The sequence below is a fragment of the Anoplolepis gracilipes genome, chromosome 11 (genome assembly GCF_047496725.1).
Source record: "Anoplolepis gracilipes chromosome 11, ASM4749672v1, whole genome shotgun sequence".
Taxonomy (NCBI): domain Eukaryota; kingdom Metazoa; phylum Arthropoda; class Insecta; order Hymenoptera; family Formicidae; genus Anoplolepis; species Anoplolepis gracilipes.
Genome location: NC_132980.1, coordinates 300,565 through 432,328, shown reverse-complemented (window position 1 = coordinate 432,328; position 131,764 = coordinate 300,565). Strand labels below are relative to the sequence as shown.

At 32.9% G+C, this 131,764-nt stretch overlaps 5 protein-coding genes and 1 long non-coding RNA gene across 10 annotated transcripts; 2 read left to right on the top strand and 4 right to left on the bottom strand.

The window, feature by feature from the left end:
* Positions 1-13,736: 13,736 nt before the first annotated feature.
* On the top strand, positions 13,737-27,415 carry LOC140671313 (uncharacterized). Its single transcript, XM_072902571.1, has 13 exons — positions 13,737-14,193; positions 15,309-15,561; positions 15,708-15,811; positions 16,076-16,402; positions 16,976-17,248; positions 17,346-17,393; positions 22,096-22,377; positions 23,514-23,766; positions 23,877-23,977; positions 24,512-24,841; positions 25,300-25,575; positions 26,510-26,622; positions 27,260-27,415. The coding sequence occupies exons 1-12, from the start codon at positions 14,002-14,004 to the stop codon at positions 26,570-26,572; spliced, it is 2,502 nt and encodes an 833-aa protein (XP_072758672.1). The 5' UTR covers positions 13,737-14,001; the 3' UTR covers positions 26,573-26,622; positions 27,260-27,415.
* Positions 27,416-28,583: 1,168 nt separating this feature from the next.
* LOC140671370 (glutathione S-transferase 1-1-like) lies at positions 28,584-30,485 on the bottom strand. The gene is made up of 5 exons (XM_072902618.1): positions 30,188-30,485; positions 29,954-30,012; positions 29,745-29,883; positions 29,506-29,673; positions 28,584-28,949 (listed from the first exon to the last, which is right to left on the bottom strand). The coding sequence occupies exons 1-5, from the start codon at positions 30,326-30,328 to the stop codon at positions 28,623-28,625; spliced, it is 834 nt and encodes a 277-aa protein (XP_072758719.1). The 5' UTR covers positions 30,329-30,485; the 3' UTR covers positions 28,584-28,622.
* Positions 30,486-36,630: 6,145 nt separating this feature from the next.
* Positions 36,631-57,110, bottom strand: LOC140671371 (glutathione S-transferase 1-1-like). Of its 2 annotated transcripts, XM_072902621.1 has the most exons (10): positions 56,959-57,110; positions 54,845-55,098; positions 54,626-54,684; positions 54,423-54,564; positions 53,377-53,548; positions 39,683-39,831; positions 39,011-39,069; positions 37,620-37,761; positions 37,366-37,530; positions 36,631-36,960 (listed from the first exon to the last, which is right to left on the bottom strand). In XM_072902621.1, the coding sequence occupies exons 2-10, from the start codon at positions 54,983-54,985 to the stop codon at positions 36,814-36,816; spliced, it is 1,176 nt and encodes a 391-aa protein (XP_072758722.1). In that variant the 5' UTR covers positions 54,986-55,098; positions 56,959-57,110; the 3' UTR covers positions 36,631-36,813. The 2 variants fall into 2 exon arrangements, with proteins under 2 accessions (XP_072758722.1, XP_072758721.1); XM_072902620.1 differs by lacking the exons at positions 53,377-53,548; positions 54,423-54,564; positions 54,626-54,684; positions 54,845-55,098; positions 56,959-57,110 and adding an exon at positions 40,709-40,800 and having other exon boundaries at positions 36,653-36,960.
* Positions 51,277-123,854, top strand: LOC140671368 (cyclic GMP-AMP phosphodiesterase SMPDL3A). Of its 4 annotated transcripts, none has more exons than XM_072902616.1 (11): positions 51,277-51,429; positions 101,143-101,216; positions 102,841-102,909; positions 104,463-104,634; positions 106,155-106,360; positions 106,795-106,991; positions 115,331-115,511; positions 117,828-117,937; positions 118,120-118,295; positions 119,051-119,182; positions 121,444-123,854. In XM_072902616.1, the coding sequence occupies exons 2-11, from the start codon at positions 101,159-101,161 to the stop codon at positions 121,562-121,564; spliced, it is 1,422 nt and encodes a 473-aa protein (XP_072758717.1). In that variant the 5' UTR covers positions 51,277-51,429; positions 101,143-101,158; the 3' UTR covers positions 121,565-123,854. The 4 variants fall into 4 exon arrangements, with proteins under 4 accessions (XP_072758717.1, XP_072758716.1, XP_072758715.1 ...); XM_072902615.1 differs by lacking the exon at positions 51,277-51,429 and adding an exon at positions 68,884-69,483; XM_072902614.1 differs by lacking the exon at positions 51,277-51,429 and adding an exon at positions 95,669-97,823.
* LOC140671312 (histone-lysine N-methyltransferase SETMAR-like) lies at positions 55,322-55,963 on the bottom strand. The gene has a single exon (XM_072902569.1). The coding sequence runs from the start codon at positions 55,961-55,963 to the stop codon at positions 55,322-55,324; it is 642 nt and encodes a 213-aa protein (XP_072758670.1).
* On the bottom strand, positions 66,524-102,178 carry LOC140671372 (uncharacterized). Its single transcript, XR_012047706.1, has 3 exons — positions 102,096-102,178; positions 66,717-66,768; positions 66,524-66,611 (listed from the first exon to the last, which is right to left on the bottom strand). It is a non-coding gene; the product is annotated as an uncharacterized lncRNA (long non-coding RNA).
* Positions 123,855-131,764: the final 7,910 nt, after the last annotated feature.

Sequence of the window (131,764 nt, the reverse complement as noted above, 5' to 3'; positions counted from 1 at the left end):
AAGCCGTGATTATTCGTAAGAATCATAGCGTTATATCGATGCATCTTTCTTTCTCCGACATTGTATTTTATTCTATAATATAATATAAATATGACAGAATGGAGAAAGAATTTATTTGGCCAGTAAAAAAATGAATTAATCGACTCTTTGTAAACACTACCTCCACATGTAGATCAGCAATTTACTACTGTCTGTACTTAAAATAATATATACACTCTAGGATTACGTATATATATAATATATATATATATATATATATACATATATATTTTCTTACCGAGAAACGTTAATAAAGTTGGTACTTTTGTCGTTTATTGAACGTTTAGATATTTACAGCTTACGCGAATAATATAATAGAAGAGATCCACGCGAATGTATGAGATAATAACACAAAGGCCTTTTTATTTTTCAATGCTTTTTTTGTAGATTTGTTTAGATGCTTCTTACACGTTTATTCGGTAAATATTAGTCGCCGAGTGAGCGGTTTGACTTGTAGAGCGGATTAATCGAATTATTTTCGCATTTGCACTACGTTTACACAAGCATAATTTGTCTGAATCGGCTACTTGTTACAGCTCATTATTTGTCATAAAGAGTCACTTTTGCCCGCGTTTTAACCCAAGCATCCGTAATTATCTGCTCGTTATACATTTTAAGATTTCACGACGATCGATTTCTCCGCGGACACGTTTCGCGCTCTCCTTCGGAAGGGAAAAAAAGGGGAGCAGAATTACTCTAAATCCTTATAGTTGTAAATCGATAAGCGCGAATCGCCGGATTTTACGATAGAGCAATTATTTTCGTAAAAGTTTTTATACAAAAGAGACGAGAGATGAATCATAGGTGTAACACGTATGTACGAACTATTACACGGTGGTCCCGAGACGCTGGTCAAATTCATATCCAGCTTAGTAGCGTGACGTCGCCATTAAGTCGGGCAGCGGCACGATTAAAATCCGTAACGACGATAATAAAAGAATGAGAGACACACGTACGAGAGATGCGACGTAAAACGGCAACCAGTAGCGATAGCTGATTGAAAAGAACTCGATAGGGAGAAGCGTAAGAACAATCTTGGGACGGATATGTACAATATAATATTTTGCCGTAAACGGAAATAATCTCTTTAAATTTACACTAACGCATTTTTTGATTGCATCGGCAACTAAACTCATCAAAATTATGTCGACTGGCAATAATCTCGGGTTGCGATTGTATACGTGTGTATAAAACGGCGAAAATATGCAGATGTAAGAGCAATGAATATAATAAATGAATAGTATATATATATATATATATATACAGGGTGTCCCATTTTAATTTCTCCAGTCGAATATCTCGAAAACCAAGCCTGGGAGAAAAAAATGTTTCAGGCAAAAGTTGTATGGTTTCGAGGGAGCCATAAGATGGTACCAATGATCTGACCTTGAAGAGTCATTTGAAGGTCACCTCAATTGTTTTAAATGGCACCCCCTATTTTTTGTTACATATTCTTGTAGCTGACTTCGAGAGCTTTCCAAAACACTATGATAAAATGTTTTTTTATTAAACATATTTCGAGTTATAAGGCTTCAAAGTTGCAATATTTTGACATAAATACAAGTTATCTCTTGTAAAATATTCATTTATAAAATATTCGATTATCTTACCCTAATACTTTTATGCACAGAATAATGAGACGAATCAGTTGGTGTAAGAAAACACATAGTTATCTTTAAAAAGAAATCTGAATTTGCAACTAGCAGTTACACATTTTTACTTTAACATAATTATGTGTTTTAATTACGCCAATTGATTTGTCTCGTTATTCTGTGCATAAAAGTATTAGGATAAGATAATCGAAAAATGAATATTTTACGAGATATCTTGTATTTTATGTCAAAATATTGCAACTTTGAAGCCTTATAACTCGAAAAGTGTTTAATGAAAAAACATTTTATCATAGTGTTTCGGAAAGCTCTCGAGATAAGCTACAAGAATATGCAAAAATATATAGGGTGTTCCATTTAAGAAATTCAAAATGACCTTCACGTGACCTTCATGTGACTCTTCAAGGTCAAACTAATGGCCCCATCTTATGTCTCCCTAGAAACCATACAACATTTGTCTGAAACATTTTTTCGAATTTTCCATATTTTTCGAGATATTTCACTGGAGGAATTAAAATGGGACACCCTGTATATGTAGGCATGTAAGCATGTATGAATCTATATTCGCTCCGTCAGCATATATATATTACGTGTGTATCCACCGTTGTTATTAAATATATACTTACGCAGACACATACCACGTTTATCGTTCCATCTCAAAAATATCTCCTTTACATACTGTAGATTGTTAATTGTTATTATCGGTCGTCAATCGTGAAATATTTTTAGTATACGCACACGCTTTAATGGATTTTCATCATTACTTGTGAATGATGATTTTAGACGTTTACGTTATGAAATAATTAATTAAGACACAGGTCATGAATCCCGAGAGAGAATTTTTGCATTCGATTTCTCAAACTGTCTTAAATATATCATGGCAATTATCGGATATAACAGACATGTTATAATTGACGCGATAAAAATTACATTTGTAAATTAGATACACACGCAAGGAAATGTTGTAATATATTTAAGGAAAACATTTATAATGAGGCTATTCACATATAAAGCCGATTCGAGATGCTGATATATTTAAATATTTGGATATGTGTGTGCGCGTGTGTTTGCGTGTGTGTGTGTTATCAATTAAATTTTGAGAGATTCAAATAATTCTATCAGAGATGAAACGAATGGTCGAATAATTCAAGTATTTCGAAACACACATATTTTTAGATGATTAAATTATCATTCTGTATATTTCGATATTTACTAGATATTTGTGATATTTCTGACCAATCTAACTGTACATATTTGAATAAACAAATAATACAATACAGAGAGGATATAACTGATACTTGATATATATATATATATATATATATATATATATTCAGTTGCTTAAAAAATATTCAACGTATTTGATGAAAAATCTTACGGATTAAAGTTTATTCGATTTTTATCGGAATAACACACAGGATTAGTGGAACATTTATACTCCTAATTCATTAGTTAAGTCCTGTTTCACCGAGACTTGCAAGGATGCAATCAAAAAGTTTCCGGACTGACACTATAAAAAGTAATTGACTAATCCTATTCACGATTATCTCCTTCAAAGTAATCTCGTTACGTATTAACTCTTAATGGCGGAAGAGAAGAAGATCCATACAATCTCGTTGATGAAGATTTCTCACACATACAGACTCTTTATATCTTTTTCAAAAGTGGTCGTTGGATAATGTAATGCTAATTACTTGTATTGGTTATCCAGGAATAGAAAAAAAAAATTTTTTAATTATTGTTTTGAATTCGAATGATGTGAAAAATTTATTAAGCGGAGATAATCGTGTTCAATTGGGCAATTATTTAATCGCAACACGTTTGGTACAGTTGGCATCAAAGTAGTCGAGACACTTTTTTCAATAATTTTCGCAATGCGTCCGATAACGAATAAGAGATTTTATCTCGATTCTTTCGATGCCGACTATACATTGTTCCGTATATATGTGTTCGGAAATTCACCATCTCGCTGTAATTGCGACGAAAAAAAATTGTTACAACTGTAATGATACTTCACCTTTAATGAACTTTTGAATAATGCGTTTCATACGGAGACTAATTATATGTCGCGAACATCCGTTTGCGATTCCATCACACTGTTATTACAACTTTTTGTCACAGCGACTTGTTACGTGTTGCACATTTTTACGATCGGTTCTCACCTGACGGTGAGACAATTTCATCAAAGTGTTACGATATAATTACAGCGATGTAAGCACCGGTGAAAATATAGAGCCGTGTTCAGACTAGCGTCTCAAAATGTAGTAAACTTGATGACTAATATTTTATTAACTCCAACTTTTTCTTTGTCATCGAGAAAAATTTTATGGCAAAGGTTTGCGTGATAATCTGTACTAATTGATAATTTAGAAAAGAAAAGATGGGTAAAAGCTCCAATAAAGTGATCCGTCAAGCTAAGCTTTCGTCAACCTTTACCAAAAGATGTGTGACATGTATAGTAGGTATAATAGGGTCATTCACAAAAAAATAAAATATTGTAAATATATTCTTTTTATTAAGTTTAAGTAATATAAATGCCGAATATACTATAAAAAATAATATTTAATACGTATATATTATTCAGTATTTAATTAAAAGTCATTCAAAATTTGAAAAATATATCACGTGTCTTTAAACGTGATATGACGTCACGATATATGAGACAAGTTCAGGTAACTGTATGGAAATATTTGTTTTATTAAATTATTTTTATGAATTTGCATAATGAAACGACATCAAGGATTTGTGCAAGCAAAACTCGATAGTTTACCGGAAATAACAGTGATATTGCTGCATTTGAAGCAAATTTTACTCGCATATAATTTTCTAAATCTTCTTGCAATTGAAATAGTTAATATTAAATGTTATTTAACTTTGTATAAACTATAAGTATAAATGCAGAAACAATGTAAATTTTGCCATTTTAAACCTTCATAAATAATATTTTACACATATATAAAGGTTATGATATATTCATAAATATATTATTCGTATAAAAATAAAACTACAAAATTTAAATTAATATTTCGGAAATATATTATACATATAATTATTATAACATTTACGTCAAAATGATCTTCGCAGCAATAAAAAGGTGCAATTAATGATGTTTCATTCGGATCACGTCAAACTTGTTTTATCCAAATTTTTCATGTTTCTCCTTTTGGAACACTCACAAATATTTTAGAAAGAGTTTTTATTGTTGTACTTAAACATCTTGGCACGAAACAGTATTTATATGTACCTTTTCGTTTTATAATTGCGAATTCTTCCATTATTCATTTCTTATGATGTAAGCTGTATTATATATCGTGACGTCATGAGCTAATGGCGCGCTTTCTGGCTCTTTTCAAACGCTTCTTATTTTTAAATTATTTTTATGTTGTTATAATGATTCTACCGCATATATTAATATTTTTTATAATGTTTTTAGAATCTCTAGTTTTATTTGGAATAATAAAAAAAAATTGAAAATGACCCTATTCTGCAAATTGCATCAAAGAATATTTTTATCATAAATCTTTTATATAATATCAATTTGCCGATATGTCGATGAATTGTTTGCAAAGATATGTCGAGAAGATACCGTGTGAAATTAATTCCGAGAGAAGCGAGAATCTACATAGAGAATCTGCGAAACCGATGCTTATAGAAAGGTTAATCCGTCTCGTATAAGTTTTATTTTTTTCGATGGCGCATGAGATACGCGAGGGAAGACGGCGAAAACGTGAGCTAGCGTTTCTCTCGATAGACTTATAAGCAATCTGTTGTACGCAATTCTTTATTAATTGCACGCCAGACACTCCCTGTTACATCGTTGTTAGATATATGCGCGAAAGAGAAGCAGAGATTGTTAATAATCACTGCTTTTCAAGCAGGATGCGAATTAAATTAAACGTTTAATTGATAAAACATATTTACGGTTATATTATTAGCGATGGCTACGCAAAATAGTCGACTATGTTTAATGATGAAACAGCCGGAGTCCGATGACGCGAGAGAGATTTTCACGTCGAGATACCGAAGGTGCACGTTTGTTCGCAGTCGTGAGATGATGCCTTTGTACATTTCGATACTTTGTTTGCTCTTGTATAAATAATACTATTACATACAGCTTTGTGCGAAAATCGAGTGTATGTGTGTGTGTGTGTATGTGTATATGAATGTTACTCTTCGCGAGCGCTCACTGTGTCATAAAGTCATAAATTATCAGCATGGTGAGAAGGTTAGTGTTTTCTTTTGTCATTAAATTTTTTTAAGATTTAGAGAAATATTAGAAAAGGAGGCAGCTTTCTTTTATTAACAACATATTTATAGGAATTTTTCATTCAAGTCTTGAAAAAAAAAAAACTTTTTTTCCTTCGCACACGCTATTTTTTTTTTAAATCACTTTTAAATTAATTTTACTTAAAATAGAACTTGACATTTACGATATTTCCACTAATTCTGCACTAATCTAATAATAATACACTACGCAAAAAAATTAAAGAGCCACTATCTTCCATACCCAAAAAGGCTAATTTTCAAGTATAGGTGCAACTTTCTTAAAAATAATAATCGGAATAAAATGGATAAAAAAGCGTTTTGAAGCTTCAAGTTTCTAGTTTTAAAATTTTTAAATGAATTTCAATTCTTCTCCTATTTGTTACAAAATTACATTGTGATAAACCGACGTCCGTCGATTGAACAAATTTTCAAAAGTTTGTCCAAAAATGCCGAAATAAAAAAAATCCTAGCACAATTTCATTAATTGTATGTTAAAGAGCAGAATTTTAGCTTTAATTTCTTTTTTTAACAGCTCAAAATCGAGCTACTAACTTTGAACGCTTATAAGTAGGGAAAAAATGATTGTACAATAATCACTAATTTAAGTTTTTGATATGTACAGAAAAAAACCTTTAAAAATAAAAAAACATAAAAGTGCAATTTTTACTTGATTTTCGAATAACAATTATGCTGTAAAAAATGAATAACGATGGAAGAAACGATAGGAGCATTTTAGAATGCTAACTTTTCTCTTTAAATTGCTTTTTTAATAATTATTGTACGATCATTTTTTCACTAGTTATAAGCATTCAGAGTCAACATCTCGATTTTGTTTTAATGATGAATATCTCGGTGAAAAAAAATTATAGAACATTTGTTAAAAAAAGTAATTAAAGCTAAAACTCTGCTGCTTAACCCTTTGAGTCACAGCGGGTCACTTAGAGACCCAGCTTTTTTTTCGTAGTTTTTTATTGTTTTAACTACTTTTTTATCAACAAATACCGGATTTCTTGTTTCTACAGAGTCTCTAGAACATCAATAAGTGGAAAAAAAAGAATGAACAGTCATTAATTGTTAATTGCAAAAATACCATATATAAACAAACAGTCAAAATCAGTACTTTTTTACGAAAAAATGCATATTCTACTAATCTATTATGACAATAAATGCGGCAATTTTTTTATAATCTTAGTACACTCTAAAGTATTTTTCAGAATTTTTTTTAGAATTTTCCACCGTGTTGTTTTTGTTAAATCCTCCTTTTTTTTGATAAAAAATATATAAAAAACAACATTTTCTGTTCTAAATTGAAAGTAACAGTTGTATTCTTTTTTAAATTTTTTCTCTGAAGGTTTTTTTTAGAACGTAGAATCTGTATCTAAAGGAAAAAAAATTTAATTTCCAAAATTTAATATAGGGATTCAATATGGCGGAAGTAAAATCTCGTCTGCCATATTGGATCCGCCATTTTAAATTTTGAAAATCTGACAACGGATTCGTAATCAGCGATCCCAAAAACCCTTATATACCAATTTTATAAAATACTGACGATTAGAAAAATTCGTGACTCAAAAGGTTAACACCCGATTAATAAAATCGTGCTAGGATTCTTTTTTAATTCGGTATTCTCGAACAAAAATTTGAAAAATTTGCTCAATCGACGACCGTCGCTTTCTTACAATGTAATTTTGTAACGAATAGAAAGAATTAAAATTCATTTAAAGATTCTAAAATTAGAAACTTGAAACTTTGAAACGCGTTTTTTTTTATCTTATTCCGATTATTTTGAAGGAAGTTGCAACTATTTGAAAATTGGCTTTTTTTTATATGGAAAAAAGCAACCCTTTAATTTTTTTGCGTAATGTAATATATATCGTAAAGAGTGTAATATTACCTACTTTTGAAAATTTGCACAATGTGTGATTTGTTCACCGGTTAGATTGATATTTCTGTTGCACGCGTAGTCGATTTAAAGTCGAATACGAGCGATTCGATTTACAGTTTCGCTTTGTAACCTGAGAGTCACTTGTAATATTAAATCCTCTTAGCAAGTATATATTATACATATATAGTACACTGAAAAATATATCATTCCTTCTTCTCTTTTCATTATTTTGCTTTGACGGTTACGTGTTATATGGATAGGCAGCGATGTCTGTATAACAATGAAATAATAGAAACATACTAGATAAGGAGACAGGATTGCGAGAGCGAAGTGTCGATAAGTGTTTTTAGCGTTGTATCAGAGCGTGTGCATGTATGTCGTATGTGTATAATGTACCAATCAAGATGTTACCAGTGTCGATGCCTCTTTACTTATTGACAAAAATAATATGACGAAATACTTGCCGTATTTTTTTTAAGTCGAATATACGTAAATACTACGAAAGGTAGTCTTTGTTTGTTGTACATGTTTTGCGAATAAATGTATATACATACATACATATATATCTATATATATCTATATATATATATATAGATGGTTTGTAAACGGCCGGCGAGATTTGGCGTTATCACGCCCATCAGCCGAGGCGCACGTTCTCTGTCCACTGTTCGACGTAGCAATAAATTCTAATTATCCTTTTGTCCAACATTTTTATAGCGAACGCCGTGGTAATGTCGAATCGCGTCTCGTGTAGCTGAAATGTATCGAGTTGCGAGTATAAGTATACGTATTTTCTCAAAAAAAAAAAAAAAAAAAAAAAAGGAACATTAAAATATATATATACATAATAAAATATTTATCTCTATTGTATACTTCTTCATATAATAATCATCTTGATATCCTCCGCGTCCATAGTTATCGATTAAAACATTTTTTCTCATTTACATGCGCGTAGAAAATTCAACTGCACGAAATCATTAGCAAATATTGCCGCTGCTGGTAAAAAGCCGGAACGTATTCGCGAGAAATGTTGGTCGCTAAACGAACGCTCGCAAAAGGACAGTCAAACTTTAATGGAATTGAACGAAATAAAAATCCACGCGAACAAGCAGCACGAATATAATGGCGAAATGGAACAAACACAGGCGGAGCGGAAAAGAAACTCTAATTCGACGCGAAAAGGAGTAATAAGGACAAAATTAAAGAAGAAACTAAATACGAAACAACCGCGTGACTTGCGTTAGTGTATCACGTTACTCATCCAACGATAAAAGAAACTCGCTAACTCGTCTTATCGATCTCGTTAACATCGCTAAGATCGATACTCACTTCTGACTAGTGGTGGGCGATTTTTTAATCGATCTTGAATCGAAGTAACTGAAATCGATTTACTAAAAAAATCGGACCAAAAAAATCGATTTCCTAAAAATAATGTGTATATATATAATTGAATTAAAAAAATTAATTTTTGTTCTATTTATAGAAACGTAAAAAATACGTTTCTTAAACCATGATTTTAAAAATGTTTCTGTTGAAATGTTTCTTCTTGATGCTTGACGGTTAAAAAATATTGGATACGTTTAGAAAACGTTTATAACACGAACATGTGCTACCTGGAGTATTTTGCTACAGATTGTTTGCTACAAAAATTTAATTAGCTCAAGAAGAAATCAAACAATAGAACATACATTATTCTAAAGTTTATGTACTAATATTATAGAAAAAGTTAAAAGGAATACAATACATTTAAACTTTTGTAAAACATCTCCGTCTCGCTTCAAAGTCTCCAGGAACTAGTGATGGGCGATTTTTTAGAAAGAATCGATCTTGAATCGAAGTAACTGAAATCGATTTACTAAAAAAATCGGACCAAAAGAATCGATTTTCTAAAAATCGATCTAAAAAATCAAAACTACATAACAAAAACTAAAAAGTCATAATTTTGTAAGATGGATTATATTTGCACAACTATAGTAAATTATGTTTTACTTTAAAATAATTTGATTTATAAAATTATTTGACATTAGTTTCGGAGACACTCAAAAATATTTAAAACAAAGAATAAAAATATTTTAAAACATTTTTTTTTATATATTTATTCAATTTTCCACTCGTGCGGAGATAAGGAATTTAAAAATAATATACATTGTAAATGTTGAGGAGATAATTTGTTTCTTTTCTCAGTAATAATATTCCCAGTCTTAGAGAAGAAACGTTCAGCTGGAACGGACGTAGCCACGATTGATAAATATTTCCTTGCAATAAGATAAAGAGATGGATACAGTGTCTTACTGTGAAACCAATAACCAATTGGATCCTTATGTAACCCAATAATTGGCTGATTAAGATAATGTTTTAAATCAGTTGGCATATCATCAGTAGTATCGGTATCGACTAACGAATATCAAATATCAACAGATCGAAATTCGATTTTCTACAAAAAGAATCGATTTGTATAAAAATCGAACAGAAAAGAATCGATTTAAAAAAAGATCGATTTTCTGAAATCGAATCGAGATCGCCCATCACTACTTCTGACGCACATTTCCATGCTCCGACCGTATACCACAAGGTGGGCCACCTGTCGAAAATTCCAAGCTTAATTCGACTAACCGCAACAGAATGTACGCTGAATGTACCGGATGAGAAACGCAATTTCCACACAACGTGCAAAGAACGTTTGCGATGATGAAATGTTAGACTGAAATAGAGGCAACCGAACAGGAAATTTAACAAGATTCGCACATAAAGCATATGAAAAATTTTCGTCAAATAAAAAGAATTATATAAAATGTCTAGTTGTAAAAGGAATAAATTATAATTGCATATCAGGCGAGAAAACTAAAGCTCGCAAACAGGCTAAGGATATCTGTTAACTCGCTACAAAATTCTCGTTTTATACAGCCAAAATTTCTCGTTAAGCGGAATCCATTGAAAGAGTTTAACTGAGACCAATGCCTGCATTTTCAAAAAAATTGTACAATTGCATCAGGTGAAAAATTATGGAAATTGATAATCACATAGAGAGAGAGAGAGAGAGAGAGAGCGATGTCTTTGAATAAAAGATTTCAACAATTATTATTACAAAATTAAACAGCCAAATTCTAGTAATTCTGTAATACACATTATTTATAAAAGGTAAGAATAAAAATGTGTGTTGCCATTTAAAAGTTATTGTTAAAAGAAATCTGCATATTGAAAATCAATTTTTAATGTATCAATAACGAGAATCAATACAATTCAATATAAAACAAATGATAGCATTTGTCCTTTAGCAAAAGCTTCCTCTTTGAGACAATGCATCGAACTGTATACATATCACATTAATAAACGCGCATTAATAAATATAATGAAGAAATTAAATTGAATTTAAATTAATGAAATTAAATCTATCGTGAAATACAATTAACAGACAGATAATTACAGTATTCTTTTTAAACATTTCAAACATTATTATTATAATTATTATTTAAATTATTTAAAAAATATTTTACCGTGTAACAAAAATAACAATCAATAACAAAAATTTTATAATTTACGTTATCCGAGATGAATGCGAGAACAGTTGATAAACTACATCTGTCAGGAAGAATTAAATAAATATTTCTTCATTGCAAAATTATTTTGCAAATATATATATATTATTTTTATATACACACTGTGCACACGTACTGTATCACAAACAGTGTTTAATTAAAATGTTATAATTCTCTCTTTTTTTCTTAATTCTATAATTTGTTGTCTTTTAAAAATTAAAAATATATCTAAATGTACGATAAAAATGCTAATGGTTAATGAGCGGAAATCAGGTCATACAATACATCGCTGCTGAATTGCAGAATAAACGCTTATATTATATTTTACACTCGTTCGAACCGAATTAAATGTGATAATATATGTAGATTATAGATGTCCGGTCGTCTAAGCAATTAGTCCGAAATTACTTGCCAGAGAGAAAGAGAAAACGGAGAGAGCAGCTCATAAAACGGATTACAACGTAAAGCAAATAATCATACTTACAGACTAATAAACTACTCTTGACTCTTTATTAAAGTGAAATTTAAAATTTATGTTTAACAACACGTAAATGGAATGAAGTTCTATTTCCTACCTTGAGTTCCTGGTAATGGGCAATCTCGATTCGATTTTCAGAAAATCGATCTTTCTCTTAAAAAAAATCGATTTTTTAAATCGATTCTTTTCTGTTCGATTCTTATACGAATCGATTCTTTTTGTAGAAAATCGAATTTCGATCTGTTAATATTTGATATTCGTTAATCGATACCGATACTACTGATGATATGCCAACTGATTTAAAACATTATCTTAATCAGCCAATTATTGGGTTACATAAGGATCCAATTGGTTATTGGTTTCACAGTAAGACACTGCATCCATCTCTTCATCTTATTGCAAGGAAATATTTATCAATCGTGGCTACGTCCGTTCCAGCTGAACGTTTCTTCTCAAAGACTGGGAATATTATTACTGAGAAAAGAAACAAATTATCTCCTCAACATTTACAATGTATATTATTTTTAAATTCCTTATCTCCGCACGAGTGGAAAATTGAATAAATATATAAAAAAAAATGTTTTAAAATATTTTTATTCTTTGTTTTAAATATTTTTGAGTGTCTCCAAAATTAATGTCAAATAATCTTATAAATCAAATTATATTAAAGTAAAACATAATTTACTATAGTTGTGCAAATATAATCCATCCTACAAAATTATGACTTTTTAGTTTTTGTTATGTAGTTTTGATTTTTTAGATCGATTTTTGGGAAATCGATTCTTTTGGCCCGATTTTTTTAGTAAATCGATTTCAGTTACTTCGATTTAAGATCGATTCTTTCTAAAAAATCGCTCATCACTAGGAGACTTCCTGGAGACTTTGAAGCGAGACGGAGATGTTTTACAAAAGTTTAAATGTATTGTACTCCTTTTAACTTTTTCTATAATATTAGTACTTAAACTCTAGAATAATGTATGTTCTATTGTTTGATTTCTTCTTGAGCTAATTAAATTTCTGTAGCAAACAATCTGTAGCAAAATACTCCAGGTAGCACATGTTCGTGTTATAAACGTTTTCTAAACGTATCCAATATTTTTTAACCGTCAAGCATCAATAAGAAACGTTTCAACAGAAACATTTTTAAGATCGTGGTTTAAGAAACGTATTTTTTACGTTTCTATAAATAGAACAAAAATTAATTTTTTAATTCAAAATTTTATATATATATATATACACAATATTAAGATGTCTTCTAAAAGTCATAATTAATTTTAGTCGACGAAAAGATGTCTTTTTGATTATCTTTTCGACAAGACAAAAGATCTGTTTTATTATATTCATATATGCATTATTTCATTGAATTTGTGGATAAACAAATTTTTCACAAATAGAGGAAAAAAAACCGTATTTTGACAGTTTCTTAAATTTTTTTTTGTTAGAAAATGACGTTTCCCTTAACATTTTTTAAGTAGACATTTTAACCAATCAGAAACGTTTTTAAAAGCCGGTTTCTAAAACGTTTCGCAAAAACATTTGTGACACGTTTTTGAAACGTATTTGTGCTACTTGGGTACGTGTTTGTTGACTTAAAAGAATTTAAATTACGCAAGTACTGTTCCGTTGCACGAAATGTTAATAATATATGATACGTGTCAGAACTGAATAACATACGGAGACGGAATGTAACTTAGCGACGACGATCTTTGACTGACATTTTTTCGCAACCTTTACCAACGCAGCGTAGCATTTCTTTATTCCTTTCTTTCTTTCGTAATCTCCACTCTTCTATGCAAATCTTTTTTTAGAATCTTGTGAATATAACAGCTGTAGAAAAAAAGATTAAAGAATGCACGTCTTTATATCGATGCGTTTTTTTATTATTCAGATATATAATTCAAACATACACATATCTTTACATTATTACATTACATATTCTTTTCCGCGAGGAGGGCGAAGGGCGTGTGGTCTGTAATAACGCAATCCTCCTAATGATACTTTCTCCTATATAGCGTGATAGGCGAACAAGATTATAGAGGAGGAGAAATAACTAGATCAAAGATCGTGCAATTGCCGTGGCACTTATACCGTTATTACGTATCTCTATATCTATTATTGCAACGTGTGATACCACGAATCTCGTTAATACAGGATAAACGTGAAAGTGACGGTTGGTAAACGATAACGATGAGAAAGCCGGATAAATATCTGTCGATACGAATGACGAGAATTTTAATGAAAACTATCGGCTTCTGGCCTGCCGAGTCAAAAAAGGAAAGATTACTTTTGAACGGAATTTTGGTCTATACATTATTCGCGGTTGCTTTAGCTTTATGGATAGAATCAACCGAATTGTACTTGGGTACAGGCGACTTTTTAGTGAGTACCAAAACTCTTGTTAAATCCAAATGTAAATTCTTTTATCGCGACGGATAAAATCGAAAAAAATCAGGAAATCGAGATAAAGTAATCGTATTTTTTAATAACAAGTTTAATATACACTACACAAGAAATTAAAGGGCCATTTTCTTCCATATAAAGGCTAATTTTCAATTAGTTGCAACTTGCTTAAAAATAATCGGAATAAGATCGATAAAAAAGTGTTTTAAAGCTTCAAGTTTTAGAATCTTTAAATGAATTGCAACTTTTTTCTATTTGTATTTAATAAGAAAATTACATTGTAAGAAAGCGAAATTTGTTCGAGAATACCGTTAAAAAAATATTTTAAAGAAAAATTAACACTTTAAATTACTTCTAATACTTTTTTTTTTAATTATTATTTATTTTTCAAGCGTAATTGTTAAAAATCAAGTAAAAATTGCACCTTTATGTTTTTTTACTTAAATTAATGAAAGTTAACGAAAAAACGCTAAAATTTTCGTAAACTCTACAACATTTACAAAAAAAAAACATTCCAGTTACTCGTACAAAAGGCCGAAATTTTTTTTATACATTTCAAAAACTTAAATTTATTGTACGATCATTTTTTCACTAGTTATAAGCGTTCAAAGTCAATAGTTCAATTTTGCTTTCATAATGAATATCTCGGCGAAAAAAAATCAGAGAACATTTGTTAAAAAAAGAAATTAAAGCTAAAACTCTGCTCTTTAATAAAATTAATTCAATTAATAAAATCGTGCTAAGATTTTTTTAAATTTAATATTCTTCATTACAATGTAATTTTATAACAAATAGAAAGAATTAAAATTCATTTAAAAATTCTAAAACTAGAAACTTGAAGCTTTGAAACGCTTTTTATTAATTTTGCTCCAATTATTTTTAAGAAAGTTGTAACTACTTGAAAATTGGCCTTTTTTAGATGGAAGAAAGCGGCCCTTTAATTTTTTTCCGTAGTATATTTAGTTAATTTTTAAATTTTATATACAAATTATTTTTATGCTCATTTTTATATTTTATCTTTTTTTTTTTTTTTTTTTTTTGTATTAGAAACTAGATATTAATAACAAAAATAAAAAACTATATCTATATATTAGGCTATCGCATACACTGCTTGCACTGCTACGCCAGTGGTTATAATTTTATTAAAAGTATGCTTTTTTCTTCGTCATCGGAAAGAAATGCTGAAAATGCTGAAATACACCGAAGACAACTTTTGGTACGTTCAGTACGATGCGTTTGGCACCAGGCTTATGGAAAAGATCGATAAAAGGGGACTAATATTATTGTTCACGTTTACGTTCTTCGTTCAAGGAGCCGTTTTCACGTATTTGCTGGCACCTATAATCGGTATTTTACATTTGCATCATCCGTTTGTAGAGAACAAAATAGTGCAGATCTCTCGTGTTCTCAATTATTCTTTTTTTTTTTTTTTGTAGCATTCATTACGCGAACGGATATCTTATTTATCTCCCATGTTACATTTTTTTTTATAGAAAATAGGGGGAAAAACGAAAGCGAGAGAATACTCATTTTTAATATCTGGGTCGGAATTCCGACAAACGTCTCGCCTAACTATGAAATACTTTTTTTTTTTGAGGTAACCCAGCGTATTTATGCACCTGCTTATTATATAGAGATATTAGAGTCTGAATTAATTTTCCAGCAAACATCTTATAATATTATTTATCACTCTAGATTCGAGCGTGCGTAATTTTTTAATTATATTTTGAAGAGAATTAACGGAAACCATAACGTTGCACATCCGACGTGTTAGCTATGTCACCTACTTGTATAATTTCAATTGTTCTTTGTTAAATATAGCGCAATCTCTTTTTCCCTAAATCTACATATGATTTTACAGACTGTAGCGCTAATTCACTCGGGCCTATGCTTCTGTTGCTTCGATAATCTCTTAGGTCTGCTAAACATGCACACCGCTGCTCAATTTAAAATGCTTCAGCATCGTTTGGAAACCATTATCCAGAAAGTCGAACGAGAAGGAACCGTAGAATTGGTCAGTCAGAAAAGAAAAAACCAAGTATACGAAGAAATTATAGATTGCGTCATGGTACATCACAAGTTAATCTGGTACAGTGAACAAATGGAACGTCTCTTCATGTATACTACCCTCTGTCAGCTCATGGTATCCGCCGTCTTGCTTTGCGTCTCGGGTTTGCAAATATTTTTGGTAAGTATATAAAATATGTGTGCTTATTGTGCGAGAGAGAGAGAGAGAGAGAGAGAGAGAGAGAGAGAGAGAGAGAGAGAGTGTTTGTGTAGAAAAAGAAGGAGCTGAGAAGAGAAAAAAAAATAGATAAAATATCAATCTTTATCTGTGTGCGATTCTGGCACAGTGAGTTGTGCGTCTGCTTTCTGTGCCTAAGATCTCGGGTTCAAATCCGACCAGAAATTTCAAATTTTTCTTCCATTTTATTTGATCGCCACCTCTCGGATGGAAATGGCAACCCACCGAAAAGTATCTTGCCACAAAAATTTCCTCTATCTAGGCCGTTTGGAACCGGCATTAAAACAGTAGATTCCATTGACTGTAGATAGACGTACTCTGCGGTTGATGTTAGAGGAATAAGCCAGATGGTTGTATAGGAAGGGGGTGGGTATAGGAGGGTTGTAAGAGGTTGATTTACACGGCAAACCCTTAGGGGAGTCCGGGAGAAACCAAATACAATACAATACAAATACAATATAAATCTCTATGTTACGTGGCTCGTTGATCTTTTTTGACGTATTTCTGTTGAAAAAGGGCCGAGGTACGGTCGTCAGACGAATGATATTTATCGCCCATGCAATCGCATGTTTCTTCCAACTGTTCCTGGTTACGTCGACGTCCAACGATTTGATAACCGAGAGTCGCGCGATAGGAGACGCGGCGTACAATGTCAATTGGCAAGTTTTATCCCACAAGGATAACAAAGGCGTCAGAAATGCTGTTCTGATGATCATGATGCGAGCAACGCATCCTTGCTCCATATCCGCCGGTGGGTTCTTCCCGGTATCCCTCGAAACGTTTACGACGGTAAGTCTGATATAAAAATTGTGCGATTATACAGATAAATATATGTAGCTGTAAATCACGCGTAAACATGCGATATCTAATCTAAGTTTTCTTTCAGGTGTTGAGCAGCGCAGTATCCTATTTTACTTTGCTTCGCAAATTTCTCGCGGAAGGGATAAAGAATTGAGAATATAGGAAATTTAAAACTATTTAGGCAATAAATTTTGAAGAAATGTTTAGAAATATTATATTTACAGTCACAGTATAAAAATATTTAAGTTTTGACCAGAAATACCTTATACTGTAGACTCGTGCATTATTTTAGATTTTATGTACAATAACATATGTTTATATAATATATAAAATGTACATATGTATTATATGTATATTATACAGTTGACCAAAAGGATTGTTTGAGTTTTCTGAAAAACGAAACATGGTATTTTTTCCAAAAGAAATATTGTAAATATTTTACAACTTTTGGTTTACAAAATAATCTTTATTTCTATTTTCCTAAATAGTGTTTAGACAAATGTTTGCCTAAGAAAATAGCGTTTGAATACAAATAAACAAATGGGAGCCATTTGACCAGCCAGATAGCATTTGCCTAATCGAAAGCTATTTTCCTAAAGTAATCATTTGCCCACGATATATATAAAAAAGCTTTCTTACGATCTAATCGATTAATCACGTAAATTTTATTTACAAATGTAACTGGTTTATCACTCTGTTTTGCATTGTAAGTGAACATCCAATTTGCGATGAGATTCGATGGCTCGATTGACGGCAAAGAGAAAAAGCTTAATGTCCACAGTGGGGAGATCAAAACTAATATATGCATCATCGATTGATCGCTTTAGCAAGACGCACTATGGTAGCTTGTCACCAGCACGTGGTAAGCTCGCGTCAATTTTCCTGCCTGTTAGCATAATGGGCTTCCATTTACGGCGAGATAGCTCCGTCATTCGAATGTACTTAGGATCGTAAGGCAAGGCGTCAAAAAAATTACGATTTGGCACATGAGGTAAGAAGTACCGATCAGTCAGTATTATAGGTTTTTATAAAAAAATTGGGCGATCTTTAATATACATTGAAGTACTGAAGGAACGGCTATACACTTGCACGCCGCATTCGGTTATGCTATTTGGATAATTAACTTCACCATTCTCATTTAAAATTATATTACGTAAAAGTAAAGTCAATGTTAACAAAGGTATACGACTCTTCTTTGACAAACGGAAATAAGAATTGTATTTTTTAATTTATTTTGATGTTGCAAAACGTGCAATTTATTTTATTCTGTATTTTACCATTTATTTCGGGATAGAAGGAATCTAGGGACAAGGTACGTTTATTTACAATTAGTTCTCTTAGCAGTTTTATCACTCAAAAAGTGTCATGCTCAACGTGTGTGGAATTGTGACTTTTGTGTTCTAACGTGATGCAATAATGAATTTATTTTATTTTATTGATAGAAATTTTTAAGGATGATTAGTACTTATTTTAAAAAATATAGGAATTTAATAAAATTTGCACAGATTGTTCTGATACATGTTCAGAGACTTATAAAAAAAACCTAGAGTTGATTCACTGAAGCAATCAAAAGTTATAAGGATTTTAATTTGCAATGAATTTCCCCTTCGATATTATTATAAATATAATTATTTTGTGCATCTAATTATAAGTAAAAGTATTAATATAATTATAAATATAATTATTTACATAAATAAGTATAAATATAATTATTTCTGTCCTTTTTAGCCCTTAAAATCATACGATTACAGATTTTCTATCTTATAAAAAACCTGTGATCGTGTTGATTTAAGAGCTAAAATAGATAGAAATAATAATAGGAATTTATTCAAAATTTGCAAAAGTATAGTTTAAATATAGAGGAAATATTTGATTACATAATTTTGGTCAAGTACTGACTGGTTCAAAAGATATTAAATATAATTTTCTCAATTTCGTCCTATTATCCGAGATGATATATTATTTATTGTGAAAACGTGGCAACATAGCATTCAGCTGAGCTTTCTTTTGACATTTTAAATGACCTATCTTTTCATCTGAAGAAGCCTCTATATACAAACGTGTAAGCGAGAAGCCGCTAGGTCTCATATGTCAATTTGCAATTTGATCAACTTATGAAAAATTACCATGTTGCCACATTTCTTTCTTCTCGGAGAAATGACAAATTATTAAATTTATCAAAGAAATAGTTGAAAATCTTCTATATTTTGTCATTATTCACTATTATAATTTTTATTCTGACATTTTAAATTAAAGAAAGTTACTCTGTACGAGTAACTTCTTTTATTTTTATAATTCAAATTTTGTGCTGTAATGTTGAAATCGAGGTACCGTCAATGATAAAAGTTTCTCATTATAATTTAAGAAACACGAAAATTCTCCGAAAAAAAGTAACAGAAGTTCGAAAATACATTTCTACACTTTAGCTATGAATAAATAATAAGATTTTATGCAATCTTTATAATAATCATATATTAAGATATATGAGAAAAGTATATATTCGTCAATTTCGACTACTTTTTGTTCCAATTGTAGGTGCTAAACATCTTTAAAGTATTACTTACGCGACAAAAATAGGTATTCGATTTTTGAAAGGATATGATCATCGAAAATGACTATGACTTGAATTTTCGCATCTTTCTTCAGTATATATATATTAGCTTTCGTTTCCGTCTACGCCATATTGACGAACACTATCTCTTAAACGTTCTCGTAAAGCGATACTGATGTACAATGTCGAAAGAGATATTTTGTAAATAGAAAATCAATGAAGGAACAAAACGGAGAAGAGTCTATCAATTCTGTTTATTCAAATTTGCGATTCAAATTTTCATATCACTTATCGTACTAAAAATTCATTTATACAATAAAACGATACACAAAATGTTATATAAAATACAGTCTTATTTAATTACAAATTATCTAAGCAGATGTTAATAACAACTAATTTTTGGATCAGATTCTACATTACTAATTTTTTTATGTTAGCAATTGTAAGGAAAGCATTCCATTTGGTTATTGGTTGCAAATTATAAAAAAAGAATGTATTACATCTAATTAAAAAAATAATCTAAATTAAACTGAATTTCTCTTATTTTTTTGGAATATTTGTTTTTTTTTTACATAATAAAAATTACACTAAATAATCAAATATTGTTGGAAATTTTTTACGATTTAGATATGTGTGTATATAAATATCTAAAGAGTCTTAATTTAAATTAACATTAGAACTTTATAAACGTACAATATGCGCGGGATATTTATTATATTTTGTATTATATGTTTATATATATATATGTATTATTAAGTCTAGTTTTCATTTTTTTCAAAATCAACTAAATTAAAATTACACACACTTAATATGTAAATTGTCAAATGCGTCGTTCATAATAATTTTTCTATACTTTTGATCGTACTCTATTGATTTCTAAAGAGTTTCTTATTTATTAACAGAGTTAATTATTTCTTATACATTTATATGATTCTCAGTGAAAGATATACTTTTGGGTCTTTGCTCGAAATGTCATATGAAAAATGGCGATAATTGTGGCTTTAATTAGTTTTAGTGCTAAAATGTTAATAATTTCTTTATGTCTCGTGTACAACTCAGCATTCTTATCAATGACCCAGCTACGTCTCGAGATTTACAATAGATATATCTTTATACGGACGTATGAAAAATAAATTTCGAACGGACGTTTAGTCCATTATAATTTTTATAATTTTTTGAAATAATTTTCCTTCCATCATATTCTACTAATTTTTAAAGAGTTTTATTTATTAACAATGTTAATTACTTATCACACATTTATATGATTGCCCGGTAAGAGGTCTTTCCAAAATGTCATCCAAAAAATGAGGATAATTATTAATTTAATTTAATAACCAATCAGCATCATGGAAAAGGATAATAATGTAAACATGCCGTTTTTAAAGAGGGATTATTTAGTCAGTAACGTTTTTCACGGCAATAACTAACTCAAGCATTCATTGAAATGTCTACACATTTGTCATTTGTACCTATATCTGTATAATTTGTGAAATAGTAAAAACCTAAATTATATGATTTAAATTGTGACTAATTTTTATGATCAAATTATCTATTATAAAGTTATAAGGTTTTTCATAAAACCTATTATAAAGTCATATATTTAAAAATTATTAATATTAAACAACAAATTATTATAGAGCATTAAACAAAAAGGAATAAAATAAAATAAATCTTTAGAAAAAGATATATTTTTAATAACAATATATATATATATATATATATATATATATATAAGGATTTATATAAAATTTAAAATATACTTTTTTAAATATAATAAAAAGAACAAACTAAAAGAAAGAGAAATTCAAAATATTTTATATATACCTACGCAAACGAAAAAGGTATAATTATATTTTTTGTAAATAATTGACAAAACTAAAGATTTTTGCAAGATTCCTTTAGTTAATAAAATTCAGATTTTCTTTCAATGACCTTCCTACAGCCTATCTATTTCACGATATATAGTTAGACACAAAGCTAAGCACACATACACACCCACAATTATTTATCAGACAATAACTAATCACTAAATCTGATTAAAAAAAGAGTTTAATTACCTGTGCTATTTTTACACAATACAGTTGCAAATAGACATTGAGTTTACGATAGAGCTCGTAGTCTGGTTACTAAAGCGGAAAGCGAAGAAAGCAAACTATGCAGTGTCATGCAGCGAAGATGGAATACATATATGCATTATTGATTGATCGTCTTAACAATAGCGACGCGTATGATTGTAGCCTATTACTAGTATGAGATAAGTGCGCACCAATTTTCTGTCTGTTAGAATAATAGACTTCCACTTGCACCAAGATGTAGTTCGGCTATTCGAATCTACTTAGGGCCACGGTGGCGTAAGAAAATCACGAGTTTCGGCATGACAGGAAGTAAGGAGTACCGATCGGTGAGTATTACCCGGGTGTTCATGAAAATGGTAGGTCTCTGGTACGTCAAGACACCGCGGGAACAACTGTTCCTGCGCGTCGCGTTTAGCTATGCCGTTTGGGCGATTGTCTTTGCCATTATCGTCGAGGGCGTCGATCTGTATCACTGCATAGGCGACTTTTACGTAAGTGACGTTTCTCTCGCACATGACGTTTTTCGCACAGTTTTTCCTAGACAAGTGGTAGAAGCAAAAATTGTATCGTTTCATTTAGTTTTATTTTTATTTTTATATAGGGTAAAGTAGCCTAATCCCAGGTAGCACATGTTCGTTTTATAAACGTTTTCTAAACGTATCCAATATTTTTTAACCGTCAAGCACCAATAAGAAACGTTTCCACAAAAACATTTTTAAAATCATGCTTTAAGAAACGTATTTTTTACGTTTCTATAAATAGAACAAAAATTAATTTTTTATACAAAATTTTATATATACATATTATTAAGACTGTACTTATTAAGAGGATCCCCAGATAGCACAGAAAACTAAAAAATGTCTAAAAGAAGTCTTCTAAAAGTCATAATTACTTTAAGTCGACGAAAAGATATCTTTTTGATTATCTTTTCGACAAGACAAAAAAGATGTATTTTATAATATACGTGTTCTTTTGTTTGCCGCTACGTGGCGTGTTCAGACTTAACTCGTATTCAAGTTTTCATAACATGTATATAAAGCCTAAAAGAACAGGTACTAAAAGTATAATTTAAATTATGTCTTTTTTGTCAGTTTATCTTCTGATGTAATCTCGACAAGAGATTCAGAACATGGTGAAAATTAAATTGATTTCATCCATATTTGTATTATTTTATTGAATCTGCGGATAAACAAATTTTTCACAAATAGAGGAAAAAAATCGTATTTTGACAGTTTCTTAAACGTTTTTTTTGTTAGAAAATGACGTTTCCCTTAACGTTTTTTATTTAAGTGGACATTTTAACCAATCAGAAACGTTTTCAAAAGCCTGTTCTAAAACGTTTCGCAGAAACATTTGTGAAACATTTGTGAAACGAATATGTGCTAATAATTGTATTTCTTGATATTTATTTTAAATCTTTTACCACGTATATTTAATCGATTTCGCTTCCTTTCCGCACAATCTGCATAAACTGTTTCCTTACTCTTGCTAGAATTTATTTTCACAAGTTGTTCAATTATCTTGTCCTTAACATTTATTCGTTTACACACATACGCATCATGTAGTATTTATGTGAAATAACATACGTTTACTTATAATCAATTTTTCACGATTTTATTACTCGTAGGCTGTTACATCCAATTTGTGCGCAACGTTGCTGTTAATAATGATACTAGTAAAGTTGGGTAGCTTCATGTTCTATCGCGATATGATAATGGATTTGATCAATTTCGCTGAAAAGAACTTTTGGAATGTCACTTACAATGAAATTGGTACCAAAATTATGAAAGGGTACGACAGATTAGGGATGATTATGGTCTACACTTTTACATTGATTGTTTTCATTGCGACATTCAATTACATCTTCGCACCTATTTTCGGTATAATTACGGTTATTGCTTGTGCCGCATTGACATACGTTATCTTTCAAATTTTTTACGTAAAACGATGCTGTACAGCAAAGGAGATTTCTTTTACTTTTTATAAATAGAAGATCAAGGGACGAACGAAACAGAGAAGATTTTACCATTTAAATTGTGGATCAATTTTCCATATCACTCACCATATTACGAGGTTACTTATGTTATACAGGTAATAGTGGATAAAAAATAATTTTTTAAATTTAATGTATATAATATTTATATATTGTATTTATTAAACATTTCACAAAACGTTACTTTAAAATTGAATCGAGTCCTTCAAATTTGCAATTATCTCTCTTTAAATATCTTTTAAATTTAAAATTTAATTTAACTTATTTTCTTCTTTGACATATTAATTTTTACAATAATAATTCTCTTAAGTAATTCAAATATTTATACTTTTTTTATTTGCTTATTTATAATAAAATCAAGTTTAAAATTCATTGATACGTGTGCATTTGACTGAGGAGAATCGAATGTGTACACACAACACACACACACAAATGTATAGTGTATTATACATAATTTATAATTAATTATATTAATTTAATTTTATTAGCACTGTGAATATAATGAATATATGTATATAAATATTAATTAAACACACATTCAACCATGTTAAATTTCGCTAGTTTATTTACATTACTAGCTTTTTTCAATCATACTAAAATCTAAATTTCATTATCATCTTGTCATCTTGTAGTCACTTTCGACGATGCATTCGGGTTTATGTACTTGCTGCTTTGACAATTTCGTGAGTACGTTTAATCTCCATACGGCTGCGCAATTCAAAATTTTGGCCCATAAAGTGGAAATGGTCGTTGAAGATTGCATCAATAACGTGATCGGCCAGAAGCACGTGTCTGAAACGGACATGGCGATGTTAACATTTAGAAATTTACAAGATTGTGTGCAGAAGCATATCATGCTCATACATTACGTGCATAACATGCAACGTGTGTTCGCTATTATACTTCTCGGACAATTGCTGCTATCCAGTATAGTTATTTGCGTTGGTGGATTCCAGTTTCTCGTAAGCCTTTGAATTTTAATTTTTGCTTTGTTTTATATCTCGTTGTATTTTTTTACCGATTAATTTTATTATATTTTACTTTACTGCAACGCATTTTTGTGAAATTACTGTATTTTATATTAAAATTTAATGTTTTCTCAATTCTCACTGATTTGTTTACAACTGTTATAATTTATAAGTCTAACAGTCTCACAGTTATTAATATGTGTCTAAAAAGATAAACATATTTAAAAATTTTTTAAAAATATTGTATAACCATAATAAAGGGAAAAAATTGAATATCTTGAAAATTTATGAAAATCAACATATATTTTTGGTATATATTTATTTTTAATAATTCAAATTAATCGCTGCATTTTATCACAGTTGCTAGAAATGAAAGTAAAATAGTGTAAAGGATTTTCTTTTACTAAGAGTGTTTTTCCTCCTAAAATTTTTTGCAAAACATTTTTTTGCAGGCGACGGAGATAGCTATTAGAAAGTGTATTTTTGCCTTCCATTTTATGGGCGCTCTTACCCAGTTACTTATTTATACATGGACGTGTAATGACATAATCGTGCAAAGCACAGCTGTCTCCGATGCCGCTTATAACTCCAAGTGGTATCTCTTACCAAATAATGGTCCAGGAAAAGCAGTAAAAAGTGGATTAATTATAATCATGATCAGAGCACGTCGACCATGTACATTAACTGCTGGGAGATTCGGGGTTATGTCTTTGGACACTTTTACCGGGGTAAGTGTGATTTGATAAATTTTTTTCTTTCCCGACAAAAAAATTTATTTATTGTAAATTGTAAGTAGCGCCGCGCTATCTTTTTGATGCAATCTTAAACAAATCACACTTATTTTTGTCTCATTGTAAAATAATCAATAAAAAAGCAGGATAGTATCCATAGTAGCAACAGTCTGAGCACTTACCTCATTTAAATTTGTTAAATTTATAACTCGCAACAAGTAGAAAATAAGTTTCTGAAATAGGCAATTAATTATCCAAGAAAATAAAAGCATGTTTCATTTTTAATAATTATATTATAGAGAGAACATATCGTTTTTTCCTTTTCTTCAATTAATAAATTAATTTACATCTCGAGATTTATGTATCACGGATCAAAACAAGATTAATGTAAATTAATACTTTCAACTTTATTAAGATAGGTGAAAATTATTATCGACGGAATGGTCGCTATTATAAATAATTTTTATTGTAAACGATGAACTTTTTTTATTTTTATATAAATAATAATCTAAATTATAAAGCAAAATTTCTTTTTATAGCTTTATATCAATAAATTAGATTTTTATAAAACAATTAGTTTTTTCCAATATTCTAATCATTCTAAACTATTTCATAATAATTAATTTAAGTAATTTTAGATGCCAACAAGTTGGAAACAAAAAAATAAAAATTTTTTGATTGTCAATTATTTGGCTAAAAATTAAATTCTCATATTCTCACTTTGATATTTTGCATTAGTTTTAAAAACTGAACAATTATTATGTATTTAGATATCTAATTTTCCTACGAAAGTCAATACATAAAAAGATATATTTAATATCCGTTATATCTTATTTTATTTTGCTATTTCAATTTTTACTTATGAATAATATAATTTATGCGATAATATGATATAAGAGTAATTATTAATTTATATATATATATGCAACAGATACTAAGCACTGCAATGTCATACTTTACACTGTTACGACAAATGAGCGAAGGAGATATATAAACTTAAAGTATAATTATAGAAGAGATTCCTAGCATCAAATCACCGACAAGGTACTGTTAAACCATGCTAGCCATGGATAAATTTTTATCACAATCAAGTGGGCTTGATGGGCCCCAAAATAACAAATACGAATATTTTATCACAAAGCATTCGAAAATCGATCGTTCTACGTATATCGAATTTTATTTGAATTCATTCCTTTCTTTAAAATAAAAAAAAATAATTTAATGGTAATAAAGAACTTGCATTATATTATATTGCTTTATATTGTATTTATTGTATAAAATACAAATATTTGCAAATTTTCAGACAAATGTTTAAAATAAATAATTTAAAAATTCAAAAAAGTTTGTTTAAAATATATATAAACTTTTGTAAAAAAATTGTGCATATAAAAACTCATACATATGTATATCGATAATCTATATATATCACGCATATATTGTGTATAATATATTAGATATCGGTAATTTAAATATTTCATAAATATTTTAATCATAATGTTAAAAATTATTTTATATACAAATATACATTTTATATAACAATATATATATATTTATATACAAATATAAATTGAAATGATTCTAAATAGTCTATTAAATATTCTTAAAATTTTTGCAAAATTTATAATATTTAATATGTATTATATTATTCAATAATGTAATGTAAATCATTATTATATTTCAGGTGTTGCAACATCATTTACAAGTTACTTATACGTGTAAAAAATCTGCAAACTAATATTTTTTTAGAAGATGCAGAATGTTTTAGATAAATATACCAGATGAGATATATGCCATGCAAATATTACTTGTTACAAACACAGAGGCCAAAGACAAATTAAATGCAAATACAATCAATTTATATTTTATAAATTACTTACCGCCGCATATTGTTGCTCTGTACATTGTCCAAATCTCCTTTTCCTCTTTTGCTCATTCTGCCGTTTCTTCGTAGCACTCATATTTACTCACAAAAAACATGATTAATTATGATTAATCGTATATGCAACGATCGTGAGACACTTTACACTCCCGGTCGCGAAAAAATCATAGAAGATATTTATATACTATGATTTTTATAATACTTTGATTGTTTTATAATTTCTAAAAGAACGTTAACTTATAGTGGCTTTTTCAAATAGGGCTGTTTTTAACAATACCTCGTTTGGTGATTAATTAAAAAAAATTAATCCAGATGCACTTGGTTTATATGTATAATGTAGATGCCTAATTAAATAATACAGATATATATGTGTATTTGTGTCGGTAAGTTAGCAATTTTTATTGATGTTGTAGGAGGAAAAAATACCTTTGTGACATTTTTTTCCATTTTAAACTCGCACAAATTATATATTTTTTAAAGTAATTTTCAATATAATTACAAGTTACAATATATTGTAGACTAAACAATATTTTAAAATTATATTTAAAAATTGAGCATTAATAATGAGATAAACTTATGTAAATAATAAGTAAAAAATTAACGTAGAATATACGTAAACAATTAGATAAAGCAACAAATTATCTCATAAAAATAGATTTGAAATTATTTATACAGAGTCTTGTGATCTTCAATGGGTCACTGTTCGACGTATGATATAAGAGGTAAAATACCATACATTGAATGGGAACTGAAAAGTGTGCAAGAACCATCAGTCGGCAACTATGTCTTCCATCTAAATTTTCAATAAAAATCCGAAAAAAAACAAAATAAATATCATTTTTACATTTACTCGTTAATATGATATCAACTTATCATCATTATAATAATAATTTAATTTATAGTTTAGTTCATCCTGTGCTTACAGATATCATTTTCTTTTTATTTGCTTTTCTTTGTGTTATTTTTTATTCATAAAGTATATATACCTATATCTATAGAAAATAAAGAGATCTGCAAAAAAGTTTAGATAAAGTTTTTTTATAATAACTTACTTTTTTCTACAATTGTTGTATAATTAAAATTTAAATTGATAGCATTAAAGAATTATGTAACATTTTATTCACTATGCCTTGCATTCACAATTAAAAATAATATATTTGATATATTATTCATTTTCTTCTTCTCCCTCTTCTTTCTCTTCTTCTTTTTCTTCATCTTTTTTTTCTTCGTCTCCGTTTTCTTCGTCTTCTTTTTCTTCATCTGCTTTTTCTTCTTCTTCTTCTTTTTCTTCGTCTTCTTTTTCTTCTTCTTCTTCTTTTTCTTCATCTTCTTTCTCTTCCTCTTCTTTTTCTTCATTACATAAATCTTCTACAAATTTTTTGAACATTTCGCATGGCTCGCTATTAATCTTCTCGTATCCGGGTGCAAATGTTTGTACTTTTTCCAACCAATTAGAAACATTTTCATAATCTTCCAAGTTGAATCCCAAAGCCTAGCATAATAAGTTTGTTGATAAGTCTGAAGATTGATCTTAAAGATAAATCTTAAGTAGAATTGTAATAATAATTATCAAATTATCAATTGTAGATTCCAAGGTCAATAAAATTATTGAAGGAGATACAATATATAAAACAATATAGGGTGTCCCATTTTAATTTCTCCAGTGAAATATCTCGAAAAATATGGAAAAAATGTTTCAGACAAAAGTTGCATAAGTTTCTAGGGGGACATAAGATGGTGCCATTAGTTTGACTTTGAAGAGTTATTTAAAGGTCACGTAAAGGTCGCCTCAATTTTTTGGTCAAAAGGTCAGACCAATGGTATCCTCGAAACCATACAACTTTTGCCGGAAATATTTTTCTCTCCCAGACTTGGTTTTCGAGATATTCGACTGGAGGAATTAAAATGGGACACCCTGGATATAATTTGTAAAAAATATGAAAGAACAATGTGTTACGTGAAAAGATTAATACAACAGCTTATCGTGTTATAATTTACTCTAGAAATAGTTGATTGTTAACTTTGCATAACATCCAACGAAATACCACCTCTGCTGTAGTAACAGATGCGACCAAGGAAAAATCAGCGATCGTCAAATTATGCCCAGTCACGTAATCATGGCCTTCGAGGAACTTGTCTAGGATTCGAAAGGCCTCCGTCATTTTCTCATATTGTGTAAGGTCGTACGTATCAGTCTCCTTTCTTACCACGGGCATCTGTGACAGAACTTGTCGTGAGATTGCAGTCGTTCTATATATTTAAAAATAATTATATGTATATTACGTACGTAATAACCAAACACGCTGGCGAAAAGCCCAAGATCAAAGTATAATCGTTGATCGATTAGAGCACGTGCCCCTAGATTGCGCGGATATAATGTATCATTTTCGCCGTACTGATCAACCAAATAAGATATAATAGCTCGACTAAAACATCATACTTTAATCAACAAAAGAGAAAAACATGTGTTGATGTCATTCGAGTGTTTGTACAAACCTTTCTGATATCTTGAGGTCATCATCGATTAGAAAAGGAATTGTTCTTTGTGGATTTATCTAGAAAAAAAAGAGACTTGTGCGTTCCATATATTAACTAATTTACATATTGTTTTTTAATGTTTTTTAAATTTAGATTAAAATAATATTTCGTATACAATATTATTTATATCTATTATTTATTTATATTTTATCTATTGTTTCCGTTAATTTATAGAAATGCCAATTTTTATACCTGCTCATATTCCGGTGTCAAAGTTTCACCAGCCATCGGATTCAATATTATCAGTTCCATTTCGAGGCCAATCGCTTCTGCTGTGAGCAATACGGCTCGACACGGTGGACTCGGAGGAAAATAATACAGTTGTATAGACATAGCTGGCCTATTCAATTTGTTTTATAGGTATACAAGTTTTTTTTACTTATGTTAGTAAGATAGGCTTACAAGTCACACACTTTGTTATCAATTTCAAATTGTTTCATGAGTAAAATATTTCGCGAAAACGAATGCACGTGCGATTCCGGATTCGTGCAAAGACTGAACTGAAAGGTTGCAAGCTTCTTATAAATCAATATACACATGTTTCAGTATTGTAGACGTAAGTGATGCCTGACCTTTATACTAGAAATAGATGGATAGATAGCTCTTTATTTTTTTATATCTAAAAGTTATAAAGTACAATTTAAGTAAGCATTTGAGAAAAAATATATATCTATGTAATTTTTTAAGAATGCTAAGAATAACTTTTACGCAATGACATTAATATAATATATAGCATTATACATATATTTTATATATTACATTTGATGCATAAATCGAAGGTGGAAAAAGGGAAGATTTTTTTGTAGTTCAAAGTTTTTTTGATTACATTTTGTGTATTTCGGTGATTATCAAATACGACCATCATAAATGAAAATTTTCATGCTATTACTTAAATTATTACTTAAATTACTTTATATTACTCAAATAAAAGTTTAAGTTTACTCCCCAAGACGCTTAATGAAAAACTTGTACAAGCAATGATCTCTCTCTATATATTTCCAATTTTTACATATAAATGAATTCTTGCACATAAATATATATTTCTATAAAAATTATCAATAAAATATACAAGTAGTAAATTAGGATTATAATGAACATAGTGGAAAGAAATGCAATCTTTACCGAATTCATTATATTAATTCTTAACTGATGCTTGATACAACTTTCGAGACTGAGCGTACTTATACATAACATATAATTCTGCAGTGCTTGATAACGTAGAATTTACTGTTAACAGGATTTTCAAGTGAGGAGAGAGGAAGATTTTGGTTTGATCACTTGTCGTAAAGACTTTTTGTTCATAACAAAGCCACGCCGCAAGTTTGGTCAAGATTCTCAAAGGTAGGACCCCTCAAACTATGCTAAAAGTTTTCCATTGTTAAGTGACCAACACAGAGATGTAAGAATTTATAACTTTTACCTTTGTAAAAGATATATATTATATATATATATATATATATATATATATATATATATATATAATATATATAATTTATAATGCACTACGTAAAAAAATTATAAGGCAACTTTCTTCTATATAAAAAAAGACCAATTTGCAACTTCCTTAAAAATAATCGGAATAAGATCAATAAAAAAGCTTTTCAAAACTTGAAGTTTCTAATTTTAGAATCTTTAAGGATGTTTAGCACCTACAATCGGAGCAAAAAGTTATCGAAATTGACAAATATATACTTTTCTCGAATATCTTAATATATGATTAGTATAAAGATTGCATAAAATCTTATTCTTTATTCATAGCTAGAGTATAGAAATGTATTTTGGAACTTCTGTTGCTATTTTTTCGGAAAATTTTCGTGTTTCTTAAATTATAATGAGAAACTTTTATCATTGACGGTACTTCGATTTCAACATTACAGCATAAAATTTGAATTATAAAAATAAAAGAATTTACTCGTACAGAGTAATTTAAAATGTCAGAATAAAAATTATAATAGTGAATAATGACAAAATATAGAAGATTTTCAACTATTTCTTTGATAAATTTAATAATTTGTCATTTCTCCGAGAAGAAAGAAATGTGGCAACATGGTAATTTTTCATAAGTTGATCAAATTGTAAATTGACATATGAGGCCTAGTCACTTCTCGCTTACACGTTTGTATATAGAGACTTCTTCAGATGAAAAGGTTATTTAAAATGTCAAAATAAGGCTCAGCTGAATGCTATGTTGCCACGTTTTCACAATAAATAATATGTCATTTCGGATAATAGGACGAAATTGAGAAAATTATATTCAATATCTTTTGAACTAGTCAGTACTTGACCAAAATTATGTGATTAAATATTTCCTCTATATTTGAACTATTCTTTTGCAAATTTTGAATAAATTCCTATTATTATTTCTATCTGTTTTAGCTCTTAAATCAACACGATCACAGGTTTTTTATAAGATAAAAAATCTGTAATCGTATCAATTTAAGGGCTAAAAAGGACAGAAATATTTATACTTATTTATATAAATAATTATATTTATAATTATATTAATACTTTTACTTATAATTAGATGCACAAAATAATTATATTTATAATAATATCGACGGGTAAATTAATTGCAAATTAAAATCCTTATAACTTTTGATTGCTTCAGTGAATCAACTCTAGGTTTTTTATAAGTCTCTGAACATGTATCAAAACAATCTGTGCAAATTTTATTAAATTTCTATATTTTTAAAAATAGGTACTAAACATTCTTAAGTGAATTTCAATTCTTTCTATTCGTTACAAAATTACATTGTAAGAAAGCGACGTCCGTCGATTGAACAAATTTTTTCACACGTTTGTCCAAGAATACCGAATTAAAAAAATTCTAACACGATTTTTATTAATTGGGTGTTAAAGAACAGAGTTTTAGCTTTAATTTCTTTTTCTAACAAATGTTCTATAATCTTTTCGCCGAGATATTCATTATTAAAGCAAAATCGAGCTATTGACTTTAAACGCTGTTATAACTAGTGAAAAAGTAAACGTACAATAATCATTAATTTAAGTTCTTGAAATGTACAGAAAAAAAAATTTAACACTTTGGCCTTTTGTACGAGTCACTGGAATGCTTTTTACTTGTACATAAATGTTGTAAAGTTCATGAAAATTTTAGCGTTTTTTTCGTTAACTTTCATTGAGTTAAATAAAAGAAAAGATAAAAGTGCAACTTTTACTTGATTTTTAAGTAACAATTACGCTTAAAAAATGAATAATGATCGAAAAAAACGATAAAAGCATTTTAAAGTGTTAACTTTTCTCTTTAAACTGCTTTTTTAATAATTATTGTAAAATCATTTTTTCACTAGTTATAAGCGTTCAAAGTTAATAGCTCGATTTGGCTTTAATAATGAATATCTTGGCGAAAAGAAATCACAGAACATTTCAAAAAAAGAAATTAAAGCTAAAACTCTGCTTTTACATACCAATAATGAAATCGTGCTAGGATTTTATTTTTATTTTGCTATTCTTAAACAAACTTTTGAAAAATTTGTTTAATCGACGGACGTCACTTTCAGACAATGTAATTTTGTAACAAATAGAAAGAATTGAAATCGATTTAAAGATTCTAAAACTAGAAACTTGAAGTTTTAAAACGTTTTTTTATTGATTTTATTTCGATTATTTTGAAGAAAGTTGCAACTACTTGAAAATTGGTCTTTTTTTATATGGAAGAAATGCCCCTTTAATCTTTTTTATTTATTATTTACTTATTGTTTACTTATTGAGAATTACATATATTTTGCAGTCGTGCTATTATGAAGTATCTGGCCAATCAATACGACAAAGATGATTCTCTTTATCCAAAAGATTCAAACAAACGAGTTTTAATTGATCAGAGGCTAGATTTCGACTTAGGAACTCTGTATCTCCGTTTGGCGATGCTTACGCAAGTTATCTTTAGATCGTACAATTGATAAATCATATAAAATTATTAAAATCAATGTATACGCAAAGATTATTGCACGTTAATTTTTTAAGGAAGTTGCAAATTGGTCTTGAAAATTGGTCTTTTTTATATGAAAGAAAGTGGCCCTTTAATTTTTTGTGTAGTGCATACAATAATATTTTTTCACATCATATGTGTGTTATATACAGGGTATCCCATTTTAATTCCTCCAGTGAAATATCTCGAAAAATATGGAAAATTCGAAAAAATGTTTCAGACAAAAGTTGTATAGTTTCTAGGGAGACATAAGATGGTGCCATTAGTTTGACCTTGAAGAGTCACATGAAGGTCACGTGAAGATCATTTTGAATTTCTTAAAAGGAACACCCTATATATTTTTCCATATTCTTGTAGCTTATCTCGAGAGCTTTCCAAAACACTATGATAAAATGTTTTTTCATTAAACACTTTTCGAGTTATAAGGCTTCAAAGTTGCAATATTTTGACATAAAATACAAGATATCTCGTAAAATATTCATTTTTCGATTATCTTATCCTAATATTTTTATGCACAGAATAACGAGACAAATCAATTAACGTAATTAAAACAAATAATTATATTAAAGTAAAAATGTGTAACTGCTAGTTGCAAATTCAGATTTTTTCTTAAAGATAACTATGTGTTTTCTTTACACCAATTGATTTGTCTCATTATTCTGTGCATAAAAGTATTAGGGTAAGATAATCGAGCAATGAATATTTTACGAGATATCTTGTATTTTATGTCAAAATATTGCAACTTTGAAGCCTTATAACTCGAAAAGTGTTTAATGAAAAAACATTTTATCATAATGTTTTGGAAAGCTCTCAAAGTTAGCTACAAGAATATGTAACAAAAACTAGGGTGCCATTTAAAAAAATTGAGGTGACCTTCACGTGACCTTCAATTAACTCTTCAAGGTCAGATCAATGGTACCATCTTATGGCCCTCTCGAAACCATACAACTTTTGCCTGAAACATTTTTCTCTCCCAGACTTGGTTTTCGAGATATTCGACTGGAGGAATTAAAATGGGACACCCTGTATGTATAAGTTCAAATATAAAAGAGATTCATATAAAACGGCGGAGGTAATAACTTAGGCCAAAATGATTGCATTAATGTATGAACCTAACTCTTTTTCTGACAACATACTACAAACAGAACTTTACGGCTCTCCAATCAATAACAGCACGATGAGCAATTAGTAGACATCCATCTATGTCACAATAAATAATCATAAAATTTTTACCGAATAAAAGTATATCCGGGAACCTTGAAATTTTTTATAAATTATGAGTACAATTTGAGACAAACATTTAATGCTTGCTCTCATTCGGCAGTGATGATGTGCACGAGTGAACAATTAAAAAAAAAGTAGAAGACACTGAAACATCTTCTGACCGATCACCTTATGATTATCTGTTCAAACCACTTAAAGAAACTCTCCAGATGACCAGAAGTTCGACACGAGTGAAGCAATAGAGTTGTTTGTGTGCGAGTAATTCGCAGAGTGTCCTCTTTCTTTCTTTTCATCCAAAACGTATAAAAATTGTCACATCAATAACGACTATGTTCCGATCATGAGGGTGAATACATTGGAAAATTACTTGGTAAATTAATTGGAAAATTAATTAATTAACTAACTTTCATGTATATTTTCCTTTCATTAAGAAGTTTTTGTAAAAAAAATCTCATTTAATTTCAATCACCCTCGAATTATATAATAATTTCCTCCTTCTCTCTCTCTTTCGTCTCTACACAAGATTTAAAAATAAATACTTCAAGAAATATTTCATAATTTATGTAACACAAAATATTTTAAAAAATGATAAAATATTTAAAATATTATTTTTTTAAATTTTAGTTCGATACACATTTGCTATGCAGAATGATGAGGAAACTTGATTTATATATAAAAAAAATTAATGATTTCGGTTGAAAAAATTGCACACAATAATAATTATTATTATTACACAATATTATCGTTTCAAGTTTATTGAATTATTATTACATTCTATATACGATATTATATAATATTATTGACCGTAGAGAGGCCATTAGTCTGATGACGAGATGCGTCGTCCCTGCATGCCCGTTGTATCCGGTTTGAAAATGTCTATTTTCAATTATAACTCAGAAACTAAGCTTCAGATAAAATTTTGTAAAAAGAAATATCATCTTAGAATTCACTAAAAAATATGTCATTTTAAAAACATCAGGTTGTTTTGAATCACCCAGTATATATGACAAAAATAAGTAAGGTATAAGTTTGGTAAGTGAGATGTATATACATATACACATTTTTTTTCCTCTTTTTTTATATTACGTTATAATTTTATATTATTTATAATTATATATACTCTATCTAGAAAAGATAAAATTATTCATATAATTAATTATTTTTATAATATTTATAATAAAAAGTATATAATATTTTTGAATTTCTTCTCACACAAACATACATTTATTTCTGACAGTTCTTATTTTTGTTTAGAGTGTCGTACTATAATTTTAAATTTATTTTATTTTTTTTTAAAGTTTAAACTTAATTAAAAACATAACTTATTAATAATAAAAAACACATTTCGGTTTTATCTAGAAATTAAATTTTTATTTTTTACTTCTTGCGCAAAAACTCTCAAAATATCTTTTAAATTTTTTTAATTTATATTAATTACAATAATTATATTTTTTTTAAGTTGCATAAAATGAAAGCTGTATAAGTATAATCGATGTGATATGAAAATATATGCAAAGAAGGAAGAGAAATATATATAGATAAAAGTTAAAATAAAAATAGTAAAAATACATAATCAAGAAAAATTAATAAAGATAGTAAAACATTATATAATGCTTTCATTATGCAAGCATTAATCAATGTGAAAAAATTACTTCTTCTTTGTACAACTATCAGCAAAATCTTTAAATAATTTTAGGGCCTTGTCTTCGATCTCATGATATTTAACAGCTTCATCCTGAATCTTTGCAAACCACTTCAGAATGTTGCTATATTTACTCAAATCATAGTCCATAATCTGTAAGAAAAAAAAATGTTACCAATTAAGTTATTAGTTTCATAATATAACATTTTTTTACAATAAAGTTTACAGTCGTGCGTATGTTGGCAAGCTATATATTATATTTTCAACGAATGTGGTATAAATTTAATATGCAATTAATATATATAATTAATATATGTTTTAAATTTAAATGTATGTTAATAAAATTGAATAAATTTGAAAAAGACATAAAATATGATTGAATTAATTCAGTGTAGAATAATAGGAATATAAAAAAGCGAATTTTTTTTAAAACATAATCTTTTGTATTATCTCTCTAAACCCACAAACATACTTTATTCTTTTTCAAAATATTATTGTGCAAATTCGTTGTTTTATCAGTAAATCAGTGATACACTTGAGAAACTAATTACTTCTTACCTTAAAGTTAGAAACAGTAACGACCAGAGCAATGTCAGCGAGAGTTAAAGTTTTTCCTGCCACATAATTTTCACCTTCTAAAAATTTATCCAAGAAAGACAACGCGCTATTCATTTTATCATATTTTGCTTGGTCTGGAACAACGCCGGTAAAGAACCATGTATACTGCAATTAACGTGCAATAATCATTACGTATACATCGATTTTAATAATTTTGTATGAATTATTAATTGTACGATCTAAAGATAACTTACATAAGCATCGGTAAACGCTGGATACAGAGTTCCCAGGTCGAAATCTAGCCTCTGATCAATTAAAGCTCGTTTCTTTGGATCTTTTGGATAAAGAGAATCATCTTTGCCGTACTGATTGGCTAGATACTTCATGATCGCACGACTGCAAAATGTATATAATTCTCGATGAGTAAACATTAAGTAAATAATAAATAAAAAAGATTAAAGGGCCACTTTCTTCCATATAAAAAAGGCCAATTTTCAAGTAGTAGTTGCAACTTTCTTCAAAATAATCGAAATAAAATGAATAAAAAAGCGTTTCAAAGCTACACGTTTCTAGTTTTATAATCTTTAAATGAATTTCAATTTTCTCTATTTGTTACAAAATTACATTGTAAGAAAGCGACGTCCGTCGATTAAACAAATTTTTCAACAGGTTGTTGAAAGAATACCGAATTAAAAAAAGATCCTAGCACGATTTCATTAATCGGGTGTTAAAGAGCAGAGTTTTAGCTTCAATTTCCTTTTTTAGCGAATGTTCTATAATTTTTCTTTTGCCGAGATATTTATTGTCAAAGCAAAATCGAGCTATTGACTTTAAACGCTTATAACTAGTGATAAAATAATCGTACAATAATCATTAATTTAAGTTTTTGAAATGTAAAAAAAAAAATTAACATTTCGGCCTTGTGAACGAGTAATTGGAATGCTTGTTACTTGTAAATGTTGTAGAGTTCATGTAAATTTTAGAGTTTTTTTGTAGAGTTTTTACTTTAATCAATTTAAATAAAAAAAGATAAAAGTGCAATTTTACTTGATTTTTAAGTAACATTACGCTTTAAAAATAAATAATGATTGAAGAATGATGGAAGCATTTTAACTGCTAACTTTTCTTTGTTTAAATAGCTTCTATAATGATTATTCTATCATTTTTTCACTAGATATAAACATTCAAAGTCAATAGCTCGATTTTGCTTTAATAACTAATATCTCGGCGAAAAATATCACAGAACATTTGCTAAGAAAAGAAATTAAAGTTAAAACTCTGTTCTTTAACATCCAATTAATAAAATTGTGCTAGATTTTTCTTGTAATTCGGTATTCTTGGACAAACTTTTGAAAAGTTTGTTAAATCGACGGATGTGTTTTCTTACAATAGAATTTTGTAACAAATAGAAAAAATTGAAATTTATTTAAAGATTCTAAAACTAGAAATTATTGATTTTATTCCGATTATTTTTAAGCAAGTTGCAACTTCTTGAAAATTTGCTTTTTTTTATATAGAAGAAAGTCCATTTAATTTTTTTGCGTAGTATATATTACATATATCTGTAGAGAGATTTTTTTAAGTATCTCAATCTTATGTGACATTTGCTTGTTAAATATCAAAATATTGAAGTTTTCTACTTTACCTTTCCCACAAATAAAATCCATTGTCATCTATTGTAGGTATTGTATGTTGTGGATTCATCTACATTTAGATACATAATAATAATTAGTTAAGCGAATCATCAAATTTCAACTTGAAATTTCGCAATACATTTTCATTGAACAAGTATTTTACTCAACTAATTGATAGAACACAGAAGCACGCACACACACACACACACACACACACACACACACACGCACGCACGCACGCACGCACGCACACACACACACACACACACACAACAAAAACTTTTACTTGTTAAAAAATTCTTAAATATTATTAATTTTTATAACCCTTGAGCAACACGCATGATTTACGATCGCTCATCAAGGCCGCTAATAAAATTGTGCGTCATTTCTGAACGATAAAAAGTTATGACTTGCAGCTTGAGAAGAAAAAATTTTGAATGTATTACTTCCACTACGAATAAATAAATAGATAACAACCGATAGATAAGGAAAAACAAAAATTTTAAGATACTCATGTGCGTATAAAATAGAGTAGACAAATACTGTGATGCTCGAGGACTAAACACTTAGGTATATAAATTATTTTCATCAAAAATAAAATTTTTGAATTTTAATTTTTTTATAATTTGTTTGTAATTAAAAATCTTCTAGTGCTTATGAAGAAGTTTATTATTTCAAGCTACCTTAAGATATTCGGGTTTTAAGTGTTCGCCGGTCGTAAGAATAGTATTTTTCACGTTTAGATCCACTCCTAACGCTGCCGCTGCTAAACACACGGCACGACACGGCGGACTTCCGGTAAGTTGGTAAAGATCGATAGGCATCTTGAAATCTGCGAGAACACACAATGTACTATTAATAATGTAGCCGGCGTAATCGTCGCCTGTCGGACGCTCGCACAATATGAAATAATTTTTTAAGGGTAAACCATCACGGGTTTTTTACGCTTCTGCCCATATAACTGACGTCAATTATAAAAGAAAAGAATGTGTAAAGCTAAATAACCTACAGTATTATTTCAAACATATATAAAATTTAACGTGCATCGTTTCGCGTTATTGATTATTTATATATCAATTGTAGAATTCTACAATACAGTATACTAAAGTTTTACACAATCATTTTTGCACTCGGTAGATACGTGACAAATAATTCTAAATTTCATCTTAAGGCGATACCGAAGTACCGACCGAATTCTAACCTAACAAAACAATATATTTACTTAATATAAAAGTTGCAATTTATATACATAAAATAAAATAGGTTCTCCTCTCTCAGAATTGCATGAAAGAATTTTTGTGAACTTTTAGAAATGAGCTTAGAAGCCTAGAAAAAAAGTATTCCGTTGTGCTGCACAACATTTGTTTTCAAAGGAATACTTTTTTTCTAGGTTTCTAAGCTCATTTCTAAAAGTTCACAAATATTCTTTCATGCAATTCTGAGAGAGGAGAACCTATTTTATTTTATGTATATAAATTGCAACTTTTATATTAAGTAAATATATTGTTTTATTAGGTTAGAACTCGGTCGGTACTTCGGTATCCCCTTAAAAATGATACGGACACTCGTCGAATTCCTTGTAAAATCGCGCACAAATTCGTTGAAATAATGTCAATCTTTTTAGCAAGCTCCCGTAAATTATTCATGGCAGGTGAATAGAAATAAAGGAGTGACAGCGAGAAAGAGAGAAATGTCACAACAAACTGTACCTAGAGATTGCAGTCTCCGAAGTCGCGGCAGCGAGATTATACTGTGGACTGTCTATACAACTTGCTTGCTCCACCTATTTATATAGTATGTGTTACATGGGCAACATGCACAATATTACGCACACTAAAGCAAGATAAATTATACCCGTCACCGGTTTTCAATGCTAAATACGACTGTGAGTATTTCAAGTTCTCTCTCCATCGTGGCTTTTATGATTGATAATTGTGCTATTTATATCATAGCAATAAATGTTAACAATCTTACAATGAAATAAAGCAATGTGTCGATGTATGTAATCAAGAAAATATTGATATAGCGTAACATTTTATTTTATATGAGTTGATATTTTTATGAGTTATCGCTGCTTATCAACTTTATTATCCAATTGTTCCTGTTTTTGAAATGTTGAATATATTTGACTTTGAAAAATTTCGTAACTCGTTCGAAAAAAAGAAATAAGATTTGCATAAGTTTATTATTCACATTTAAATTTTGCGAAACGGAGTACCTATCGTTTTTCACGTGACTACTGACAAATCGGTCTTATATTTGACAAAAGAATTCTGATCTAAATCTCGCAAGTTTAAATTTTATCAAATTTGATTACGCGTTGTGTTTTAATTTATTAACGGTTTTTTAAGTATCTACTCTTTCATCCGCTAATTGAACCAGCGACTCTAATTAGCTCCAGCGTGCCCATGTGACGTCACCGTGTGAGAACTGCTGATCATGCTTCTCTTTATACTGTGTAAGGAAAGAAACTTTAAAGTTTCATCATTGCCGTGTTGCTCGATAAATGACTCAGCAAGATTAATCTCGATCAAAGAATACAGCAAAAACAAATAACGCGCTTATCTTATTCACGCCTGCCTCAGTGACACAACAGTAATTCGTTAATAGATAACGTATTATTTACCTGATATTAAAATATTATACGTGCACGTCATTTATATTCTTTTTATATCATACAATATATTATTTAATAAAAATTTCAAAATTAAAAAAAAGTCTGTGACGCACAAAAGTACAATCTAATGCATGTAAATATATTAAAAAAAAAAAAAAAATTTTTTTTTATCTAGTTTTTATCATTCAAAATGTTGACGACATTTAACTCAATATCAGAAAAAATTCATAATTTGATTGGAAAGATAAGACCGATTTATCAAGAACATGAGTTACGTCAAACGATAGGTTTTGTAAGAGAAAATATTGAATAATGAATTTATGAAAATCTCATTCTTTCAATATTTGAAAGCACAAAAAAGATGTTTTTTTTTTTTATATGGAAAGAAATATTTTTTTAATATCTAGTTTTTATTATTTAAATTGATGATGACATTTAACTCGACTGGAAGGATAAGATCGATTTATCAAGAACATGAGTCACGTCGAAAAGACTCCTAAGTATTTGAGTTGTCAAAAATGTACATAATTTTTGCACTGTCAGCTATTCACAGTGTTGTGCTTAAATAATTTAAAATAATCTAGATATAGATAAGATAAAATATATGCGTCTGTATCTGAAATAAGATAAAGATAATCTTAATTTAAATATATCTATCTTAAAAGCTAAATTAGTTGAATGTTTTATCTAGATACTTTTAAGATAATATTCAAAATTACAATTTATATAAAAATAATATATTTCAGAAAACTATAAAAAATATAAGCATATATTTCAGCTTAATACATTAAAGGTTTAGAGTTAAATTACAAATTTTTATTTTTTAAAAACAATGGTTTTTCGAACATATTATCAGATAAACGATTTCTTCGAGGTACAAATATCTACCGCAACTGAAAAGACGCTCCACTGGCGCGGATGATGGTAATGTTGTGTTATATTTTATAGATATATGATATATATGTGTTATATTTTGTAGATATAATATGAATGCAGAATGAGAAAAATGGCACTGATTACATTACCTTAGATATTTTATAAAAGATACTATTTTTTTAAATCTGAGCTACAGATAAAGATGTCATATACTTTAATTAAATAGATAAAAGGTAAAATAAACAATAAAGACATTTAGATAAAAATCTAGATAATTTTATTTAGATAACGGAAAACACTGGCTATTCAACATATTAATGCAATTTCAAGAAGAGAGTACTATGATTGCCTTTGTTCTCAAAAGAAACGATATCATGCTCGCATCACATAAATATAAAATTACTCACACACTATTAATTCTATCATTAATTACACCTTATCTCATCTTCGATTCGATTTCGATTCAAATTCACTCACCTCTGTAAGTCGCACAGCCGGATATTTTTGCGAAATCTCGCCTTTCTTAAAAACCAATGAGAGACTATTCGATAGCAATGAAAGCGCAAATTTGAGCGTGCTTTTCGAGATTCCTTTGCCACATATACATATATAAGTACAGCAGATATGGTAAATGAATGCTAAAAGATTGTTAATATCCAAAGTAAATGCTAATATGAAACTAAGAGAAAAATCGACAAGTTCAACGCTGAGATATTGATAATTCTTAAAATACAAGCAATTTTAAATATTGGCCTCTTCAAGTTATAATTAAAATCCGGCTCTTTATTTAATTATAATCAGACCTCATTGCTTTCCAATCGAATGTATTAATATTCAAGAGTTGAATATTAATTGTAAGTGTATCAAAAAATGAACTCTTTTCTTATATAACTTAGTTAAGAAATCCTGTAAATAATCTATAATTTAATGTATTATAAATTTGTATATATCGTATACAAAGCATTTAGAACGCATTACCTCTCTGGTTCTTTCATTATGCAACACTTTAATTTAACACGTAATTATAAAATAGTGCATTAACCGTTCATATTTCATAAACTCTGCAACTCCATAAATTTTCAAACATTTAGTGTTTCAAAGTTTTAGTGTCATCAATCAAGATACTAAAATTTGTCGTTTTTTTTAAATTTAAATTATTTATATTAAAATAATTTCACATTTATATATAAATTAGAAAAATGGTAATAATTTCCAAAATATTTATAACACGAATAATAAAACAAAGGTAGGCTATAGAGGGCAAACGTAACACACAAATAATGGTTATAAAACATCCTGTGAATAATAATAATAATAATCATTTATATTTTTATATTATTATATTTAAACCTTTATTTTATTATTTAGAATTAAAGAGAGCCGATTTATTTTATTTATTTACTTATTAATTATAATATGGAATTAACACAATAATCTCAATTTATAAAATACTGGTGTATAATAACTATTATATTATCTTTGCGTTACATAAATATATCTAATCTATTTTGATAGAAATTATGCAAATGCAAACATGACCGATTGTTGATTGTGAGTAGATGGTATGAAATTATGATCTGTTCTTATCTAGTAGTAGTGTACAGTACGTGAAGAACTAATGTGTGGCATACACGAGACGAAATAACGTAAAATATAAATACGATTCCAAATTAGCATACACTGTATGTACATCCAAGAAATATATTTGATCAAAGCCGGATGGGCAATTTTAATCGCCCGAGGTTGACGGTTTAGCAACTTCCTCGGAGAATACGAGATGCATTATACGTTATCGCATAAGTAGCTCTATCAAGTTATTAACCAGTTGTGGCTCAGGCAATGTTTAAACTTTTAACGCAATTATACTTGGGAATTTTCTACAAAGCAAAAATTATTCATCACGAAACTAACATAAAATGGTTGAGCTAATGTCGATTATTACGTAAGCGATTAAATTGAATTTATCAGAACTTTTTCACATATTACACTGTTAAAACTGATTTATGCTATTTATAATAATGTTTATAAAAATCTTTATATGTAGAAAATATTTTTATATAAACATATTGTTATAAAACTCAAGTTTAAAAATATTGTTGTTAAAAATAAAAGTTTTCTATTTTGTAGTTATTAATTATTAATTAATGATTAAAAAGTATATTAGAATATTTCATCCTTTCACCTTTGTTATAGGTGAAGAAGGTACATATATAAAATATTAATATTATATATTAAATTTACATATATATTAATTTTATATAATTTTGAAACTTTAATTATAATAATTATTAATATTTGAATAAGATTAAAAAGTGAAGTGATTGCAAACGTAATGATTTGTGTTCTATTTTAATCTAGTATATTATACGTACGAAATTTTATAGACATTGATACAATTGATAGAAGCTTGATAATATAAAGCCATCCAGGTTATAAACGTAATGGGCAATAATGGGCGTGGTAATAATTAAAGAGATTATGACAAATTGTAATTTTACATATATTAATTGTAAGAAAATATATGTACATACTAATGAATGGATTTATTTCTACGATGTATTACAAATTAATTTTCTTACAGCTTCAACAACATTAAAATGTATTTGTAAACACATTTTTTAAAATTATGTTTGCTTATTTTAGTTCATTAATTAAAAGAACAATCTAATCGTGTATGTGTGCTCTACAAAAAGTAGAAACTGATGTATGTATTATATTAAACAATCATACGTGTTAAAATTAATTTAAGATACACACACGGTAAAAAATTTTGTGTTAAATTTAACACAAATCGCATGTTCCAAACGGTCCACAGAAATTTTTCTATTAATTTAACATATTAGGCATAAGTTAAATAGTAACATTAATATTGTGTTATATTTTAATATAAAAATAAATAATAAATTTTTCATAGTTTGACATAATTTTTGTGTAAAAATTTAACGAGAAGATAATATTAAAGTAACATGTTGCATATGTTACTTTAACATTATTTATTGTTATTATATACGTTATAACATTTTTTTCTGTAAATTTTAACAGCTAAATTTTGTCACTAATAATTCAAAACATATTTATAATGTAAAATTAAAAATACGTGTACATTGTATTATTTTTGCACTCTTTCAGTTATTTTAATAATTTAACAGTTTGACTTAAATTAACAGAATATATTAACAGCAATATGTTAAATTTTTAATAAGAAAACAAATTTCAAATGGTGTATATATAAATTTAATTAGATAATAAACTAATTGTAAGTCTCAAATATTTATTTACCTTATATTTATAAAAAATAAAATAATATAATTTTAATATCAATTTTTGTTATAATATACACAATAGTTATTTTCTTCAATTAAAGAAAAATTGAATTTTAATTCACAAAAATATTATGATAATAAATGTTAATTGAAATTATTGATATATATATATATATATATATATATATATATATATATATATAATACTGTAGTATATAATAATTACTATGTCATCCTCTGTTTTTTAATGGTGTTATGGTCAATACATAAATTGCCGTTGACTCTTTTTGTTATAATTTATTTCCGCTCCTGCAAACACAAAATAAGGATAAATGTTGATCGAAAAATAAGGACGACTTGGATAAGAAATATTTTTTTAACAATAAATATAAAATATGATGCATTACACTGAATCAGAGAGAGAGAGAGAGAGAGAGAGAGAGAGAGAGAGAGAGAGAGAGAGAGTGAAAATATCACTGATTTTATTTAAAAGAGTATTTTATCTCAAATGTTATAACGTTATTCGCAAATTGTATATATAGATTTATGAATGTATTTTCAAAATCTTTAAATAATTTTTTTTAAAGTGTATAGTTAGAAAATGTTTTTTAAATATTCTTTAAACAAATAGAAATTATCAATGGATTAATAATAATATACATTATATAATTCTAACGTCATCTTAAAGCTGATAATAATTAAAAGAATATAAATAACAAAGATTTATTTTTCACGCAAGTACGTTTATTGTTTTAATCGCAATATATCAATAATATATTAGCGTGTCTTGAATAAACTAACTTTCAAGAAAACGCGCTGGAAACTACACCGATATTATAAACGAGAGTGTAAGTAGTCTTAAGTAAATTGAGACATAAATCATTTGTACGGCATAAGAAAGTCGATGGTGGACACGTAAATAAACATGTTATTTCACATTTTCGATATGACGTGCGACACCTGCAACGCCTTGAAAAAGTATCGCTATATTTTGTTTTAGTTTTTGTCCGCGTACCAAGTTCGGAAAAGCCAAGCGGTGCTCGCTCGAGCATGCCCTTTTAGGAATTAGAGATAAGGAAGGCGAGAGAGAAGGATGCGAGAAGAAAATCCGGAACGCCAATAAGAGAGGAGATGTTCCGCGAGTCAACCAAGATTAGATTCCCATTGGATCGAGAATCGAAACGGCGATGATTATTGGCTATCGATCGAGTCCGCGTGGAGTATTTATGTAGGTCAGCAATCCGCGCGGATTATTTAGCTCAGGAAATTTAGGACGTCACACGTTACATCAAGAAATAAGACACATGTTCCCGGAATACAATAAATCCTCCCATCTCTGATTTTTCATTAGATGTGCAAACAGAGAACGACTATGATTATTAGTCATCAGTATATATATATATATATATATATATATATATATATATATATATATATATATATATATAATATATGTTTAAATACGCGCGAATTAATTACTATATGTTGACATGTAATTACTATATGCTAATAATGATTCTTGTCCGTTCCTCTTGCTATCTCTATTTCTATATAAATTTAATATTCACACAATACATACTCATATACACATAATAAAGAATTCGTGGAACAGTGAAAAGATGGAAAACTCATACAACAAATTTTTACTATGTGTAATATTTACTATATGTATGTAAATTTAAAAGAAAAACTCCTTAAGCTGAGAGCCTTCTACATTTAACAATTTCATAAATATTTCAAAAATAGCATATTTTAGATGTATTATAAAAGTATAAACTACATTACGTACACACTTGTGCAAAGTAATAAATTTTACAATAAATAAATTAAATTATAAAGTGCTATATATATATATATATATATATATATATATATATATCCAGTGCAAGCAAATTTAATTATACATCTTTTAATATTTCAGTGATATTTATTCTTCATTAACATTTTAATAAGTCTCCATGGCGATACAAAATTTTCCTGCACGAAATAACGTCTTTCGTCATGTATTACGTCACGCGAGACGCGATTGCGCATTACGTAAGAGAAGTTCTCCTTTAAGCTGTCGATCAGTTCTGCGCAGGCGCGCGGAAAAGTAGGTCGCTAGAGCCAGCCTTCTTCTCTAGCCTCTTTATCCTTTTCGCGTTACCGAGGTTAGTGTCTGCCGATACAGTATGCGGCACGTGATCGTGGTTTTTGATATCTTTTTCTACGCATTTCGCCGAATTGTGCGTAGAAGAGTATCGAGAGAACTCGATTTAGCAACGGACAATCATTTTTCAATGGAACGTTCTGGAAAAATTCATTTTCCGCTCGTTTCACGTATCTCCTATATTTTGCAACATTGCCAGGATTGCCATCTAATGTCCGAGGAGTATCCTGGAATCTGGAAAAACGTCGAGAGAAGCTTCATGGTGGAATAATTGATGTGAGTGATCTCTTCATTGTTCGGGATTCTCGATTGTGCTTTTTAGTAAATTGAAAAAATTAAATCGGTATAAAATACCGAATTTTGAGGTTTATATCGTTGCACTTTTTCCGTGATGATAAATGCAATAATAAGAGTGTGATAAACATTATTTGTAATAAATAAATAAACATTTTATAAGTTTATTAAAAATATTATTTATGGAAGCATAATATAGTTATTATAGAAAAGTAGTAATTTATATTTATTTAAATATGCATTTCTATCATTTTTATTATTTGAAGTAACATATAAGTACTTATGTATACGCACGCTTCATCGAACCATCAAAAAAACTCAACAAATTGAACTCGTAGATAATTAAACATTCGTTTCTCAACGTCATCGATCGCTAATCAGATACAAGGAAAGAGTGCAACAGTATAAATCTCGAAATTCGATTCGAACACGCTTCATAGGTTTTTATCACTTTTTTTCATTATGATGAATAACGGAAGAGAAAAACGTGAAAACGAGAGACTGCATAAAATTCGGCGACCGAATTCATGTGATATATGTCACGGAAATCAAATTGTTACTACAACGAAATATTTAACGTCCTGTACAAAATAGATTGATGCGGCATATTCTATTCTTTCAATATTACCTATATTAATTATTAATCAATAATTGATATTGACTGTTCGTTATTTTACACGATTCTTCGATTCGTATATTACTACGCGTTCTTAATCGTATATTAACAATAAACGTAAACGAGCAATTTATTAATTAGCAATTTATGAGCCCTTTATTAATTAGTAATTTAAATTTAATTGAAAGGACTTCAAAATCTGAAACACGAAATACGTTTAAATTTTCTCTTTCCAAGCATATTTAAAGAAATAATTATTGAAAATATATAATAATGCAATTTATAATTATCTGGTACTTCGATTCATCGCATTATACTTCGAAACGTGATTATTTTATTATACGATTAACAATTATAATCATCAATTCATATGATTGATTAACTCTCGAAATAAAATACTGGTATGAGTATCACATTGATAGCTATTATTAGTTTTACTCTTCACCGACTTAAACGTACATTTGTCATTTCTGGATTGAAAGAGTACAATAATAACAAATCGAATAAATCTAATAACGAAAAGTCATAATTACATCAACGTTAATTAGTAATTAATATAAAAGAGTAGAATATTTCTTTAGAAGTTTATTTTGCGATAAATATTTCGTAGTAAAACAACGAATTAAATCCTCTAACGATATATTTGCAAGTGGAACCGTATCAATTACGCGAGTTGATAATCGCTAATTACATTAATTTTAAGAAACTATCGCGTTTGGCATCTTGTAGTACCTACTTGTTGCACAATCATATTTAGAGAGATATTAAATTACAATATACCTAGCGGCTCTTTCTCGGATCGCTACTTTTCTGCTCCAGGCTCCAGGTTAGGTATATATATATATATATATATTGTTGTTTCAACATTTCTCTAAATATAATTACAACAAGTACTACTAACAAATTTCAAGTGCTATCACAATTAGTACAATATATTCATAAAATTATCAGATTATCAATTCGCGTGATTTATTAATTCTTGTTAACTTTTTTGATAAATATATCAATAGAGAATTACAATTACAAATTATTGGTTTTTTTTGCAAATATAATGATAATTATTTATTTCATTCTTGGATTCGAAACATTTCTATTTAAACATTTAAATAATGTAATTAAACATTTTTTTATTAATATACATATAATTGGTTCACATTCATTCATCTTGAACCAAGAGCACGAAATAATAATAACGATACATCGAATAATTTAAGTAATGAAAAAGTTTGTTTTATTTATATAATATTTTTATTTCACGCGATCTATATATATATATATCTTCTTCTTAGTCCATCGTCTCTTGACAGAAGCGTGTTGACTTCTCTTTTTCATATACATGATTGCGTACGCGGATAGTACAGGTATATGTATGTGTATACATGTATATGGGACCTACAATTTTTAACGCTGGTTCCGAACGGCTAATTTTTGTAGAGAAGTGTTCTTGGCAAGATTACTCTCGGTGGGTTGCCAGCGTCTTTTCGAGAGCAGAGCAAGCGTATATAATTTTTCTGCTCTTACCGAGGATCGAACCCGGGACCTTTGGTTTAGTAGACCGATACGCTGTCTACTGTGCCACGCTTTGCCCATATATACACACACATATATATATATATATATATATATATATATATATATATATATATATATATAATGTGTATTGATTCGATTTTATGTTTTCGCATAATCTAACATTTTGATTAATAATTAATTTGAGTCGCATTGTATCATACAATATTAAAGCAAAATCATTAATTTTGTTTTACATGTATATATTACGTTAATTATTAAGTACAGTTATTATTAATTATATAATGTTGAACGCGAATTTTGTAATTTCTTTTAAAATACAATAAAGTAGGCGAGCAATTATTGTGTCGGAAATGTGTAAAGTAACGCGCGATCGACATATTCTATTAATAATGCACACGTAACAATAATTAACTATGTTTTTATTAGTGAATGTCAATGTCAATAAAGGAAAAACAAGAGAGGGAGATCTGTTACGTACCGCAACTTTTTCTACGCAAATATTTCACGAATAGATATCTTATACCTGACATAAGATCTTTTAAAATGTAATCGCTTTTTCTCATTTTCTTTATATATGTATTCTACATTGTAACATTAGATTAAGTTACTATATCGTCACTTGCAATTTAATTAAACTTGTAGCTATAAAAATATTCGAATTAATTTCACAATCAGATCTAGGAGGATCTGTAAGGGCGGAGGTGTTACGTACCGCAACTTTTCCCACGCAAATATTTCACAAATAGATATCTTATTAAGAGACAGCAGTTTCTCACGCTAGATGTGCATAACCCACAGGTCACTCTTAATATCTCTTCGCGAGATATCTCTTTCAGTAAGCGATAAACGCATCACTCCGAGATGCCACACGACTTTATCTGCATGTGGGGACCTCCGAGAATGAAGGTCCAGCGATATAAAAAGTAATTAGTTCTAAATCGTCAGCGCTAGAGAAAACATCTTCGACTTGTAACATTGCGCCAAATAAAGTCTTGTAACTAGATAACTGTACCTTTTTATTCATTACGCGTTCAGCGCGTAACAGATCCAGGAAGGCATCGTCATATCGGAGCACCGGTCTGGTAAGTAATTTAAAATTTATTTAACTTAAGAAATAATTGCTCGCGCGATTATCTTCGCGATAATAATTTATTTTATCGTAGAATGCAATATATCATCAAAGGATGAGCGATTCTTTAAGACTATACCTATTTCGCAAATTTTTATATAATAGTACAAATTACGCAAGTATGACTCATCTTATTGATTCTCTGACTCGTCATTGATTACATATATATAAAACAATTTTTTGCAATTGGTAATTACGTTAAATACAATGTTACTATAATAATGGATGAGTAAATTAAATTTTGATAATCTACAAATTAATGCTCGATGAGAGGAGCTTATAAATTTTATTAATTAAGTATAATATAAATATATTTAAAGTTGTATTATAATAAAAACCAACTAGTTCAACATATAACAGCGATAGCCAATAAAGGTAATAAACGAGTTTCTACCGCCTTCAGACTGACAATGAGTTCTACGATTGTGACGTCTCGTCATTATCCAACACATTGATCAGAAATGTCGATATGTTGTGCATACTTGCGCGTAATAGTGTAATAGTAAATGGGTTGACATATGCACGCATGTTAAGGCAACAATACAAAGCCGCGAGATAAGTAAATATCTTATCAAATATTAAATATATTTATTAAGACGTTTTTGCCGAGTTGTATTGTAATTATGTTGTCGAAGTAGATGACTGGTTAGTCGAAAGTCAATGCGAATGCTAGAGGCAGATGATGAAATGAATAAAAATGTACCGAAAATGTAAAATTCTCTTGAAAATAAGGTATTTTTCAATTTTTTTGTTATGTTCCAACGATTTCTATCTAGCTCGTTAATGTATGTGCTTATGGAAGGAATGGTTTCGTGCAACTTAAGTCTTTATACGTGATTAAATGTCATGCTATAATTAAGAAAATGAAGTGTAATGATGACAAGGCAAGATGCACCAGGACTTTATGCAATTCTCCACCGTTATTGCCAACCTTATATTCCTTCAACGTTTACTACACGAATATTGATTCTTGTTGGCTTTATAAATTTCACCGTGAACGCGTTACTTTTACACCGAAATAATTCTAAAACTAATATTTAACGCGCTGGAAAAGATAATCTTTTAAAAATACATATATATTGAAGAGATAAAAAAATAAAAGAGAAAAGATACGTGTTTAATAACTTTAAATAAAAATATATAAAATAAGAATATAATGATAAGGAAACATATATGTTTATGTTTTTGCTTAATTTAAATAAATACTTATTTGAACGTATTGAACTAAATATTTTTTTAGATTAAATAAATTTTTTTTCAGTGTATATATGCATGTGGATGCATGTGTGTATATATACAAATTTATAAAAAATTAAATTACACGATTCCACAAATTCTTATTTGTCAGATTTAATTTTGATTGTATTTTATACTTTTTATTGACATGTATATACAGATAAATAAGACGTAAATATTTAAAATATTTACCAAACATAACAACAAGCTATACATATACATACTAAAAATCTTAACTAAGCTAATAACAATTCTTTCAAAATACTCCCATTGCTTTAAAACGTTTGTTGTAATCCCAGAAACTCCGCGAAAGTAAAAGGTGAATTTAAATTCTATAAGGTTGCAATGGGATTTCATGTTTAATCTCGATCTCAGGTAAACGAAGTATTATCGATTCTCTACTTTAAACGCGTAAAAATATCCATAGCCATATCCACGTTAACTAGATTCTTGCAAATTCGCGTGATAGATCTCGGTAAACACTTTAACACCCATGGCGTGCACCTCCTCGAATCCGAATTTCTCCAGGCTTTCCTTGCAGCGATCGTAATACGCCACGACGTTATCGTAAGGGCTGATGTCAAAGTCAAAACACTGCGATCGAAAAAAAATAGTCACAGCACTCTGCATACGAGTTCGATAAAGTCGTTCTTCACGAAAAGACTCACCAAAATTGTACATATAGTTGTACTGATAGTGAAATCGGCGACAGTCAAGTTATCGTCGGCCGCGAATTCTTTACCCTCTAGAAAAGAGTTGAGCACTTCGAATGATCTCTTTACTTTTTCTAAATCTGCCTCGTTAATAGAAGGAGCCTGACCTCGTATTACTGGCATCTAAATAATAATTTTGATTATCGAGTCAAATATCGGTACAGACATAATGCAATATCGAGAAGAATAATTATTTCACACACTAGCGATATAGAGCATTTCAGAAATGGTATATTTCTTCAATTAATGAAAAGTAGATTAATATAGCTTGACGTAAGTTAATTAGTGATTGTGAGATGTAGAGAATATTATACGTTGATTATAATATTAATTGAAAAAAATTGAGCAATAGGGAGTTTGCATTAAAAAAGAAATACATTTTTTTATATATGTAATTTTAATATATATTATTATAAATTTATTTGTAAGAAAATTTCAAATTTTAATCAATAGAAAGGTATTAAAAAATTAAATTAAAATTTAATAAAATTTAAATTGTGAGAAAACGATTTTGATTGGTTGGAGTGCGTGACGTCACATGTGCAATAATTTTAAACGTTTGTTTTCTGTATTCTGTATTGCGACATTCGGTCATTCTTGATCTCGAGGTACAAAGAAAAACAATTTATTGGATGTTTTAATTGTTGTACTTTTACATAGAGGTACAAAACAGGTTTTGTACGTGTTACCTTTGCCCATTTTCACAATAACTGGATATTTTAATAAAAAAAATAGTGTGTTGTCACTGTATATATTGGTTAGGTTTGAGGAGACGCTATTTCATGCTATTTAGCGCTATTAGCGTCTCCCTGAATGTAGATATTGCACTGTGACGTCACATCGTGTTCGAAAGGACTCGGTCGTTTCCGGATCGCATTCGACAATTTCAAATAATGTAATTTTTATTATTGATTTTCCCGCTCAATTTGCATTAAAAAATTACGGAAAAAATAATTACATTTAAAACTATATATAAATTATATGGATCGATACATACATAACATTTTATAAGATTGGAATAAAGAGTACCAGCATCAAAGTACATCATCTGATCGACTACTGCCTTTTGTTTTGGATCTTTCGGGTATAGAGAGTCATTTCTCGCATATTTGTTGACCAAATATGTCATAATAGGACGACTGTAATAATACACACATATTAAATGGAGTTTAATTACAGAAAATCGTGAACCTAACATACCTTTCCCACAAAATAAAGCCGTTGTCGTTGATGGTTGGTATCATATGTTGTGGATTTATCTAAAATAAAATTATGCTTTAAAAGCTTTATAATTATGTTCTAAATAGGTTTATCACATAAATTATCAATTATGTGATGTATATCTTACTTATGTATTTATTTGTATTATAATAATTAAGAAATTTACATGCAACGAAAGAAATAATGCAACTAAAGAACCTGTAAAAATTCCGGATTCATATTCTCTCCATTCGAGATATTCACAATTTTAATGTTAAAATGGATGCCCAGAGCCTTTGCCAGTAGCATAACGGTACGACAGGGTGGACTTAGTGGAAAGTAATAACAGTCAATCGGCATCTCTCGCTTTCTCACTAGACTACTTTGCTTTCGTTATTCCCTTCGCGTTTTTCTCCGTGTCTCCTCCGCGTTCTCTTTTGTCTTCGTTTCGCGAGTCGATTTGAATATTGTTACTATATAAATGAAATATTAATTTTTTTAATATATTTAATCTAAGAAGCTCTATCATCTAAACGTTTAATCCTAAATATGTTCTATCTTAATTTGGATGATTGTATAAATTCGTGCCCGATTTAAAGATAAACTTCAATAAGTTAAATTTTAGACTACAGTTAATTAAAGACTACAGTTTTATTAATCAATTATATAATCTCCATTCGTTTCTACAAGTGTTTTTCAGCGATCAACAAGCTTGTCGATTCCATTTTTGAAGAAAGAGCTTGGTTTTTCTTGAAAAAAGTTCGTGAGGTGGTTTTTGACACTTTCCTCGGACATAAGATTTTTGCTATTCAAACTATTCTGCAAAGACGGGAATAGATGAAAAACTGATGGCGCAATATCTGGAGAATATGGTGGGTGCTGGAGAATTTCCCATTGCAGCTCCTGTAGTTTTCGCAGCGTCTGTTGGCCGACGTGCGGTCTAGCATTGTCGTGGTGGAAAATGATGCCTTTTTGATTAGCCAAAACCGGACGTCTTTCTCGAATAGCCACATCGAGTCTAGTGAGTTGCTTACAGTACTTATCCGCCGTGATTGTTTCGCCGCGTAGCTCGAAGTGAATAATTTCCCTGCAATCCCACCAAACACACAGCAATATCTTCATTGGATGCAGGCCAGCTTTTGCGACGGATTCTGCACTTTCATCTACTTTTTTCCAGGTTCTCTTTCGCTGTACGTTGTTGTACAGAATCCACTTCTCATCGCCTATTACTAATTGATCTAAAAAAGGATTTGCTTTGTTACGTGCGAGGAAAGAAACGGCCACGTTCATACGGTTCAGCTTATCAGATGCGCCTGTTGACTGAAAGGGGAAACCCATGTATCGAGCTTGGAAACGTATCCGAGCTTTTTAAATGGCGAAACGCGGTTGCACTATCAATGTTCAGCCTCTTAGCAATCTCCTCAGTTGAAATATTTGGGTTTTCTTCCACAAAGGCACACACAATGTCATCAATGTCAGAAGACCTTCCAGAACGGGGTTGATCTTTCAAGTTGAAATCACCATTTTGAAATCTGCCGAATCATTTTTGAACTGTCCAGAGAGCAGAAGCACGATCCAAATAAACGCTTTGAATGTTTTTTTGTGCAGTCCCAACATTCACGCCTTTCCGAAATTTGTACAGCATTACATACCGCAAATGCACTTTTTTGTTCTCCATTTTTAAAAATTTCTCTTACGTACAAATCGACTTATTTGAACAATGTCTGGCACTACACAAATATCAAATGAGAGGTTCGTCAAAAGTGGATCAATAATATTATACATTTAATCGCATTGATATTGCATATAAACTTTTAGTTTGCTTGTCAAATTTAATCGCGCAATTCTAAAGCAAAACACACAAGATATTTCGTTATGGAAAACTGATTTTAAAATCGTGTCTGAGAGAAGAGAAATCTTCAATAAATATAATTTTGTAAAAAGAAAGGTTATCATAAGTAAAAAGAAAATAAGTCTAGAATTGATATGAATCGGATGGCAAAAATGAGAGAGACAGAAAGAGAGAGAGAAAGAAATAGTGAGATTAATAAAATGTTAAAATTGATTGATTACCTATATATATAAGTGTTGTTTAAACATATCTTATAAAATAAAAACAAGTTTGTTATTCATTTATAAGTTGAGATATTAATTTAAACACACACACACACACACACACACACTAATAGAACCCAAGGAATATTTGCGATGCGTAAATAATATGAATATTCACATTTCATGAAACACACATAGATGATCACATCGTACTAATTATAGCTGATGTAATTCCGTTAATTAGTGCACCGTTAAATGGCTTCAGATATGACCCTTACCTGCAACCCTTCACAAACTCGATTGATTGATACAAATCGATGATACTTGCAACCGTTACGTATCAGGCTAATTAATTGGGTTATCGTTCGCTCGGGTCGATGCTCTATCGTCGTAGAAATATAGTGCTCATCATCGCTTCTTCTAATGGCGAATAGTTTTTTTAACGGAAAGTTGCAGGTGTAAAAAGAAAAGAAAATGCGCGCGCACAAATGATTTGCAAAGTTGCCATAGCGATAGCGTACCGCCAAACAAAACCGTGAAACTTCAACGTTGACATTATCCGTTACGATCGAAAGTACCCGGTAAGGTCGATCGATCGCTTAATAAAAACGGGAAGAACCCCTAGTAACTTGCCGTACACTGGCATAACTCTTATAAATAAAGCAGCAGAAAATGTATACACCAAGGTATACATTTTCTCTATACTCGATTAATAGAGTAATTCGCAATTGTTTCAGAAAATACCAAAAATTTTATAGCATTATACATTCGATACATTTTTTTATTCATTCTACATAAAACACGTAGTTTTTGAATATAATTTCGATTTTTAAAATAATATGACAAAATATACAACTTTACAAATTTTTCAAAATTGTGATGAAGCAGTTTAGAGACCAAAATCATATTTAGCAAAAAAAGTGCCTATTATTATTCGTGTTTTCTACATTCGATATATTTTTTTATTCATTTTTACGTAAAATTCTATCAAATTAAAACAAATTTCATAAAATATTTTGCCGTTGTATTCTTGCATGAAAGTTATAATACAATGAAAATTCGATAAAAAATAACTTTCTTGAAACACAAGGTTAAAACTAGTCTTTTCGTAGTTTTTTGAATATGATTTCAATTTTTAAAATAATATGATAAAATATAATATATTAAAATAACTCTTTCTTACAACTTTGCAAATTTTTCCAAATTGCATTGAAGCAGTTTAGAAACCAAAATTGTATTTAACAAAAAAAAAAAAAAAAAGTGACTATTATTCGTGTTTTCAAAAAAAAAAGTTATTTTTCATAAATATATCAATGAAATAAACTATTCCTTAATAAAGTATATAAAGTAAGTAACTCTTACAAGCAATTGGCGATCAATTTTTCACAGTTACACTCAGCGATTTCGTTAGGTGAATCGACAATTATGTCGGGTATTATATATTGACCATTAAAAATGGGTGCCTTAATTTCCCGGTGCAAAAGTGGTGATTTCAGTGCAACGCGGCCGGTGCTTTTACGATGCCCCGTTAACGACGTATTCTCGTAATTTTCACGGTTTTGTTTGCGCCGTTCCATTCGTCTCAATAAATTTCTTTCGTTACCGCCGTCACCTGGGATAGGGGCGGTCTTTGACCTCGTTTTTCGGGACTAACGCGCGATGCGCCATGATGGTATGATTTTAATTAGCTTTAGAGGTGCGCTCTCACGTTCGCGATATGAATGGAAAGATCCTGTGTATAACGCTGTCGTTGCGTGCCAATTCGATATAACGCGCATACGCAGACGCTACTAATTGCTTCGGTTTAGTTCCGGAGCAATTTGCGGCAGACACAACGCTCTATTGACCGACATGAAAGAAGCTGGGATTCGATCAGGTAATACATGAACGCACAATCAACTGTATTCCCAGCAACCGGATGTAACCAGCCGACGGTACGTACACTTTGTACATTTTAGTCGATGGAGTAATGCAAGTTGGATGACTAAATTTGTGAAAAATAATAACGATGCAGCAAAGAGAAACGGCTTGTTATCCAAATTTAGAGTGATAATAATAAATTAGTTGGCGATATATATTTAACATTTCTTAAAAGGCAATTCGAAATATATATATATATATATATATATATATATATATATATATATTTTTCTTCAATCTATACGTTTTCTAAATCTTTATTAGTGTATGATTTTTTAATACATACGCGCAAAAATGGCATTCGATGCGCACGATCGAGGCTATCGACTGTCGATAACGTTGCAAAATCGTTCGAAGGGACGAAGCTGGTTCTTCGTTCGCTTGGCTGTTATCGCAACGAGCGTCGGGCGTGTCTGTGGTACGATTATCGATTAGCCCCGGCAAATCCACTGAGATGGAAAATGAAATAGCCGCGCGCGTTCGCGCTCGCGCCCGGCTCATCGACGGCGCGGCGTCAGGGAAACGCGTGATCTATCAACCCTATCGGTGTTACGTTCATTCCGTTGTGTGTATATATATATATATATATATATATATATATATATATGTATATATCTACGTCGGATCGCGCGTAACGCTGGTAATGTGTTTTAATAATGAGAACATAATGTATGTGCAAAATGCGCGCCGGGCGCTGATACGTACACTCATAATCGAACGCTTGGATTGGTGTTGTACGTACGTTTTATTGAGATTATTAACGCGTATATACGCACGCACGCACGCATACGCGGGCGATCGGAAAACGTTGGCCGCTCGTTTCGCGTTCGGTCAATACAACCGCCACATCGGAAAATCCGACACTTTTGTTTACGGCATGCTTGAAATATTAAATGAACTCCAGAGAAACGTGCAATAATTATCGCCGCGCGCGACACTAAAGCGTTTATAACATTGAGCCGCGCGTACGTTTATTTAAATTATCCTCTTATATAACACGAATAATGCGAGAACTTGGCGCAGGTAGCTGCCAATATCATCCGTGTGCGTGAATATCAAATTTCGAGCTCGTCGAAGATGATCGAGCAATTAGGTCAAAAATTATCATTGCCGATGGATCAACGAGCATTTCGACATTGATACGTCGAGATTGCATTGATATCTGTCGCGTGCTTGCTAAACAAAGGATAAAATTCTATATCGTGTATATACATACTCTAATTCGATATGCGCGCTTTCATCAGCAATTTTATATTTATTGTTCAACGACGAATAATTATAATGCCGCTCTTGAGCGAAATGACACCGATGAACGCAATGTTGCTGAGAGAATTTGATTTCACGAGCGAAGAAATACGATTCCTTTACGCGCCATCTTTCCTTCCCTCGACGTTCCAGACGCGAACTCGGCCAACGAAGTCAAAGTCACTCGCGTCAAAAGTAGCAAAAGGATGTTCGAACGTCCGTAGAGCTCGGTAGAGGAAACCTCTTTTGCCCCTTTCCCGATACCTGATGGCATCGCGAATAGATGAAAGATCAAAGCTTCCAACTGCGAATACATATATGTGTTGCGAAAGTGCGTATTGCGACAGGAGCGTCGCTTTATACCATTTCAAACCGTTCCGCCGACGCCGTTGTCACTCGAGAAGTAGCGAAGATGTTACCAGTTCCAACGAGTTCCAAGGAGTTAGTTCCTGTTCGCTTTCTCGCTACGTCGCCAGGGGAATCGGTTGTTACGTGACGCGATTCCTATGCTGGAATCGTGTGGTCGGCGTCATGTCAAACTGAAAATATAGTAGAAAGGGATTTCTTATCTTCGTCCCTAATACCGTCACGACGATAATCAAATTAAAATACGTAGAATCTATATTAACCCTTTGAGTCATGAATTTTTCTAATTGACAGTATTTTATAAAATTTGGTATATAAAGGTTTTTGGGGTCGCTGATTACGAATCCGTTGTCAGATTTTCAAAATTCAAGATGGCGGATCCAATATGACAGACGAAATTTTACTACCGCCATATTGGATCCTTATATTAAATTTTGGAAATTAAATTTCTTTTCCTTTAGATTCAGATTCTGCGATCTAAAAAATCTTTAAAGAAAAAATTAAAAAAAAAAAATACAACTGTTACTTTCAATTTAGAACAGAAAATATTTTTTATCAAAAAAAGGAAGATTTAACAAAAACAATACGGTGGAAAATTCTAAAAAAATTCTTAAAAATACTTTAGAGTGTACTAAGATTCTAAAAAAATTGCCATATTTATTGTCATAATAGATTAGTAGAAAATGCATTTTTTCGTAAAAAAGTATTAATTTTGACTGTTTGTTTATATATGGTATTTTTGCAATTAACAATTAATGACTGTTCATATTTTTTTACACTTATTGATGTTCTAGAGACTCTGTAGAAACAAAAAATCCGGTATTTGTTGATAAAAAAAGTAGTTAAAACAATAAAAAACTATGAAAAAAAGGTGGGTCTCTGGATGACCCACTGTGACTCAAAGGGTTAATTCCTTATTCCGTACCGATAGATCATTTTTGTCTGTAACATTTCTAACAACGTCATAATTTCTCGAAGACAAATAAACATAAAATAATATATTTAAGTAAATTATTTTTCAAATTTATTATTTTAGTCTTTATTTAGAATGTTTAAAGAAGGGATATATATTTTTTCAGATTGTTTAAAACACTTTTATATATTAATAAACTTATCGAAAATACGCTGATCTACCTGTACAGTTGGAAGGTGTCAAAAATAACAATACGGAGTAAGGGTTAAAGCAAAAGCTCTTATCAAATACATGGATTATTTAATCGAACGCAATAATTTTTATAAAAAAGTTGTTTTTATCAAAGCTCTATATACATAATATATAAACAAATAGAATGTTATTAAAATTCTATATTAATTATACGAGAAGACGCTAGTTTCGTTCTATTTATCATTGCCAAAGTTTGTCAGTATGATCCTCTCGCAATATGATCTTCTTGTGAAAGTGGAGTGAGTTGTATACGGATCAATGGTCATAATTGAAGAATTACCCTTCGACATGAAAATACAAACGTCATAGTTAGCCGACGAGACATTACTTTGAGGAACTCGAGCTCTTGGAAATAATTTTCGACCGGTAGGGAAACTTTACGGACTCTCGCGAAAGTTATTTCATACTACTTTGATGCAGCGCGCATTCTCCCGCTCGGCGATGCCCCTAGCACGGCTATACAAAGACACTTGAGTTTCCAAGTTGGTAGATTACAACAAACTTCTCCCGCAATATGTAACTTATAGAATTTACAGATACCTCGGCGGAAACGGTCGAGAACCATTAACCGTCGGCCGACATGTTTCTTACATCTGGATACACACTTACCGATATGCATAAGCCTAATTTAGGCTAATGACAAGCTACCTACCTCTACCTGCTCATGCTGACAATTCACAATTCACAATTCGCTCTTGGACGTATATTATTCAACTGATATTCTCGCATTAATTATAGAATTTATTCTCTCAATTAAATTTAATACATCTTTAACTAAATACTAAATTAATAATAATCTTTCGCTATAGTTTCAAAATAAGATGTTCAGGATATACATTATTATATATATATAATATGTATATATATATAATTATAATTATATATATATAAGTTGATTAAACATTACCAGGATTTTGCAATCACGAATCAGATAACATTAATATGTTTTGCTTATATTTAGTTTGATTATAGCTAAGGGCGTTGTTCGATATTGTTGAGTTTATATATATGTATAATATAACGGCGATTTAACTTACATATTACAAAATGTTAAATTTTTCTATAATACCGAAGAGAACAATTATATTAAATAATATTATTCATCCTTAAAAATAAAAGAGTTGTCAATTCTAATAACGGTAAAAAATTCAACCATAAAAAAAAATACATTTTTTAAATACAAAATTAAGTGGACTATAAAGCCAGATTATGTTATTATTTTTTGCTAACGCCAATGCAAATCGAAATATCCATAAAATAATATAACTAGGTACCTGCCGCCCAGATGCTTTGGATAAAACACAATTCAAAAATATATCATTTAAATTACTCTGATAACAGTAAGAAAGATAAATGATACAAATGTTTAGAAATTAAAGAAGCATTTAATTGTCTAGAATTTTCAATAAGAATTTTAATCGCTATTATAATCCACAAATTTGAATTTAGTTTTCGTCTCTTCGTATTCTTTTCGTGTCTTGTATGATCCCAATAAACCGCACATTAAAGGTGATGGTCTCGACATTTTATTTCTTGTTTTCTTTCCTATATTGACAAAAGATTTACATCGTAAAATAAATTAATAAAATATATTAAACTGTCTTATGTAAATATTTAAAACGACTTACGATAAGATGCTTATTTTTCTTACTTTCTTCGATTAAGAAAGAAAAAGAGAGAGAGAGAGAGAAAGAGAGAGACGGCTTATTTTTCTCAGTAGTTATCACATGTCCAAAAGTTTTTCAAAAAAATAATTACACATCTTATTAAAAAATTGTCAGTAATTAAAAAAATCAAAACAGAGAGAGAGAGAGAGAGTTTCGTCTACTTGTAATTAGATTATCTTACAATTAGGATTTTTAATGATCTAAGTTTGTTGAAAATGATTCCAAAATTATCCAAATGTGGCCTCGCACTTGCTCTAGTCGAATCTATATTTAGATAGAATTATAATTCTATTTAGATGTATAATTATATTGGATATTAGAATTTACATTTACAGGCTTAATCTTTAATAACGTATGTGCAGCGGAAATTGGTTATCCTTCGAAATGTGAATACGTGCATGGATATATTAACACGCGACGACGACGACGACGACGACGATGACGACGGCAACGGCAGAGGGGAGCAATGGCGTCAGCTAACTCCTCGTAACGACGCGTGTAGTGGAAACGCGTGTACGCAAATGGACAAGTACGCAAAATACACGGCCGAGCATAAACGAGCTATCCCGCGATTCGCTGGGAGCTACGGGCCATGCTGTGCACTGATCTAAAAGCCGAATAAGCACCCGCCGGCTAATGAAACAGCTAATCATACGTGGTGCACCGCTGGTGGTATCATGTTTTATTACGCGTATATGTATATGTATATGCGTTCATGCGCGCGCTTATCGCGGTGCCTTTGGGAAATATTAAGCGTGCCACAAAAAACGAAACTTTTTTATTAAACCTCCGCGTGTCTCTCTCGTTCGTTCGATATTTCGCTCATTAATGTAGTATACGTCTTGCATCCGAATAGCATTATTTCAAACTCGGTGCTAAATACAAGGACGTATTCCTGCATGCGTCACGTCGCATTCGCACTCTTACACAACTGGTGAAGGAGAAGTTGCGTGCGACGAGTGCGACCGAGTTTGCATAATATTATATATTATAATAACGTGCGACGCTATATAATGGAAGCACACGCGCGCTTTTATTGTAGCGTGTCGTAGAGAAAGAGAGAGAGAGAGAGAGGGGGGGGGGGGGAGATTGTATACGACGCGCTTTCTCGTCCGCGCGTAATTAGCATAAGACTCCCAGTCCCGGACGACATTATCGCCTTGGCCGGGTCGCGCTTATCAGCAGCACGAGTTGCATCGCGAACAATTGTTAAGAGCCGAGACACAAGTCACCTGTAATATGTAATTCCTGGACCATTTGGGTGAACTGTGACGTTATTGAAACGGGACTGATTACGCGATGGAATATTCACGATTTCGTAGCTGTGTACATTTCTGTCCCGCGTCAGGTACATACATGCACAACACATGCACACATGCGCACATGTGCTGGATATTTCGACACAGGAATTTGTACACAGTACCGCGGTTTGGTTTCCTCTCTTAATCAAACAGCAGATACAACGCCGTCACAGAGATCTTCTCCCGCGCGCTAACATCTTTGCCAGTATTCGAGTATTCCTCGGAGTAGTATAATACTCGTCTCGTAAAGTCGTTATATCTGAATACTATTTTCGTCCTCTCTCTCTCCCCTCCCTTCATCCGGCTCGATGTATGCAGCATCGATATTCGAGATACAATTTCTGTCACGCGCCCGGCCGATTGGTCGCGCGATGCGTCGGAAAGACGCGTGCTCGCAATCCACTGGAGTAAATTCCGCTGATCCTGCTTGAATCCTCTTTCTTTCTCTCTCTCTCTCTCTCTCTTTCTCTCTTGGAATCCTTTTCCTTCGCGACACACGAAAGGCACAGATGTGCCCACGCGCGCCGAGCAAATCCGAGGCCAAAAAGGAAAGAGGCTAAAGTAGAGGAGGCCAAGGGAGAGAAGAGAGAACGCGAGGGGGATCAAACTTTTGCGCGTTCTCTCTCTCTCTTTCTCTCTCTTTCTCTCTGTTTTTCCTGCCTGCGTGGAGCGGGACGTTGCGAGACTCACCTTATCTATGTAACCATTCGGCACAGTATCCTACTTTACTCTCTCGTTTTGACAGCGAGGCGCGCGGGAAACGAATCTCCGGCTGGGAAATCCCCCGCGTTTCGTCATAGTCACCCAATCCGCGGCGTGTGTGAATGCGCACGTGGGATAAAATATGCTCGACTAACCTACCTACGCTTACGAACGTTATCCGCGCGCACGGATGTGTACTAGAATATTTACGATATTTCGGGATTGCAGAGTATCGGTTTCTTGTGCGGCAAATATCCGCCAACGTCAAATACTTTTGGCAAAAATATTATCGAGAAGAACATTTCGCGACGTAGTTTTCAAGAAATTATCGTGCAACAAGACTGATGGTTTTCGCGAGAAAACAATAATCTCTAATTTACGATACGATAGATTTTTATATTAAATGTTAATAAATTTTATCTTGAATAAATAAAAATATCGCGTAACTGTTACGTGCAGCAACTCGCATTCCTAAGCATTTACGATTTCCGTTCCTAAACTATATAACTTACAACAAATAACGCCTAAACTAAAACCAATAAACCTTATCTTTTTCATTTCCTCAAATTTTCCGACCCATGAAACGATAGAAAGATTCATGAGATAATATATATATATTTACTTTTTACCTTTTTCCTTTCTTTCTTACCCCCGAAACACGCTCCACAATCATCATTTTCAAGATTAAATCATTGGTCGTTATTTCTACGGGTTCCGAAATTTTGTTCAACCCCTACAAAAGGCCTTTCTTGTATTATAGTTAGTTTTACAATTATCGAGCAGTTCTAAGTCGTCAGTCTTAGAGAAAACACCTTCGACTTGTAAGATTGCGCCAAATAAAGTCTTGTAACCAGATAACTGTACCTTTTTATTCATTACGTCGCGCTCAGCACGTAACATAACCCGCCGTTAAATTTTAAGCATCCTCGAGGCAATATTTCAGATACACTTTACTTTGACAGTATCAATATTTTGAGGGATTTGGCTTGTTAATATTTTAACTCGTCATATATTTTATATTATTCAATATTGCCACGCGTATTCGCGTCTTTAGGGACACAGAGTATCGCACAAATTTATTTATGATATATTTTGCGCGAAATGAATATAGAGAAACATTGGTGTTCTATTAAATTTAAAGCATCTTCGCGAGGGCCGGCGCGTTACTTCCGTCTTCGCAGACACGAAAGCCGGAAGTGGAATATTGCCTCTACCCTCGTTCGCCGCGCTTACTAAATTAGTACCGCCTCCATCCCCCAAGCTCTCCGCGGTGCGCGACCTGTTCCTTATCTGTAACCACCATGCCGCCACCACGGACCGGTATCCAGTATATCATCCGACCGGCATCGGCACCCTCCATGGACTTTGTGCTCGCTTCCTCTCTTCCTCCAGCTTCCCCTTCCCCTCCTCCTCCTCCTCCTCCTCCTCCTCCTCCTCCTCCTCCTCCTCCTCCTCCTCATCCTCATCCTCCTCTGCCTCTGCCTTTCACTCACGTATATACCGGCGTGCATATAACCATAGCTACGGATTCGATTGCGTCGTGCCAATGTGCTGGTTAGGCAGGTCTGCTCGAAACATATGCCCAGTATTAATTTCCCTATAGTCTGCTATTATGCGCGTTTTGACAAGCATATTCAACATTGTAGGCAACCGCGCAATTATCTATTAACCTTTCCAGCGAAATGTGTCCTTCCTTTATATAGCGATAATTTGCAGAGTTTCCTGGAATCATTGTAAGTTCTTCATAAATTTTACAGTTAATTGTAGAAATATTTGTTTAGCAAAAATATCGAATAAATTTTACATTCTTTATCGCGCTCCTTTTTATTTTTTTAATCATATTAACGTGAATAATATATTATCATAATATTGAAATTATTATTAATAACATATAAATTAATGTATTACTTACTATTTGTTAATTATCGTAACATCTGGTAAATATATAATACGTAAAAATATATATTTTTAAAAAATAAATTAATATATTAAAAGTTTTTCTTTATACAACACGCGAGAGAACTATTATTCGAAATTATATAATTAAAAAAATAATTTCATTATTTATTTTTTCTCTAAAATCTGATTTGTCAAAGCTTTAAAATATCATAAAGACCTTCCACCACTACAAGTTTTACTTTGACAAGTACATCAGGGCATTAGTACGTTTAACATTATGTGCAAATAAGAGCACGACGGACTGCAATACGTAAAATACTGTATGAAGAACGTAATAAAGGAAAGCTATAAAAACAGTTTTCATGACAATATACAATCATTAATAAGATCCTTATAAAAGTTTATGTCCATCGTTAAATCTCAGCGTCAATTCTGAAGCGCATAAGGTATAAGCTAGCTTCTTCGAGCAATCAGAATATTACAAGCGCGCTGAAGGTGTTTTTCATGTTGTTTGTGTACTACAAGTATCTTATTTATGTATGCATTTATAGATGCATGCATGTATATGCATGATGGCAATGTATCGAAAGCGACATAACTCTTTAATAAGAAAGGTTTAGCTGTCATCAAAGAGTTTGTTGTAAATTCCTATTTAATTTTAAGAAATTGTTTGCAGTTTTTTTATATTAAAAAAAAAAAACTAACTAAATGTCAGTGAAGAACATATATACGATTTTTTCAACAAATGATTTGAATGCAATTCTTGAAACATATAGGTTTTATAGAAAGAGTATTAGGTTATATCAAGTTTTTTTAATATCATTGTACTGCGAGAGAATTTTTTTTCACCTACGCGACCTTTCCAGCTTTTGAAATCTTTTTCTCAAGATTTTTATAAATAATAGAAAAATATATTCAAATGACGCATTATAAATACGTCTCTGTGATCGGGAGCAAAATCTGAAGAAAGAACATTTCATATCCGGCTCGAGGAAAATTGCGCGCAACGTTACCATTCTTATGTAGACGCGAGTTGACGTATGCGTCGATGTAAAGCCAAAGAAATGTCATTGTAAAAATGTGGAAAACTGAACGAATAAGAAAGGAAACGGGAATAAAAGAAAAACACAAACACGGAGCCCGCACACATAACATCGAGAACCGACTGAAAGCAGCGAGAGGCGAGAGCGTGAGTTAATAAAAACGTTCTAAGCAACACAATGACATTCGTCGTACATGATGGAAGCGCGCGGCACTAGAGGCCGTCGAGAGTGTTGAAAGAAATAGCACGCAGATCGAACGCGAGTAATCGGAACGGTCGTTAAAAGATACGAGGGCCAACGCGGTAAAATGCTCGGCTGAAAAAGCCGAGGAGCTGAAGGAACTGTATGCACTTGATTTCTGCTTAATAAAACGTTATACGAGACATAAAGTGATACAGTGATGTATACGTCGCGAGATATAAAGTACAATCGAGGCGAGGCGAGGGGAGGCGGCAGGATAGTAAAGAGAGAAGTATAGAGAGAAGTAGAGGGAAAGCCAGCCACTACGGGGCTACGTGTTGCGGTGGCATGAGACACGGTCCGGAGCTATAGGATGGTGGTGGCCGGGGCCGGGGCCTCAGAAATATACAACAGCGAGAGAGAGAGAGAGAGAGAGAGAGAGAGAGAGAGAGAGAGAGAGAGAGAGAGAGAGACATATACATATATATATATATATATATATATATATATCCCGTGTCTCTCTTGGTAGGGTGTACGCGTAAAGAGCGACGCGTGTTGTCTCATGGTCACGCGTATACGAGATACGTAATGGGTTGAAGGGAGTAAAAAGGGCGCAGTCGCGTAGCCGGAGCGCCACCCTCGTGACCCCCGCCAGGCAGCGTCGGCGTCGGCGTCGACGGCGACGGCGGCGTCGGCGTCGGCGTCGGCGTCGTCAACCACCGTTCCGAGTCCCGAGGAGGCAGCGAGTTCGACTCGTGTCGGGTTACGGGCCGCACACGGTTCGTCGATCGTTCACCTCGCGACTCGCGATACAGGGATACGGGGCTGTTTTCCCTCGTCGCTCGTCGCTTGGTTCGTCGGTGAGGCCGGCGACGCGCCGGTAGGAACTTTTTATTTAAGAATTTCGACACGACGCGAATCGACAGTGCTGAGAAACATCTGTATATGTGATTTATCTCGTCGCGAGTGCGAGCAGGAAGGGGGAGAGGAGAATAGAAAACGAATTATAGATTAGGGACTGATCGTCAACGTTGGAGGATGATTCGAGTGGGAAAGGAACTTGAAGACTCTATTTGAGGGAATATATATTGAGCGATATATAAACTCCGATGCCCCGGTGCTGAAAGCTGTGATTTATTATATCCGCTGCGATTTCAAGTTTCGTTCGTGATCCACGGGAAGAAGAGAGAGGAGAGTGTGATAAGAAGGGTGTACGCGTGTATGTGTGTGCGTACGTGTGTATTCTCTCCGGTATGACCAGTCACGAGTGAGGCTCCGAAACCCGACATCCATTCTCGCGGAATCACACGAACACGTAAGTGATACGCTGATTACCTTTCGTTCTCAAAGTCTTTATACACCGTCGACTTTATTACCTCAGGAAACGCGCTGCGCCGGCTCGAGAGGCGTAAAACGGAATGAGTTTTGTCGTTCGCGCACCAGTCTAGGCTCTAATTGCTCAAGTTCGAGACTTATCCGTTTTGCCAAGAGATAGATAATTTTATCAGCTGAGAACCTTCTCGGTATATTTCATTAATTTTCCTTCAAAATACCCAAATACATTCACAAAATAATCATCTTTCAATCGCGATACTCGAGAACGAAGTAGTAAATCGGAAATGATATGACGTATTCTGAATCGTCATGAAAAAAGCATTCAAAACTTTCGGATTTGAAATTAATTCAATAGTAGGTATGATGCTGACGCGTACTAAATTGTCCTTTTTTTCTTTTGTACGTGCGCGCAAGCACAAAGTTTCAAAAATATTTCCATTGTCATTAGAAACAGAATATATCACGTTTGGCATTCAGCTGATACTTTTAACATGAATTTTTTATATTTGGGTCAGTTCGAATCGAATATCGATTGTAACCATTTCTGTTGAATTTTAAATTGGTCATTACAAAACCATGTTTAATCGTAGGCAAGGAACAATGATTGCTACTATTCGTGCACAGGTAGTGTAAACACATAAATATTAGATTAAAATTGCGATATTTTAGAGAAACATGTATTTTTGCGTTGTTATAAAACATTAACTCAAGTCTGTCTTATTCTTTCCTTCTTTCCTTCCCGAGTATTACATTTTATAGCTTATCGTTGGATTAAAATAGAAAAGGAAAAGGAAGAATTTTTTAAATTCAAGAATTAAAATATTTTATATAATTAAAAAGCCTGTGTGAAAATGGTTTTCTGCTTTCTCGATATTCTACATTTCTCTTCGCATTTTTACTGTCTAAATATAGGAAAAAAATGGCGATAATCATTTATCAAGTTTTCCATAAGTATAAGAAAGCAACAAAGAAATTTTCGCTCTGTTTCACAAAAATGTAAGTTTGATAATTTTCTGACTTTTCCGTCTCGAATATTGCGGAATGTTAAAATTGCCATTTGTTACAATCGAGTTTAAGCTTCTCTAGTCTTAATTCACTGCTTTTCTTGAATGTTGCATCCAATTTATACTACTCTTTAGTGAAATCAGAATTCTGTGGAAGGAACTTAATTTAAAACTTTAAATTATATATATCTCTCAGAAATATGAATAATAATTTCTTTTGCAAATTGCGCACACATTTTTCTTTATTAATATTGCATCAAATATTAGGCATCAAAATGTGCTAAATTATTGCATATTGCTATAAAGTCGTCATTATACTTTGATTTTTTTTGATAATACTAATTGAATAGAAATTGAATTAAAACGTAGTTGGACGTTGTTTAAGGATAATTTTGCCTGTTTTTTTTTTCCATCAGACGCGTAGATTGCAGGACGATTGCGTAATCATTGTTCTGTGATTTTCCAAGCTGCGGAAGTTGGTTGAATCGTCTAATTGGCAGCCAGGCATCGCTTTGATCCGGAAATTGCAATCTCTGTTGTCTCGAGCGCGGTTAAATTGTTCTCGACGCTGTCTATTTGCGCGGCGCATTATCGTTAAACGAAACAATCGGTTCCGCGCGTTGGGCTGCTACGACCCTCCTCCCCTCTCTCTCTCTCTCTCTCTCTCTGCGAAGCGTTTAAATAAATTTTAAACTCTTTAAACGCGTCTCCCCTAACGGAAGATAAATTATTACGAATCTCCGCGTTAAACCCACGTGGCGGCAGCCCGAGCATGCACAAGGAATACATTAATGTGAGATGCATCGCGCGCTCTCTTCCGCTCGGCTGCTACGCTCGCGCTACCAACGCAAAACTAACATCTGCGTTATCCCCGAGAAACGCAAAATCGCTTAAGCGCGTCTTAAGCGGGAAGGCGAAACTTTCGCTATATCCGTCTGACAGTTATCCGATACATTACACGGCGGGGTACCCGATATATTATGCGCGGCTACATATACATATACATACACACACACACACACACATATATATATATATATATATATATATATATATGAGGCGAAGCGTGGCACAGTAGACAGCGTATCGGTCTACTAAGCCAAAGGTCCCGGGTTCGATCCCTGGTAAGAGCAGAAAAATTATATACGCTCGCTCTCCTCTCGGAAGGACGCTGGCAACCCACCGAGAAAGTAATCTTGCCATGAGCATTTCTCTACAAAAATTAACCGTTCGCAACTGGTGTTAAAAATTGTAGGTCCCATATACATACATATACGTGTACTATATATATATATATATATATATATGTGTACAACACTGTACTTGGACTATGCCGCCGGCGGATAATTTTATTTTAGCACGCGAATTCTCTCTGGCACCGACGTTGGCGCGCGCGGATATTGCGCTCTTTCTTTCAGCGGCCGGAAGTTGATATCCAAATCGCGCGGTGCGAATGAAATCGGGGGCGATTCGACGTAATGATATTACGTGCTATAAATTTTAGGCTTTAAAAAGAGGAGGAAAGGGAGAAGCGATAACTCTTGAATCATTGACCGATGTGCCAGACGCGCGTTTTGGCCTCCCACTCGCCACGACCACGGGCTTTCATTCCAGTTACACGTTACACACGTTACACGCTCTAATGTGCGCGCATTGTGCCGTGGCTGCTGGCTGCATCTGCCAGGGCTCCGCGATGTTGCAAATTCGCTCCGCGGCTTTGTGTGGAATTAATTTGTCGACAACATCTTTCCGGAGGCACCTTTCGAACGCTGACCTTTTCATCGCGATTTAATTCCTTTTCTTTGTCGAATTTGGAGAAAGTATCGTTCGCACCGGAGGACTGGAAGTACTGCCAAGAATACATGTATAAACTGTATACATTATCGCGGACGATAATGAAAAAATTTTTTTATTTTTAACATATTTTGCAAGGGCTTTTGTATTGCGATTCTTCAAGAACGCATGATACAAGCGGAAAAAAACAATAGAGAAAAGGAAAAGTCTGAAGAGCGTTCTGTTGTTTGTTTAACGATAATTGAAGCGAGTATCTTCACTTGAATTGTATCTTTATTTTTTATTCCATTAAGTACTTTATCATTTTATTATTACATTCCCTCAATCTTGGGAAAACTCTCAGAAAAGAACCGGCACGAACGTTATACATTTTGATTGACTGTTTTACCTCGATATGATGAAGTTGGATCAGAGACTTTGAACTTTGCAAGTTTTTGCATTATAGTACGAAGCCTTTATAAAAAATAGCTGATGACGGTTTGCCTTGCAAGCACGGCAATGTCATATATATACGCCACCGGGCAATCTACTCTGCAAGTTTCCCGAGAAAAAAATTTTACACCAAAGCTATGCGATAGTCTGAAAAATTTGAAGCAATATTGTTTCAATAGCGATATATCTATTTATTAAATAATATCGTCGTTATTTTAATAATTGTTAAAAATGATTATACACATAAAATAATTAAAATAACATTATTGTAATGCATATTCCGATTTTTCCGACTAAATATATTGAAACACAAATCAATTGCTGCTATATACAGTTATTGTTAATATTATGTGTATATATTTTTATTAATAATTTTGGTCGACAACTATATATATATATATATATTGTTAATATAAAAATAATATATTATTATTATAAACTTGAGATAAAAGTGTAGCTCTCAAGTTCAGTTATGTTTGCATGCACTTTCATTTCTGAAGGAAACTGTACTACTATAACTGTAGTGGAGAGCAATGAGAATCGACGATACCATCGCTTTCCACAAGCATCCTTGTTCGTCGTCATCAGGGGGTCATGTCGTGGCTAGATAGAAACGACGACGCTTGCAGGTGTTGAGCGAACTATTGTATTCTAGTCGCTACAGAAATAAATTAAAAGACCTTGATTCTATGTGATTGAATTTATAATGCTTAGATTATATAAATTGTAGAATTTATATAAAATTTATTTTGTTCTTCTCTGCTCTCAATAATTTAATGTGTACAAAGTCTTTTTTTTAGCATTTCTTCTGTCAGATTTTAAGCATTTGAAAATTTTACAATAGTTTTATACGTAAAAATTATTAGAATATTTATCAAACAAAATATTTCGCTCGAGACGCTAGTTGTATTTCGATAGTTTTATCAATTTTAAATGAGACTTTAAATAATTTTTACGCATTACTCACCTCGACATTTACGAGTATACATCCAGCATCCTCCGGGGGATCTAATTGCATTAATAAATATTCTAATAAATTTTTACGCATAGAACTATGTTCAGCAAGTAAAGTGGTTGCAGAATAATACGAAATCTCATTTAAAGTTGATGGAATTATCGAATTTATCTTACTTTGGTACGTACAGGTTCGGCGTCTCGGATAATTTAATTTGTTTAATTAATACTCTAATAATTACGTATAGAATTTTTTGTAAAATTATAATTTATTTTGTAAAAGTTTCAAGCGCTTAAAACCTGAGAAAAAATGCTTAAAAAAATTATTGGAAGTGAAAGTGAGATTCTGTGACCGTAAGGGCCTATTTTTCCAACATCGGTTTATATCCTTTGTTTCTTTTTCAGAACTTGTCTGAAAAAAGACAGTCTACAGAAGATAATATAGTCTGAGATTAAAGTTAACCGACATTGGAGAACCCTAAGTACTTCACTTTGAGCGATCAGGATCAAGAAATCTTTGATCTAACGTCTACAGTGCAAAGTCAAATGCAACGATAGGCCGATTGCATAAAATGCAAGATAAGATGATAGGAGGAAAAAACAAAGAATATTCTTGTCGAACAAAGTCTCTTTTAGGATAAAACCCGAAATATAAGAAACGCGTGGATAAGAAAGCGAGAGGTTTCAGTGACGAGCTAGATTTTTAAAATTATATATTAATTGGATGTATTTGTGCACATTTATTTATTTCTATCGCTTCGTTATATAAATTAATCCAGATTATAAAAGAGCGTTGCTCGAATATAAAATATAAATATCACAGAAAATATGTATAAATATTTTATATATATAATATCAGGATATGCACATGTACTTTAATAGAACAAGAAAAAAAGAAGACATATGCAGGACATAAAATTGTAAATAGAATTCTATCTTGAATTTTGTAATGATGTTATATATGCATGAGTAGAAGGATAGTTATTTAATACAACTGATATAGTTACGCAAAGATATGTAAATAGCTAATAATAAATATTAATGTGAGAGAGAACACACGTGAAAGAGGCATAAACAAAAAATCTTCGCGTCATAAAGAAAGATAAAAAATGAGGCTCGAGCAATGCTTTAATAATCTCGATCATTACATGAAGAAGCGATAGAATTGAACGATATATGCGTGCACATACACGTCTAAATATACAATAATATATAATTTTAGAAATTCAATTCGTCGCTCAACCTCGCTTTCTTGGACGTGGAGAGGATGGTACCAAGCTTCGTATCGTATACACATGTGCTACACATACACAGTACGTAACTCGGTGTGCGCGGGAGTCATCCCCTCCACATGCTACCGGGACTAGCTTCTGGTTTGATTTTGCGGCGAGCAACGAGTAGCGTTCAGCGTTTGGAAACGAAACATTCTTTATTCTTTCTCCTTTTTTAATATGTCATCTGATCCATCGCTGTGTTCTTAAGCTGTAGACGCTAGATCAGCCAATCAGAATAAAGATTGCAGCGTGTCCGCTGTCCGCTAGTAAACGTGGTCGCAGTATTTCACCGTTTCAATCACGTTAGTCTAAAGGTATTCGTCCCGTGTTTCTCGTATCTTTCTAACTGTCCAAAGAGTGAATTTTGTGCGTAGACGAGTGTCGAGAGTACCGAATTGATTAACGGGCGATTATTTCATTGTCAATACGTCTATTAGTCTGCGCGATTTATATATTTCGATATTTGTCGGCGACATTGAGATATCCGCGTTTATTACAAATGGCGGATTTTGAATGATTGTTTGGGAGTGTCAAATTGAAAGACGGACGATCGTTTTGTGTACATACCGTTCCGATCAAAGTACGTGCTGAAGAGTTTAAGCGATTATTATCAGGAATATCGTGCAAAATGTCACACGAGCGTCATATTCGTAATTAATAATGTTGACGATTGTAATTAAGCGCGAATGTTTTGTGTTTTCGAAGATTCATTAACAAAGGATTAGGAGAGGCTGAGCAGGCCTGGGATAACATCGGGCTTTGTCGGAGTAATCAAAAGGTAATTTACGTATTATTCGCGGAATTAACTTTTTTGTTACGATCATCGAATATTTCGTGCAATTTTATTTGGGTGCGTGTGAATCTGGCATCACATTTTGTGAAAACTCATTAATTATTGAAAGTTCTGACTTTATTTTTAATAGTCTTAGAATTCTGAACAAATGAAACAAATAGTTCTAGTCTCGTTAAACAAAAGAAAAAAACGAAACAAACTGAGACGCCAAATTCACTTTTTGTCTGCCGACAATTTTTACCACTTCTTTTTAATCGCTTATAATATCTACACAATTCTACAAAAATTTTATGTGTAAAAAGTATTAAAATATACATATATTAAACCAATTAGATCGTTCGACACGTCGGGAGTACCGAGAGGTGAAACACTAGTCGTATTTCAATAATTTAATTAATTTTATTAAATGATATTTCATATTAATCACTTTTAATTTTTAGAGAGAATTCTATACGTAAAAATTATTAAAATATTTATTAAACAAATTAGATCGCAAATAAGTAGTCGAGCTATCGAGGTAAAACGTTGGTATTTCGATTGATAGCTCTATCAAAATAGTCTGATTTTAAATAATTTTTATGCAAAACATCTCTTTTAAAAATTAAAAGTAATTATTAAATTTCATTTAAAGTTGATAGAACTATCGAAATACGACTAGAGTTTCACCTCGGTATTTAAACGTCTGGCGATCTAATTTGTTTAATTAATATTATAATAATTTTTCCATATAGAACTCTCTTTAGGAATTAAAAGTGATTGCAGTGTAACACGAAATCTCATTTAAAGTCGATAGAACTATCAAAATATCAGTGTTTCATCTCACAATCAGTATTATACCAGTCCGACGATTTTCGGACGATTTTAATATCTTTAATTAATTAATATTCTAATATTTTTCATACATGGAATTTTTTGTAACACTATTGTAGAAATCTCAAGCGCTCTTAAAATCTGACAAGAAATGTTAAAAAAATTGTCGGCGGGTAAGTAAGACGCAGCGTGAACTTGACGTCTCATTATTAGTTTGTCTCGAGTCATTTTTTTTTATTTAATGACTAAAACGATTTGTTTAATTTTTAATTTATTAAAAACTTTAAAACTATTAAAAATAAAGCTAAAATTCCCAACAATTAATGAGTTTCCGCAAAAGTGAGACGCCAGCTTTACACACACGGTAATTTAAGCATCAATTTATCTTCTCACAAGCAATTAGATAAATTTAATCTCATTTTTTTCATATATACTACAAAAAGTGTCAGCTTATAGCTAATAAATGAAGTATTTAATGTAAAACACTCGTGGAACAGAAATTTACTACACTTATCTTAATTACTATAATGAATAGAGATAATTTTATTAGAAGAATTAGAACAAGAGGAGTTAAGAAGGAAAAAGTAAGGAAAAAATTAACTATCTTACGATTTTACAAAAAAAGAAAATTTCTTACAAAATATAATTTACTACTTATTAATATAATATAAATATTACTATATTAACATATATATATATATATATATATATATATATATATATATATATATATATTGTTATCTGATTTTTTATTTATATAAATTATTTTTTTAATTAACCTTTATGGAGATCATTGTGCATTAAGACTGCAATGAATTAAGAATTTTATGCCGTTATACAATCGCATCGTAATTTTCCTAACGTAAGTCTTCTGCAAACGATACTTAAAACTCGTAAACGTAGCAATCTCACGGTAATCCATTTGCATCTGTCAGTGCGACTGACGTCGTTTTCGTTCTGGAGACATTAAGAGATTATTTAATTTTGTGCAGCAGAATGATGTCGAGCTGGAAGGGAATTTTTCGGATTTATTTTGCTTTATATATATCTGTAATTCGCCAAAGATTCCCGAGGTAGAAACTCGATTTGTGTGATTTAATTGTAAGATTAATTACGATATGAGATCATCATTAATATTGATATTCCATGAACGGAAGGGGATGAATGCGATGAGAAAGCAGTTCGCGATGATGGATCAAATATGACGTAAATCTTATTTGCTCCTATCTATGTCCACAGTGTAACATCTTCCTGCCAATAGTGTTCTCTTTCGTATGCAACTTTTAGCAGCAGGAATGTGTTGCTGTCATGCAGACTTTCTTTTCTCTCATATATGCATCCTCCTGTGCATGCATCGCCGTGCAGATCTGCAAAGAGGTGACGCGGACTTATATAAGTGATAAGCGTGACTTCTCTCGCGGATGGCTGCGAGCTACGAATATCGAAATAGTATCTAACACGCATTCAGTCTACTCGCTACTTTTGACATCATGAGATTTCGCTATGCCAAAGGAAGACTGTCAAATGTCATTCTATCATAAAAAATGAATGACGTAGATGTTGAGTATGTCGAAAGCTAGTAGAAGTTTTTTATTCGTATATTTTTAATTTTAATTCAAAAAAGGTTTGCATTTTCGACTCTTTAACGCGAAAACTAGTAGCTCCTTGACATATTGATTGAAGAAAAATCGATCGCAAACTGATTAGAGATTCTATCTTTAAAATTAAGCTCAACCTTCTATACATATATGTAGAGCGTTGACAAATATAGATGATTGATTAAAAGGGATGTTATTAAATAGTATTATATATATATATATATATATGTAAGTTAATACATAATAAAACGCGGATATTTACATAAATATTTTATAAAAAATCGAAAAATAAAACTAGAGATATTCGAATAAGAATTTTGACAATAATTTAATTATTATTAAAAAAAAATAGGATGCTATATAATAATTTAATTTATCTTCTTTAATACTAAATGTCAGAATAAAGGATATGTATTGGATATGTATTATTGGAGTTGAAGATTATTCAAGATTATTAAAAAGAATAAATGTCAATATTCAACATTATTAATCTTATAAATCGTTAACCCGCTTAAAAATAGAGTATTATACATTCTAAAGTCTCGATTTATTTTGTCAAAAATACAATTGCCAGAATACGCTATTTTTTTCGATTAATACTCTGATTGTCAGTTTATTTTGTTGGAAGAATATAAGCTCGATCCTTTATAAAATCAGATATATCTCGATATTCAAAGTAATGAGAGACTGTGAATTTGCTTATAATCTTTTAAATTGATTTTTCCGCCCATCTGTCGAGCAGATCAAGGAGATACGGCGGAGAGGATATCTGCTGACATGCTTGCGAGGATAACGTCGCCGGTCGCACAGAAAACGTTAAGAGCTCGTTCTCTCGGGAGGCTCGTTTCGCGCGTCGTAAATCACGGCGAAGGTCTCGTCGACTCTTTGACGCGTTTTATAACGCTTTAAAAGTAACCATTAATTATCGCCGGCCGTACGATCGAATGTGGTGTTCCATGGAAGCACGCATGTATATGTATATATATATATATATACAGGGTGTCCGGTAATAATCGCCCCACCTCTCTAGGGCAGACAGAGCAGGTCAAACTGAACATTAAGTCCTCTACCATTTTCCTATCTTTGTAATAATTATAGAGAAATTAATTAACAAAGATTGACAAATCCGCGCGAGTATAAGTGCGCAGCGAGAAGGCCCATTCCACTGCTACGCGGTTACTAGGCGCGCTACTCATGCGCATCCATTTCCAGTCGTAGACCGCTCCTCCTATCATTCAATGAGCGCCTAGTAACCGCGTAGAAGTAGGATGGGCCTTCTCGCCGCGCGCGCTTGTACTCGCCCGGATTTGTCAATCTTTGTTAATTAATTTCTCGGTAATTATTACGAAGATCGCAAAATGGTAAAGGACTTTTATGTTCAGTTTGACCTGCTCTATCTGCCCTAGAGAGATGAGGCGATTATTACCGGACACCCTGTACATATATCCGAGCACGTATGCTATGTAATACTTTGTGTGTGTATGTGTGTGCCAGGTTACATAAATCTTGAGCATACAGCTGTCGCTATGCCGGTCACGTCGGAGGAATAAATTCGCCGGGGGAAAGAATCGCGTGCTTCTAGCTGTGTTCTACGTGTTCGAGTTTGGAAGTGACGCTGAATACCGGCCGGTTCGATCAAGAACACCTTCGACAAGAAAAGCCCTCGTCCCTATCATAGTTCATTACGGGGTGTAACCTCGTCGATGATAATCGATCCCTAATTGGCCTGTATTTCGAGCTGCCTTCTTTCCTTCCTTGTTTCTGACGTTTTGTGTTTTGTAAATTTCCCTCGCTCTCACACCGCGATAAATAATTCGACTTGTTTCTCCCCCACCTGCCCTCTGGATATGTGAATTTTAATTAAATCGATCGCTAATATATATAATATAGGTGTATGTAAAAACGGAACAATGCGCTGCGGTGTTTTCCTCCCTTTCTTCTCTCTCCCTCTTTCAATGATTGGATAACGTTGCGGTGTAATATAACGATCGGTCAATGAAATACATCAAAGTGAAATTCACGGCGGATCACAGGACAAGTGTAGGTATGTATGCACGATTCGTTGCGAGGCACTCACCACCGCAAAAGTGTTAATGGCGCGCGAGTGCATTTCTGCGCCATGAATATGCATCGCTGGATATATATCGAACAATAGCGTATTACGACCGGAGAAGGCACTGCAAAGTGAGCCTTGGATGGAGAAGAGGCGGCAGGGGGAGAGAGAAAGAAGGTATATTACGCAGGCCGAAGAAATAAATCTTCCGCGGCCCTCAAATTAAGACGACAGGGAAAGAGAGGGAAGGAAAAAAAGGACATTCGTTCCTTAATGCGCCGACATGATTCCGCGAATGCTAATGCGTTTTTTTTTTTTTTTTTTTATCACGGATCCAATGCATGATAACGATCCGCGATAACGATCACCTCGCGCGTGCCTCCTCTATCCGGCTTTTTCCTTCCTGGCGGACCGAGCTTATTGCTGCACCGTCACTAATCGATTCATATCAACATTCCGTAGATTTTACGCATCATTCTCCGCACGACCGCGCAATTTCTCGTGGTTGTAAGATGGCCTGAGAGAGAGAGAGAGAGAGAGAGAGAGAGAGAGAGAGAGAGAGAGAGAGAGAGAGAGAGAGAGAGAGAGAGAGAGAGAGAGAGAGAGAGAGAGAGAGAGAGAGAGAGAACTTACGATATGTCGTTTATTATGTTTAAATAATCGTTCTTGTTCATGATACAATTATTTTCCAGTTTTCAGTATGTGATCGAAAGTTTTTTCGTAAATGCTATAGCCGGATAAGCATACTAAAAGTGCCTCCTGACGAGTTTTGAAATAACATTTAGCCTGTCATGTCCTCACTGTAAAAAACAATTTTCCTCAAAATTTTAGCTCCCTAACTTTATTATTTTTTAAGTTATCGAGAAAAACGTCATTTTCAATTTTTTTTCTGTAAATATTTGAGATGATTCCATATCGATTTCTTCCTGAATCCTTATCAACAAAAGACAAAAGAAATATTTTTTCATTAATTTTGAATAAAAGCTCGATTTTTTAAAAAACAATGAAATTAAGAAATTAAGACTTTTTTAACATGTTCCTTTCGAGGTTCAATCACCAAACTTTTATGTCTTAATACTCTCAAATTTTTTCAACTTTTTCGAGTTGGTGCAACATCTTGAAAAAAATGGAAAATCTTTTTTTTATTTTTTAGTAATTAGACGTAAAATTATTTATTTTCTTGTAAAAATTATAGTAATAATTATAATAATTGTAACAGTTATAATTATACTGCAGGATAGAAATATTTTTTATGCAAAAGAAATTTAAAAGTTTATCTAAAAGTTGTAATTTTTGAGAATTGTTTTTAAAAAATTTAAATAATTTAGTGTTCATAAAAAATATTTCTATTTTGTAGTGTAATTATAACTATTACAATTATCATTATTACTCTTATCATTACTATTATAATTATAGAAAAGAGATCACAAGAAAAATAAATAATTTTCCGTCCTATTGTCAAAAAATAATAATAAAAAAAAGATTTTATTTTTTTTTCACCATGTTGCACCAACTCGAAAAAATTGAGAGTATTGAGACCTATAAAAAGAGTATTTTATAAAAGTTTGATTATTGAACTTCGAATAAAAACATGTTGAAAAATGCCATTTCTTAATTTATTTTTTTTTTAAAGTCGAGTTTTTATTCAAGATTAATAAAAGAATATTTTTTTTGTGTCTTTCGTTGATAAGTATTCAGAAAAAATCGATATGCGATCATCTCGAATAAATTTATAGACAAAAAAAGTAAAAACTAAAAATGACATTTTGCTCGATAACTCAGAAAATAATAAAGTTAAGGAGCTGAAATTTTGAGGAAAATTTTTTTTTACAATAAGGAAATGACAGGCCAAGTATTATTTAAAAACACGTCGGGGTACTTTTTATATGCTTATCCGGCTTATAGTCTTTACAAACTCAACACTCTTACATTATAAAAATTTCAAGAATTTACCTAAAATATTTTATTCAAGAATTTTATCTCACACTTGAAAAGCACATTTATACTGACATTTGTCAATCTGTGTATACGTGAAACGATAACATAAATAACGTAATATAAAATTTTAATGCAAATCGATAAAACTGACGTTGATCAAATCATTTCTGTGTCGCGCGCTTCGCGTATGTATATAGTACATCGTAATATTGAAAACGGCTCGAAAATTCTTTTTCTTCCCGCCGCCGGCACAGTCGTGAAACAGCACGATTAGTGATATCTCGATATCAAATGGTTTTAAATGGGCATCAGAATTTTCAGCGAGCAAACGTTCGCGTCACTCTTATTCGGAACACGGCGTTTTTCGCACGAAGCGAAACCGTGATGTTCGACGCATGCGACTCGTTGCAAGCTTAATATGCATCGGCCGTTCACCCTCGAAACTTCGCACGGTATCAATCACGTTTTATTGGCCCCGGCACTCTGTCTATACATTTTTTTACGACGCACACCGGTATATCTACGATATAATACGTGCTACGCCTGCCGGTTTATTCCCAATTTATCGATGGTAACAATAGATGTAAAATCTGCTCAAATGAATTTTCTCTATCGGGGATAACGGTATGCCACTTCCTTTTTTTTTTTTTTAATTTAGTGTTCAATCGTGAATAAAATTAAATCTACGACTCATCTATTAAAGCTTTAATTTTTAATATATTAAATATATTATTTTTGTCGCATAATTTTTTCAAGGAACGGCTTAAACTGGCTTATATATAATATTTGATTTTGTAAAAATCGTTACCTCAGCTACGCACATATCAATCAAAATTTGTTTTTAAAGTTTTTTTTCAATTACTCATATACATAGAGTGTAAAATACGTTGCATTTTTTGAAATTTAATAAATTGATTGGGCAAAAGTTTTTTTATTGATTGACCGCTTTTATTTGTTCTTAAATTGAATATTGCCAATATAAAAAGATGCATATTCCATGTCGATAATATATACAATATACGTAATCGATGCAAAGTTATGTGAAGCGTAGAATATACACGGCTAAAAACCTAACTTCTTTTCTCATTACTCGATTATCATCACACCGCGAAAAATGTGGTAAATTTAACTGTGTACATTATTTATATTTTTAAAACTATATATAATGTTAATATCTAATTACATATACATAAGTTATATTTATATATTAATATCAGATTAATTTTTTTCTAATTTAAATCTAGCTTTATACATGTATAATAATGTTCTTAAAATCATGATAAATAATATTATACCTTTCTATGATAATTGTTAGTGATTATACAAAATTTATAAAATAAATGATAAAGTATTTATAAAAATATAAATACCTAATACTTTTTTGTTTTTTAGATTAAATAATTATTTAATATATTTTTTATGGTAGGATTTACAAAATAATAATATTAATAGAATCAGAATTCTTTTAAATTGTTTTCAAGTATAATCTCTTTGAAAGGTTTAAATATTAACAAGAGCAAAATTTTTAAAATTGTCGTTTAATAAAGATATTTAAATTTTTACTTTTATCTTTTAAAAGTTATATATAATCGTTTATATGTATAAATAAAATTTTATCAATATAATTACTTAAACTTTTAGTAACTGTTAAATTTTTTATATATTGATTTAATTATATAAAAACGAGGCGAAGCGTCACACAGTAGACAGCGTATCGGTCTTCTAAGCCAAAGGTCCCGGGTTCGATCCCCGATAAGAACAGAAAAATTATATACGCTCGCTCTCCTCTCGGAAGGACGCTGGCAACCCATTGAGAGAGTAATCTTGTCAAGAACACTTCTCTACAAAAATTAACCGTTCGGAATCGGCGTTAAAAATTGTAGGTGTCCCATATACATGTATACACATACACATACGTGTACTATCCACATACGCAATCATGTATATGAAAAAGAGAAGTCATCACGCCTCTGTCAAGAGACGACGGACTGAGAAGAAGAAGAAGATTTAATATATATATATATATATATATATATATATAATTGTTCTACAATTAAAGAAAAAAATTTTAGCACTTATCCTTATTTAAAGAAAATGTATTAAATATTATCAATTTTTATGTAATTGTGAAATATTAATGAATAATATGCAAAGCGGAGATACAATGTTGGAATGTAAAATACATCCCATGTAACTGATTGTGTCGAAAAATCTGTGTGCGAAAATAACAGCGGGTTGTTGAGAGAATTGCTCGCGTCTGAAATTTGCGTAGATTTCGTATTTGTGTGAAAATGGAATTGGCGGTATTTTCATATTAAAGAGACATCGCTAAGAATGAAAGGGTTTAGCGCGAATAACGAACGAGTGTGTCAAGAATTCAGGCCGGTAAATTCTTTGTTTCCCTACCCGGGCTATTCATTCAGCTCCTTCGACGTTGCCTCGCGATAAAACGACCGCGCACGAAACTGCTCTAATCATAACGATTGTTTCATAGCGTGCACAATCCACGCGCTGACTTTCTCATCCGGCCAACCCCGAATTTATTGCGCGTTTGTCCCGACCCACTGTTATCGATACCATACATTATCCGCACGCACCGGTGCGGCGGCTCCTCCTTTATTCACGGCGCCGTCGCCGGCTGATTTTAAGGAAGAATGCATCCCCTGTTTTTAAAGGGCGCGGATCTGAATAATTTGAATCGCACGGCACCCTAAAATTAGATAATAGTGGTGACAATGACAAATTATTTTTTCATAACGAATATAAATGTATGTTTGCCTTTATGTGTCGTCGTAGATTTAGTGTTAAATAAGTATCTTTATACATATATTATATAGAAGAATATTTTTTTCTCGTATTGTAAATTGATCCAATAATTGTAAAGCATTCTATATGAAAAAATTGACAAAAAGTTATTACCAATAGTTACTTAATTTAAAATATATGGTTAATGTATTATATGTCGAAAAAGATCAAATGAGATATTTGAAAGCGATCTCTGTGATTTTTCAATAGTAATTCAATTTCATGAAATAAAAAAAAAATTCATCTGATTTTACTTTATTTTTTATATTGGACATTACGTCCGTACATTATCGCCTTCTTTCTTGTCATTGAAATAAATGCAATTATTGTACACCTGTTATTTAGTTCGATTTCCAATTCGTCAGTTGTTCGAATCCTGGTCGTTTTTTTTATATAATTCAACGATCGTTATATTCGTACATTGTATACATATTTAATCAAAATATAGAGAGACAATTTATATGCAATTAATTATTCTTATCTAGCGCGAATTACTCGTCCATCTTTTTATTGTTAGTGATGATTTTCTTTTACAGCAGAATTATAATCCATTTTCTTTGTAATAATTGCAATCTTTGATAAATTTATTATAATAGCGTACAAAAGTATATAGAAAATTACTGGTGAGATATTAAAATGTACAGAGTTGTATTTATACAGGGTGTCCGAAAATTCGCGCAACATCCTTTAAGGGAAGATAGAGTGTTATTCTGAACAGAAAAGTCCTGTATCATTTTGCGATTTTCTCAATATTTAAGAAAATATTAATTGTAAAAGATCAGCCAATAAAGTGCCGCGAGAAGCTCGCGCGAAGACGCCTCCCACTGTCACTTGATACTAGGCCCGCGACATTATGTGTGTAATTCTTTCGGTTGTCATAACAAAACGCGCTCGCAAAGCGCTCCTCCCACTGTTCTCTACCTTCCCTTAAAGGGTGTTGCGCGAATTTTTGGATACCCTGTATATATTTTACACTCTTTTTGTTCCCTCTAAATCTTATTTTTAAAATATGTACAAATTTGCGATATGCCATAGGATATTAATGACGATAACTCGTGAAACTTTAGCGCCTAAACTTTCCGAGGGACAAAACTTTTCAAATGTGTGTATATTGAAAATATTTTTTACTCTCAGCTGTGAATAAAAAAAAAAAAAAAAATAAACTAAATTCAGCAATTTGTCACCTAGATCTCGAGAATGTCTACGAAAGTGTTGAAAAAAATACGACGGTATGTTTGCGAAAGAAACGGCACATAAATCGGGGGAATTCTAGCCCATGAGAGTGTAAGAACCGCCGTGCCACCTCCTCAGGAATGCGGCGCAATTTAACTTAATTAAAGCAGCACGGAGAATCCGGCAACATGCGTTCGTTCGTTCGTCCGTCCGTTCGTTCGCTCAGTCGTCCGACGAGGCGGATCGATATCGAGGAATTTTCTGCGGTGCTGCTGCTCGGTTTCGCGCGCGCGGCGAGATGCACGACATGCGCGAGGTGGCGCGTAGTTTCTTGTCACGCGCGCGTTTCGTGCTTCCGCGTACCACATTTCCGGTCCCCTGTCCCCCTTTCCCTTCCCCCCCCCCGCCTCCCGCGCCCCCCGCGCCGTCGAACGTATTCCCCGACACGGCCGCTTAGAGACCGCATTTACCTGCAAAACGTTTCAGGAGCGCATCTCGTGCCACACCGCACCGCATCACAGTGGATGTATATATGCGGCGGATAATTGCGCTCGGAATATTTCGTCGCTCTCGCAACGGGCCAACTGAAACTTCCCAACGACTTTCGTTCGATGCAGCAAAAGCTCGCCAGCGTAGATTGTACGTGTTACGTGTACGTGTACCTATGTGGCAAGATTTTTCCAAGAGAATTATAAAAAACTTCGTTTCCTCCCCCTCTCATATTTTAGAAGAGTATATAATTGCGATTCAGTATGCGGTAATGAGAGCTTTTGGAAAAAAAAATAATCGTTTCGTTAGTATTAACCCTTACGATACACGTATAGGTCAATTCTTATTCAAGCTTCTTATCTCCGTCTTTTTTTTCCAAAATGAATTATGGATATTTGTTCCAGAACCTTGAAAGTATTTTCACGAATTTTTACAGATTTTTTGAATCAATTTAACCCTCTGAGTCACAGTGGGTCACCCAGAGACTCACTTTTTTTTCGTTGTTTTAACTACTTTTTTATCAACAAATACCGAATTTTTTGTTTCTACAGTCTCTAGAATCTAGAACATCAATAAGTGTACAAAAAATATGAATAGTCATTAATTGTTAATTGCAAAAATACCATATATAAACAAAGAGATATATAAAAATTAGTACTTTTTTACGAAAAAAATGCATTTTTTACTAATCTATTATGAAAATAAATACAGAAATTTTTTTATAATTTTAGTAAACTCTAAAGTATTTTTAAGAATTTTTTTAGAATTTCCACCGTGTTTTTTTTGTTAAATCCTTTTTTTTTGATAAAAAATATATAAAAAATAATATTTTCTGTTCTAAATTGAAAGTAACAGTTGTATTCTTTTTTAAATTTTTTTTCTGGAGGTTTTTTTTAGATCGCAGAATCGGAATCTAAAGGAAAAAGGATTTAATTTCCAAAATTTAATGTAGGGATCCAATATGGCGGAAATAAAATTTTGTCTGCCATATTGGATCCGTCATTTTGAATTTTGAGATTTTATAAAATTCTGACAATTAGAAAAATTCGTGACTCAAAGAGTTAAATAAATGAAAAAACACCTAAATGTAGTGTGTATCGTAAGGGTTAATTCTTGTACAACCTCTATAATATCATGAAAAAAATTTCAATCTTGTTTCAATTTTCCTGTAACTCTGCTTTTTACTTTTTACTTTAATTTGTTAATAGATTACAAAATATATAATAGTACTATAGCGATATGATTAATGTCTTAAAAAATTAAAAATTAATTTTATTGAATATTTAAATAATTTTTTATTTTAGTTTTCTCTCTCTCTCTCTCTCTCTCTATATATATATATATATATATATATATATATATATATATACATGTTAAAATTAAAAGTTTAATAAGATTTATCAAAGAACTTGTTAAGATTTATTGATTCGGGAGACAAGCCATCTATGTATATAAATTATTGCAATTTTAATCACAAACGAAAAGAATAGGAAAAGATATATGAAAATCTGTTATTGCAAAATATTTTCTTTTAGATATGAAAATTTTTTGCTCGGTATTTTATATACATATTTTACTTTAAGAAAATCATAGAAAATGATACACGTTATATGTAATTTTCATATTATCATATATATGTATACTTTTAATTTTTATATCGTTATTATTCGATTTATATTTCATGAAATCTCTCTTTTAAGAAACTTCCTAAAAAAACACCTTATCTAAATATTCAAAAGAATATAATGCATCACTTTTTCTTTAGCCAAATTCCTGCACTCGCACGTCCACATATTTGTATGCACGCTTAGTTGCACGTACACCTGTGATTGGCGGCGCGCCAACTTAACGAGCACGTATATCCCGCGAAAAAAGCGCGCTCGTGACGCAAGATTTCGGTGGAAGAATATATAAACAACGCGAGAGCGAGGGTGAAGGCGAGGACGAGGGTGACGCGAGATCGTTGATTAAAGGGAGCTGCGCGAAGGGTTGCCCGGGACAGTTAGATAGATAGAATAGTCTGGGCAAGCATTATTACGACTCGCGGAACGATTTCTTGTAAGGGCGGGAAATGAGCGAGAACTTTAGCCTATTAAGCGCGGAGTACAACTCGCCGTTGGAGGTAAACACTACACGCGATCGCCCATTTACATTTTCTCTCCGTCGCCGTTGCCTTCGTCAAGCGGCGAATCAATTTATTCCGTTCGCCTTCGTTTCGAATGCACAGGCTGATACAGAAATCTGTATTCTAATAACCGATTTAAAATTGCAGATTTGCAGTTTATAATCGTTTCTCTTTTTAATCAAATAATTTTTTGAAACTCTCAAAATTAATTTACACCGTTTTGAAGAATACAATTTTTTATCAACATGCGCTTCTTAATTCATAAACATGTGTTATATTTGCTTTATATATTTATTCGGGATATATAATTATTTTAAAATACCGGGTGTACCTTCAGCTTCTGCCGAGAAGGTTTATCATACCTTTATTTACTTTTCCTATTACAATATATCTATATTTAATTCCTATGAAAAAAGCTTCGTAAAGGCATATGGTTACCTCAGTGGGCTCGAACCCGCGTTCCGTCGGTTCGTAGCCGACGACGCGACGCAGCGATCACAGCCACGCTCGTCTCCAGGATATATAATTATTTTATTACAGAATATTTACCTTCATATTAAAGAGATGAAAAAAAAGAGATAATTTCACCCAAAATTTATAAAATCTGTTTTAATCTCTATCTTTTAAATACATTGATATCTAAGACACTTTGCAAGAAGGTTGTTCAACTTTTTATCTAAATTTTTCAAAAAATTACTTTCAAAAATATATTTTAAAAATTAATTCCTTATTTCGATTTAACCTTCTGTGACAGAAATAACGAAAATGAAAGGACGAAAGCTCGAGGGAAAAAATTGTTTTGTTTTCTCTCTCTCTCTCTCTCTCTCTCTCTCTCTCTCTCTCTCTCTCTCTCTCTATTTCTCGTGAGTCGCATAATGAGCAGCGGGCGATCAAAGAAAAACGTGCGAAGGAATCGAACAACTTGGCACAAAAGATATAACGAGTCAGAGGTGAGGAAAAGCCCGATAGAACCGACAATCGCGAGAATATCCATTACAAGTCTCGAGGTTTACGCGAAGGGCGGCTGGGAAAATAAAAGAGAATTCCTGCTCGTTAACCGTCGAACTGCCTCGCGCTAATAAATGCAACAATGCTCTGTATTTGCATCTACCTCCGTCGAATTGGATCTTTTCTTTGCATCAAGAAAAGTTTTCAGTCGCGACGGCATGCTGAAAACTGCGAATTAGCTCCTCAAATTGGACCCTCGTCGCATCTTAAGTGCGGGAGGCGTGACGCGACGCGTATATGCAAGCTAAATAGCGTATCTTTTGTATGTTTGTCAAAAAAATATATAAAACTTGGACGCGCACGCGTACGCAATTTACACTTTCCAGCGGTGTGCTCTCACGTCGAATTAAAGGAATTCAAACTCAAATTGAATGAAATGGAGGTAGATTTTTAAAGGCCGACTACGGGGCGAATTTATGCGTGCAAATATTTTGCAAAAGTCACGGAATAAAGGGACGACAGACGTCTCTGCAATTGAAAAAGATGTATGAATATGTATGTGCTCGAAAGAGAGAGAAAGAGAGAGAGAGAGAGAGAGAGAGAGAGAGAGAGAGAGAGAGACGCGCGCGCTCTCAAACGACGGCTACGTACTGTACGTATCTGAAAAATGCAGCCCGAAGGGCTAGTTAAACTAAAAACTCGCGTTAAAGCCCTCGCGGAGTTCCAGAGATGAGACGACGGGTTACATGAAAGTGGGAGAGGGAAAAACAAAGAGAAAACGATATGTCGTCCGCGACGCATATATGCAACGTTCGCTGATTTAATTTCGGCGCATCACGCACGAGCGACAGCTGACGTATGCTGTCACTTGCTCGGAAATTGCTATCATTTTAAGTTTATCGAGCAATACGTTACAAATAAGATTATTCGTGCTCTCTCTCTCTCTCTCTCTCTCATACACATACTTTCTTTTGCACACGTACACATATACATATACAATATGCAATGATAAACAGTAAGTCTTAATTAGTAAATCTTAAATATTATATTACGTATGTAATTAATGAGGAAAATAGGTCTTTACATTATATTTTGTATATAATTATGACTACATCTCATTTTATTAATTTTTGCGTATAAGTAGTTTTCTTCACATCTTCTATACATTTAAAGAAAATTTATTCTAGAATAAAGTTCTTTATTTATTCACTTGACGATTTATTGCAATGTGACGTAATTATGTTTCAAGACTTTAAAGTTCTTTTTTTAAAGATATATTTTTGCAATTTGTGTCACTACATCATATTTTAAATATTAATCTCAACTTTAAAAAATTGTTTTTTTTCATATTTGACGTGTGTGCGTGTGTATGTAAAAGAGTATTGGTCTATCTTAGATATTCTAATAATATTTTTTTTTATTATTAGCCACTATTAACGATTTTCTTGTAACAACAAAATCAATAACACATCTATTTGACTTCTTTCTCTACCTCTTGAAAAATGTAGATTTAATAATTTTGCAAAAATTGTTTCCATTAAGTTTATATGTAATATGAAAACTTTGCAGGTTTCTTTATCAAAATGTAATTATCACGTGCATAAACGATTTGTTGTTTCCCTATCCAATTCTACATTAAATAAATTTTGGAGTGCTATTTCGAAGATAATTGAAAAACTTGTTTCAAAAAAACTTTATCGAAATCAATGATGACCATTTAAATTAATGACTATTTGGCGACCATTTTAATTGCTTTCGATTTAAAATAATACAAGAATCGAAATAAAAAAATATATATAAAAGTTTTTCTATAAACTTGACAAATACAAGAAACATTTTGTTTATTAATAAAAAAGAGCAGTATGTAAATTTTGTTATTTAAATCTCGCGATTTTTTTCACTTCTTACGCTTTTCGTTCAAACGCATAGGAGCGTTTTGCAAGGCGAGTATCCAATTTCGCAAAGCGAATTTTTCGCATCACCCGACGCGGCTCCTCGTCTCTTTTTATACCGCAACGAGTGTCATCGAGAGAGTCGCCCGCTACCCCCTTTAAACACTATCCTCAAAGGTCAATTACCGATAAACTCGTGGCGAGGTGCGTATAAACTCAAAGTGTATATAAAGAAGAAAAGCGGAGGGTTAAAGCACCGTAACGTAAACGCGCAATAGGAGACCACGCGGCTCTGCGGTATTCGATATATAAAGTCGAGTGCGTACGTGGTTGCTGGTTAAAGAAGACTCGTCACGTGAGAGCTGAGGATAGGTGTGGCCCTATGTAGGAGAAAAAGAGAGGTGCCACATATAACGTCGAAGAACGCGAAAGGTCCGCTGATTTTCCCGAGATTTATAGCGCCGCGGTTATAGCTTTTCGGCTCGCGTATCTGACATCGCGCTTTTCGTGACACGATGTGTTTGAAGGGCACAACTCTCCGGGAAACACGCAAATCTATCGTAAACTCCAGGGAAAAAAATTTTCGACGCGCTCAGTCACGCCGAGTATAAAATGTAATGATATCAACATAGCAAAATTATTTAAAAGAAATCTCAATTATTTACAAGAGAATTTATGGTTAATTATTCAATTAAAATAATTAATAATGATTCCGAAATTAATTGTTAATGTATATAAAATAATATCTTTCACATAATTCCTTACATATTATATACAGGGTGTCCGGTAATAATTGCCCCACCTAGGACAGATAGAGCAGGTCAAACTGAACATAAAAGTCCTTTACCATTTTGCAATCTTCGTAATAATTACCGAGAAATTAATAAACAAATCCGAGCGAGTACAAGCGCGCGGCGAGAAGGCCCATCCTACTGCTACGCGGTTACTATAGTAACTATAGTTACTATAGTAACCGCGTATCAGTAGGCTGGGCCTTCTCGCCGCGCGCTTGTACTCGCCCGGATTTGTCAATCTTTGTTAATTAATTTCTCGATAATTATTACGAAGATCGCAAAATGGTAAAGGACTTTTATGTTCAGTTTGACCTGTTCCATCTGCCCTGAGAGAAGTGGGGCGATTATTATCGGACACCCTGTATATATATATATATATATATATATATATATATATATATATATTTGAGCTTTTATTTTTTTTTTTTAATACAGCCTTTTTTGTAAATATATTCTTCTCCGCGACATTTTTCCCTTGCCCTTAATGCTTTCGAAGATATACACCTCGGGATTCGGGGTGATACACATTCTGTCGTCGTGTTGCGCCCGTTTGCGCGAAAGCGACGGGGACGTTGTAGCGGATAGTGCGATAAGCGTCGTAATTTATAACCGGTCGCGGATATATTCCGCGGGGTGGCTCTTAAACGACGACGCGGCGAGCGCAATCTGCGGGAATAACGTGTGCTACGTTGACACGATGAAAAACGTATTACACCCTTCCTCTCTCTCCCCCGGCCGCCGTACGATAACGTGCCGCGAGCTGTTCCCGTAATGACATTTCCGGGACAATTTTGATTTGCATTAACGAAGCGAACGGGCGCGATTTACGTCGCAATCGTGTATCCGATGTGATTAACGCGCGCAACGTGAACGCCTCGAACGAAATCGAACGGAATGTTGGAGGAGATGGAAAAATTATTTTGGTTAATGTGCAAATTGATTACGCCGCCGCCGGCGAGACCAAGACTGTCGATGAGAAGTGATTTTTCGCGTTACAATAAAACAATATAACAATATATATCATCGCCTGACATTTTTATTTAAAATACATAAAATATGCGTTGCGCAACAAAAATATTTTATACAAAATTTGCATAGTTTTGAGAGAAGTGTTTTTACGATTGACGTAGTTTTATTCCAAAAGTCGAAACATTGTTGAGCTTTTAAACTTATTATTTTTTTTTAAATTAAATTATATATTATTTATATTTATGCACGTTAATTAAATCTCTCGTCATCTTCTGTATATATAAATTAAAAATATGTTACATATAATTAATTAATAGTTTATGCGAGATGTTTCATAATTGATTTTTACACTTGGTAACATAAATATGTAGCATGTAGAGTGTTTACACTTTTTAATAACTTTATTTTATTACTTTTAATACACAAGAGCACTAAAGGTATTTGATATCTTGTAGCATATTAAAATAATTTATGAAATATATATCGTAAAACATAGATACTTGTTTATAATTTACTTTTTGATATGTGCTTTTACGTGCAGAATAATTAAATTAATTGATATATATATATATATGTAAGATAAAAGATATAGTGTGATGTAAAAAAAAATCTTGAAATCTTTACAGCACCTTCTCTAATTACGGAGTGTCCTTGTCCGAACCATACAATTTTTGTATAAAATATTTTTTGTAACAACTCATGTTTTAGAAATCATTTGAAATGGTAAATAACTTATTTGACATACATATATGTATACATAACGTTGTAATGTTACTTTTTCATATCAAAAATATAATGCACATTATATGCGTTTGCACATGCGTGCATTCTTTTCTTTAAAGGAAAAAGATTTTTATTTAAAGAGAAGTTATTATTAGTAAATCACACAACATAGTTTAGTTTTTATTTCGATTCACAAAGACTGTTACAAATGATTGTACTATAACTTTATCCGAATGATGGTTGATGATAAATTTCTTTAACCAATTCTCTGCTAAGGTAGAAAATATTGGGACACGCCGTTTTGTATGCAACGTGATAATACAATCTGCTGCCGTGATTGCAAATTTGTTTGGAAAGATAAATAAAATCAATAAAGCGAAGATTTTTTTGTGACATGTTCTCTCTTCTAGAAAAATCTAAATCGGAATATACACATACAGAGAGAGAGAGAGAGAGAGAGAGAGAGAGACCAAAAGCTTCAAGCATTGATGTTTTTTTTGTATAATAAAATATTGAAAATACATCACTTTAAAATATACTAAAAATTCCAAAAAATAGAATTTTTGTTATATTTGGTAAAATTGTAAATAATTACAAATAATGTTTGAGAAACTTTACATTGCAGCAAATAAGTGTGCTTTTAGAGAAAATATAGGAAAAAGTATAAAGAAAAATGTAGAGAAAAGTGTATTTTTTAATATTTTCTATTCTTGGAATAAAACATGATCACGTTGTGAACAGAGAAGACTAAAAACAGATAAGCATAGAAAGTGCAAAAAAACATATGTGTAGATGTATTGCTGCAGCTTGTATGCTCAGACAACAAAACAAAACCCAAGAAACATTGATGTGCGATTTATTTTGAAACGAGATAAAATTGGATCTTGAATTCTGCAGAAAGGAACCAATCAACAATCGAAAAATTATTGGTTGGCTTCTTTCTGTAGAATATAATCTGATTGAAGCTCAGCTTCGAAAAACCAATCAATACGCTTATTGTATTCGTATCTTCTTTCAAACAGAAAGAAAGATTCTCCGAGATGTCAGAACTCTAATGTTTCTTTTGTATACAGATTTCGCATCATTTGTTTACATTCTTATCACGTCTCTTTTGTGATTTTGTAATGAACGATAGCATAAATTAATTTAGTTTTTTTTTCAAACGACAAAATTTTTTGCTTTCGACATTTTGAAAATTTGGTAATTAAACTTTTTCAAGCCTGAATGACATCTAACAACATTGTATTACATTATCGAATTTATCTCAATACAAGTATCAAAATTTGTAAATAAAGAGATATAACATTCTTTTTAACGTAAAAAATATTTTGATAATTTACGTATAATTTATATCATTTTATTTTATTAGATGAAAAAAAAAGTACTTTTTTTATATTACTGTCGAAATTCGAATTCAATGATATACATACATGACACAAGAAAGTATTTACACTCGAAAGAGTTAATAATATAAATATATGTTACTAATTTTTCAAATTTATATAGATTTATATTTTTAAAGATTTAAAAACAAATTAATCTTTATGAAAAATATTTAATTTTTTTTTTTTACATCTCTAGAGTTTGAAGCGTTGTCCAAGTTTGAGGTCTAGGTAACCTAATCGAAAATGCGCCACTGGGTATGGCGGATCTCGTGAAGGAATGGCAGCTACGTGGTTTCACTTTATCGCGATCCCTTGCTGATTCTCTGCAGATTGCCGATAGAAAGATTACGTTGTAGAAAACGGGAGAAACGTTCATCGATACTCGCGATCACGATCGAGAAAACGGATTTTCACGACGCCCGGCACGATAGACAATTCCGTCAATCGTCGCCGCTAAAAGCGTCGATAATTACTCCGCCAGCCGTGTGTTACCCGGGTGACGCGATATCGAGGTCACCTGAGCGTTTTCCAACGTAGAGGATTCACGATAGAGATCCGAAGGATGGAATACAACGCTTTAATATAGACGAGACATGTCAAGTAATAGTGCAACAGCAGCTTTATAGTCAGGTTTATAGTCAAACAACCTCCTCAGCAACCTTGTTCCCGGCGATACTAGTGATGTTATATCTAGTTGACAACGCGCTACTATAACCAGATATAATCTAAGTTTAACAGAGCGTGAAGCAGCGCAAAGTGCGCGAATTAACGTGCTTACAACGCTAGGGTAAGAAAACACAAGGCAAATAGTCCACCTCTTAAGGGAAGAGTTCTATATAATGTACATGTCTCGACTGTGGCTTCTATTTGCACGAGAATTTATGAAAAATATCTTTCGATCATGTAGGTGATTTATTATTTTTTTTAAATTTTTTGCTGTATTTTAATTAGGGATACATGTGCAATTTCAAAAAGAGAGTCCGCAAAGTAAGTGGATTTTTTGCCCGTTTTTCGGCCCTCGCTTTTGAAATCGATTCTTATGTCAAATGATAGCTTATGATGAGACATTATTAAAAAAGTATAATCTGAGCATAGTCAACTAACTCAGATAACCTTACTGAAGAATGTTTGAGTGCATTTTTGCGTTTAAAAAAATCAGAAGGGTTACTACTCGTATAAGTGCAACTTGGTGCCTTTATTGATTAGAGGCGGTTTTTTGGGCTTGGAAGTCCAGTGTGAGGATGATCAGCAAACTTAGGTAACGTTTCTGTACAATGCCCAGATGCATTTTTGCTTCTGAAAAAGTCTTATGAGGGTTGACACTCGAATACCAGGAAGCTTGTGCCGATTTTGATGAGGGATGGGCTTTGGGGTTGAAAGTCGAATCTGAGGATGATTGGCTAACTCATATTGCTTTCACGAAGGAAATCTGTGTGTATTTTGGCGACTCTAGAAATCCTGGGTGGATTGCTTCTCATACAGCTAGAGTTTAGCGTCACAATGTGATAATAATGCCACATTTTCTTAATGGGTGGTTCCAACTTTGACTATCTAACCTAACCTATATCTCAGAAACCAGACGTATGCTCAACGTGAAACTTTTTTTTTAGTAATGTCTTATCATATGCTATCATTTGACATATGAACCGATTTTAAAATCGAGGGCCGAAAAACGGGCAGTTTTTGCGGACCCTCTTTTTTTTAGAATAATGTGTGAGTACTAAATATAAATTATAAAAATTCTCATAAACTTTGAGGAAAATCCATCTTTATGAATAAATTAAATTATCCAAGACACTCGTGTTACATCACTCCTACGTATCTTCAAGTTTGAAAGTTTCAATTTTTATTCACCTATAAAATAATAATCTGTGTACTATAAAAATATTGAAAACCGTCAAGTATATAGATTCATTTTGTATCCTATAAAGTTCAGTTTGTTAGAGATCGCGTTGTAACAACGACAATAGAGAGTTTAAATATTTTTATGGATCGCATCGTATGAGTTATTAATCCGAAACTCAATACGCGCACGCGCGATATGATACCGTTTACGCGCTCGTTATTCTCGCTCGTGGGAAAAACAGCTATCGCGTTAACACATTACGCGGAATTCTTATAGCGGCTCGACATAGCCATTTGCGCGATGCGACACGCGATTACAAGTAATTACAGCTCGCGCGTGTCATGAATATTTACGAGCGCAGTTTTTAAGGGTTCGTGTTTAGTGTAAAGTGCGTTAGGATGCATGTGTCGGCGTTTCAGCGATTTCTCGTTTACGCTTCGACTTCGATGCTGAGAATAAATTTTGAAATATGCAGTATACGTGAGATACGTGCATAAGAAGAGTACGACAGGAATAAGTATGTATGTATATTGCAGTTATAATAGCGTGACAAATTTTACCAACAAAATTTACCTAAGAAAACAGACATGACATTTTCATCCTTATTCAATAAATGTATGCCGAATATTTTATGCTTGCCTATTCGATACCTTTTTCATTTCACTTCTTGTAATTGACACTCTCCCTGCTATTTTATGCACCTATAAAATTGATGTAGAATCCTATCGTTTTTTAATAAAAATACTTGGTTATAAATAAGACATTTCCCTTCTCTTCTTTATGGATACTAAATAGAGAAAATTTGCTCTCCAAAGCTGAACTTTCTTATCAATGAATTATAATGAAGATTAAGTGATTTTAAATCAAGAGTTACAGAAATGTGCAAAATTCCGAAACCTGATTTAGTATCTAATTTTAAATAAGAATCGCTATACACTTAGAATAAGATTTAAAATTTAAAAAAAAGTCAAAATCTATTTGGAATTGGCACGCGATTGCATATTCTCATTTTAAACGAAGTATTTTAAGTTTGCAGACGAGAAAATACATTAGAGGTGTAAAAAATGTAACTGTCACATCCAGACATTTAGCTTTATATATTGTCATTTGCACAAATTGACGCGAGAAACGATCCCTCCAGACGAGTTGACCAATTCCATTGGGATACAATTCATCGACCTCCCGAATAATAACTCAAGTCATTAAGTTTTCGTGAAAATATTCATTCCACGAAATACCATGATATTATATCGATGTTTTAACGCCGCAAATTATTCACGTGGGCGGTTAACGTCGCCTATTCTACGGTATCGACGCGCCGACTATTATTTTGCATTAAGTCGTTAGGTCGCGCACACGCTCGCAATCCCCCCCCCCCCCCAAACGAACAAGAAAATTGCGTGTCCCATCGTAAACTTCCGTTCTCCCTTTCCTCCCTTTCTCGGGCATAGTACAAAAGGCCGTTCATGATAGACCGATTGCTCGGTAATGGTTCGTTCCGTAATTCTGCTTGTCGTTCTCGTCGTGCTGGTCGCAAATTGAAATTCACCATGGCCGCCAGGCCAAATGTGCTCGCGTTCCTCCTTTCTCCATCCCGCACTCATTCGCTTTTTAGTACTCGCAGGTCCGTAGTGATACGATAAGCGAGATAAGTGCCGTTGAAAAATGCGGGAATTTAAAAAAAATAGCTATACAAAAAAAATATTTAAATGAGATACGAAATTAAAGTCAAAGATTGATGATAGCCAATTCACAAAGAACGATAAATACCAGGCTTTCCATTCTTTCGCAAAATATGCGTGATAATATTGTACTTGAAAATTAAGAATTCAAAGGACTTTATGGAAAAATAGAAAAGTTATCGTAGGAATCAATTATATAATTTACGTATTGTAGAGATATTAAAATTATACATTAAATTTGCTTTTTTTTCTTTATTTTTTAAATATAATATTATGTTTCTTTATATTTTGTAAAAATAACGTTAATGAATTAATTAAATGTCATGATACGATTCTGATAATTTTCAGTTAGATATACATACATAAGCAATATTTTTATTATGCATCTAATTGAAAATTATCCGAATTATCGTATTATATTTTAATCGAAAAAATCTCATTAATCCATTAAAAGTACTTTTAAAAAAATATAAAAACTTAATTTTTTAAAAATTATGTTAAAATAGTTACTACTATTCCATTTTGATTCATTTTTGGAGAATGTACCTAATTAAAAATGGTAATTATATTATTATTCAGCCAATTGGAATGCGATCTTTAAAATATAGTAGTGGTTAGTTTCAAATCTATTATTTAAAAAAAAAATCAATTTGACATAATCAAAAGATATAGATATCTGGAAAAAATTTCATGCTTGTTGATATTTTCTTACAAAAAATCCCTTTTATGGAAAAAACACATTTTGTTTTTTCTCCTATTTACATCTGTACGCATGAGTAATGTATCGCGCTATACGCGGCCATGCAACTCGCGAGGCGTGCAATTGTCGTCGAATTAAATCCGAAATTAGCGCTTGTTTATCAACTCCCGCTGTGTCATTTATCTTGAATATTTACGTTTCACCGGAAAACGAAATAGCCACGCTCGACTGCATTAATTATGCGGCGATATGTCATATATTTTTCGAGGGAGATGAATTTCATACATTTGGCATATAAACAGAATTCGATTTTCAACGTTTGGCCCTGTCAATTTTGCGAGAATCCCCGAGATATGGGGGTAACATAACCGCTCGATGGTTTAATTTTGACGGTAAAGGTAACCCGTATACAAGGTAGCTTGTTTTTGGACAAAATGTAAAAAGTCAACCAATTTGTTGATATTTGTTTGTCGCATTTCTTCCGACGTCGAACACACATAAATCAACAAATCCTCTGCTATTGGTCGAATCTAAAAGCGTATCGCACATGATTGAAATTATTGAGAGCGTCATGGTAAATAAAGTTCTGAGTACGCACACGCGCACACACACACGCACGTATATCATGTACACACACAGAGGCATTCCTACTGCGATCGTAGTGAATTTTCGTGACGTGGAATTGATTTCTCCCACCTTGTTTTTGCTTTCTGTGTCTTGGAAATAGAAATCTGGATCATATTTGAATTCAACGCGTTTACAAATACAAAGTTATCCATAGTTGGCGCTATCCAACATTAATGATCAACCTTTATTTGCATATCGCGTTTAAGCTGGACGAAGCGTTATTCCATTTTATATTGATGAATTGGTAAATTTGGTTTAATCCGGACTCCCCTCAGGGTTTGCCGTGTATGTCAACCTTTTTACAACCCTTTTCCTTTGCTACCATCTCTCCTGACGGAGGATGGCTTATCCCTCTAACTTCAACCGCAGAGTGCGTCTTATCTGCGGTCAAAGGGACCACTGTTTACTGCCGGTTCCGAACGGCCTACTAGATAGAGGAAAGTTTTGTGGCAAGATACTCTTCGGTGAGTTGCCATCATTGCCATCCGAGAGGTGGCGATCAAATTAAATCGAATAAAAATTCGAAATTTCTGGTCGGATTTGAACCCGAGATCTTAGGCACAGCAAGCAGACGCACAACTCACTGTGCCAGAATCGCACACATATTCCATTTTATATATATATGTATATAAATACACTTATCATTTTTTATAACTCTGGGAATATACCGTGTCTGTGTCGGAATCTCATAGTCGAGTTGTTCAATCTCGCCTGCAGATTGCAAAATATATAGTACTAGTTAGACTTGAGCGCAAACAAAACCTGACCTTCGTCATCGTTATCGCGCCATGCGATTCTCTTGTGCAGCATTCAAACGATCTGTAATTACAGGTGCGATTCCGGAAAGATGATACGCGACTACCTGATACTGCTCTCGTGGCTGTGCGCGGTGCAAGGAAAGATAGGTAAGTACATTGTGCACTTTTCTTCGCGGCCAATAAATTGTCGTATATATTTTGTGGGTTTGCAGCGCGTAATTTGCACTTTCTCGATGCGCTATAGTCTGATGGTACAATATCAATTGTTAATATCTCTATGAGGAAAGATAGAGGGAATTATTATGTATATTTTTATCCGATACCTTCGGGCACGGCAATCTGGCTATCGTTTTTACACGCTGCCAGAAATCTAGCCCGCGGCGGCAGAGTTGCTCGGGAGAAAAATTTATATAGCAGGTTGGAAACAACAGTGGGCAGGTTCGAAATGACGGTAACATTTCGCTTGGGATATAGTCGAGAGATTAAAGTATCCTTCAAATTCATGCGCCTGATTTTTAACGATAAAATTACAGCAAATACGGTTACAGTGAAGAATAAGATTATTCTCTTTCTTTCATTATGATTGTTACGTCTGTTCCAAATACATTAACAATTTTACTATTTGAATGTTTTATGAAAAATATTGTTACATAAATTATTATTTACAAAGGATATACTAGAATAGTCCAAAACTAACAAGTTTATCGAATGCACGAAATAGAAATGTAAGTAATAATTACGTATAACATAAAAACATAATCAATACGTAAAGTAATAATTCTCTGGTTCTCTTTCTATTGCATACAATAAGATTAAAATAATTTTTTCACATTATTAATTTTTGTACGAGTAATATTCTTACAATTAGTATCTTTAGGCAAAATTTGCGTTTTAATCGATTCGATAACAAAGAGATTACAAAGACAATTACAAATTTACCATCTGCATTAAAAAATACATGTAAGCTTTCCTTTAAAACAGAAAGTGCAATTACTGTTATATGCATAGTACTGTATAAAAGCTTACCAACAATGTTTATTTTCCTGTTATTTTCCATAGTCGTTATTCTTTCCAAGATGTAATCGGCCTCAATTTCATGAGCTTCCGTATAACGTTGCGCCTGCAGTGACGAAAAATTTGTCACTGCACATTTGGGACAGTGAAATTTCCATCTGCGCAACGAGTTTTGCAATGTACACCGCAGCGTTTTTTCACGTAGACATGCGAATATGATCCCTATGTTTATTTGTGACAATGGGAGTACGGCAATTGGTGTGAGATATATACTAGTATTTTTCCATACTACGCGCCAGTAGAAAATTGAACTCGTCGATATTATATCGGTTTTAATTGTATCTCGGGGATATTTTGACAGGCCAAATTTGATAGGAGGCAAGAGCCTATTTATTTGAAAAGATATAAAAAGCTATTTATTTCAAAGTATATAAAAATAGCGAATTCTATGAAAAAAAAAAAAAACACCATGTAAACTAAGCCTCTTAATAAACAACGATGATATTTGAAATTTTGTGTCGCTCTGCACATCGCAAATAAGTTATTTTTATTCCATACCACATTCGTCACGTATTACCTTTTTGAAATATGCGATTCGATCCAAGTTGGACAAAACAGCGTTTGTGTAAGCGCAGAAATGATGGACGCGACGTTGAAAATTTTACATCTAATTCCAGCGTTGTATTTTTGACGTTTTCTATTTTTCTTCATTAATTCCGTTCACAATTAGGATAAAGAAGAGTATTTTGTCTTGTAGGATATTTCTGGCATATCACCGACATCCATTACGATCCAAAGTATTCTACGCAAGGAAATGCCGCTAGCAGTAAGTCAATACGCGATTTAATGATTTTGCACGCTAAAGAAACCTCCTGACTTTATCGAGAAATTAATATATTTCAATTATTTTTTTTTAATTTAGTTGTAGCATTTTGCGAAAAAAAAAAACATAATTTGCATGTGTATGTTGTACAAATGTAAAGATTCCAAACAATTTCTCAAAGTGTGATTTCACATCGTGTCTGATTTTTACTTAAATATATGACTTAGACCGTGACCTGGAGGTCGATCACGTAATTTTTTCACATTTTATTTCATCCAATCACTCACAAAAATCTCATTTTATCAAATCTCATTATTTCCTCAAAGTCACGACATCATGATTTTGCGAAATTCGCGCAAAAATTTTCACTTTTCGCTTTTTCGCTTTTAAGGAAAATATACGTGATCGACCTCCCGATGCGAAACCCGAGCCTTGATGTTACCACCCAGTGTTGCCAGATGCCTCGAGGTATAAACTTTCCCGAGCATTTCATAAAAATTCTTGCACATTTATTAGTGTATTTTGTGAAAATTTCCATCAAAGACTTTATATTCTCTAAAATATGTAATGCGAATATACTTTTCACATCCTCTTTTCTTACCATACATTTTTTTTATCTTGCTCTACACTTTACAAACGCTTGATGACAAATGTTTTGACAGATTTTGAAGTTAAAATCCTTCAAGAAAGCTTTGCGCGGAAAATCATTTATCATTAAAGTAACATTTATCTGGAATTGTGTAAAAATTAATACATTTGTTTGCATTCATAAAGATTAGTTTACGGGAAATTTTTCTATTCCTATTTAAAAAAGAAAGGAAAAAAATTTCAAGCATTTAAAAATTTGATTAATAATCGAGTATTTTTGTTAAAGAAAAATAATCATGAAAAAAATTGAGCCAAAAAATCGCTCGCATTCAGCGTTGATTTTCCTAAATCCTAAATATTTAATCCATGTATTACGTATGTATATTATGTATATAATATTTATACATCATTCTTTTCCAAAAATTCTTGTTCCGCATCAATAATGTACATTTTTCATTTGGGGTAAGAAAGTTTGCATGGGACTGTTTGCATTTACATATTTAGCATGCAATGGATCAGGCTTTAACGAATACAAAACGCCCCCATTTCGCTATACACTTCATTTCCCGACGATCGCATGAGCGAATTATTATCATTCCTCTAATAGGAAGTTAAAACTGTTATTTACCGACTTTTAAGCCTTCCCTTTCCCGCACTGCTATTTACCGATCGTTTTAAAGTACCTAGCGTGTTTGGCTGGCACGAGATTCGGTAGCGAAATAGCCACGGACCTACCTTTCCCTTTTCCCTCCCCTCGTTTATACAGCCTACCGCTATCGTCTTAGGCCTCGTGTCGTACGGACGTTAGCGAGACGACGACGACGACGACGACGACGACGACGATGACGACGACGACACGAGCTTTAAGCGCAACCCTGGCCGCTCTCTGTTTTACGCTCCATCTCCCAGGTTCTCACGAACGACCCTTTCTCGTATTCCGTTTCCCATCCCGGCAATGTGTGTTCCAGTGTGCTGGAACACGAGAAATAGCCTCGACAGTGGGCGGATAAGACTCGATAGAAAACTGGCGGGCAAGTTTGGCGACTACAGCTGCGACTCGCCCTGGGCCCTCATCGAATCGGCGGCGCGAGCAATGAAATCGATGCACGGCGAAGGAATCGAGTTCGTCCTGTGGACGGGGTAGGTCAAACGTTCACCGATTTCGAAATGTATACACTGCTGATGTTTCACGAGGATTTTCACATCATTTCACGATACTTAATTAATTTCGTTAATTTTTTCATTGCTTTTGATTACACAAGTATATAAACGAGAAGAAATTAATCGAACATGATATCATAATAATGCGCGTTATAATATCTTTCTGTTTTTGAATTTATATGTGGGAATTTATCGTTACGTCGCATTATCATTATTTTTAAATGCATTTTTTGGCTCATTATCGTCGACGTGGCTGTTATTTTGTCAATTATTATTATTGCCAACTTATATCGCACATTTGAAATTTATGAAAATATATATTCAGCGCCTTTACAATAGTCAAACACGATATATGATGTGTGCTACCGTTAATAACGATTGTTGTTAAATGAATCATTAACGTATTGTAATTTATTCACGAGGTCTCATTTATTATCAATAAAATCATAAACAAGATCCAGTTTTGGGGGGAATGGCAATTTGTTAATTCAGCTAATAACGTAATTATTATGCATCGAATTTATTACCGTTAAATAAATTTATTTTACGAACGATTTACTTTAGTCAGAGGTATACGACTTCCAATTAATTATTGGAAAGCGAAGAGTACAGTTCCGGTGACCGGTATAAATATATCCGCGTCCACTACCGATTGGCTTTCTGGCCACTTAGCGCTGCTTCGCCGCACAATTATCGAGAAGCATAAATGTATAAAAGAAATACGAGTAGCAAATTCTAGAAAAACGATATACGATATACGCATCATATAAATTGTTTATTAAAAAAGTATCCAGTTTTGGAATGCTAGAAATTCGTTCAAACACATTAATATTGATAGCCCTAGCAAATGAAATTTGTTCCACTATTTTAAACTTGAGTTTGATTCACATCATCTGGCGTATACATATAATCGTTTCTTTCAAACGTAACTTTTTTCTCTAAAGCGCTTCAATCTTTCAGTACTCTTTAATTAGTCAATTTAGTTAACTATTTTGAGATAAAAAGATACAAATCTCTCTCTCTCTCTCTCTCTCTCTCTTTTTATATTTAAATTAATTTGACTCAAAACTTTAAAATTAAATTAAATTAAATTAACCGAAGATGAACGGTTCAAAATTACTTTTTTTCATTCATTTTATGTTTATGTCTTTATGACACTTTTATCGTTTTGCATTAATTTTTTCCGATTTCCGCTCGTTGAGACGCGATAAAGTTTAATTAGTTATAAATTGATGTAGCAATTATCAGTTTAGCATTGTGCTTGATTGACAGCGAGCACGATCGATTTTCCGTCGTCGTTTCATCTCGCGACACGACGCGTCCTCATTTCGTAATGTATATGTAATACGCGCTCTCTCGTGTTTTCGTCTTATTATATACATATATATGTATTTATCAATAATAATCGCACCCTCTCCCCCCCCCCCCCCCGATAATCTCTTCCCTCGCGTTATACGTTATATAACTAGGACTAACGAGGCTGTAACTACTTGTTGCAGCGACGCGCTGACACGTTCCGCCGGCATGAGCGTCGAGCTGCGTTTACAGTGTCTGCGGAATTTGACCGATCTGTTGCACCGTACGTTCAAAGGACAATTCGTGTTCCCCGCTCTCGGTCACGAAGACGTCGGCGTGAATTACACGCAGCTGGCGAATCTCTGGCAGCACTGGCTACCGCCCGAAGCGGTGGACACCTTCGTAAAGGGTGAGGACGTTGTTATTTTTTTTTAAAAGGGTATAGAATTATATAAGAAGACGGTGATTTTTTTATCCGAGTTTCATTTTGTTCCAAATCTCATTGTCGGCAAAAAAAATCTCTCTCTGTTTTATTGCGCGAATTACGTACATATTTTACCTTCATAAGCTAACGCATAATCTGTAAGATGCAATGTATGTTGGCGTATTATAAATTTAACGCGTTAAAATTAATAAAGAAACATTATCGTTTTCTGAGAGATGCATAAATCGAACCAACGAGATTCATGGGTCGATGTAACATTTATATTATAGATGTTGTCTCTCTCTCTCTCTCTTTCTCTCTCTAAAAATGTGTTACGGCACAAAATAAGCTTGTTGGCGAGCATAAATTCGCCCTCCGGGGCTTTATACCGCCACGGCACTATTCAAAATTTGTTGCAGCCGGCTACTACACGATCGAGCAGCGCTCGAAAAAATATCGGATCGTCTTCCTTAATACGAATTTGTGGCTGAACCCGGTCGACAGCCGTATGCTGCACCGTGTCGGAAGTAGCACGGTCGATAACACGCAGGATCCCTTCGGCCAATGGTCCTGGTTCCAGTCGGTGCTAGAGAATGCGCGGAAGAAGAAGGAAACGGTAGGTTGATGCTTCTCGCGCGATATATATGATATCATTGGTCTTCTCTCCGAACGCGCTATTACCGCGGTCGGACGTCTTCTTTCTTTCCGTGTATCTCACCGATATACAGGGTGTCCGGTAATAATCGGCCCACCTCTCTAGGACAGATAGAGCAGGTCAAACTGAGCATAAAAGTCCTTTACCATTTTGCGATCTTCGTAATAATTATCGAGAAATTAATTAACAAAGATTGACAAATCCGCGCGAGTATAAGCGCGCGGCGAGAAGGCCCATCCCACTGCTACGCGATTAGACGCGCTACTCGTACACATCCATTGTCGTAGATGGTTCCTCCTATCATTCAATGAGCGTCTAGTAACCGCGTAACAGTAGAATGTGGGCCTTCTCGCCGCGCGCTTGTACTCGGCGGATTTGTCAATCTTTGTTAATTAATTTCTCGATAATTATTACGAAAATCGCAAAATGGTAGAGAACTTTTATGTTCAGTTTGACCTGCTTCATCTGCCCTAGAGAGGAGGGGCGATTATTACCGGACACCCTGTATATGGCGGTCAAATAATCCCCGCCATTGCCATTGGTATCGACACGAGCGATTTTTATAGATTTTTATGGATCTTTCGCCGAACGAGAGAGCGATAAAAGCAAATCTTGCAGATGCGCAAATGGGGAGATTAAAACGTCGCGTGAAAGAAAATGCGAGTTAGATGAATCAAAGATTCGATAATAATTCGATCACGTCGATTCCCCGACTATTCGGCTAATCTGTCCAATAATGGAATTTTCATCTTTTATCGCGTTATTTTGCTATATATATATACGTATATGTATATATACCGATATCGATCGATTCCGAGACCGTCGAACTCTTGGACGAACATGAAACTAAATTAAGCAAAAATACTCGATGAGACTATTTTCGTAATTCGATTTCGAAACGAATATCGACCACGCCGACATAAAAGTCGTGTTGAAATTTTTCATGCTCGTTCAATCGCGCAATATATGTATGTGTGGGTGTGTAGGTACGTGTGTTGCGTGCGTGCACCATGTAAAAAGATAATTTGAAGCAAAGCATTTTTTTTAACCAAGATATACATATAATGGCGTTTCCGACATTAACAAGTCACTATATACGTCGTTATATAAATTAAATCGTGCACATAAATTAAACCCTTTATAATGAAGTTGATCAATCGGTAAACCTATAGATGCGTGTTTTAATACGGGGATTGATAGGATAAATGAGCGTTTAATCGCGCGAAGCCGATACGTACTCGGTATCGGGTATGCTTTACGCAAAATTGCGCGTATTTGAAACATATGTATTGTGTTTAGATATTAATGCATCGTGACTCAAAACTATGTCTGACAGTTTGACATTTATAATATTTGACATGTATAAAAGATTAAACGTAAAATTAAAAAAAATAAATAACTTATATACCATATTAGATACGCACATTTATAATACTATATGTATACATCACACGCATATATATATATATATATGTATATACATATATGTATATACATATGCGATAAATTAATTTTAGATTTTTTAATTAACCATTTTTCGCGTTTGCCTCTCTACAAGTCGCATACAAATAAATTGTAAAATGTTTTTTTCTGTATAATTTGATTACGTTATTTTTATATTTATAAATTCTTTTTTATTAAAATTGATTAATTTGATAAAATTCACTAAAATTGATTGATAATAATTCGACTAAATTCACCCTGTATATAAAACACTGCGATACTTGCATTAGCGATACATGATGCACAACAATTTTTTAAAAATACATTTCTTTTCTCTTATTATATTCAAGTTTTTTTGACTAATAATAAAATTATAGATTGACTTATCGGGAGTTTTACATTATTATACGTATTATTTGATAGAAAAAGAGGGAATTCTCGCGATTTCTCGTGTCGTCAAACTTGCCAAAGATCGTGGAATTACGGGAAATGTTTTACCAAGTAAATAAGCACAGGTACCTACCTATAAAATACACCGTCAGATATCTCGCGTGTCGCACGACAAGTTGAGTAATTGAAGGGTACCCACGCGAAGGTGTTACTCAGCTTTAGCAGTTTATTGTTTCGTAAAAAGCGTGAGAAACTCAAGAATGTGGCGGCATTAGGGAAAATTTAAGACGACGGTATTGCTACCCCCACATCTTACCGCCATCATGCAACGAGATATGTTTTCCTTCTTCTCTGTTTTTTTTTTTTTTTTCTTTTTTATTTCGAGGAAACGAGATCTACAATGTACGTCGACAAAATGAAAAGCGGGCAACGTGAAAGATCGCGGAATGTAACGTATCTCACATTGTTTGCCTGTCATATTAAAAAACGCTAACGCGATAGGGGCGGGAGTGGGGGAGGGGTAAAGGGAAAAGGGGGGAGGAGATCGTCAAGAAGATAAATTTTAATGAAATAAATTCTCGCAGGGCATACGATAGGATATATATGAAGCGAATAAAATTCCCGTTGATAGGACTTCAATATGGCATGATTTATCAAGCGAGTTGTTGTTGTCGTCATCGTTCTCGTTTCTCCTCGTTCGCACGCTTATAAATTATAGCACGCGACTATACGTGTTCGCTAGACTGACGGCTGACACATGGCAATTTTCGATTTTCTCGATCACGTTTCAGTTCATTATTCGATGGCTTATCGCGGCTCCCCCTCTTGTGGCAGACGCACACATATCAACAATTTAGCTTTATGGAGGCTCGCGGGCGCAGAAATTTATAATCGCGGCTAACCGGATATCCTCGCAGGAAAGACGGCAAATTATATAATCTTGTCCAAGATTCAAATGCAAATTGTAGGAGACTCTCACGGTGGCTATCTATTCCCAATGAATACAATTTCTCTGGGAAATTACCGGTTCGACGTATTGCACACGTGCATATACATGTATATATATGTATATATATATTTTATAGACAGGGTGTCCCATTTTAATTCCTCCAGTGAAATATCTCGAAAAATATGGAAAATTCGAAAAAATGTTCCAGACAAAAGTTGTATGCTTTTTAGGGTGACATAAGATGATGCCATTAGTTTGACCTTGAAAAGTCACATGAAAGTCATGTGAAGGTCATTTTGAATTTCTTAAATGGAAGACCCTACATATTTTTGCATATTCTTGTAGCTTATCTCGAGAGTTTTCCAAAACACTATGATAAAATGGTTCTTCATTAAACATTTTTCGTGTTATAAGGCTTCAAAGTTGCAATATTTTGACATAAAATACAAGATATCTCGTAAAATATTCACTTTTCGATTATCTTACCCTATTACTTTTATGCATGAGACAAATCAATTGGCGTAATTAAGACACATAATTATGTTAAAGTAAAAATGTGTAACTGCTAGTTGCAAATTCAGTTTTTTTCTTAAAAATAACTATGTTTTCTTTACGCCAATTGATTTGTTTCGTTATCCTGTGCATAAAAGTATTAGGATAAGATAATCGAAAAATGAATATTTTACGAGATATCTTGTATTTATGTCAAAATATTGCAACTTTGAAGCCTTATAACTCGAAAAGTGTTTAATGAAAAAACATTTTATCATGGTGTTTTAGAAAGCTCTCAAAGTCAGCTACAAAAATATGTAACAAAAAATAGGAAGTGCCATTTAAAAAAATTGAGATGACCTTCACGTGACTTTCAAATGACTCTTCAAGGTCAGACCAATGGTACCATCTTATGGCCCCCTCGAAATCATACAACTTTTGCCTGAAACATTTTTCTCTCTCAGGCTTGGTTTTCGAGATATTCGACTGGAGGAATTAAAATGAGACACCGTGTATATCTACTCTCTCGCTGTCTCTTTCAATCTCGATTCTCACGATAAAGCACGATGACAAATTGTAGAGTAATATTCATTACGTTTCGTATCGGAGATTGTTACAATCTAGCGAGACGAAAGGACGATCGCAAATTTATCCTTTTCGATCAGCGGGGCAATTAATGAGCGCGCGCGCGCGCCAGGTTTTCGCGAGAGTCGCGCTGGTTCTCTGATATCAGTTGGCCCGCTCGCGCCAACGGAGGTCTTCCAAGAGTCGGGACCTATCGAATATCACGCGGGGTCGGTTATCGGTTATCGATTACGCCACGGGGGGCGTGCAGAACGAGTCCGACGTACGCGAGGGAGATCCTTCACGCGACCGGGATGGCACGACCAGCGATAAATTATGGAGGGACTTGGTATTCCATACACGAGATCGAGAGAGGAGAGACCCTCCGTTCGTATATACGTAAACCGTTGCACGCCATCGCCATTGATCCCGATCGTATTAACCGGACGGATGTAACCGAGAGAGAGAGAGAGAGAGAGAGAGAGAGAGAGAGAGAGAAAGAAAGAGAGAAAGAGAGAGAGAGAGAGCTGTCGCGTTTATCCATGACACCATCGGCGTATTCACCTACGTGCACGTTCGAAAAGGCAACCCTGTTACCCCCTCGCATAACACCGCGGGATGACATTCGTGTATGAAGAGTGACGTACATTTTTCAGCGTACCTCTTCGTACTACGCGCGCAATAAAACTCCGCTTAAATTTTTGATTCTCCACGACTAGAAAAGAGTTAGAAATTATTTGTAAGATTTACTATATTCGGCTAAACTTTTTTTTTACACTATTTTCATCACATATTTATTAGAATCTTTAAATACATACTTATGTACATATCATATACGGAGTCTTAATCGACATCGCGAAGGCATGTTTAAGCGATTATTATTATTCCTATCAACAACTATCGCTACTTGAAAAAAGAAGATTTAGCTAAACAATTATCTCTGTTCACATTCGACAAATTTCAAGGAGCCGTAAAATTTTAAGGAGAAATAAGATGGACGAGAAGACGATCACAATAACGAGCATCATGTGACCAGTTCCGATAAAACAGCTGTATTTTCTGCCCGATAACCATGCGCGATATTCTACTAGCTCTCAGGAGACTCCTAAAGCTTCTCTCTCTCTCTTTCTCTCTCTCTCTCTCTCTCTCTCTCTCTCTCTCTCTCTCCGTCTCTCGCTCAAAGAGCTCTTAGCGCGATTCAACGAGCGTGGAAGCAAAATAGCCGTCGCACGATAGGTACTCTTCAAAGCGATGAAATGACCAGTAGGGTAATAACAATCGGAAAATATAGCGAGCACGGCTCGTTGATCCCGCGACTCTGATAACCACCCAGCAATAATTCTTCTCTCTCTCTCTCTCTCTCTCTCTCTCTCTCTCTTTCCCCTCCTCCTCTATCTCGATACTCGCTCGATCGCTTCGCGGACACACGCTCTCTCCAGGGATTTCCGGAAGAATTCTCGGAAAATCTTGTACGTCCTTATGTGCCCGGATAAAAAGAGCGCGCGGAGAGACACCGACGCGATGGACGACGATGGAGGAGATCGAGGAGAGAGGGCCGAGGTCCGAGAGATAGAAATCCGATTTTCCGTGGACAGATATAATCCGGCGCCGGCACTGGTGTATTGCTTGCTGCTCCTGCTGCTTCGCAAACGATCCGAGCGGACTTCTCGATCCTCGCATTCCGGTAGAAAACGAACGGACGAGCGTTTGGCGAGTGGTGGGTTATTCGAGAGAAGGAGACGGATCGATCGATCGATCGTTTTTGAACGTCAGGGGCTGTATAATGCGATTACAAATTACGAGTCGTTTAAAAGCGTCAGTGGCAAAACTGACCAATCAGCGAGCCATTGTGCCCAATTCGTTCGTGCCTCCGTTGAATGGCAGCCGTGATTCCTGCACCTTCGGCAAAAGGTTCTCGGCGACAATTTAAAATCGAACGCTATGTCTGCTTGCGTTTTTCGTCTGCACGATATTTTTCAATCTCCTCGCGGCGCGACATTGGCAGTTTGATTATTCGCGAATATACTCTCTTAGCGCGATTTTCTTTTTCCTTTGCGAACCTTCAGAGAATCTTCGAGAAACAAACATCATTTTTTGCGTTTATTCGCACGACATTTCGTCGTATATACATTGTCTATACAATAATTTCGGACGTGTCACTCTCACATTCAATCGGCCATCATTTCGAAGGAGACAGTCCTCCACCCGTGGCTCGATTCAACGAGAAAATCCACCTTTCGCGAAAATGAAAAACGTATCTCTCTTTTTCTCTCTCCATTTTCTTTTCCACATCGTTATCCACTTAACGAGTTTTGTTTTATCCACACATCCACTATCGCTCGCTTGAAATGTCGTACGGTCCTATGGGAGTGGTTGGACTTATTTCGAGCCAATATTGATCACAAGTACATGCCAGTTGTTGTATTAATATTGTATTTTCTTCAATATTGATGATACAATTGGCATTTACCTATTCTTCTAGCATTGATCTCATTCAATGTTTGAGATCAATTAATAAGACTAATGTGTCTAATAACATATAAAATATTTATACAACATACATTGTAGAGGAGATTATAGGATTTATATTATAAGTAAGCTTTATCGTTCAAAACAAACGTCATTAGCATACGTTTAAATTATTTTAGAGGAGAAAGATACATGTATAATGCATATATGTCATATGCATAACCAAAGGTAACTTTGGTTTTTCAATCAAAGTTCCCTTTTGGGCACCAACATCAATTTGCGTTCCGAATCGGTGGGACTAATTTCGCGTACGTGTCCGATTAGATATCTGGTCCTTCATATTATAAGTAAGCTTTATTGTTCAAAACAAACGTCATTAGCATACGTTTCAATTATTTTTAGAGGAGAAAGATACATGTATAATGCATATATGTCGTATATTTGCCCAACCAAAGGTAACTTTGGTTTTTCAATCAAAGTTCCCTTTTGGGCACCAACATCAATTTGCGTTCCGAACCGGTGGGACTAATTTCGCGTACGTGTCCGATTAGATATCTGGTCCTTCGTATCCAACCCTTGGTCGTCGCGACGGATACGATGATCGAACGTGCAATGTACGTATGTATGTGCAACTATTCTCGACTGGCGACTAGCCGGTTTGCCGACGCTAACGAGACTTCCTACGTCCCGGGAGACACATTGCGTAGCCGCGTACGTGATTCACTTCGGAACGTCTGTTTAGCCGGGGCGCAGTCACGCGACATAACTAAGGGTAGCTGTTGAATGAGAATGCTGCCGCTCTTTGGCCGCTCTGCGGCCATCGGACGAAATCCGCCGATACTTGGCATTCCGATTCTCGATGTGTTTTCTCCCATAGTCTCTATATAAATTATATTATTTACCTTTTCTCACTGTCGTGAATTTTTAATAATGTTGCTATTAAGTTTTCTAATAATTATATATATTATTTCAGAGTTAATATTGTATACAATAGTATACAAATTATTTATAATATTTATAGGTGTATATATATTTGTTTTTCAATTTTTATATCTTTACATATTTTTTTACAATAAAAAAATGACTTGTATGCAACACGAGATAATAAATAAATATTCCTTCTCGGGGACGAAAATGTAGAATTATGTATTTATAAAAATCATATACAAATTCCAATCATAAATTTAAAATAGGATTTTTAACTACCTCTGTTATATAGTGTCTCTTTCTTTTTCTTTCGCAAAAATATTGATTAAACTGATTTAGTTTTATGGTTAGAGCAGTGCAAACCTAGTCTGCACTCTTCGACCATAAAAATGTGGAGTGGGTTATATCCATATCTGAAACAGCATTTCAACTGTCTTCAGATACCAATATCAATAACTTCTGATAGAGGAGAAAATACTTTTACTTTAATGGATTTGGATGCATCGCCATTTGGAACACGAGCCGACAGTATCTGCTCAAATAAATTTAGATATATATGGAATTGAGATTCTCGGTGGCATTGTTCACGACAAGACGCTAGTGTAACAAATGTTTGTCATTTTTTTTATTTTGATCAAAGTATGCATTGTGAAGGCGAACATTATTAATAATAATGACCGCACTAAAATGTAAAGAGGAGCAAAAATAAAATATTTCGACAAGTGTTAATGATTCAATCGCCGCGATAAAAATTTTAAACATTATCGAATCTCACTGTAAATGATAGATTTAAAAGAATAATTTGTACTATTCATGCGAAAAAAAGTTTTAATATGATTACGCGCGTATATATTGCATCAGAAAGTATCTCCCTGTCAAGCAACAGCGGATAGTGTAAGGGGTTAATCTATATGAGGCAGAAAACATCAATAGTATTGGAAGAAACATCGAGTTTACATGAATGGATATTAAAGCAGAATTGATGGCGGAACGTCGAACTAACTATGCAGATTTTTGAAATATCGATGTTCGATGCTCATTCTCTATTCCGCTCTGTAACGGTCAGGTGTACATAGTCGGCCACACGCCACCGGGAGTGGACGACCATGAAAGCGGCGCCGCGGCCCTCAACGAGAGGCATAACACCAAGTATCTTCAGACAGTGCGACTTTATTCGGACATCATTCGAGGACAGTTCTTCGGCCATTGGCATTCGGACACGTTCCGTGTAATTTACAGCGACATAGGTACGTGCGCAACGTAGCATATGTTCGTATTATAAACGTTTTCTAAATGTATCCAATATTTTTTAACCGTCAAGCACCAATAAGAAACGTTTTAACGGAAACATTTTTGAAATCATGGTTTAAGAAACGTATTTTTCACGTTTCTATAAATAGAACAAAAATTAATTTTTTAATTCAAAATTATATATATATATATATATATATATATATATATATATACACATTATTAAGACTATACTTATTACGGCGATCCCCAGATAGCACAGAAAATTAAAAGATGACGAAAAGATGTTTTTTTTAAGTTATCTTTCTGACAAGGCTAAAAGATGTCTAAAAGAATATCTTTCTACCTACAAAAAAAGTCATTTTTTGAAAGATGTCTTCTAAAAGTCATAATTAATTTTAGTCGACGAAAAGATGTCTTTTTGATCATCTTTTTGACAAGACAGAAAAGATATATTTTATAATATACGTGTTCCTTTGTTTGCCGCTATGTGGCGTGTTCAGACTTAACTATAACTCGTATTCAAGTTTTCATAACATGTACACAAGATGTCCGGTCGTGACCGTCCCACATAGCTCAAGGGCAGATAGAGCAGGTCAAACTGAACATTAAAAGTCCCCTACCATTTTGCTATCTTTGTAATAATTATGGAGAAATTAATTATTGCGCAAATGGTAAAGGATTTTTATGTTCAGTTTGACCCGCTCTATCTGCCCTTGAGCTATGGGGCGATCGCAACCGGACACCCTGTATAAAGCCTAAAAGAACAGGTACTAAAAGTATAATTTAAATTATGTCTTATTTGTCAGTTTGACTTCTCGTGTAATCTCGACAAGAGATTCAGAACATGATGAAAATAGATGGATTATATCCATATAAGCATTATTTTATTGAATCTGTGGATAAACAAATTTTTCACAAATAAAAGAAAAAAACCGTATTTTGACAGTTTCTTAAACGTTTTCTTTTGTTAGCAAATGACGTTTCCCTTAACGTTTTTTAAGTGGATATTTTAACCAATTAGAAACGTTTTCAAAAGCCGGTTCTAAAACGTTTCGCAGAAACATTTGTGAAATGTTTTTAAAACGAATATGTACTACTTGGGTGTACACGCCGCAAACTTTTCAATCAGGCTTTAGCTAAATACTTTATATGCATAATATTCCTTATTTAAAAAAAAATAATACTTTTGGATTGATTTCTGGATAACTTGTTTTAAGATTTTACAAATGGAAATAGATATTTTAAAATCGTAAAACATAAGGGTTAGTAATTTTGTAAAAATTGAGATCTTGTCAGTCACACTTCCCGAGAATCCCGTACCGGTCACACTGGGTGAAATACACCCCAGCGTGTTTGCACGTGTATAAAAAATTGTAGGTGACCTTAAAAAAAAAAAAAAAATATCCTGTTGTAGTTTAAGCCTTCCTTAAAAAGACTGTATAGGTTTGATTTGCAAAAAATTAATTTAACATATGTAAAAAAATTGTTGAAAAAAAAGTCGGAAAAGTGACTTTTTTCACAAAAACGAATGTAACTTTTTCAATTTTTAAGATATTTCAATTTTTCAAACGGTTTTCTCATCCTCAAATGATACACTTTTCACTGATTATTGCAGTTTATGCGGATGTTCCAAAAAATATATTTATTTTGAGGTATAAAGGTGCGATTTTTTGCGGAAAAATGAAAAAGACATTTTTATGGAAAAAATAGCAATATATTTGAAGGTCCCAACTACCTGTAGATGGCGACACAAGGCCCATTTCCATTGGTTTACTGGGTCGTTTTCGAAGTCAAAAAACGCTGGGGTGTATTTTACCCAGTGTGACTGTTAAGGGCTAAAGAAATATAGTGAAAAATATAGAAAGATTTCTTTCTTCTACATATCGAAATATCTCTAAACTAAAATTTTAAAATATCTAAGTTTCTGTATTAAAAATATGCGTATAAAAATAATTACTGATATCGAATCTTTTAATCTACATCTTAAAAAAAAATACAAATTAAAGTAAAGCGAAATATTTTTACCTAGAATTTGATGAAACATTTTATATATGAAATATTATATAATCGTATTTAAAAGAAAAAAAAAAAACTTTTTCTGAAAGAATAGATAGACGGAAAAAATTTTTTTAAATATGATTATTTTATATTTTTCAGCCAAACAAATGTATTTAATCTATCAATTATTCAATTTTTTTATTGTCGATTCTCGCAAACCAGCGTATTGCTATCAGTTGTCGTTTTGATCTTCAAATGTTGTTAATATTCACAGCACGCCATTAATTATTCTGCAAAACGATATTGAACAGGTCTGCCCGTATCCTGGATAATGATGGCTCCCAGTGTAACTCCGAGCGCTGTTGGAGGGCCAAACAACCCGGGTTTGCGATTGTACAAGTTCGAAACTAACACCGGACAGGTATGTGGCGGTGGAGGGTATATACATACATTTCCGATAATAATATCTCTGCCGTTTTCCTGTAACGGTCTATTTGCGCAACGTGTCGATTTCAAAGGAATGCAGAAATATAATGCGCAAGAATAAATTATACAATATATATAATATATTTTTTTTATATATGTATATTGCATGCTGCGCAGATTTTGGATTACACGCAGTACTATCTTAATCTGCCCGAGGCAAATTCAAACGGCAAAGCAACCTGGATGGTCGAGTACTCGCTGCTCGAATATTATGAGCTACAGGAGATATCGGCCATCACTCTTCACGATCTGGCGGACCGATTTACGCAATCCAACGATTATGCTTTCGTTAGGTACGTAACGCAGTGAGACGGATCGATTGACTTCGATTTGGGCTCGCGTAACGTACGTCTGAAATCGTAATATTACATCAGTATCTCACTTTCCTGGCCTCGATTAATAGCTTTGATTACGCCTTAAGCTGCGTGTTTTATGTCGTTGAGTTTTTCTTTCTTCGAAGGTGATCAATAAAATCCGACGAAAAACGGATAACACTCGTGGCCAAAAATATCGTTCATATCACTTTGCTAATCGCGATCTTGAATCAGTTGAATCGTATTTTATTTGTGCGCCTCGTTTCTGTTATTATCGTTATTATTTTTAGATAGTAATTTCACTTAATTGCTGACCGTGGTAGAAAAACCGTTTCCGGGTGTTCTCTGATAATTACGTTAATGCGATATCGCGTGTGATATCGACGAGAGATTAATAATTCCCGACACACGCACACAGAGACACACACGTGTTTCTCTCGGCGGCAGTTATCTCTCGCGATAATATTCGGGACCCATCCGTGCGACATTGCGATAACTGTCCTACCCTTTTCGAGACAGGCGCGCGCCATTAGGATGCTAATGACAGTCCCGGAGTCCCGGGTAGTTCCGCGACCAGTCCTCCTAATGCACAAGCTCGGTCTCATGGTATATACATGTATACATTATCTTTCCTCCCGTAACGCCTCGCGGTATGTTTGCACATCGTGTTATGCACGTGTACGTGTGCGTGCGCGCACCCGTGTGTGGGTGTTGCACGTCTCTCTGTCCTGCAGGTATTACGCGGCCAACACGGTCTCGCTGCCGCGCGAGGTAGAGCAAATCTGGGGTTGCGGCGGTCCTCTCAACGGAGTCTGTGCATTGCATCATTACTGCACCGTGACCAGGCTCAATCCCGAGTCCTACAGGTACGCCACGCCACGCCTTGTAACTCTCGGTTCACGCGCGTTAACTAATTCTCATCTTTTCGATACACTCTACGTGTAAGAACAATCTAGCGACATCTTTTTTTTTCGTGTTACTTGTTTCGTACTCTGTCGTAAAGATTCAACACCTGGGTGACCGCGACAATATAGGATAGTACGTACAAAAATTGCAGAGATGTATTCGTGATTATGGGGGGCGAACTGGTTTCGTGAAAAAGATGTAGTTTCCTTCACGTAATTTTTTTCAATAACAATTTCATTCAAGGAATATTAATTACTATGTTGACTTTTATTTTTCACTTGATATGCAATCTAGTTTAATTTTAATAAGCACGAATATAAATTCAATATTGATAATGAGTTTTCACGAACTGTTGGCGGAAATTTTTTATTCGTTGCTCTCTCTCTCTCTCTCTCTCTCTCTCTCTCTCTATTCCATCGAAAGCGCAAGTAGGGTTCATCAACCACTTGAATAACGCATACTCTCACGAACTTGGAATCTATCGAGAATTTGTCGTTAATTGGTTGCGTATACGTGAAGCGAATACCAATTAGATCAAAGTACATTGCGCGCATTGCACCGCTCATGTAATAATACTATTAAATGGAAGCGAGCAAGATGTGCAAAATTTTGACAATGAGAATGATTTACTTACAAGTTGGCATGCTTTGAAATACAATCTGATAATACTTTACACGGTGCAATATAATCGCGCAATTTTACAATTAACTAAAGAATAAATTTTAACTCCCTCTCTCTCTCTCTCTCTCTCTCTCTCTCTTGTACAAATTAATTACTAATAATTTAAACAAACGCAAAAACTTTATAGGGCGACCCAATTAGATAAACATCTTTTACATACGCTCATTAACAATTAATATGATTCCTCGGAATACTGCTCAAAGTCTTGACATATTAAAATAAACGAAGATGAAGGTTAAAAGAGTCTTAAAAAAGTTGTCTCGACCGTTTGAAATTATAAAGTGAATCAAGTCAGTAAAACAGACTAGATAAATGTCGGGACGAGGATAAACGGAAAGACGGATAGAGAGAGGGATTACTGCACTTTTCAATATTCGAAAAGGCGGCGGGACGTCTTCTTCGTAAATTAAGCACCGTGAAAGCCCTCGTAGTTTGAAAGCGTCATGTAATCTCGCAAAGTCTCGGAAGAGCCTCAAAGATTTCAGAGAGTTCTCAGCCGAGAGGTGGTTTAGCACGGTGATGTTTCCAAGTTGCGAGCAATTTCATATTAGCAAGCCGGGATTGCGACACCTTCGCGCGCTGACCGCTTGCAAAAATAATGGAAACGTACAAGCATCGCGGATATAGATTATTAAACAACTTGGTACAAAATTCTCTGTCCGCGCAAAGCGACGCAAATGTATTATGCATCCGATAAAATGCTGTGTAACTGGAAAGATACGTGTTATCGACGGAATAAAGAAGTATACATTTTTTTTGCCCCCCATTGACACATTACGCGAGAAGACGATAACAAGAACGCAACGAGATTGGCATCCGACTCACCCGAGTCACCCAGTCAGTTTGTCCCGAAACTTCCCGAGTCGAAACTTGGATTCCATCTGCTGTAGCTGTATATAAACACACACAACGATTATCGTGTCTGTGGAACTATCTTATTTTCGCTACCGTTACGTTCGAGCCAACAAGCCAAAGTGACATTTCTTTCTTTTTTTTCTTTCTCACGTTACAGTTTTTTACCCTCTATTTATATACATAAGTATCGTCCGTCTGTCTGTCTGTCTGACCGCGAACTACTTCCACATTTGTGGACCGATTTCTACGAAATTGGTACCAAAATGTTGCAAATTATTCTGGGATGGCTGCTATGTAGTTTTTTTTAAATTTGAAAATTAACAAAAAAATTTTTGTTTAATTATAGGAGGTTATGTTTTCGCGAAAAAAATGTTTTTTCCAGATTTCTCTGCCATTTAAATATTTTTTTCGCGAAAACATAACCTCCTATAATTAACAAATATATATGTATAAATAGATTAAAGAAATAAGATATCAAGGATATCTTATTAAGTAAAATCTAAAATTTTTTATGAAAAATATTATATAGAGAAGTTTTGAACATTGAAGAATTATAAATTGTGTGAGAACTAATAATAGCGAGGTTAGTACTGGGTAAAGGCTTTGAGGCCCGCGCGAAGCGCGGGGCGAAAAGCTAGTACTCTATAAGATCCTTTATACGCACATGTATGTATTACGCTCGCAGGGAATGCTATTCGTCCTACGCTTATGCGCTGGCGTCTACGGCACACTCCACCGTGCGTCCCTACTTGGCGTTGCATCTGCTGTCAATGCTGATCTGCGCCGAGGTCCTGAACGACCGGTAGGATGAGCGAGACGAGAGAATCCCGGGGGCTACGCCCGCGCTATCGCGCGTCGGCTGTCGGCTGTCGGCTGTCGGCTCTCCCCGGCCCCGGCACGACCGTCTTCGCGTCTACTCTCCCCGGCCCCGGCAAAATCCGGTCGGGATACACCATCGATCGGCCGGTCGGATCGGATTGGATCGGATCGGTCTAGAATGTGGTGGCTTCGGCCAGCCGAGTTAACGCGGCGAACGCGTCTCTAGCGATACCGGCGCGCTTACGTCGCCCGATGTGTCATCTACTTTGTCTATATCTCTGTCGTGTCTCCGTCTTCTCCTTGTCGCGCCATCGAGATTGTTCAGGCGCGCTTTCGTTCCGCGTTTCCGTCGTGTTTTGGTGTTGCATACGTTTGTCGTCTGTGTACGCGACGAACCGTTTTCAAGCGAGGTTGTAAAATCCGAGAGGATTGATTCCGGATATACAAGTACTCGGCGATATATCCAGAATGTTCAGATGCACGTCTCTCGCCGTAAATCGATTCAAAGGTCGAAATATCCGTGTAATTCGCGTAATACGATTATTCAAAGTGTATAATTCCACTTATTTCAACATAATTCGGATAATTTGGATAATTCGTATATTAGTATAATATACAAAAATTCGAATACACAGCAAACATAAGCAAGATCGTTTTCATTATAGGTATATATAAATTATAAATGCACAGAACAGCATTTTCAAATTAAAGCACCATTTTTTAAAGTTTCGTGTTTTTAATAACAGTTGACAACAGATTCTTGAAGGATTTTGCAGACAACGTTTTTTACAACTATATATAGTGCGTATATATTCGAGTATGTGTAAAATGGCAGTTTTTTAAATTATATAAAGATAAATTTTAAAAATCTGTGTCTTTTTCTCTCATTCTCGAAATAAATTTTTTAAATAAATATTACTTTCAAATTTTTGTTCGAGAATGTATTTTCTTAAAATTAATCTGATCTATTTTTCTTTTTACTTATTTTTTATTAACTTTTCTTTTTTTTAATTAAATAGTTTTGCAACTATTGCAAACCCGAGCTTTTATTATTCAATTTTTGAAAATAGTTAAAAATTTCGTAATCTTTCCATTCCCTTCCTCCCTTCTTCCCCTCTCTCAAACAGTTTGAACATATCATAACACTTTAGTCTCATCTAGTATTCGTATTTATCCAAAATATCCGAATGCAATGGGAAGATTGCATTTATTTGGATAAAAGTTGGCGTGTTGCTAATAATTCGTATTTTTTTTTTTTTTTTTTTACTATTGATTGCAAGTAAGAGATATCTTGAAAAATATTTTTAATTTTTTACCAAAGATTTTACAACAGATGGTTTATTGAAAATCTTCTTTCCATCTTGTTCTTTCCTATTTTTATAATAAAGTTATAAATTAGTATTAAGCACACTTTTCTCGAGCATTTAATATACTTTGGCTGTTTATCTCAAAAGTTATAATAAAAAGTTTTATACATGAATGTAAACAAAAGTTGAGATTACATTCTCTGATGTTTTTAAATTTATTTTCTTTATGTATTTCTGTACAAAGTACGTTCCATTCTTAACATCTTGTACATCTACCTATCGATTTCATCTTCATAAGAAGATAAACTCGAAATCATTAGCAGTACGTCAATATGTATAATCAATCCGAGACACGCAGTCTTCCCTATTGAACAATTTCGAATCTAGATATAGAATCTAGATTATAGTTCCAAGCTGCTGCCGCGTTGCGAGAAGAAGTAAAGGAGGCAGAAAAGAGGGGAAGAAAAAACGCGCACGCGCATTAAAACTGTTCCTTTCATCTTCATCCGCAAGTTTCGCGAGCTCTCGGGCATAAATCGCCGTAGCGATCGACGTAGCGTTTCTATCCAAATGTTTCGCGGTCGCGAGCAATCCGACGGTGCGACGACTCCTCGGCAAAGCGCGGGGGTTGGATAAAAGGATTGTAAGTAAAAAGAGTAGCGAAAAGTCTCCTTTAGGGAAGTCGCATCGCATTTTTCTGAATAGGTGAACCATCCCGTGCGTGACATACTTATATTTAAATGTAATTAAAGTTTTACACACGGGGAGGGGGACTTTTACGCTGCCTTGGCTAATCCAATGTCAAAACTCCGGAACGCCGCCCTGGAAAACGCTCCGAGCAAAGTCGACAGTTCGAGAAGGAGGCTGCGTCGAAGCTCTCATAGCTTGAAGATTATATTCGTACTACCATTTCGCGATATCGTCGGAACGATGCAGTATTTCTTAATAAAGGACTCATGGATTTGTAACAGCGGCGTGTGTATATTCCCTTATTTATCCTCCGCTCTCTGCTCCTTTTCTCACTTTGTCTCGAGATTCTCTTACTTGGTGTTGTTATATATTACATATAAATTTTTGGTTCAACTACATTTCCTGTCTCGCAATGTAATGTAAAAGCACAATGTTTTTAATCCACTATATACACAGGTATAATTTGTATAGCTAATTTTATCACAAATAATACAAATTAATGGATTCTAGTTTTTAATTAATAAACGTATCGCCAAACATTATTAAATACGATAGATATCTCTTTTGGTTGAAAAGAAAAAAAAGATTATTATTATAGTTTACACCAATTTCTTATTAATGATACATATACAGGGTGTCCGGTAATAATCGCCCAACCTTTCATAAGCAGATGGAGCAGGTCAAACCGAATAGAAAAGTCCTCTACCATTTTGCAATCTTCGGAATAATTACCGAGAATTTAATTAACAAAGATTGACAGATCCAGGTGAGTACAAGCGTGCGGCGAGAAGGCCCAGCCTACTGATACGCGGTTACTATAGTAACCGCGTAGCAGTAGGCTGGGCCTTCTCGCCGCACGCTTGTACTCGCTCGGATTTGTTTATTAATTTCTCGGTAATTATTACGAAGATTGCAAAATGATAAAGGACTTTTATGTTCAGTTTGACCTGCTCTATCTGTCCTAGAGAGGTGGGGCGATTATTATCGGACACCCTGTATATACATATAGTGGATGATGTGCAAAATATTATTCTACGTATGGAGATTATCTCATTAAGTTTGGATTAATCGATTCTTTCTTTTATGATGATAAATATTTTCTATATCGCGATCGAGTTAAAAGATTATTATTATAGAGAAATTTTACGAGGAAATTTTACAGGTCAATTTGAAAACAGCGTTTTCCGCCATTAAAAAAGTCATTAACAATTACGCGGGCAAAATCCGCGAAAGCGGCTTTTAAAAAGCAATTACGCTCCCAGATATTATTTCTCTTGGCTATTGCTGAACGCGCAGGCTCTGCCGTGGCTCGTTTTCAGACTCCGATGAGCAGTTACCAGAATTCAGAATTTACTCGTATAACAAGATATAACCAGGGAGAGGAGAAGGTCTCTCAATTAATTCCGCGGCCGCTCCCGTTAGCGGGCTAACCCAACTTCTCTAAACGAGCTCTCCGGTGCTTCGTGCACATGGTGACAGCAAATATGAAGATAAGTCGTTCATTAACACGAAGGGAACATTTAGTGGAAAATGTGAGAATTTTGTTAGCGTAATGAGAGCCCGGCTTTCACGGCAAGAAGGAGAAAGAGGAAGACACCCAAGTCTTATTCGTTAACCAGCGTATCTGCTCTACCTCGCCGATTATCTTTCCACGGTAAGTACGCATAGCTACGCGTAAGTACATGTGTGTGTGTGTGTGTGTGTGTATTGCGTGTGCCGTGATTACACAAGTATGACTGTGCTCGCGCACATGCGTAACGCATTCATATACGTCGTGGAACATACATATACATCGCGAGGGAGAGATAAGTAAATCTAAGCGTTCTCTCCCTTCCCCTCCCCCTGCCCCCTCTCTCTCTCTCTCTCTTTCTCGGGGGGAGATTGCACGAATTCATCGCTCATCGTTACGGAGGTATCGTGTAACGTTGAGAACGTTGTCTCTCCATCGTACATGATATTGTATATGCATCGCATGTATTTTGCATATGTCGTCGTTCCTATGCAACAACCGAATGTGCAATTTTGTAGTTTTGAGTTATTGCAGTTTGAAAATTTAATTTGTTCCGAAAAATCAGTTTTTTTTTATTCTTGTATTTTAAAAAATTCCTTTAGATTATTCAAACACTAGGCATAATATTTACATTATGTTACGTTATATATTATGCATCATTGGTATTGTTTATTGCACAAAGTGCCTTTGAGCTACCAAACATGATTATGTTTCATTAGTGAACTCTAGTCTGTACTGGAATGGACCATAGCAAGGACCATTTCTTTCTTTAATTGTTTTCTGATTGATCATCACGAATTTTTTTCCAATTTTTCCCATCTTTGACTTTTTCTATCCAGTAGAAAAAGATGGTCCTTTGAAAAGATTTAGCCACTCTAGTGTAGAATAGAATTTATTAGTTTGTATCGACACGAATCTTTTCACTTTGCATGTGGCCCAAAATTGACAAAAATTATAGAACGAATCTAATGGATCGAAACTGCTAATATTGTAATGTAAAGTAATTTTGAGAGAGATGAACCGTTAAGCCTTAAATGTTTCAAATATGAGACGGATGTAATTGTTTGTACGTGTTTAATGATTTAATTTCGTTCAGTTGGAATGGCAATTTTTAATCTTGTCAAATTTTTCTATGGTATATATATATGTACAATATAATTACAATTTATAAACTAACAATAAGAATTAAAATTTTATAAATGGCAATATAAAAATTAAAAGAACATTTAGAAATGTTGCGCATTGTATTTTTTTTTGTATCTATTACTTTATTTAATGTGATTAAAACTGAGCTTGTTAAACGCTTTCAATCTTGCAAATATGTCACGTAGGAACATTTAGTAAACCATTTTAAAATAGTTTATCCCTTCCTTATAAATAGGAGCATGCATGTGCCATAAATTAATTGATAGGGATGTATAAATCAATATTAAAAGAGATAGCCTTTTTAATAATATACATTTAAAAATAAAAATTAGATTAAAATATATAGGTATACATACATACATACATACATCATATATAAATATATATATAAATGTATATATATAATATTAAAATAAATTGGATAAAATAAAGATTACACGGCAAATTATTATTATTTATTGTCTAAAAATAAAAATAGTTACATACCAAACAAAATATTAATATTCAATTTTGTTGACGACTTTTGATAAAACAGTCACAAGTAATTATTAATGAGTTACTAGAATAAATAGTTGCTGAAGTAAATTAAGATTTATATTGGATGTTTTGAAATTTTAATTAATTTAATAAATAACAAGTTATTTTTAGATAATAATAATAATAATATATTTTAGATATAAACTTACAATTTTATTACTAATTATATCTAGTTTTATCTTTTCCATGCTATGTATATATATGTATATATATAGAAAAAAATTTATCAGGACATAAATATTGAATGTGTTACTTTGACGTTTTCAATATTTATTAAACTGTTTGATTTCTAATTTGAAATACACCATTCTATTTCTTATAATTTATTAAGAGCTGTAATTTTTATATCTTTGCTACAGAATTATACTTGTCAATAATATCGCAAATACATTATTGCTACATAGATGATTTTCTCTGTAATATTATATAAAGCGTAATTTGTGCAAATTGTTAGAAATTAATGTCATGCTGTGTCAATTATATCGATACCCACGGCGCATATCATGAATAAAACTTGTTGATATGTTGAATCCGTGTCATCGATATACAGCCTTAATCGCATCCTAATGCGCGTCGCTCACTTTTTCGTATTCCATCCGACAGCGAAATCCCTTTATAAGGGAGTTTGGCTCTTTACTTAATTCTTCTAATTCGGAGGCTAGGGAGTCGTGACCTTTCCTTGATTCCCGGCCATTTCCATATTTCTTCCGTCTCGCTGCCTCCCTTTGGGGGCTGGGGGCGGCCTTTCTCTGACGGCGGAAAAGTATTGTCGCAGTTAAGGCGACCGCGCTCGCGGCATACAAATAACGTAGTTTTCATAGCACCGTCCCATCCGTATAGCATCGCTAACAATGAATGAAACGGTCGCGTCGTTATCATCCGCGCACGAACGGATAAATAAATACGACGTCGCTCGAGACGGGGAGGGGAGCGATTTTTATTAGAGATACGCGCTCCAGCCTCAACCTAAACGGCCGCACACGTGCGCACCGATATCGAGATTATGGCCTGGATTTATCGCGCATATACTATAAATTTCAAATATATAGGTTTTATGAAAAAATTTCGCAGAAACTAAAATTGCTGGATTGAATCGCAGAATTCTTTATCACTGCCAGATACACATACATGCACCCGCACTCATGATTGATTCATGGATATATTTTACCCGGTGGTGACGACGGAACGAGGCGAGATTAATCGGCCACGAGCGAGTATCCGGCCGACGTTAAATATAGAATTAACCGCTTCATTCATTCTGTCGTCGAATCATTAATTATTATTGAACAATAGCAAAAGATTTCACGCGATATAATTAATGCTAACAGATAGCGGTTTGCTACGTTAAAAGGGCAACGATAACCAATCAACACGATGTACAACGAGCGGCGAGCGGCGAGCTTGTGAGGGCAAACGCACCGATTCCATGCAACACGTGCATCTCGTATGCGCGTGTTACGCTGGGGGCTAAAGCGGATATTTTGGCGTACTCGTCGAGTACGGGTTGCTAGTTGCTGTACATACACATCGCCATTTCCTGGCCGTGAAGTACACGAGCCGAGCAGCAGTCAGCCGGTCGACGAGCGTCATTGAACGCGCAGGACGCCAAACTATCAAAGCCACGCAAAAAACAAGAACGATGATTACGTTATTTTGTTTCGCACAATGTCGTTTACAACTTTTAACTTGATTCTAAATCCTAACAATAAGACGTATCGCGCTCGGAATCCATCGAATCGTGCACTGAAAAAATATTTCGCTAATGTGGATAGATTTCTAGATGTCTCGATTAAAATTTATCGCTATTTTTTGTAATAAAAAAGTGCTTCAAAGCTTCAAGTTTCTAATTTTAGAATCTTTAAATGAATTTCAATTCTTTCTATTCGTTACAAAATTATATTGTAAGAAAGCGACGTCCGTCGATTGAAACTCGGATAAATTTTTCTAAAGTTGGTCCAAAAATGCCGAATGAAAAAAAATCCTAACACCATTTCATCTTGGCTGTTAAAGAACAGGGTTTTAGCTTTAATTTCTTTTTTTTTTTTTTTAATGAACGTTCTATGATTTCTTTTCGCCGAGATATATTCATTATTAAAGCAAAATCGAGCTATTGATTTTGTACGCTTATAACTAGTGAAAAAATGATCGTACAATAATCATTAAAAAACACACTCAAAAAAATATTTTGCTAATGTAGATAGATTTCTAGATGTCTCGATTAAAATTTATCGCTACTTTTTGTGTCTGTTAGAATATTGTTTGTCACGTATAGAATTTCTAGCAGCAATATTCTAGCAATATACCTCTAGAAAATTTAGATCCCATTGCCAAATATTAATCACAAATATAATTGTCCTCGATAATAGGCCTTGAAGATAGGCATCGCGGAAAAATTTTCTGTCTAAATTACACTAATAGTACAGATATAAATTCTGTCTCTGTCATTTAAATTGATCAAGTGCAAAATATATGCAGTATCACAGTATTTGCTAATAATTTATCTGTAGCAGTGAATTTTTTACACTTAGAAAATTTTTGTTCAAGTTGCAAGATCATTTTTTGAGTGTATATAGTCATCGCACTTAAAGTCTTAATACACACATAATTTTTCGGCTCTTTTATATACGTAATTATATTACATACTCTTACACATGTGTATTCGTCTATAACCAATTATATTACAGTTACATTTTAACATGAAGATATTATATTTTTTAAATAATATTAATAATTTTGTATAGGATAAACTAGGGTATGATGGCCATAGGCTGTAATTTTTTCAATCATCGCTACATAGTGCGCTTTTTTAGTCATTATCAAAGATAATCGATATTTACAGTAGTTTATGTGCATGCATTATTCGAAATAACGAAATATTGTGAATCTTGAATCATATTTTTACTTTTGACTGCCTGCAAAGTTTTTCATTTGGCCACTAAAAACTGTTATTATACGTCGTATAAATTACAGTTAAGCTATCGTAATCGACGTTAGTCATATCATAAAGATATGTAAATTGTTGTACGACCTAATAATTTTTATTTTCGTTTTCACTATTTTTTTATAAATATTATGGTCATCTTTTCTTTAAAAGTTGGGTAAAATGGCCAATGCTTACGTTGTACTATGTTGATAATATAAAATTTCTATTAAATTTTTTCCTTTTAATATCGATAATATTACGTAATTTAAGCTTCAGTGAAGATAATATGCCAAATGCGATTAAAAAATAACAAAGATAAAAGTATCTTTTTTGCATTTTAAAAAACTATGGCCATCTTACCCGAGTTTACCCTATCTTAGATAATATGTATAAAACAATTGACAGGTTTGAAATATTGACAAGGCTAAACAATAATGACATATTACTTAATAATTTTGTTCGGGGAAAAAAGAAACATCTCGTTGAAATAAAAAGAAAATTAATTCTCTTTGAAAATTTTAGAGCCGCGTCTTCCCACGTCTGACACGCACATTTTATCACGATGATAAGGTGATGATAAAAAAAGATGAAGGACGACGGGGCATAAGAGAACGGTGGACCGAATTTAATTTAAAACTTGAATTCCGCCGTAAGATTACAGAGACCGGAGACGACTTAAGGCCCGGTAATTAATTAGCGAAAATTACTTGCCGGTAACTTGACAAAAGTTCGCGGACCGCACCGCGGGATCGGCCTCAGTCACCAGCCCAGGACGACCACTGTCTGTACGCAAACTCATTATAACGGAATCTCCAATAATCTCTCGAACGTCATTCGAGTTGGTCGGCATCACGGCAACGGGTTATCATGTTAACGCCTGAGTATCGATCGTCTCTCGGTTGTAGGATATAAAGTAGCGTCTAGTACGTATGTATGTCGGTGAAGCGTGTATTACACATACGCGTATGCGAATATCTGTCCCCCGTCATTCATCGCACCGAGCAAGTCGATGCGTACACACGCGTCGAGATCACTCTCCTCTCTTCCTGTCTAGCTCGACGGCCGATGGTCCTTTCTATTTCAGATAGACAGCTTTATGATCGGCTTTTGTGTCCCCGTGGCGTTTTATGGAAGAGCGAAGAATGGGGTGCGAATGTATCCCGCTGTAATTGCTATCAGAGCCGATCGAAACCAGGAACAAGGATCCACATTTACATTTTGGCTAGATAGCAGCGCGACGGTTGTAACTTGAAAAGAATCGCTGTTTTATCATTGATTGCGGGGCATGTCAAAGACTTGTCTTTTTCTTGTTAGCGAAATAAAATTGCATGTCGAATCTTTACTGATGCGTAATAAGCGCTTGAGAGAAACACGGTACCGAATTATTCCTCAAAATATCGAAATATTTTTTACAACTGTATAAATATAAAGAGAAAATATTAATTTTTTTCCTGTTCGATATCTATGAATCTCTTTTATGGTATTAAACCTTTTAGCTCTCTCCCCCTCTCTCTCTCTCTCTTTCTCTCTCTCTCTCTTTATTTAAAGTTTATTTGAGAAATATTGTTATTTTTTCATATACAGTTACATATATTTTACATATAATATAAAAGAATATTTATTATATATATATAATTATATTTTTCTAAAATTTTTATTTCCAAGATTATTTAAGGATGTTTAGCACCTACAATCGGAGCAAAAAGTAGTCGAAATTGACGAACATATACTTTTCTCATATATCTTAATATATGATTATTATAAAAATTGCATAAAATCTTATTATTTATTTATAGCTAGAGTGTAGAAATGTATTTTCGAACTTTTGTTGTTTTTTTTCGGAGAATTTTTGTGTTTCTTAAATTATAATGAGAAACTTTTATCATTGACGGTACCGCGATTTCAACATTACAGCACAAAATTTGAATTATACAAATAAAAGAATTTACTCGTACAGAGTAATTTAAAATGTCAGAATAAAAATTATAATAGTGAATAATGACAAAATATAGAAGATTTTTAACTATTTCTTTGATAAATTTAATAATTTGTCATTTCTCCGAGAAAAAAGAAA

Excerpts from the sequence above, each read along its gene's own strand:
- LOC140671312 (XM_072902569.1), bottom strand. The coding sequence starts at position 55,963 with ATGGGTTTCCCCTTTCAGTCAACAGGCGCATCTGATAAGCTGAACCGT.
- LOC140671313 (XM_072902571.1), top strand. The coding sequence starts at position 14,002 with ATGAGAAAGCCGGATAAATATCTGTCGATACGAATGACGAGAATTTTA. Across the intron at positions 23,978-24,511 it reads AGGTTACTTATGTTATACAG|TCACTTTCGACGATGCATTC; the intron begins GTAATAGTGGAT and ends GTCATCTTGTAG. Across the intron at positions 24,842-25,299 it reads TTGGTGGATTCCAGTTTCTC|GCGACGGAGATAGCTATTAG; the intron begins GTAAGCCTTTGA and ends ATTTTTTTGCAG.
- LOC140671370 (XM_072902618.1), bottom strand. The coding sequence starts at position 30,328 with ATGTCTATACAACTGTATTATTTTCCTCCGAGTCCACCGTGTCGAGCC. Across the intron at positions 30,013-30,187 it reads TGACACCGGAATATGAGCAG|ATAAATCCACAAAGAACAAT; the intron begins GTATAAAAATTG and ends TTTTTTTTCTAG. Across the intron at positions 28,950-29,505 it reads CATCTGTTACTACAGCAGAG|GCTTTGGGATTCAACTTGGA; the intron begins GTGGTATTTCGT and ends TTATTATGCTAG.
- LOC140671371 (XM_072902621.1), bottom strand. The coding sequence starts at position 54,985 with ATGCCGATTGACTGTTATTACTTTCCACTAAGTCCACCCTGTCGTACC. Across the intron at positions 54,565-54,625 it reads GGCTTTATTTTGTGGGAAAG|TCGTCCTATTATGACATATT; the intron begins GTATGTTAGGTT and ends GTATTATTACAG. Across the intron at positions 36,961-37,365 it reads TTACTGTTTCTAACTTTAAG|ATTATGGACTATGATTTGAG; the intron begins GTAAGAAGTAAT and ends TTTTTCTTACAG.
- LOC140671368 (XM_072902614.1), top strand. Across the intron at positions 104,635-106,154 it reads GAGTTCGTCCTGTGGACGGG|CGACGCGCTGACACGTTCCG; the intron begins GTAGGTCAAACG and ends TACTTGTTGCAG. Across the intron at positions 117,938-118,119 it reads TCGAAACTAACACCGGACAG|ATTTTGGATTACACGCAGTA; the intron begins GTATGTGGCGGT and ends CATGCTGCGCAG.